Source organism: Micromys minutus (assembly GCF_963924665.1).
Source record: "Micromys minutus genome assembly, chromosome: 11".
NCBI lineage: Eukaryota > Metazoa > Chordata > Mammalia > Rodentia > Muridae > Micromys > Micromys minutus.
The window spans coordinates 23,142,265-23,279,476 of NC_137980.1; the positions used below are offsets into that span (position 1 = coordinate 23,142,265).

Genomic DNA, 137,212 nt, shown 5'->3' on the forward strand with positions numbered 1-137,212 from the left:
CATCCTAAATAAAAGTGAGGACATGACCACCCCAAGGTATGGTTGAGGAGATGTGTTTTATTGTAGCTATGAGGGAGAGTTCAACCAGTGGCATCTGAAAGGGTCCAGGCTGAACTAGGCCATGAGTGGAGGATGGGGGGATGGGACAGAGGAAGGGGAGATATAGCAGTTGAACCAAAAGAGGAGCCAAGGAAGAAGAGAGAGCAAGAAAGCACATGCCCAAAATGGCAGGATATTATAAGAAAAGCTGGGGAAAGAGAAGCAAAGAAGCTCAGCTCCTAGGCTGGAGAGGTTTAGGGGCCACAGGTGCTAAGTAGGCACATTAGTAGGTGAGAGAGTTTCTCAGACCCAGTTCTTCCAGAGCCCTGGCTAGGGTACTTCCTAAGGGTGTTTTTCTGTTCACCTGGCAGTGGTCCAGGCTTGGGCAGGAGTGTACAGTCTCAATGCTCATCTCTACATAGCACTCCATCTGGAAGAATTTCTGTTAGCAATCCAGATACCAAGACCCCATATACCAAGGACCAGTGAATGGGACCTGGTGGCTCAGCCTTAGCCTTAGTGAGGAAGGGTCTCTAGTCACTGATATCCTACACATTGTCTCTCTTCTGTATGAGACCAAGTAGATTCCCTGACTGAAGGCTACAGGAAGGATCCTGACCTGGAGCTGAACCCACCCTGAAGGACAGGGCAGGCAAGTATCACCCAACATGGTAATATCTAGGCAAAGAGCTGAGAATGGGGGACATTTGAGGGATGTACCGAGAACTGATGCCAGTTTTGAGGGAGACATGCCTTGAACCCCTGAAGGACTGCCATGCCACAATCAGACATCCCCACCCCCAAACCTAGTGACTCACCATTCACATGAGGGAAAGGGGAAAGGAGGCAGTATTAGTCAAGATTTGTATGCTGAGAACTCCTTCTTGCCTAGGTGCCCCAACTATGCCCCAGTCATCAGGTCCAGAATTGACTTTATGACATAGACCTCTGTCAAGATTAGATTTTGTCAACCTGACACAAGCTAGAGTCATCTATGAAGAGGAAACCTCAACTGAGGAACTGCCTCTATCAGATTGGCCTATAAGTGAGTCTAAGAAGCATTTTCTTGATTAATGATTGATGTGGGTGCCATCTCTAAGCAGATGGACCTGTGTATTATAAGAGAACAAGCTGAGCAAGCCATGGAGAGCAAATCAGTAAGCTGCTTCCCTCAGTAGTTCCTATCTTGATACCTAGAATATGAATATAAATATAATATATATTTAAAAATATAAATATGTTCCAGTCTCCGAGTAGCTGATACCACAGGAGTGTTGTACTGTGTGTGACCAGAATTGATTTCTGCCAATATCAGTTCTTTATTGGCTACACATAAGAGCACTGCATTTATCTACTGAGCTGGCACTTTTAATAGACATGTATGTGAAATATATGTGTTAATAATTAAGTTCTGGAAAAGTATTGTGTTCTCAGTGGAAATTTTAGTTATAGTTAATTCACTAATAATCTTCAGGCCCCTGGAAGAACTAATGCTACTTGAATGTGTGCACTTTCACTCTGAGTTGATACTATCTAACTCTGTTTTTTGTTTGTTTATGACTTACTTTATTTTTAAATATATATTTATATTTATATTCTTATAATCACACCTGAGGCCTGCGGTGTGAGACTAAGTACCCACAGGATTCAAAAGTACCGTTGAATGACCTGGACTATCCCTGCCTGCACATACTGTGGCAAGGAGGCTGGTGATATTCCCTTCCTGGTGTACACAGGGACAACCCTGAGTGTACCAAACAATATCTGAAGCCTTTCGGAAGCAACCACAGCACAGGCAGATGGGATGCTTCAGAGCTGGCTCTTGAACAAGGGTATTGCCCACACACTTCCGCAGAGGTCTGTGATACTAAAGGTACCAGTGAGGTAAGAAGACAGCATCAGCAAGGTGAGAGGGCCTGAGAAATTACCTACATCCATACAAACTATACACACTGCAGAGCACTGCTGGGCATGAAGGCTAAGGAGGTAGGCCCACAGTTCTTTACTGGCACAAACTGTCATAACGTTGCTAGCTATCATCATCATAGTATTCTGCCCAAATGCATGGGATTAAGCCACAAGGCACTCCATGTGTACTGTAGCCATGGATGGCCCAGGAGTCCTCAGCTACCACTCAAGCTGATAGACTGTGATTCACAGGATGCTTGCTTAGGGGAATACAAGAGTTACGGTTATAAGGTTATGTTGGCTTCCACCCAGATTTCAAAGGAAGATTTGAGAGGCCAGGTAACGTGTGGAATGGTTTTATTTCGATTTGTCACAAGCTAGAGTCATCTGGGGATTGAGAAAAATGCCCCAACAAGACTGACCTATGGGTGAGCCTGTTTTCTTAATTAGTGATTAATGTGAGATGGTCCAGACCGTTGTGAGTGGGGCCCGCCCTTTGATTCTGGAGTGTGTAAGAACATGGTCTGAGCAAGCCCGTGAGAGTAGGCCAGTAAGCAGCACTTCTCCACGGCCTCTACACGACTGCCTTCAGTGACAGACTGTGATGTTGGAATACAAATGGAATAGACGCTTTCCTACCCCAGCTGCTTACAAGCATCGTGTTTTATCACATCAATAGGAAGCCTAAGGCACCAGCCCAGGAGAAAAGTCCTGGAGGCTGTAAATGGCAGCGCCACAGACACCAAGTGTCTAGCACATTAGAGCTCATATCACATTAGCATGCGCCCCAATGCTGAGAACGGATCTGCAGGATTTAATGTCTGTCTTGCTGTGTTTTGGTCTTGTTTCGTTTAAATCCTTCTCTGTCATTTATTTCCCTGTTGGAATGGAAATGTTTATTCTGTGCAACTATATTTCAGAAATGTGCTTTTGCATTTATTCTTTGATATTTCAGAAGTTCAAGAAACTGAATTTAGATTGTTTGGATGGTGTGGTGTGTGTGTGTGTGTGTGTGTGTATGTGTGTGTGTGTGTGTGTGTGTGTGTGTTCTTACTGAACCTGGAACTTGCGGTTTCAGGTAGACGGGATGGCCAGTGAGCCCTGGCATATCTCTGTCCCTCCCACCAACACTGTGGGCATGTGTCACCATACCCAGCCTTTACATGAGTGCTAGATGTCTGAACACAAGCCCTTGTGCGTACACAGCAAGCACATTACCCAATAAGCCATCTCCCCAGTCCCACATTTAAATTTTTGAACAGCTGGGAATGGGGAGGAAGATGGGCAAAGGTCACTCCAGCTGGGCCAGGTACAATGCTCATCCACAAAGGCTGACCCCAGGTCTGAGGTAGAGAAAGACACTTTAAAGGGAAAGAGGGGAACAACAGAGAAAGCTACTAGTCAACTGTCTAGCTAACGGTGGTCTAGCTCATCCTGGTTGACTCCATTCACCAGTCACTAGGAGCCAGTGGCTCTCATGTGGCAGAGACATCCAGGTAAGTCACAGGGTCGGAGAAGGGGCCTGGACGGGCCCAGTAGTCCAATGCTCGTACCCGGTAGGAGCCAGAGACCACAGCTGTGTCTGCAGACACAAAAGCACATGTTTTCCGAAGTTCTCAAAACCCCAGACCCAACCCACATCACACTGTACTGAGGTCCAGGAGCACAGCTGCCAAGACTAGGGTTTTAGACGTACCAGGGCTGAACACAAAGAGGTTAAAAGTAGACGGCCTCCTGTTGATAGGGGCATACGCTTCACCCTCCGGGGAAAACTGGATCTCATATGTCCACAGGCACCTGGGGAAGGATGGGTCGGTACTGAAGCTGGGGCTAGGTAAACTCTGAAATCCTGGATGGGATTGGGTAGACCCACAACCCTATACTCTTCAGGTCCCTTGCTAGCACATCTAGGATCCCTGGGCACTCTCAAAATTGTGACACACCACAGTGAAGGGACTGGAGACTATCACTGTAGATCTCCAACTCAGACACAAGTGGGTCTGTGCAGGTGTATGCAGTGTGTACAGAACATATGGCTACAGAGGGTGATGACACAGGAAAGGACAACCACCGCACTCACGTACTTGGAGCCCACATGTTCATCCGACCAGACCAGAACCAGCTGTCCACGTGTCAGGGGCAGTGCACGGAGCCGGCTGACCTGTGAGGAGGGAGTAGCTGTGAAGGACTGAGCTACCTAGCTTCACACATAGGATGAGAGGCTGTCACTTGCCTGCCCTGGTGGCTTCAAGGGGCGCGCGCATACGTGCACCAGCAGGAGTGATGGCACCGGAAGCTTCCGGTGTAGGGTCAGGCGATTCCTAGCAGGAAAGGGGCGTGGTGCCTCAGCCACTGGGTCCTGGGGACAAGGAAAGCAAGTGGTTAGCAAACCTCAGTACCTAAGAAACCCTCCCTCTCCCTTTCCCTTCGTTCGTCCCTCCTCCCTCCTTCCCTCCCTACTTGCCACAAACCTCCACCATGCGCATAAGTCGGAACTGTTCTGCGGAGGGGAAGACCGGCTGGCCCATGCACTGCCACACACCGTAGGGGCTGCTGAGTTGATTGTCTAAGTAGAGTACTACGTAGACAAGCTCTGTGGAGCCAGACACCATGGTTTGCCTCCCTGAACCCACTTCGGCTGTGTTCTCACCTTCTTTTAGAATCCCACTCACCCAAGCCAGGAGGTACCCCATGCAGATGAAGAGTCACAGGGATACTGTGGTTGGGGTGTGCGTGGGTGTCATCACTGGTGTAGATCAGGACTGTGGTACTCCAGGCCTCTGAGGAGCCTTCAGGTTGATGGGTGCTGGCCAGGACACCCACTGTATGATTGCTGTCCAACACAGCCCCAGCCTTCGAGACCTCTGCCCAGAGCTGCTCTCCATCTACAAGTCAGGCAGAGGGTTGGGGCTGTTGACTTCCTCATACCTAGCACCTGGCCTCCTACCCTAATGCCTGGCTCCCACCATCTGTGTACTGGGGAGTCTGTTACACTGTTCAGCCCACAGAATGGAAGGATAGGGAGGCAGACATTTGGAAAACAAACCTACAGAATTCACCCAGCAGCTGGAGGAAGAAGTATGCCTGCCCCTATCCGGGACACGCCAGGCTAACATGGTATTTTCACTCTGACTCAGCACATGCAGACGCGGGTCACTACTCACCCATCAGGGCCATCAGTCCCATGACCGTGAGCACTGGCTTTCGAAGCAACTGCACATGGGGTGGGTGAGTGTTGTTAACCTGGAAGCGGGCAGTAAGTGTACGCTGGGAGAAAGGGTGGGGGTGGTAGCTTAGGAAGGCGTTGTCATTGCTGAGGAGCACATAGCGCATGGAGGAACTCCTATTGGCAAACAACAGGTTCTGGTGTTGCGCGATGACCTGTGAACGTGAGAGCAGCTGGGACCTGTACCACTGGCCACCGGTACTGTCCCCACCCCTGCCTAGGAAGGCTCCCTGAGGTTGGAGGACCCACCTTCACCACTAGGGCCGCATAAGTCACATCAGCTCTCCAGGGTTGTGGCAGGGACCAGCCCACCAGAGGGTCTGCCTCATCGTTATAAATAGGGATGTCCTTGAACTGAGGGAAGAGCTGCTGGATCTGCTCCACAACTGCCATCTCCTGCTCCAGGATGGAGATGGAGCTGCCTGCACCCTGCAGCCAGCACATGCCTCACTCGGTACAGGCTCAGCTCAAAGGAGGCAGGGAGGGGTGGGGGCAGCACGCACCTTCTTGTGAAGGGAGATGTAATCCAGACGCACGCCCACCTCACCAGTGAAGAAGTTGGTCCCATTGGCACAGTGTCCCAGGAGGCTCCAGCACATTGGTGACCTTGGCAGGGGATGGAAGGAATCCCCAGGACCACCCAGCCTCAAAGTGGGGCTGGCAATGTGCAACCCCTCAGAGCAGGCATCATAGTAATTCAGGAAGCCTACGGCAGGAGGGTCTTAAGGGTCTGGGATTGTTCTGCTTCCCTCTCACACAGCCCACCCAACAGGGCTTGGAAAAAAATGCTGCCTACCTTGTGTAGTCATGGACACGTTGTCAAAGTCATGGTGGTCTGGTTCGTTCCAAGTCTCAAAGTTCCACTTGGAAACATGTGTCAGCCCATACCTACCTGCAGAGTGTCTGCTGTTATACACAGGGAACTGTACCCTCAAGCTTGGGGATGGAGCCTACTTGGTATCCCCTAGGGATGGGGACCCATGAGTGGTGTTCCACTTGAATGAGATTATCTAGCTCCAGGCAAGTACACCACCCCCATCAGGTGAATCTCACACCCATCAGGCATCTCTGGCTAGGGTATAGTGATGCCTGTGGCAGGAGAAAACCATGAGGTGCCCTGGATGATCATGGAGGAGAGCCTCACCAGGACAACCCACTACAGCCCCCAGGACTTCCCCCCTCTATGCACCAATGTATCTTCTGGCCAAGAGAGAAACCAGGTCCTTCCATTCAAACACCTGCTGCTTGTCCTCAAAGTCCGTGAAGTACCCAGAAGGACTGCCCATCAGCTCAAATCCTGAAACACACGGGGGTAGTTGTCCCATGGACCATCATGCCCAATGCCCCAGTTAGTGCTGAGATACCACCACCCACCACCAGGACATGGGATGGTGGATAGTGGGAGAAAGCAGGGCCACCGCTCACCAGGGAGAAGCTGGTTCTCCGCAAGGAGGTCTAGGAACGCATCCAAGTGGGTGAAGTTGTAGATCAGTCCCTGCCCAGGTGACTGCCTGCTGTGGGAGGGAAGGTCAGCAGTATTTCTCCACACTCTGGTTTACAACTAGGGCCACACTCAAGCATGGGGGGTGGGGGGAGCAAGTTCTCAGGGAGATGCAGGCTTCCAGATGGGCTTTCTCTTTTGGAAAAGACTAGCACTACTGTGCAAGTCTGCCACATTTGAGTAAGCCTGAGTATGTTTGCATAAGACCCTACACTAAGCCTTACAGACCCTGAAAGCTATGGGAAGACTATGGCTTCTCTCGCTCAGCATGGAATATGAATGTGTATGCATAAAATCTTCAAGAGATTCAAGTAGGGCTTTCCACTGAGGTGGAAAGACATAAGATAGGTGACGAGCCATCTTAAAGACATCTGACATGAGGACAGATAAGGGAGAGAAGCCAGGCAGAATTTAGTAGATACTACCATGACTCTCAACGCCCCCAGAGAGCAAAACTCCAAATCTGACCCAATAATCCCTCCCTCTCCCCATACTGAGAAACAACATGGGTGCACAAGAAAAGATGGAGGGCTTCCTCAGTTCCATACTGGGCCATTTCCCATGGGGCTCAGTTTCTGAGAGGGAAAAAGAGTCGTCTTTTTCGCCTGGACCTTTATTAAAACATCACGAGCTTGGCCAAGGGGAAATGTCAGAGTGAGAGGAGAAGATGGTCGGGGAAAGGAAACCACTCTTCTGAGGTAACATCGAAGACCTGCCAAGTGGTGGCTTGAGCCAGTGACGGCGATATCTGGGAAGCAAGCAAGTACAAAGTCACTTAGACGGGAGCAAATGGCAGTCTAGCGGTAAAAAGGCACCTAGCTGGCTGGGAGCAAAATACAGGTACAGAGCTGGGTATGGGGTTACATAGAGGCGTTGTGACTTAATGAGGACAGGACACTGACTCAGGGCAAAACAGGAGGCATTAAAAGCAAAGCCACAATGTTCTGAAACAGTCGTGGAAGTGGCTAATTGAGGTGAAAGCAAGCGATTGCAATGGGCATGAAGGGAGAGATGCCAAGACACTGCCAACTGCCGGGTCTGAGGTGAGTTGTAGGTAATGTCCAGGGAAGTTGCATGGATTTCAGGACGCTGGTGGCTTGGAGCTCTGTCTCTGGCTTACAACTCCTGGGAAGGAGTGAAGAGCCACCCTGAGGGCTAAATCTGCAGCTTGAAGGCATCAGCCAACAGGTACAATGGGTCAGTCCTGCCAGGGTCTGAGAGCTTGCTAAAGATAAATTGTCCTGGAAGGCATGTAAGACAGCTCATGGGTTCGTCTGGAGAGGGATGGTGGGCCAGAGTCTCCACCGTGGGTGGTAGGACCATCTCTACAAGAAGCAGCACCTGCTAGGCACATCAACCCCCCACTGTTCATGGCCACATGACTACTGCCCCCAAGTCCAGCCTGCCTTCTCTGCTTTTGGATTGGAGCCTCTGCCTAGAGCTACAAACAGACCTGCTCAGCTCTTTTCCTTTCCACCCAATGGGCAAAACCAGTTGCAAATAAATAACAAGCATTTGGATAAAGATTAAATCCTTGTTCCAAAGTCCCAAGTCGTTGGGGGCAGAAACTGTCATCAGCTCCCTCCCTTCACAAAACAGGCAGAGTACACACTTCAAGGAAGCGGGCCTCAGCAACAGGGCTATGCTCTGGGTCCGACTTTCAAATCAGAGATGTTCCAAGACTGTGACCCAGTATGGACCTGGGTGTCTGCTTGACACTCCCCACTCTCACGCCTTCCACCCCCCCACCTCCCCCCACCCCCCCACCCTCCCCCTCCTCCCCCCCTTACCCCCCCCCTCAACCTCCTGATAATTCCCGGGGCCTCCCATACCCAGGAAATCTAGAGAGCAGTCCTTTGTCCCTCTCTGCTGCCTTGGAGGAAGGGTGGTGGCATTAAAGAGTCCCTAAAATGGGGAGGGGGCGAGTCATTGAGGCGAGGTTTAAGGAAGTCTGCCACCCCCCCCCCCCCCCGCAGCGTGGCCTGAACCATAGCCCAGCTGGGACAAGCCATTCTCCGTACAGCTAGATGAGGCACAGCCCCAGCAAGGGAGCACAAGGGCCCTTTCACAGCAGCCCTCAGCAACTCCCAGGCCTCTTGCTAGAGGCGGGGCGCGTGCGCTTAGAGGGTGAGGCCACAGCGGCTGGTGAGTGCCTGGGTGAGCGCATGGAGGATTGGGGGGAGGGAGGGACGCCTGAGCTGGCGGGGAGGTGGTACGCTCCAGCAGAGGAGAGCAGCAGTAACCGTGCACTCGGCACGCTTTGGGGGTGTAGGGGGGGCGCCGAGAAGAATAAACGCGGTCTACGCCTGACTATGCGGGATGCCAAGCAGAATGGGGGTGGTGCGTGTAGTGCGGGAACACTACCTAGTATCAGGAGAATCTGCTGAAGCCCTCAGGAAGGCACAGACATTCTGGTCTGCTCCTAAAGCCTGTCCGCCCCTACCATTTCCCACTGTTGGACAGGGCATGATGTTTCCTTCCCAAATATATAGTTCAGTATTTAAATGGTGGTGGACTGAGCTAAAAGAAGGAAATCACTGAGCTGCATAGGAACAAACAGACCTATGGGCCTCATACCCCGCCCTTTGTCTGCCCAGCGGCAAGCCAAGGTGCCTGCATCTCAATGAGCACATGGGGGTGGGACAGTGAGCCTGGTCATACCCATAGCAGCACCACCCTGAATGCACAGAGCTGTAGAGGCAGAAAGAGGAGAGCAGCGGGCTCTTGGCAAATTGTGGAAGACATGACTTCATCTGCATTTCAATTTGCTGTGGACACTGACCAGGAGAGGTCTGAGGAAAGGCCCAATCCTTCCCACCCAGGGTGGTGGAGAGGGGAGGGGCCAACCCTACACTGTTCCCTGCTTTGAAAGGAAGGTGAATACTCCCACCCTCTGCTACAGCCCAGCATCTCTGTGTTTACAGGGCATCATTCCACAACTTCAGCTCGGCCACTCTCAAAGATGTAGCAACAGGACACTCACCAGAGGCTCCTGTGTGGCTAACTGGGTAGGTTATCATTTTATGACACACCCCAGTAGTTATCCCCAGACCACTAGAGGAGCCTTTTATCTGACAAGAGAGATGTTCTGACTAACCCCACCACACCCACTGGGTAACTAACTGCTCCTGTAAGCCACAGTTTCCAGCTGCTGCACAAACACTGGCTCGGAGCTTGTTGGGAGGGCAAGAGGAGGTCCAGCGGTGCTACAAAGGTAAGACAGAACAAGTTCGGACCCTGGCACAAAATAGGTTCTTCTAAGAACAGGAGACCTTGAAGAGATAGGACAGCACCCAGGCGGGGCGCCTGAGAAAGAAGGTGGAGGAATACCTAAACCACAGAGGATCCAGCCTAGTCTCCCGGCAGGCTTCCCACTCCGGTCACTCCACCCACATTCCATGCCCATCTCACCCACAAACGGGGCTGTGGCCAGGCCCATGGCTGCCAGGAACTGGGCAAGACCTGTCAGTGTCTCAAAGAAGTGTCCAACCCATGAACTGGAAGGAACTCTGAATTCTTATTATCCCCTGACCTGGAGGAATGAAGTCTCAGATGGTTCTATAAGACAACTGTTGATCCTTTCTCAAGACCCATGGGGATAAGAGGAGTAAAACATAGAGCTCCACTTTGCCAGTCCAGGCAAACACTGTGTTAGGCCTGTGGAGACAGCAGACCGGACTAGCCGGCCTTCTGGCCATAATGAAAAGACCTACCTCCGGCAAGGGAGAGCACCCAGAATACAGGAGCCCACAGAAAACAGCAAGACTGCCACACAGAACTACGTACTCTTAAGCACAATGTGAGAAACTCGTTGCTCGCTACAGGGTATGGATCTGGGGGTTCTGACCAGCTTTATAGAATTTGGAGGCAACCCTCAAGTCTGAGAGCACTGACTGCTTATGATAATTCTTACAAGGCAAGTCTCATGTCCTGCAGAGGTACCTGGGGGCCGAGTAGAGTACCTCACCAGGATTACAGGGGGTCAGTACCAAGGAAGGGAGGGAAGGGGGGGTGGAACTGAGGCCAATCTAGAATCCTACCTCCAAGGGGAAGAACACACCTGTTTCGGTGCTGACAGGCTGTGCGCCACACAGGTGTCTGTGTTCACTCAAGTATGCATATTTACAACAGTAGCCTGTGCATACACTGCGCCCAGGAACATGGAACAGACTGAGCTTCAGCCTGCTCCGGCCAGAACAGTCTCTAAGAAGGTGGAAAGAAGCTAACCAGCATCTGGGTAGGCAGAGTCAGCTTATTTGACCCCTGAATCTCAAGAGATTTCACTCAGCTCCTATGGGGCCTCACACTCAAGTATCCTGCCTCAGCCACTCCTGTCTCCACCTCCTCTTCCTCATAACCAGACAGAAGCTGCTGCACCTGGAGCACCCACCCCTCTGTAGAGGGGTGTTTATCAGAGGCCCACATAACCGTAATTACCTGTGAGCTTCTGATTACAGTACAACTTGCCGGATTAGCTCACCAGATTAGCCGCTCAGGTAACACTCATTTGACTGGGGAAACCCATGACTCAGCTATCTTTTGGGTAAATAATTTAACAGTGAGCCCAGCGGAGTATCCTCCACAGATCAGCCTCAGAGGTGCCTGCCAACCTGCTCTCTGTTTGTTAAGAGAAGCCAGAGTGATCGGAGGATCAGCCCACCAGCAAGCTGCAGCCCCTGGATATTGCAAAGCCTATAGAGCCAGCCTGGTGCCCCAGGTAAGAACTATCCCATTAAGCCACCCTTTCTGGGCAGAAATAGGAACCTAGACTGTCATTTCTCTGGGGATTGCTCAAATACAAGGCAGCTGATACTTATAATCCTTCCTCCACACATCTGAGCCCCTAGACACTTGGGGTGAGCCTCAGAGCATTCAATGGCCCTTATGTATCATTGTCTTCATAATACTCCTCAAGAGCTAGGATGCTGGCTGAACAGCCACCCTATCAGAGACGCTGCTTTCCCAGTACCCAGACCAGGCACAGTTGGCTCCAACAGTCACCACCATGTCCTGGGTTGCAAGTGAACAGAGCATGTTTGATTAATGTTACAAACAAGTACTTTGGAACCTGTAAACAAGACCAAGGCCACCACGTGGTCAGCCAGCCTGAGAATTCTTCAGTACCAGAGCGAGGTCAGAGGGGGCTAGGACAGCCAGGCCAAAGGTGGACATCTGTGAAGCAGTGTGCTTGTTCAGTGTACTTGAGCCTCTGAGACTCAGCACTTGGAGTCATGGGCACACTGGTTCCAGAGCACACTAGTGCCTGGTGAGGCACATTCGAAACTTATGAAGAAGGCTATCACAGACCAGGGGCCCCAGCGCATGCATTGTACAAGGTCTTCTGCCAACCTCCAGGCCTATGGTGTTCACAGGAAAACAGGTGATGACTTGGGAGAACTCATGTAGAAGTGGGGTGGCTGGCGGAACCCCTCGCCAGCCCAGGGAGGATGGAGCTGGAGTTGGAGTTCAAAGTGCGCCTGCCTCTGTTACTGTGGTTTGGGCATATGTGGGCTGGTGGAGGCCTAGTCTAGCCCTTGGTTTGGGTCAGTGATCTTCAGGATGCTTTAGGCAGTAGACTTCACACAGGGGCTGAATTAGGTAGACCACAAGGAACTGCTGGGGCTGAAGCCAGGTAAAATGGCTCCCCGAAGCATGCTGCTGTCAGGATCACCTCTCACTCTAAAACTAGCATCTTGGAGCTCAAGGCCTTACATTCATCCACACAGAAGTACAGCCTCTTGTCAGAAACACAATCGCTGATGTCTGATGCTTATGTTTGGGTGGACAAAAATTCACTGTGAAATTGGCTCCTGGGATCTGAGAGCTTAGACCCCTTAGCCATGCCCATTCCCCACTGCAGGTTAGCTGAAGAGCCTGGTGTGACCGGATGGATGCTTCTCCTGAGCCCCAACAGAAGGGTGGGACACTGGTGCTGGTCCGACGGCAGCCCCCTGTGTCCCAGGGCTTGCTGGAAACACTGAAGGCCAGGCTGAAGAAGAGCTGCACCTGCAGTCTACCATGTGTTCAGACCCTGGTGCAGGATCTGTTCCCTGCCATACACTGGCTGCCCCAGTACCGCCTCAAGGAATACCTGGCAGGTGATGTTATGTCGGGATTGGTCATTGGCATTATCCTGGTGCCACAGGCCATAGCCTACTCGCTGCTGGCTGGGTTGCAGCCCATCTATAGCCTCTACACTTCCTTCTTTGCCAACCTTATCTACTTCCTCATGGGCACCTCCCGCCATGTTAATGTGGGCATCTTCAGCCTGCTGTGTCTCATGGTGGGTCAGGTGGTGGACCGAGAACTCCAGTTGGCTGGCTTTGACCCCTCCCAGGATTCTCTAGGGCCCAGGAACAATGACAGCACCCTCAACAGCACAGCTACGCTGACCACTGGGCTGCCGGACTGCGGACGGGACTGCCATGCCATCCGCATCGCCACTGCCCTCACTCTGATGGCTGGGCTTTATCAGGTAAGGAGTTAGCCGCACAGCAAGCAGGCCGGCTGGCTCAGTTTCTTAGAGCATCTGAAGGCCTGGCCACTTGCTACCAGGAAAGCCTGGAAGCATGACGAGAAAGTATCCTTTAGGCTCAGAGAGAAAACAGTACAGCAAAGGCAGAGGTGGCGCCCAGGCCTGGGTACCAGAAGGGCTGAGGACACAGAGTGGAGAGATATGTGGGGCTGTGGTCTGAGCAGGGCACTGGGCCAAATGCGGCCAATGGCTCAGATACATAGCTAGACTGTAACCCCAATGTCCACTCTGGCTTAATGACCCAGGCAGGACTTGGGAGGAGAGATGCATTCATTTCCCTGGTCTCCCCACATCTTGCTCTTTCCTGTTTTTTTTTTTTTTTTTTTTCTCTGTTCCTCCTATTCCTCTATTCCATGGCTGCCCGGGAGAGATCTGGGTGGAAGGAGCTACACATAAGACACGGGGGAAGGGGCTGCCTCCTGATGTCTACAGCATTGACTCTGGAAAAAAAACAATTTTGGCATGTGTGAGAGGGTGAGAAGTAAGCATTCACCCACATGCAACATCCACAGAACAGAACATAGCTCATCCCTGTGTCTTCCATGATGTCTGTGGAAAACAGCTGGAGTCCATTCAGTGGAATAAGCAAGTGTGGATACCAGGCTCTGTGCTGTGACTCCCACCCCTTAGTTTATACTCATGGTGGCTCCTGCCTCACGGCCTGCCAAACTGACTGTGCTTCCTCCGCAGGTCCTCATGGGTATCCTCCAGCTGGGCTTCGTGTCTACCTATCTCTCACAACCGCTGCTCGATGGCTTTGCCATGGGAGCTTCTGTGACCATCTTGACTTCTCAGGCCAAACACCTGCTGGGTGTGCGGATCCCTCGGCACCAGGGCCTAGGCATGGTGGTCCGCACATGGCTAAGCTTGCTGCAGAACGTGGGACAGGCCAACATGTGTGATGTGGTCACCAGTGCCGTGTGCCTCGGAGTGCTACTGGCAGCTAAGGAACTCTCGGATCGCTATCGACACCATCTGAAAGTGCCAGTGCCCACAGAGCTCTTAGTCATTGTGGTGGCCACAATCGCGTCCCATTTTGGACAGCTCCATACCCGATTTGGCTCGAGTGTGGCCGGCAACATTCCCACGGGTTTTGTGGCCCCACAGGTACCAGACCCTAAGATAATGTGGAGTGTGGCCCTAGATGCCATGTCCCTGGCCCTCGTGGGCTCAGCCTTCTCCATCTCCTTGGCAGAAATGTTTGCCCGTAGTCATGGCTACTCTGTCCGCGCCAACCAAGAGCTGCTAGCCGTGGGCTGCTGCAATGTGCTGCCTGCCTTCTTCCACTGTTTTGCCACTAGTGCTGCTCTGTCCAAAACTCTGGTGAAGACAGCCACTGGCTGCCAGACCCAGTTGTCCAGTGTGGTCAGTGCTGCTGTGGTGTTGCTGGTGCTGCTGGTGCTGGCTCCGTTGTTTCACGATCTGCAGCGGTGTGTGTTAGCTTGCATCATCGTCGTCAGCCTGCGGGGGGCGCTGCGCAAGGTGAAGGATCTCCCGCAACTTTGGCGGCTAAGCCCTGCGGATGCACTGGTCTGGGTGGCTACTGCAGCTACCTGTGTGCTAGTCAGCACCGAGGCTGGACTGTTAGCTGGAGTGTTCTTCTCGCTGCTCAGCCTGGCAGGCCGCACGCAGCGTCCACGGGCTGCCCTTCTTGCTCGAATTGGAGACTCGGCCTTCTACGAGGATGCCGCTGAGTTTGAGGGCCTCCTGCCCCCACATGAGGTGCGAGTGTTCCGTTTCACAGGTCCACTCTACTATGCCAACAAGGATTTCTTCCTCCGGTCGCTCTACAGCCTCACGGGGCTGGATGCTGGCCACTCAGCTACCAGGAAGGATCAGGGCACAGAGGTGGGTGTCAGTAGCAGAAGTCTTGTCGATGGCAAGGATCTGGGTTCAGTGAGCAGTGGGACTGGACTGGTGGTACCTCTGGCATTTGGTTTCCACACGGTGGTCATTGACTGTGCACCACTGCTGTTCCTGGATGTGGCTGGCATGGCCACACTGAAGGACCTTCGCAGAGACTACAGGGCCCTGGACATTACCCTGCTTCTGGCTTGCTGCAGTCCCTCAGTGAGAGATACATTGAGAAAAGGGGGCTTCCTTGGGGAGGACCAGGGAGCTGAAGAGGAGCTGCTGTTCCCCAGTGTACACAGTGCTGTAGAGGCTGCACGTGCCCGCCATGAGGAGCTGATGGCTGCCGACTCTGCCCTATAGCAGGGCCCACTTCCTCAAGAGCCGAGACCTGTGTCCACAAGCCAGTACTGAGCTCCTTTGTAGGAGTGATATGAATGACAAAGTCATTATTAATAGAGCCTTGGACCACCTTTGCCCTGGGGAAGCCAGGTAACTCCAACTAGGAAAGTGCAGCATTCTTAACGCATTCAAGGATTCCAAACATTCAGTGATTGATACGCTCTACCTCTGAGTCCACTGCTGCCCCCTGGTGCCTATTCAAGTAGTTGCACCCACACACATGATCCCTCAGCCAACACAGTGCCCAGTTTGATATTCTGTGTTGTCATTTTATCTGAAACAGAGTCCCGCAAATTATATGACCTACAAGATGCCAAAAGGACACTTTCCCATCCCCCGTACCATCAGGTGCCAGATATGAGCTGGATATGTGGCCGAGCCTCAAGGATCTGAATTTCTGAAAGGCCTTCTCATGCCTGGTGCTCATTTTGATTGGACCCTTGCAAAGGCAGCCACCTGCTCCAGAGCCACAGTCCAGTGTCACTGTCTAAGGCGATGTGACTGAGATAACCTTAACCTGACCTTCGGGCACAATGACCCTATACTGGTAACCACAATGTGGTATATGTGTAGTACAAAGCCAGGCATAGTAGACACTAACCCCATTCTGTACTTCTTTAAAAAAAAAAAAAAAACAAAAACCTCAGAAGGAAACCACCTGTGCTCCATCCAGGGCCTGCCTTTGGCATAGCCAAGCAGGCTCCTCTTATGCCCAACAGGATGCTCTAACAGAAGCACAGCCCCAACCCTGTGTCCTACTATAATTCTCCCTGGACTCACAGCCCAGCACTGTGTTTCACAACTGGCCCCCACAAGGTCAGATCCACCACCTCAGCCCTCTGTAAAACTAGCTCTGACCAGCAACTCCCGGGCTACCCACTTCGGCATCACCCACCTGGCTGTGATGAGGTCCAGCAGCCAGTGTATCCGGACCTGCTCAATGCCACTGTGAGGTACGGCACCTATGTAGGCAAGGTTCAGTTGCTGGTCCCAACTAAGGTCGTACTGGTCAGCCTGGTCGTGAGGCAGTGGGGGGCTAGGGATAGGACAAAAAAGTGAAGCGTTCATCCTAAGCAAGGGCCTGCAACATACCAGACTTTACACATGTATCTGACTGCCTAAATCCTTGAGGATAAACTGTGTGTCTCCAGAGTATACGATAAAGTAGCTTGTTAACCGGAATGGTCTACAGTCTTGTTTGGGCCGGGGGCGGGGGCGGCGTTCCCACAGGACAAAGCACCATATTCTAAATAGGGCATCTACCTGCCATAGAAAAGGATCTGAGAATTTCTAGAGAGACTTGGGGCACACTCGGAAACTTTGGGAGACTCCTAGGCTCTGTCAAGTCACCAATCATGAACCTATAGCCTGAGTACTACGTTCTTGATCGCTGGGGTCACTTAGGGAGGTTCTGGTACTCAGGGACCTACTAAAGGTAGAAAACCCACGCCACACTCCAGAAACTGACTAGCCTGAGAAGGTGGGCCCTAAAGGAGTTTGATCTTCACTTATGAGTGTTCAGGAATTATGGGCAGAGAGCTCAAAGCTATGATGAGGGGAACCCAGGGGAAAGAGCGAGGGGCGCCCCTGGACTTGACAAGAGCGTGTGGTGGGCCTCACCAGAAGCCGGTGCTCCTCCAGAAGGGCAGCAGAGGCCTCAGCGGGCGGGCTGCGTCCACACGCACCAGGTACGGTGTCTCGGCCAGCGCCAAGGGCGAGGCCAAGAACGCAGCAAAAAATATCAGCATAGCAGAGGCTGGACGCGGGGGACGCACGGCTAGGCTATCCAGGCGCGCCCGGACAGCGAGCATTTAGGCGGCGGTCGCAGTGTTCCGCCTCCGGGTAACGCCCCACGTGACCACTCCCCAGGCCGGGACAAAACGGAACCCAGTCACGCGCCGCCTCCTCCTGGCGAGTTCCGCTGCGTCCCAGGCGCTCCACGGTGGAACTGGCATTAGCAGTGTTTGGGTGTCTCGGCGCAGCCATGATTCTTAGCGGTTGTCTCAGTCTCTCTGGAGGCCTTGCGTGCGCTGAAAAATATAAATAAATCAATAAATCAGGCACTGCTGTCATGAGGGGTGGAAGTGGAAAACTGAATCAGAAGATGGCGCTGTGGGACTGCTCCAAGGATTGGATTTGGGGAGAAGTCAAGGTGCTTTGGCCGAGGATCTCTATGACTTCCCCCACCCCCACCCCCGAAATGGGGCTGAGCTCATTCTGGGATGAATGAGACGCTCCAGAATCCAAGTGGCCCCTTGTAGTGGACAATCAAAGGTCAGTCCTGAATATCTGTGAGAGGCGGGGCCGGTAGTGCAAATCTTTAAAATCTGAATTGTGCACACACAAGGAGTAGGATATAGCAGCGATGGGATTAACTGACCCCTTTACGTTTGGACTGGAGAGAGATGGCTCATCAGTTAAGGGCACTGACTGCTCTCCCAGAGGAACTGGGTTCAAATCCCAGCACTCATACAGTGGCCCACAACTATTTGTAACTCCAGTTCCAGGGGAAAACAACACCTTCGTCTGGCTTCCACAGGCACTGCACACATATGGTGCACAGACATACCTGGAGGCAAAATAACCATACACGTAAAATAAAAACAAATATTAAAAATTTTTTTAAAGTACTGTAAAAAGCCCATGGTGGTGCATGTTTATAATCTTAGCACTCAGCAGCCTAAAGGAGGAGAATCAGATTTTGAGATGGCCTAGACTACATAACAAGACCTTGTCTCAAAAAGTCATGAGCTGGGTATGTAGTCCAGTGGTGTGGTTCTTGCCTAGTACGTTCAAAGCCACGTGCAGACTCCCAGCACTGAAAAAAAAGAAAGAAAAAAAAAAAGCAAACTGTGAAGGGGGAGGAAAAAGGCAAAACGAAGCAACTAAGTGATACTGGGAACAACCAGATGGAAATGACCGATTGCTTTCAAAGAGCCAACAGTAAAACAAACACCAGCTTCAGCAGAAGTACGGGACCTGAAGACTAAAAACAAACCTAAGTCCCGAAAGGAGTGTCTTAGCTTGCTTTCTTTTGCTGTGATAAAACTTGCTGAACAAAAGCAACTTGGGAAGAAGGGGTTCATTTGACTTGCACTTCTTAATCATAGTACACCCCTGAGTCAGGGCTGGAGCTCAAGGCAGGAACCTGGAAGCGGGAAGGACCGGAAGCAAGGGATATGGTGAGAAGCTGCTTCCTCACCCCCCCCCCCAGATCACCTTCCCAGGGGTGCACCACCCACAGTGGGTTGGATCCTCCCACATCAGTCACTAATCAAGAAAATGGCCATATGGGCCAATTGGACAAAGGCATTTTCCCAACTGAGGATTCTTCTTCCCCAAAGACTGTAGCTTGTGTCATGTTGACATAAATAAATGTAAATAAATAAATAGAATATAAGAAATAATCGGCACTTATTGAGTTTAACAAAAACAGAAACAACAACAAAAACAAAAAAAAACATTTCCAGTTGGGGGCTGAGGGATATGCTTTGACTCTCAGACACTCAGGAGGTTGAAGCCAAATGACTCCTTGAGCTAGGAGTTTGAGGCCAGCCCTGAACAACACAGTAAGAAACATAGCTGTGTGTGATACATAAACACACAGAGGTTTCTGAAAAGTAAAGGTTGAGTAGAAACGTCTTAGAGAAATTGCGAGGACAGCTGTTGCCACCCATTTTCCACTACGGAAATATTGCCTGTTGTTCTTCTTCAAGCAGAAAGAGAGTGATCTTCGGTCAAATGCAGAGGAACCAGAAAGAATGAAAAATAGGCGTATAAAAGCTGTAGAAATCCAATGTATTGTGACTGTAGAAAGCCATGATGGTAGAAATGTCTTGCAGGGGCATAAAGACAAATGTATCTAGAGAGTTAAACTGCGTGTTAATAGCAATGCAGTCACGGAAGGCAGTTAGCAGGGTTAAGTCCACTGTTGTAGTTCCGGAACATTCAGTCTTCATTGAATGTGGTAAAGGAGATTGGCAGGTATAATTGCATTAGAATCTTAAGATGTGAGATCATCCTAGATTATCCAGTGAGTCTCAGATGCAATGTTGTGCTTACACGGGGAGGCAGCAGAAGGGAGACACAGAAAAGGGGGTTGAAGTGGCCTCAAAAGATCCAGTGTTACCTCTGGCCCAGATCCCAGGCTTCCTGGTTTGCTCCTTATCATTCATGAAGTAGACAACAATGGCTAGACTGCCGCTGCACTCTGACCAGAGTCTGCAGTGACGTTCAGAGAGGAACCGATGACATTCATTTCCTAGCCTGGATGTTCCCAGGGTGAGAAATAAGTTCCTGGCAGAGCTCAAAGAAAGTTACAAGACATAGGACTTGGTGTCTGAAGGAGCATAGGTTATATAGAATGTTGTACCTGCTCCTGGATGAGGAAGGCTCTTCCCTGAGACGGCGTGATCACAAGCGGGAGTCCTATGGGAAGTCCCATAATGTCTTCCAAATTATCTCTGGTTGGACTGATGCTGGGGAAGTGGTCTGATTCTGAGGAACTGGCCAAGGGAAAGTTGAATTGTAGATATCAGTTGGAGGTTTGCAGGGATAACATTCTTTCTAGTCACCTCCTTTCTTTTTTAAAATTTATTTATTTTATATATGTGAGTATACTGTAGCTGTCTTCAGACACACTAGAAGACGTCAGATCTGGGATCAGATCCCATTACAGATGGTTGTGAACCACCATGTAGTTGCTGGGAATTGAACTCAGGTCCTTTGGAAGAGCAGTCAGTGCTCTAACCACTGAACCATCTCTCCAGCCCCGTCACCTCCTTTCTTAACAGGGTTAGGGCCAGACATTCTGAAATACAAAATAGCTTCCAGGAATACGATGGCAACTGATGAGAGGTGCTTGGTTTGGGGTCTTACTGGTTCCACAGAAAATACTGATTAAGTTGGTACAGGGTCCTAACTAAGTGACAGAGATGTGGTATTACAGTGTGCAGCAGAGGGAATTCACACTGGTTACCTCAGAAGCAGCCAATTTCCAAACCTCCCAGCATATAGATGGAAACCTAGCACAAAGGAGGGTTTCTGAAAAGACACTCTGTGTGACAAGACAGATTGACTTAAACTGCAGTGATGAAGAGGTTGGAATGTTGCAGGTCCAGAGGCTAATTACTTTATCTTGGACTAGCTGTACTCCCATGAACAGATATTTCTTACCCACCTCTGTGTTGAAACTAATGTCCTGTGGCTAGTAGATAAGAGCCTTTTTTAAAAAAAAAAAAATCTGTTAACTTAGCAGACCACTAGCCTCCACTAACTCAAAAGCTAAGAATGTCATCATATAATACCTGAAGCCTGTAGAAAACCTTCCCCCACACTTAACCACCTCTCTGATTAGCCACCAATATCATTTTAAACCTGTTTTGATTTATGACTTACTTTGTTCTGTGAAACTAAAAAGTACATGAAGGTGTTTCCATGTGGGGATGTGGAATCCTGGGTAACTTAAATCTGTGTTCCTGGGTTGCTGTTCCTCAAAATGACTCCAGAACAAACTCTTACTCCTTTTAAGACGAGAGCTATGTTTTTGGTCAACACAGAGCAGTGTTCTCCCAATTTTAGCAGCAGTCTTTTTATTTGCTTGTTCATTTGTTTTATGAGTGTGGGTGTTTCGCCTGTAGGCATGCGTGCCTTCTATGTGCCTGGTGCCTTCAGAAAGCAAGAGAGGATGTTGTATCCCCTGGAACTGAAGTTGCAGATGGTGGTGAGCCACCATGTGGATACATGGGAACTGAACCCAGGTCCTCTGGAAGAGCCGCTAGTGCCCTTTATTGAACAGACTCTCCAGTGCCCTAACAGAGTCTCTTTCTGTCTCTCTGTCTCCCTCTGTCTCTCTGTCTCTGTCTCCCTGTCTCTCTCTTTCTCTCAGAAAAGATTTGTTTTATTTTATTTTGCTGGGTGTTGTAGAGCATCCTTTTAATCCCAGCACTCAGGAAATAGAGGCAGAGGGATCTCTGTGAGTTCAGGGTCAGCTCTGTGTACATGAGAGCTACATTGTGAGACCTGATTCAAAAGATCATTATTATGGGTGAGTGGGGGGAGAGCACCCTCATAGAAGCAGGGGAGGGGGAGGGGATGGGGGATTCCAGAGGGGAAATCCAGGAACGGGAATAACATTTGAAATGCAAGTAAAGAAAATATCCATTAAAAATGTAAATAAATGTAGTGAACCATTTAAAAAATATAATTACTACTACTATTAGTAATGGTGATAATGATGATGAATTGGTTTTACATACATTCACACAGACACTAAAATGAATACTTCTACCAGCTGTGTGAAAGATTCCCTAGGCTGTCTCTGCAGACTGCAAACCCTCACATTTGCATCACATGCTCTCTGCTTTCCCTACTTGCATTGCATGTTTGTATTGCAGGGGTATCTCTGATGTCATCACCCATCCTAGTTATTTGCCATTTCCAGCTATGCAGCGAACCTTCAAACATTCCGTGGTCTTCTGCGGGGCCTTGTGTTCTCACCGGCTTGCAGAATCTCTTGATATGCTTTGCAGGGGCCTCAGACAACTCAAGGTTACAGTCGTTCTTGTGTTGTGTCAGGAAGTGTTTGTGAACCCCAAAGGACCATCAAGGTGCCATCTCTGATGTAAAAGCATTAGGGTCTCTTTATTACAAGTTCGGGCTTAGGCTCTCCTCCAACCCAACCCTGACACAGCAGTACAGGAAGGGAAGGCGGAGCAGCCTCAAACCCTCAGCAGGACAAGTCTTTATGGGAAAATAGGAGCAAGTGAGGTGGTGAGGCAGGGGCTGTCCAGCCTGGCAAACGTCTCATAGAATGACTATATGCCAACAGGTGGGTGCTCTGAAGCAAGACTGTATACAATCACAAATGGTCTGAAAATACATCAGAAACAGACTAATCTTTGATTAACTGTTGCTAGGAAGTAGCTAGGGAGGAACTCTGGCCAAGGACCAGCCATGGGGTCCTTCCTAGTACATGGGTGTAGCTTGGGTTCTACTGTAGGTCAAATTTTCAGGCTCTTTTTTTTTTTCTTTAAGATGGAGGCCGGTGCCAAGATGGAGTAGGTTTGGCCCCTTTGTCCTAAATAACCTCATGAATGGATCAGTACAGACCCTAGGAAAAAAAAGTGCTGCACCACTGCCCTCAGAGGATAGTGAGGCTCTGCTAACCCCTGGCACGTAATTAACACATGACCTTGTTTCCTGTGTGCCTCTGCTTACAGATACCTTGTTTAATAAGTTACATACAGCAATTCATTGCTTTTTTTCTGTGGACCTGAAAGAAGCTCCTCTAATACATCTATCTCTCTTCTCTGTAAGGATATCACAGCCTAGGGGACAGGAGCCAGAATCCAGCACTGTGTGTTAAAGCCACCAGCACTGTGCTAAGGTCACTTCTATGACTAACAGAACCAAATAAATGTGGTGCAGCTGATGAGCAGAGACAGGCGTCATGCATATACATGCCTGTAGCTCAAACCAGTAGGACCCTGTATGACATAAAACTGATATTGTTTTGGATAACAAAACCACACTTCTGGAATTTGGAGATTCAGGACCTGTGAATATATGTCTTGCAGGCCCACCTCCCTCACAGCAGGGCAGTCCTTCCCAGTCCTAAAGGCTAGAAGTCCTTCACTGTCACCTATAGAGGTGGCTCCCGATGTTTCTGACTCCACCCATGTCTGAGAGATAACACTTCCCTTTCTGTTGTGAGCCAAAAGGTTACTGGGCAGGTTGTCTCCCGCTCCTGTTTGTAGGAGAACATGGCTAACCACACACATTTGTATCTTAGAGCACACAGGATGGATCTGGTGAGTGAGCTAGTGCTGTTAAAGGACAGCTTAGCTTGTCCCCACAAAAAAGATGGCTAGGCAACTATTTTAGAACCAATCCAGACTTGAGCGCCCTAAAGTGAAAGTTCTCTCATTCATTCTTTTCATGTAAAACTAGTTATTATAAAAGTTTGTATATGTCTATTCAAAATTAGAGACTGATTTGAATGAAATAGCCCCTGTAGGTAGCACATTTGGGGTGTGGCCTTGTTGGAGTAGGTGTGGCCTTGTTGGAGTAGGTGTGGCCTTGTTGGAGTAGTTGTGGCCTTGTTGGAGTGGGTGTGGCCTTGTTGGAGTGGGTGTGGCCTTGTTGGAGTTGTGTGGCCTTGTTGGAGTGGGTGTGGCCTTGTTGGAGTGGGTGTGGCCTTGTTGGAGTGGGTGTGGCCTTGTTGGAGTGGGTGTGGCCTTGTTGGAGTGGGTGTGGCCTTGTTGGAGTGGGTGTGGCCTTGTTGGAGGATAGGAACCACCGGGAGTGGATTTTGAAGCTTCAGATTCAGTGACTCACTTGCTTTTCTTGCTGCCTGAGGTTCCATTTGCAGAACTCTTAGCTACTTCTCTATCACCATGTCTGGCTGTGTGCCACCATGCTTCCTTCCATGACAGTAATGGGCTAAATCTCTCAACTGTAAGCCCCTTCGAAGTAAAAACATTTTTTATAGGAGTTGCTGAGGTGGATCTCTGAGTTCCAGACCATCACAGCAATAAATCCCCAACTAAGACAGAGACAAAGCACAACAAATGAAGCATTTTAAAAAGAGACTAAGGCAGAAACCTCATAAAAGCCATAAATGGGATTTTTATTCTTTACTGGTTAGTACGTTGATAATATTTAAATTTTTAATTTAATTTGTATATGATTATTTTGTCTGCGTATATGTCTGCATTTGTACCATGTTAGTGCCTGGTGGCCTTAAAGGCCAGATTATCCTGAAAGTGGAGTTATAGACAGTTTTAAGCTGTTTTGCAGATTCTGGAAGTCAAACCTGGATCTTTTGTAAGAGCAGCAAGTTCTCTTAACCACTGAGCCATCTCTCTTGTCCCAATGTTGCTTTTAAAATTATCTGTTCTTCTAAAGATTTCAAAATGTCATTTTCCAAGGAGAAGGTAACTTAGCTCCTCTAATGGCTGATCGAAACCCCAAAGTGGCTTATTCTACAGTTGAGCTGTAGTTTCCTTATTAGTAATAGGAGGGGAAGTATTGTAAAATATTTAATCGTACTGTGAACCCTGAGATTGTGCTATTTACTCAACAAACCTTTTTTTTTTTTTTTTTTAGTTGTGATGTAGCTTAGCCCTTAGCACACACCTTTAATCACAAACAATGAAGGTAAAGTTAGTTTGCAGAAGGAAGCAGCCATGTTTGAAAGTGATGTCTAATTGAACAACAAAGTGACAAATCAGAGAAAGATTTGACAGAATATGATATGGTCAACTGTCATGAGAAGACAGAGGAAAGGGAAGCCACTTAAGATAAAGCAGTGGAGAGAAAGAGGGGGAGGAGGGGGAGGGAAAGAGGGAGAGAGGAGAGAGGAAGGAAGGGAGAGAGGGAGGAGAGGAAAGAGCGAGATGGAGAGAGGAAGAGAAGAAGGAGGAAGAGCAAGCAATTTTACTGGGAGAGTTTTACAGAGAGAACAAGCTAGACACAGGTAAGGACAGAAAATGAGAAGGAGTTAGAAGATTAGAATAGATTGCTAGAGTTAGTTTGAGGTCAAGCAGAGCAAAAACTCAGAGGCTGAGAGAGAAGCCAGACTGTATCTATCAGTCAGCTTGGAGAGGAGTTTGAGCCAGAACACCTAAGTCGATCAGCACCAAGCGTTCAGAAAGCACAAGAAAGGGTGAGCTTTTTCGGCAGCAAGTCTCAGAGATGGAAAACATTCTAAACCTAGATTAGATTGTATGGAGGCTAGACATTTCCAGAACTTGTTAAGAATGCTACTAAGGAGGCTGGAGAGATGTCTCAGAGGTTAGGAGCATTTGTCGTTCTTGCCGAGGACTCTAGATCTGTTCCCAGCACCCTCATGGCAGGTCACAAACATCTATCCAGTTCCAGGAAACCCAGTCCTCTTTTCTGACTTCCTCTGACACCAGGCACAGACATAATGTGAGTAAAATATTCATACAGATAAAATCGTGTGTGTGTGTGTGTGTGTGTGTGTGTGTGTGTTTGTGTGTGTGTGTGTTTAAGACAGGGTCTTTCTACATAGCCCCGGGTTTTCTAGAACTCACTAGATAAGTCAGGAAGTCCTTGAACTCACAGAATTCTCTTGTCGCTGTTTCTTTCCAGTCCCTGTCGCTGATGTGTGGCTATGGGGAATGCGCTAGAGGCTGGGAGCTTTTTGGACCACCATTCCAGTAGTGTCTCCCCAACTTCAAATCAGGGTGGGCCTACAGAAGCAGGGTCCTTGAGGGTTGCTTACAATAGAGGCAGCGACTCCTAGGTCCAAAGTTATAGGCATTATCTGGAAAACACAAGCTGTGGTTACTGTGGATGTCCTTTCCTTACATGGAAGTCCTCAAAGACCGAAGCTTCTGGAAGTCCCGCTGAAGTACTTAGGTAGCTATGAATGTTCTCATATAGATTCCCCTCTGCTTATACGAGCAAAGGCCTCACATATCCGGTATCCTATGTGGGAAATCTAGTCCATTCCTTGTTTTGCTCTTCTGGCAATGGAGGTCAGATCAAACCCTCTTGGGCCACCATGCTCCTCAGTCTAGTCCAGAGGCCCCGCCTTCAGCATGACAGCACCGCCCCTCAGGAGGTCCTCTCCAGCCCGGCCCCGCCCTTGTGAGCCTGCGCGTTAGGTAGCGCAGTCGGAAGCCGGGAGCAAGCACAGCCGAAGGCCCTCTTTACACCACGGCCCTGGCTTTAGCGTGCATCTGGAGTCGGGGCGCTCCGGTTGTGGATGGCGACGGCAGCCGAGCCCGGGGCCCGGACCTGGCCGGGCAGTGGTTCCCCACGTCTCGGCAGCCCGGCCGGCAGCCCTGTGCTGGGCATCTCGGGTCGCGCACGCCCGGGGTCAGGGCCGGAGCGGACTGGCAGAGCTATTGGTTCCGCAGCACCCGGCCACAGCTTTCGCAAGGTGACACTCACCAAGCCTACCTTCTGCCACCTCTGCTCGGACTTCATCTGGGGACTGGCCGGCTTCCTGTGCGATGGTGAGAGTCCACACCGTGTCCTAAGGCCGCTCCCAGGAGCCGGTGCCGTCCTCCCTGGGACACTGCCCTGACCTTTGAGCCCTGTCCCTCTTGGCAGTGGGTGGTCTCAGATCCAGCCTCTTGTTTGAGTAGGACCTTCCTATGGAGGTGATACCTGCTTTTAAGGGCAGGAAGGAGGGGTGCCCCTGGTCTGGCCTCTCTTGACCTGGGATCTCAGGATTTCCTAGTGGTAGGTGGAGACAGAGTCGCCATAGTGCAATGCTGTTGTTGGAATCCAACGGAGCCGCAAGAGGCAAGGTGTGTGTTGAGGCAGTTGTGGTCCTGGGCATAGAGATAGGAAGGGAGGGCTGAGACTTGAGGCAATGGGGCTCCTTCTGGTGTTACCGTGTCTGGTTTCCTAAGCGACCAGGACAGCAGGAGTGGCTCGCTGTGGGTTCTGGTCATTCTTGTCCCGAGTGCAAGCTGATGCGCAGAGGGACTTAATGCTGCTCTACTCAGGCTCAACTGCCTGGAGAGCCAGGCCCAGCCTTCCTTACAGTTGTGGCATGTCCCAACATAGCTCCCACCCAGCTGCCAAGCCGGCTAGACAAAGCAGAGGATGGCACCTCTTCCTCAGCTCTCCAGCTAATTCTGTGGCTGGCCGTCTTTCTATCTTTACTCTTGTGAAGAGGCAGCCCTGAGACCCATATCTGTGAGGGACAAATGGGCCTTTGACAGTGTGTCCTGACCAGGGTCTGAGGGTGCGACCAATGGAACAGCATCTGTCCTGTTCAGAGAGTAAGCGTGTGCTCTGGGCAGGATCACTGAGGTCATGGCTCCTCAGGACTAGCAGTGACATAGGAGTGGTCACCTGGTTTTCTCTGACAGATAGGAATATTACCTACCTGCCACCTTACAATATCAGAGTCCCACTAAGATGGAGGCTGTGATGTGTACCCTGACTTAGCTTCGTGTCTGAAGCTATACCCCAAGACCTACAAAGGTGGCATAGGCAGGACTTTGGGTAAAAGATGGTCGGTCCTCTGCCTCACATTATGGATGAAAGTTACCGAAGGCATATCTTCAAATCTGAGTGTCATCTCTGAAGTGGAGGTAGACCTACGTACGGGTCGGAAGGTAGACCTAGGGTCTCTGCAGAACTGAGACATAATGAGAGCAGGACTTGAATCTAGGTACCCCTCACAGATCTGACCCCTGCGCCTAGGTCTGTGGGATCAGGAAACCTAGGCAAGGTCCTCATGTCATAGCAGCTCAAGAGTCTGTTACTCAGAAGAGGGCACAGAGCCCCTTGTAAGCAGCACTGCTGTAGATGTCCTCACAGGGGTGTGAGCGGAAGCCTTCCACCTGCAGGGGCACACAAGGTGTCAGCCTACAGAGGAGGCAGCTGGCAAGACCGCCTAAGGTGGAGCAAACGGAGTTCCTGGAAAGATTCTGGTTAGGCCATTACTTTCTCATCTGCTTTTCTCACCAGCCCCAGGCTCCTTCAAGCAGAGCATCCCATGGAGAACTTTTGTCTCTTTCTAAGAATGAGGCGTCTGGGGTCTGGATAGGCTCTGGCTTCTCAGGCTGTCTCAGCGGCCGTATCCCTTCGTTTCTACAGCCCCTCATCAGTATCCCACCTGAGGAGCCCAGCCCAGGCCTTTCACTCCCTTGTCCTGCCCTGGCTCTGATATGTTACACGGGTTTCAATCCTCTCTTGTGCATCTCCAAGTTTGTCTCACTGCTGAAGCTCTATTGTGCTGAGGTCTGGAAAAGAGCCCCCCTCCCCAGCTAGGTGTGTTTTGTATGTCTTAAGCCCCTCCCCCCACAGCTGTTTATGTGCACCCTGTCTTTGGGAACTCAGCTCTCTGCTCCTCCGCAGCTGAGTCAGCGTGAGGGGACTGGGCCACTCCCAAGACAGTAGGACACACTCGTCTCCCACCATGGTCCTATTGTGGCTTCTGGCTCTTGATGCTAGTGGACATTGGGCTCTTAAGGGTGGTGTTACTGCCATGGGTCACAGGAGTGACATCTGCCACTAAGTGGTACAGGGATAGGTACCCTCCCGACTGGCCCAGCTCACCAATCAGCGCTGGCTGAGTGACCTGTTTATGATAGGTTCTTAACCCTGTTGTTGATTTCTGATTCCCTATGGTATGCTGGCAAAGGCTGAGTCCTAGGATTTCTCGCCTCCTAGGGCATCCACGAGGCTGTTTAGCAAGGTGGGCTGACTAACGCAGCTCTCTTCCCTGCAGTCTGCAACTTCATGTCCCATGAGAAGTGCCTGAAGCAGGTGAAGACCCCGTGCACAAGCATCGCACCAAGCCTAGTCCGGGTGAGTGTGGGGGCGGTACACACGGCTTTCGTGGGGTTAAGTTGTCCTTTGTATTATTGAGTATAGCCACATCATAGTTAGGGAGCAAAGGGCAGAGTTCTGCTCACGATCATAAGGAAGGAGCCGTTGCTGCTGAGCTGAGCACCTTGAGTGAATTTCTAGGTAACTCTACACCGAGAAAAGTCAGTGTCCAAGGGCACGTTCCTGTCTGTAGAACACTCTGAACACAGAGCTAAGAGGTTCAAGGTTAGGAAGTGGATGTGGCTGCAAAGGGACCAAAGGAGGAGTCCCGGAGGCTGGGTACTTTGCACGAACTCTCAGTGCTCTAGTGACTAGTTTTGTAACACTGGAAAAGAGATACCGCGCACAGGGGATCTCTGGATTGTCCCTGGCAGATGCACATAAACCCTTAGAGGTTGTAACATAACAGGCTTATGTAAAAAGCCTTAGAGTCTTGGGGTTGGGGCATGTTCTGGCCATCGACGTTCCTCCACAGGGCACTTGTTGATGAGGCTCCTAGCAGGCGGACTTCCTTTCTGTGAGCAGTGAAAGGGGTGAGGGCAGCACAGCTAGACACAGTTCAGACGGGTGAGCTCCGTGGCCTCACTTCCCATCAGCTGCGCTCACAAAGCCAGGTGACTGGCAGCTCAGCTGCTCTGAACTTGTACTTGACCACACTAGGCGGTGGGTCCTGCCTCCCAGCTGTGGAGGACACAAGAAAATGGGGGGCGGGGGATGAGGCGCCACAGTGAGCAAAAGTTGAAGCTGACAAGTGCTTTGAACACTGTCAGATTTCCCTTACCGTTGCTGCTTGGTGGATACTTGATTACCACGTGTGAGTACAAAGGGATCCTCCGAGAGTGCTGGCTGCCATCTCAGGATGCCATGTTTGCCAGACTGTTGCCCTTGTGAACGGACTTGCTGAGGCTGTGTCTTTCTAAAACAATCTCAGTGCTTTCTTATTTACCCTTGTGATTCAAAGAAACACTAGTAGGATTTCAAATACGCTCAGAGAATATACTTAAAAAAGGAAATAGAACTCCTCTTCCATCCTGACATACAAACCACCCCTTCTAGTGCGCAGTTTCTCTCTTCTGCCTATTGAATGGACTTTAAGTCTCGGGCTGAGGACCAGTCAAGTTCTGACCTGATCCTTGCCATGTGTTTTCATTGGAAGGATAACTTGCTATCACATGTTCACAGTCATGCCTCCAAGAGGGTGAATCTGAGGGGTGTTGGAAGCTCCTAATCTAATAAGACAGGTGCGTGGTAATCTTGCTGGCCCGTGGAGCGAGGAATGGGTATCAGGTGGGCTTTTTTTTTTTTTTTTAATCTGTGCTTAGAATACTGCATATGTGAAGTTACAGAACTTTTTCTCTGGTCACCTGTCCCACAATCATCCAGTCAGGTCTCATGGTAGTATAGCTGGATTGAGGTAGGCACTCTCAAGCAGGACCTGAGTTGCAGATGTTTGAAGGTGAAGGAGGAGGAGGAATGAGTCTCTCTGTCCAAGCAGTTACCAACAGGTAATGCTAGGCCAGTTCACAGGGCTACCAGGGATAAGGGTGCAGGACCAGGCATGCTGGCTTAAATCAGGATTGCTCTGTCCTTATAGGTCCCTGTAGCCCACTGCTTTGGTTCCCTTGGTCTTTACAAGCGCAAGTTCTGTGTGGTCTGCCGCAAGAGCCTGGAGGTACCCGCGTTCCGCTGTGAAGGTACCATTGGGCCCTTAGCCCCCTTGGAATTGAGCTCCTCTCTCAAGGGGCTGGTCTCTGCTACCCCAGGTAGCCCAACCCTCCTCTACCTGTGGTTTGTCAAGGGCATGGGTGGCAGGCTCAGGCTGACTTTGGGGGCTCCAACCGTATGAGCCTACCAGGCAGGAAGCAATCAGGGTAAAAGAAGCTGGTTCAGAATGGCAGGGATTGGGGTTGGAGCCAGCCCAAGCTAAGAGGTCAGTGTGGAGGGCAAGGGTGTGGCAAGAGGCCCCTAACCTTGCCCGCCCCCCAGTGTGTGAGCTGCACGTTCACCCCGACTGTGTGCCCTTCGCCTGCAGCGACTGTCGTCAGTGCCACCAGGATGGACAGCAGGATTATGTGAGTGTACTAGCGCTGGGGTAGGTTTGGTGTAGGGGTAGGCCGGCTGAGCTTCTGACTGCCCCCCATCCCCAGGACACGTATCACCACCACTGGAGGGAGGGGAACCTGCCTTCTGGTGCACGATGTGAGGTCTGTAGGAAGACTTGTGGTTCCTCGGATGTGCTGGCTGGTGTCCGCTGCGAGTGGTGTGGTGTACAGGTGGGCATGGGAAGGCGATGAAGGGGGCCCCCCGAGCGTGGGACAAAGGAGAGGTAAAGCCATCAGGCTGAGGTGGGGTCTGTGATGGGCGGGGTCTGTGGTGAGAGAGGGGGAAGGTTTCCCCTTTTCAAGTTGTCTACATCCTATTGTCTCCTGGGTTATGGAGTAGCACCTCTGGCTTCATGCACCATCTAGGTGGGTGCTTAGACTAGTAGATACAGAATTGGCCAGCTTGTGTGCCAGACTTACACCTCTGTCCTGTCAGGCTCACTCAGTGTGCTCCACAGCACTCACACCTGAGTGCACATTTGGACGCCTCCGCTCCATGGTACTGCCTCCTTCGTGCGTGCGCCTGTTGTCCCGAAACTTTAGCAAGATGCACTGCTTCCGAATCCCCGAGACCATGGTCCTGGAGCTCGGTGAGGCAGAGATGGGACTGGGGTACACCCTGGCTGGACCAGGTACTGAGTATAATAAGGCTTTGTCTATCCTGTAGGCGATGGGGATGATGGCCTCGATGGGAGTGCTGCGGTAGGCACAGGCAGAGAGGTGCTGACAGCTTCAGAATCCAGTAAGTGCTCCACTTAGCTGTCACTCTGTCCCACCTAGTTCCAGGACCCCCCCCTCCCCCAAAGATTCCCAGCCACTCCCCTCTTGCCTAGCCAAACAGACCCTGAAGATCTTTGATGGCAACGACTCCCTGAGGAAAAATCAGTTCCGTCTGGTTACGGTTTCCCGCATGGCTCGGAATGAGGAAATGATGGTAAGAGTAAACTTATGCGCGGGGTATGATACACACTGCCATAACTGGAGCCCCCTCCCTTCAAATCTGGTCCCTTTTCTCAGCTGGGAAACCTTCTTCCTTCACCTGTTCCCTTAACCTGGCTCCCCACACCAAGCTCCCTGTTCACTTGGCCCTCCGTGCATGTCTCTACCCTCTACAGGAGGCAGCACTCCGGGCCTATTATATCAGTGAGGACCCTAAGGGCTTCCAGCTGCAGGCACCGTCCCTAACCTTACTGTCTGGCAATGCCCAGGCTCTGGGGAAGGCTGGGACCACTGAGGAGGAGGCTAGTAAAGGCTCTGGGCCCAGGGATTCCATGGCTGAGGCCTGGGTCATCAGGTCTCTGCCTCGTACCGAAGAGATCCTGAAGATCTACCCTGGCTGGCTCAAGTAAGGTTCAAAAGCACAGGATCTGTTGCGGGAAGGGTATCGTGAGGATCCAGAACCTAGACTTTGAGCCTGCTTCCCACAGGGTAGGTGTGGCCTATGTGTCCATCCGTGTGAACTCCCAGAGTACAGCGCGGTCTGTGGTTCAAGAGGTTCTCCCACTGTTTGGACGACAGGTATGTATACTGTCTATTCCCACCCAGCTTTGGGGTCACCTAGCCAATGGGCCAGGCTACTATCCCTCTGTATGTCCTGTGGATATGAGGGAAGGTTCTGTCCTAGCCCTGATATATCATCCATGCTGTATAGGTTGAGGATCAGGAGAGATTCCAGCTGATCGAGGTGCTCATGAGCAGCAGACAAGGTAAGTGGACTGCATTTCTCAGGTCCTTTCAGGAAGCAGGCTTGGACCTGGAGCTAGACCATGCCCTTCTGAGCAGCCCCACCAAATTCACCTGCATGTGCCCCAGAGACTTAGAGCAGCTTCTGTGGAAGGGAGGATTCTACTGCTGACATGCTGTACCCCTCAATCTTACAGTCCAACGGACAGTGCTGGTGGATGAAGAACCTCTGCTAGACCGACTCTGGGACATCCGACAGGTCAGTGGATGTAGACAGCACTCCCAGGGAACTGCCAGCCCTTAGCCACGGCTTGTAGAAGAATAGCATCAAGGCTGTCTACCCACCTGCCCTCTCCAGACAGGCATCTCTTCCCCAACCAGCAGTTGGCTAGCAGTGCCTTCTGTAACAGTCTGTTTCTAGCTGGGAGGCCTTGAGTCTCAAGAGTATCCAAGTTAGTTCCCTGAAGAGCTCAGTGGGGATTTGGGGGAGTGCCACTGGGAATACTGGGAGTGCCAGCATTCCCCATTCCTGTTCTTTCCACAGACATCTGTGCGCCAGGTGAGCCAGACGCGGTTCTACGTGGCCGAGGCCAGGGCCATGGCCCCACATGTCTCCCTGTTCGTGGGTGGCCTGCCACCTGGCTTGTCCCCCCAGGATTACAGCAACCTGCTGCATGAAGCCATGGCCACCAAAGGTGTGACCTTGGGCTATCCAGGGCTCTGGCTGGGAAAGGGTCCTGACTGGGCAGTGGGACTACGGTGCTGAGCCTAAGTTCTTTTGTCTCCTCATGCACCATCTGAAGTCCAAGCTCAGTTCCCACTCCAGGACAGCCGATACAGCCTTCATGTGGGACTTCTGTTTCCCCCCTCTGCTTCCTAAACTATTTAGTCTATGCTTGTGGGGACACCCTTATACATTCAGGAGTCAGGGACCTTGTTTAGGAACAGGGGGTATAGACAGTTTCCAGGGAGCTGACCCAGAAGGATGGGACAGGGCTGCTTAGGTGGGCTATGCTCTGGATGTGGATGCCCTTAGGAAAGAGGTGGACCCCAGATTGGGAGGTCAGGTCTGGGCTTCAGGGTGCTATTCTGACTGCAACCTGTCTATGCAGCTGCTGTGGTGTCTGTGAGTCACGTCTACTCCTTACAAGGTGAGCTGATACCTGGTAAATGCTCCTGGAGTGGGATAGAAGAACCTGCCCTTTACTTCCTTCTCTAGAGCCATGTGCCTGGAATCATCCCTTGGTTTTGTTTCTTGGTTCATGGCTGTTGCTTTTGTTACAATGTAGCTGAGATTAGCTATTTTCTCCCATGTTGTCCTTTCTGTGGGCCTGCATCTTTTACTGGGAAGGATGGTGTCAGCCTTCTTGGCATGTGAACCCAGGACACTCCGACAGTGCTCGTGGTACTGGATTTGAGTGTGACTATGGTTGGTCAGGGAGACTAGCCTCATATCCACTGCTGGATCCTGAGTTCAGCCTGCCTCCTGTAGGAATACTTTACCAGAGGGTAGCCCCTTACTGTGGACGCAACCCGTAGTCAGTTGACATGAGCTGGCTGTGGTCAGAGCTGAGGCTCTGCCTAGGTACCTGACTGTCATATCACACAGGAGAGGGTTTGTGGCTGTGACATCTTGGGGGTGGATTTCATAGAACCCTGCCCTTTTGGGTGGGGTGGAAAAGATACACCCTTCTCTGGGTACCTAGGAGCAGGAGATACAGGACACCTGACTGGATACCTTGAGGGCAAGGTGCATAGGATATCCACCTTGAGCTTTGACTCACCTGTGGCAGGTGCGGTAATTCTGGATGTCACCTGCTTCGCGGAGGCTGAGCGGTTATACATGTTGGCCAGGGACACAACAGTGCACGGCCGGTCACTGACTGCACTAGTGCTTCCAGATGTGCTGGTGAGTAGTTAGGACTCTGAGGCAAGCTTCATGCCCCAGGACCATGTCCTCATTGCCAGATGGCTGGTATGTGCCACCTCGGCCTGACTTACAACAGCCCAAAAAGGATAAGACTGACCAATTTACATCATAGTCAGAGGTCAGAGAGAGTCAGTGCTTGCCCATGGTTCTGACCTGATGATTGGGAACAATGCTAGTTTCACATTATGAGCCATGAATTTCTAACCTCTTGGGATCACCACAGGACACAACTCTAACCCACTTAAGGCCAGAGTGTGTTGTGACCATGTATTAACATCCTGCCAAACACTGTGCTCTTAAGTATAATACTGGCCCCAGCCTTTATACAGGTAGCCATGGACCTAGGGTTATTTCTGGCTAGTAGGTGGAGCTCCCACTCTTAGAACCTGGCCGTGGCTGGGAAGAGATGCACAGAGGGCAGCAGAGGACAGAATTTCATATGAGGAGTGCCAGGAGGATTTATGCCTGGACTCCACAAAGTTCTCACAGGTATCCAAGGCATGCTTGTACCCTGAACCCTGGTCTTGACTTCAGACTTAGGAGGAACAGAATTCAAGTGAAATGATTCTGATTAGGCAGTGCCTACAGGTCCCTCCTGTCCCTACCCCACTGGTCCTGCCCTGAAAGTAGCCCTGAGGATGTAGGCCAGGGCTCCCTGTATGTTTAACCATGCACTGTCCTCTACGGCAGAGTTAGGCTTGAAACCATAGTTACTGCCTGCCTTGGGGCAAATGAGAGTTGAGTTCTGCCTCTCCAGTGGGTACCCCATCCTAAGTATAGACCCTGTGCTGCTGTTCACTCTGTGCCTGACTTATATGTCTCCTGTTATTCAACACCATTCTAGGGATTTGTACCATCCCACTGAGCCTAGACTCCTAGGGACTGTCTCTTGGCATTATGTATGGGGAGACTTTGTTCCCATAACCAGTGATGTGTGGTTACCACTGTAAACAGTCCTCTGACTGTCATGTGGCAGGTGGGGACCTGGAAGCTGTTAACGTCTAAAGGGTGTATTGGTAGCTTTGCAGAAGCCAGGCCTTACTCTAGCTGGCTGGTGGTACCAAGTAGGATCTTCCATCATGGACCTGTGGCTTCATAGCTGAGGGTCGGAATGGTCCCTTGACATATGTCACAGTGGATATGGCCCTAGCATTTGTGCTTGAGCTCCAAGCAGCCACAGTGGTATTCTCATGAGAAAGGATATCCTGAGGGGTCAGTAATGACATAGAGATAAGTATGTGAACTGCTTAGCCTCAAGAGGGACTGGCTATGGCTTAGCAGGCTTGGAATCTGAGGGTAGACACTGCTTAGCAGTTCCAACGTGGGACCTTTGACCGCAACATAATTCAGTTCTCTACCTCTCAGCACACGAAGCTGCCTCCTGACTGCTGCCCTCTTCTCGTGTTTGTGAACCCCAAGAGTGGGGGTCTCAAGGGACGAGAACTGCTCTGCAGTTTCCGGAAGCTGCTGAATCCGCACCAGGTCTTTGAGCTAACCAACGGGGGCCCTCTTCCTGGGTGAGTCCACAGTTTTCCTGGCCTTCGGAAAGAACAATTGCCACCTGCCTCTATCTAGCTAGTAGAAATTCTAAATGGGACTGCAGAAATCAATAAGTCTGGCCTCTGTGTGGCCAGAGATGGGACATCTGAAAAGGAAAGGGCTGCCCCGGGCAAGAATGGATATCCAAGTTCTGGCCTGGGCAGCCAGGAGGTAGTTGCAGAATACTGTCTCCCATACAGGTTCCACCTTTTCTCCCAGGTGCCCTGTTTTCGGGTACTGGTATGTGGTGGAGATGGCACCGTGGGCTGGGTGCTTGCTGCCCTGGAGGAGACAAGGCGCCATCTGGCCTGCCCAGAGCCATCTGTGGCCATCCTGCCCCTGGGTACAGGTGGGCTTATCTATCAACTTAAAGGTCGGGGGCTCTCAGGGCTGTCCCTACTGTGGGTTTTGCTAGAGATTTATGATGGTTTGTGGATTATGCTTTCTTTTCTGTTTCCCAGGGAATGACCTTGGCCGGGTCCTCCGTTGGGGAGCAGGCTATAGTGGTGAGGACCCATTTTCTGTGCTGGTGTCTGTGGATGAGGCTGATGCTGTGCTCATGGATCGATGGACAATCCTGCTGGACGCTCATGAAATTAATAGTACAGAGAACAATGTGGTAGAAACAGAGCCCCCCAAGGTACCAGTGTAGCACCTGCTAGAATCTTACATTTGGCTTCCCTTTGCTGATGAGCAACTTTCCTCTCAGGTACCCCTAAGGCAGAGCAGAAACTTGGTGACTGAAGCCCGTGGGATTGTGGGATTGTGGGGTTGTGCCTTCTGTGGGCTTGCTGTGGCATTTAAGCAGAGAGGTTCCTAGGAAAAGGCATTGGTGACAATAGGTATAGATGTCTGGAACAATTTTGGACACTTGGGTGGCTGGCCAGCATCCTGGTTATGCCCTGTCTCCAGATTGTTCAGATGAGTAACTACTGTGGCATTGGCATTGATGCGGAGCTCAGCCTGGACTTCCACCAGGCACGTGAAGAGGAGCCTGGCAAATTCACAAGCAGGTACCAGTAAGGCAGGGCTGGGGGCCCAGGTCACTCACAGCAGCCAGCAGCTTTTACCTGGTAATTTGGAATGCCTACCTCCCTGTGGCAGGTTCCACAACAAGGGCGTGTATGTGCGGGTTGGGCTGCAGAAGATCAGCCACTCTCGAAGCCTACACAAGGAGATCAGGCTGCAGGTGGAGCAGCAGGAAGTGGAGCTACCCAGCATTGAGGGTCTTATCTTCATTAACATTCCCAGGTGCTAGGGCGGGGCTCTGAAACTCTGCAGGTTGGGCCAGGTGCTAGGTCTGTGTCTGGTCTGTATCTAACTTTGTGTTTTCGTCTTTTGGGGGCAGCTGGGGCTCAGGGGCTGACCTGTGGGGCTCTGACAGCGACTCGAGGTTTGAGAAGCCACGAATAGACGACGGGCTGTTGGAGGTGGTGGGTGTGACAGGTGTCGTGCACATGGTGAGCAACGGCAGGCTGTTGGGTAGGCCCGGTGGTCCCTTTGGGTCCCACTAGCCAACTCTGCTTTTGTCATACACAGGGCCAGGTACAAGGTGGGCTGCGCTCTGGAATCCGCATTGCCCAGGGCTCCTACTTCCGTGTCACACTTCTCAAGGCTACCCCAGTGCAGGTGGATGGTGAGCCCTGGGTTCAGGCCCCCGGTCACATGATCATCTCTGCTACTGCACCTAAGGTATACTGGCAAGGCTGAGAGCAGAGGGAAAATGGATCAGGGCCAGGGCTGATGCTCTACAGTAGCTAAGGCCAGGTGGGTCTAAGCTTTGGCTTTCTGGGACTCCAGGTGTCAGGTGGCCCTGGTGAGAGCCTCAGAGAGGAGGTAAGAACTGAAGACAATTGGTCAGTAGGCTGCAGGCAGCAGCTTAGCTTTTCCAGGTCTTCCCCTTTTGTGGAGTGGAACCAATTAGCATTTACTGGCCCAGAGGTCTCAGAGCTTTCTCTTGTAATGTCACTCAGGACCACTGACCCTCAATTCCTTTGAACAGGTTCACATGCTGAGGAAGGCTAAGCAGAAGCCCAGGAAGGCTGGCGCCATCAGGGATACCCGAGTGGACACCTTGCCTGCTCCTGAGGGCAATACTTTATAGAAGAGCCAAGATAAAAGGTCTCAACCACACAGCCTTTCGCATCTTTGGTTGGTCACACACTGGCTGGCCAACAGATGGACTTAGTTGTAGCACTGACCATAGAATCTTCATGGGTCTTGGGATGTTTCCATCCCTCATCCTTATCCAAGATCATGTGCAAACAACTTAGGAGTGGGTAGGTAAAGGTCATTACTCACTCTGCCTGGTATCAATGTATATGACTGGGCATGAGGCTCTGGATAGCTTGTCTTCTGCACAAAACTGGTTCTTATAGGATAAGCGGAGCTGGTCCTTCCTGTTAGCCACATTCCTTCCTTTGAAACCTCTCTTAAAACCCTCTTGGGCCCAGTACATCTGGATGCAGGCCATTCAGGTGGGTCCTCTGATTTCATTTTATGTTCTTTCAAAGCAGCTAATCATCTAACAGATGTAGAATGCTGCCTGTTCTCCTGGGTGGGTGTGGCATCCTCAAGTCCCCTGAGCTTACCACTAGACAACAATTTGGGCTGAAGATACTAGTTACAAGGTCTCATCCAGCTGGTGGCCATGAACTGACAAAGTTATACTTACGGATGGGAATCTTTGTCTACCCTGAGGCAAGGTGAGTTAGCTGTCACTGAGTCACAGCTGGAGTGTCCGCTAGGCTCTGAGTGTCCCTCCTTGACCCTGGAGTGGGCACCTAGTACCCAGGAAGGATCAGAACAGGGCCAGTGGCACCTGGTTGAGGAGTGTGTGAATAACATCCGTTGAGAAGTGGCCAGAACTCCCTTAGACTCAACTTATAGCACTTTATATACATGTTGTTTGCCTGCTTATAGCCCTTCCTTGTAGATGTAGAGCTTCTACTCTGGCTCCTACACAAATGGAAGCAGCTCTGATAGTCAGGCCTTGCTGGAGGCGCCAGGTTCACAGAATGAGACAAATGCTGTCTCTTCTATGCACCCAAGAATTCATTGTCACACCTCAGACTCCAGGAAGAATCTGTCCAAAAACAAGCTGTGTAGCTAAGCCTGGTACATGCCTATAAATCATTTCTCGGGGATAACGCATAACTGGGTCATAGAGCTAAAGCCCCTGCCAAAGAGTGGAAACATTAAAAAAAAAAAAAAAAAAAAGAAAGAAAGAAAGGCTAAAGACATTTAAAGGTGTAGCCCCAGCCCTGGATAGGGGAGACCTATCTGGAAAGTGTCCTGTGATGCTTACCCCTGACCCCCAAAAGTAAGCAAGCCTAGAGCCTTCTTCTGTTTGTCATTACTCAACTTGTGTGACACCAGAGTGGTGTAGACCAGAGTGTCTACCTGCCTGGCAGCTTCCTAGGACCATTGTGCCACCCCCTCACCTGCTTCTGCCAAAACTGCATACAAGTGCATTGAATAGCCATTTGTGATCTCAGTGTAGACGATCATGTTTACATCATTTTCAATGTTCAAAAGAAATTCTTTGTGATGTAGTTTTTCATTTTTATTCCAATCTGTAGGAACTGTCTGTAAATTCCGATCAGTGTAGCATGTCCTCTGTATTTAAGTGAGGCTGTCCTTTTGTGGAGTGTGTCCTGTGCACTGTCTTTGTGTGTAATTTATCACTACCTGAATGTGATCTAATTTATAATCTGGGCCAAATACAATGTGGGCTTTGCTGTCCCGTAGCTGCCTCTTGTCTTTGTCTAACAACTGGTACAGGAACGGGCAGACAGACTGACTGGCAGTCCCACCAGCGAAGCTCTGTACTTTTGAGGATGCAAACTAGATGTGAGCCAGACAGGAGGTTCTCAGCGTCAGTTAGCCTAGACTCAGTTGCTCAAATGTTCCAAGAAAGATAGCCTGTGCGGTCACATGCAGGTCAGAGCAAGGAGTAGGGATGGACCACTGATTCTGGCTGGGTGCTGCTGCCCTAAACAAGACCTCAGTGACTTGTTCAGGTAAGTCAGACCGGTAAATTCCCCTGGCAATGTTATGATCCATGGGAGGAAAGTAAATAGGTAAAAACAAGAAATTCAGTTCCCATGAAACCCCTCACTGCAAAGTATGAACAATATAAACACCACCCAGGCAAATATATCCACAGCCCCAGTGTCACAATAAACTTGAACTAAGACATCTCCATAGGACCCTTTACAGTATGCCTACAATAGGCGGGAGTGGCTTCTTCGCATTAGCAAGGGGCAGGCAGAAGCTGGGACTGTGTCTCGGGTTCACCCTGGTCTTGTTGAGGATGCGCTGGCCAGAGGTTCCGTAGGACTTGAAGGCCTGCCAGGGCAAGGCGTACAAGGAGACGGAGCACTAGGAATGCAAAGGGCACTGAAATCTGCATGAGGTGGAAGATGGCTGTGCTGAACCGACTCAGCAGGCAGGTGGCAGCAAAGGCCAGCAGGCTGGCACAGGGATACAGTGCAAGCTTGGCAAACATGAAAGCATGCTCTTGCCCACCAAATCGCACAGCTGGCTGCAGTGTTTCTGCCTGATGCAGCAGGGCTGTAGTCCAGATGGCGAACTGGAAGATGCTGGCAAAGAAGATGATGGCACAGCTGACACGCACACGCTCAAGTTCATCACGGGGTTGCCGGGCAAAAGCCGAGGTCTGCTGATAGGCCAGAGGGAGGCCACCCACAAAGGCCAGTGACAGTATGTTGAGTAATCCCATGGTCTGTGTAGCCTTCCGGACATGCAAAAAGAGTGAATGGTGGGCAAACCAGAGCAGACCCACTGTGGCGAAGGAGCCGAAGTATGCCAGGAATTGTGGCCCATACGCACCCAGGGCAGCCACAAGGCTGCCACTGAATTTCTCTTGCACATCCTTGGGATCCGGAACATTGTCTTCACTGGGAAGTATGAACAGAGGGCATTTGTAACAACCTCCCAAAGATGACAGAACCAGAAGGGTAGATCAAACATCATAAACTGAATTTGAGATTAATGATGTGTGATCTTCAGAACACAAATGTTCCCTATGCACTACTTACATGTATTTAGCATACTAAGCAGTTGCTGTTCTTCATTCACAATGCTAATTTAACCAGTCCTATATATTCCAACTGGTGGCCCTATCTGACACCCAAAAATTGACAGATAGCCCTGGCTGGTTGTTGAGGGTAGAACACTGTAAGAGAGCTCCTCCACAGCTATCCTAAATCTCACAGGCTGTGCTGGAGCATAGAGTCAAGGGATGGGAACCCATCACCTGGACATGAATGATGGGACACCCAAGTACCAACTACTTTTCCAAATAGAGGGAGGGACACAGTGTGAGGGCAGAAAAGAGCCTGGGAGAGAAAGTAGTAGTTTTCTTTTGACTGGAATTCCTACCCCAAACAACCTCTTGGCTGAGTCCTTCAGCCTTGGAAGGTTGCTCCAGAATGTTCCTTAAATCGAAGGCCCCAGGAAATAAGGTACTAATGAATATTTACTTTTAGCCTATAATAATTTACAAATTATAGTAGAAAAAAGTATCAGGAAAAGTATAGTGTCAGATGCAGAATCTCAAACTAGACTTGTGACATGTTTAATAAAATAAGAATCCAATGGAATATTACTGAGGAACTATAGGCTAGAAGAGAGTAAGGGGCTTTGAAAAGAGAGACTTGGAAATAAAAGTGAGCATTCAGACTAGAGCTCCAACAGTACTGCATTGGAGAAGAGCCAGTCCTAGTAGGTATGGATGTAGGGGATAAGGCCTGAGGGAGCTGCCTGACTATTTCTTGGATACAGAGCACAAGGTAACCTTGCAGAAGGCACTCTCACTAGCACTTGTACTTTCAGGCTGAGAGCAACTTCAATGGGAGGCCTTCAGGGAAGAGGTGACCTGCATGAATCTGCAGGCACCTAGGGGAAGCTGGTGCTGATAAATGTTTCTGGAGTTTCTAAGAACAAGACATTTTCAGACATACTACCACCTGGAAGATGGGCCAAAGCAGCAAGTAGGGGTCCTCACCAGATGTCGAGGATGAGGAGTGTGGCTACGATGGCATAGACACCGTCACTGAAAGCTTCCACGCGCTCTTTGCTGAGGGGCGCATGCAGGTCAATACTGAAGGGTTCCACATTGTGAGCTGGAGACTCCCTGTGGCCTGTGGATATGCCAGGAGAAGAAACTAGCCTAGCTGAGGGAGTATCAGACCAGGGTGGCTACCACTGGCCTCTTTTCCAAGGGGCCAGGAATATACAGGCCAGGAGGGGAAGTGATACAGAGGTGCTTAGGGGCTGGAAGTAGCCAGGGACCAGCAAACACCACCAGACATGGGCTGAGCCCAGGAGGGCAAGCCCTGAACCATCAGACACTGATGCCTTGTTCCCACTCAATGGTCCTGGGAACAGCCTGAAACCTGGCAGGCCCTTCCAACATGCTTACTGTAGCGCTGCGCATAGTTACCTACCCATAAGCTTGTCTTTGCACCAAGTGGTAGCTTTGCTGATGTGAGGGAGGAAGATGACAGTCACCATCAGCAGGTATGACTGCAGAAAGAAGCAACAGGTCAGGGTGTTTGTTTCCCTGGGGGTGGGGATTACTTACACCTAAAGTCAGGTCCCACTCTTCTGCCCCATATGGAGTAACAAAGGAAAAAACAAAGAACTGTCTTCTATGGAAATGAGCTATGTATAGAGGCACATCCCAAAAGGAGGGAGTGTCATAAGGGACAAATACATACCAATCATGTGCTTTCTAATGAATACATAATGAATAGTAACAGCTCAGCAACATACAGTAAGCATTCCAACTAAGAAATTTACGGGAATCGACTTGAAAAGACACCTAGCCTGTGGCCTCCCTGGTCAAAGTCTGCTTGGCTAGATGCTTCCCATTCAGCATTCTGCTGTTTCAGTTTATAAAGTCCCTGGGTTCCCTGGGTCCCACCCACTCGGCTGGTTTGTTATCTCCTCGAAAGAAGTAGATAACCTGATAGTGCTCTAAGTATGGCATTTGTAGTAGTCACAGGCCTTCATCGGTCTGTTTAAAGCCTGGCTGTTCTTGAAATGTTTACCAAACATTTATTAATTTTTACATATTTAATTTTAATTACATATAAATTTTGTTTGTGTGTATGTGTTGTGCATGTGATGGTCAGAGAGCAATTTTCAAAAATCAGTTCTCTCCTGTTACCATGTATGTTACAGAGATCAAACTCAGGTCATTAGTTTGGTGGTAAGTACCTATACCAATCTCACCAGCCTGTTACCAAACATTTAAAATAATTAGCACTTGTTATTTTCCACGATTGTTTGGACGCTTGGATTTAAAATTCAGTGTGCTTTCATAGTATTTAAGTTGGCTCAGCTCAAGCCAGCTTCCACAGCCTGCTCTGAAAAAAACTCTTTCAGCATTGCCTGTTCTTTCTTCTGCTAGCTAGGTTCTTTTCAACTGGGATAAGACTTTCTCTGAGATTCCCAGGACTTACCAAGGGGAAGAAGAAGAGGGAAAAGACAGCTGCAACAAAACACAGAGCTGGGCCACGGAGGACTAGGTGCAGAATGTGCCGCCGGGACAGGGCCCTGTGTGCAGAGCACTGGATTTGTGGATTCAGCAGATGTGGGAAGTGGAAGGCATAACCCACAATCATTGCCTGTGGTAAAACAAGCAAACAAACAAAACAGGCTATAGGGCACCATCAACAGGTAGAGGAAGTGCCACAGCCAGTTAACCCTTGAACCAACACACAGGTTTCTTGAGGTCAGGAGCAAGAGTGTCCCTCCTAGATAGCCTCCTACCCTGGGATGTTCTGAGACTTTGGGGAGTAAAAGGGGGTAGAAACTCTCATTCTATTCTACAACTGCAAGGCCCTGGGTGAAGACCTGGGCTACCTGAGGTGTAAATCAGGATACTGGCACTTGGCCTGCACACCTCATGGCAAACATATATACATACCCCATTGTTCCTACCTGCACAGATCCAATGGCAATCACACACATGCAGAACAGGAAGATGCCCAGGGGCACATCAGGGAATGTTACCATTAGTGAAAACTGTCAAAAGAATCCCCCACAAACCCCCAAAGGACTATTAGAGTTAGGTTCTTAGATGGCATATCATGAGATTCCCTCTCTCTGTACTGGACAGTGTAGGGACAATGGTGTGGGGCTGGGGCTAGGTATATTCAATCCTTCAACACAGCAATTCCACCCACAGCTTCCTAACTTTAAAGCCAGTCATTAATCTTACACAAAATCCCCTAGATCAGAATTCTCTGCATTATAGCCCTGTATACTTGGGATAACAATGGACTATATTAGAATTTTAAATATGCTAATAGGGGTTATGGAGAAAGGCAGATAGGAGCAAAGGGCCTCAGAGGCAGTCTCAAGGCCTTTGCCTCTAGCACTCCTAAGCTCTCTCCTCTACTCAGCCCTAACTAGTTCCCTTGAACACTCTCCTCTGTAGTTTGTAGTCTAGGTGTTGAATCTAGGGCTTCTGAGGACTTCTGGGTTTCTGAGGACTGTCACATACAGATGTGCTTAGTGAAGAGTACAGGGTGATTATTACTCACTGTGTAGGGCAGAAGGGTGATAGTCATCATACAGGCCTGCAATAAAGGCAAAGGAGGGAGGTCACCATCACCAGAAGGCCTGGCACTCCAGGAAGGCAGAAATATATCTATAGTTTTAGGGCTACACCCAAAAAGCATGTGCCCCTGTCCTGGACAGACAGATCCCATGAGCCATCTGAGGAGCTTCTAGGAATGAACAAACTCCAGGCTGTGGGAACCCATACCTTCTCCTACCTCTTGGGAGGGCTAAATCATAACTAAGCTCATTTTTCAAAGCAACAATAACTCACCAGGTTGAGCAAGGCAAGTGTATCATCTATTTTTCCAACAACCTGGAACAATCTAAAGTTAGGAGAAAGAAAAGACAGGCCATCATTCAAATATGGCTCCATAATATTAAAATTAAAATGCACCTCCCACAGTATTTTCTAGTTAAATTATCATTGAAGATGTCACTTTTGATCTTACCGTTTAGTGGGACTGGTGAGGAGACTTAGTAGGCTAAGGCTAAGGCGCTATCAAGCAGGGGACTGGAGTTTGATGCTTAGACCCACATGAATGGGGGAAAGAACTAAATTCTACAAGTTATCCTGATTCTGGTACATACTCACATCCATACATCCACACAAGCACCAAAGAAAATGTGATTTGTAAAAATGTAAATACTACCTACAGAAAGTGGGAAAACTGGAAGCCAGCACACTTTATTTATACCCTTCCCACAATCCTTCCCATTACTTTGCAGAAACAATCTGAAGAAGCCACCTGTACAACTGGCAGCTCTTATGGACAAATTTCTCATAGAAAGTCTTAAGGTAGGGGAGTTTTAACTGTCCAGGGAGTTCCTGATAACAACAGGACTAGCAGTGTGACAGCGAGTCTCCTGTCCCATGAGTTTTGTCCAGCCTCACATCCTGGGAATAAGCCTCTGGGGATGTGGAGCCAGAGCTCTATCATGCAATACACTGTTTTATGACATTATGTCTAAAATTCAGTTTGAAGAAAGGAAGTGCTCTTTTCTTACTTCTTTCCCCAAAGACCTCATATACTGCACTTGTTAGAATCTGTTATCTAACAGAGATAGTTTCATATGGAGATACTACAATATGAACAGAAAACAAAATGGAACACTCTCCTTGCTCCATGAGCATGGCCTGCCAAGAGTTCTAAAGCCTATCATGTCTGGGCCTTTAACAGTGTTTCCTCAACAGTACTTGACTGTGACTTAGATGTCACCCATCCAACACCAAGCACATGGCCTTCTTTTTGAACTGGAGTCAGCTGAACTGCCATCCCCACTCTTGGAAGCTACTGGAGCTAATGGCAGTGACACAGGCTCATTTGGGCTTCAACTCTGGAGGCAGCTAGCTACCTGCTGGTTCTAAGCTCAGGTATAAGAGATCACTCAAAGCAAGACGCAGAAGTTCCTTGCAGGCCTCTGAGCCTCAAAACCTGACTGTTGATGTGTTGTGTGGGCCTGGTGAAAGAACCATAGGCTAGTACAGGGAAGGTTGAGCATAACACATGCCTTTAATCCCAGAACTCAGGCAGCAGAGGCAGGATTTTTGAGTTTACATACACACACACACACACACACACACACACAGAGAGAGAGAGAGAGAGAGAGAGAGAGAGAGAGAGAGAGAGAGATATCATGAAATGTTTACTAGGATCTGCAAGTTTTTGTGCACCTTGAGCATTCTCTGAAGAATATTTTTCTTTGAACGTGTTAATCTGCAGGCAGGGATGTAACACCCACATGCCCAGGTCTTCCTATAGCAGCCACTTGTCCCCCCACCTGTCTGGCATTCATCAGTCATGGGCTCATGCAGCTATGGAGCCCTGTTCCTGGGATCCTAAGGAGCCTTATTCTTCCCTAGGACAAAACTCAGGCATCAGCATGTAATCTATAGGCTCAGCTTCCATACAGGAAAGGGTTTATGGTTGGCTTGAGACATGGTCATTAAGGTTGTTTTCTCTCTTTCTCTCTCTCTGCCATGTTCTGTTCTGGTCTGCCAGCGGGTCTAGCAGGTGGACACTTTTCTGCCTCTCCTAACAAACAGGAAACGGGTGAGGGTGGTGCTGTAGAGCCAGGTCTTCTTTGGAGCAATCTTGACCATGCTGTACTGTCTTGAGTATAAGTCTCAGAGTGAGAACCAGAGGCCAGAGTGGGAAGAGGTAGCTCCTTGGGACACAACATGTGAACTGAGAGGCCCACAGATACCAAGAACAATACATCTCTGTAGTACTGTAACAGCCTATGTCTTTTGCCTACCCTGAGTAAATCATGACAATGAGGACCTTGTGTTAAAGGTCTAATTCCCTACCTGGTATGTGCTGCCCAGGCCACAGTTACGATTAGAAATGTCATGAGGTACACAGCAATCCTAGTTGCTAGAAGTTTCTGTATACTTTTGTCAAACTGCTGTATGAAAAGAACACTGCTATTAGAACAATTTCAATGGCAAGACTTCCCTATTGCATAGTGAGGCATTTAGGAAGGGCCCCAGTCTCAAAGTACACAACCCAGTCTATGTCTGCTCTGAGTCTAACCTCACTTCTCCTGTACTTACAGCAATTTGTGACCATACTTTAGAAGAAAAACCTCAGCAGTTCTGGGACTTCCCCAGATATTTACATCAGCTTGCAGATAGGGCTAGAGCCAGCTCTCAGTGTTTCGGGGCTGGCTGGATAGAGCTGCTGCCTGGGTAGCATTCATGAGTCTTGTATGGTGATATGCTAATCACATGGAATGAAACCAAGGCACCTCACTCAGTGCTGTCCAAGTCTCAAAGTGATTTCACTAAGGAGCTATACGTTGTTGATTCCCATAAAGGAAAAAAAAGCCCATAAGGTTGGGTATAAATGAAAATTGTCTTTACAAAAGAAAAGCTCTTTGTTACTCATATATGATGGCTTGATAGAAGTCTGGGATGGACATGGTTCCTCCTCTCAGTGGAGGATATCAGTGCCTGTCGACCTAGCTAGAAATGAAACCTCCTTTTGCCAGCTTGTGCTTGAGCCCCGCCTCCCTGCTCTGAATACATAGCCTTCCAGGAGGAAGCACAGATGTCCTGCCCACTCAATAAATCCCCTACCTTGGGCTCTGCTGCCTACAGATTTGGGGGTTGGTTCACCAAGTCCAGGTCGGGTTTTCGTACTGGCCCGCTATATAAACCATATATGTTTTATATAAACCATACATTCCTGTTACCTGTTCTGGTGAGATCTCTGTGTGGGTCACAGGCAGGATCTAAAGGAACAAAGACAAAAATAACCAAGAATACTTCTTGGGCTGGAGATCCTCAGAGACAGAAGGTATGTGGGCTCTTGACCACTGCTGGGCAGCCTCCACCTGCAGGAAAGGTTTGGGCATCTGAGGCTGCTGCAGAAAGGAGTGGTAGGCTTGAGGTGGGCCCCACACTGACCATGACAGTGGCAATGATGGAGAGCAGTGCGTCACTGAAGCCCAGCATGCGGTGGGAGCTCTGAGTCCCCTCCTCGTCTCTCCTGTATAGAGATGAGTCTCCCTCGGAATCCACTGCCTGCTCTTGGGTGGACATGGTGGGGTCACCAAGTTGTCACAGCAGCCTGGGAAGAAGTGTAACTCCAAGCACATCAGAGGGATGTTTCAGTCATTGCGATGCAGAGACAGTGCTAGGTCTAGAGGACAAAACAGAGACACTTTACAAGGTAGCCTTTCCAGATTTCCAGCCATAGGCTAAGAGTATCAGCATCACACTCATCAGTGAGCTCTGTGATTGAGACAATACATTCATTCTCTGTCTCAGTGGGAAAGCTCTGATAATACAGGATAGATAGCATTAAGGGCCTGAAATTTGACCCCAAGTTTCCCCTGAAAGCTGCTTTGTCAGCTTGAGTTACCTTGAGCTGCACGTCTCTTGGCTAACAATTGCCTCAGGACACAGTATCTGGGGTATTTTTAAGTTTTTCAGAAACAGTGCTGGGTAGACAAGTGAGAGGGCATCTGGGACTTTCCCTTGTGCCCCAGGAGCAAAGGGCCAAAGTATAGACCCCATCTGCACTCCACACTGGACCCAATGGTAAAAACACAAGGAACCACTCAGAAGCCACAGGATATGGAAGAGGTGAGGCACTGGGAAGTATTTTCTAAGTCCCCAGTTATGATCAGAATGTAGCAAGGATGGTCAGAAGGCTGAAGCTGTGAGCAGGGGTGGTATGGAGTATGTCTGCCCACAGGATACAGAAGTTTTCCTGGGCAGCAGGTCCTGAGACTATAAGAGGAAAGTTAACCCTTGGGCCCAAGTCAGCCAAGCCCAACAATATTAATGTACCCTGCTTTGGGCATGTTTACTGAGATGGGGAGGACACCTCAGGCAGCAGAGGTGAGGGAGGAGGCTAAAAAGGAGCTGAAACTATGGCATCACTAACAGTTAGCGGAGAAGAGGTTGCAGGGTGGATAGTCAGGGGTAAAAAGCAGTGGGAGTCCCTGGGAGGAGGGGAAAGTCGAAGCTAGGATCGGTGGACGGTGCCGGTATGACTGTGTTTACTCTGAAGAGGATACTGCCAACATAAGTACCACATAACCAGGGGCAAAGGGGTGATGAGGCATGCTGCCTAGGAATCAAGCACAAGCTTTCATAAAGACAAAAGGATAAAAGAAGCAAACTAGCAATTTCCAGATAGGAAAAAATGAGTAGCAAATATAAAGAAGGCATTTTGGGTGAGTGTCGCTTGGTGGAAGACAGACTTACACAGCACTTGCAAAAGAAAGAAAAATCAGCTTTACTAGTAATCAAAGAAACACAACTGGAAACAATGAGGTACCAATTAGAATGGTAAAAATCCTCAGTCAAGAGCTAGGAGAGAGCAACAGGGGCCATATTTGAACTGGCAATTAGCAACAACTCTGGATGTGCAATGAATACCCTTACAGGGTAGCAGCTGAATCTGAGGGGACACAGCAGGGCTCTGCACTGAAGCAAGGTCTGTTACAACAAAAAGTATAAAAAAAAAAGACTAATTATTAAGCCATTAATGTTGTGAAGAAGACATGAATCCAGAGAGATAAGATTAAAACACAGTGCTGAGAAGAAGAAAAAAGCAAACTGCGAAAAGGTAAGTTCTATGTCGTCCTCCTTGTTCATGACAAACAAACAAAAAACCAAGAACAGACTTATTAGCTCCAGAATAAACGTGTGGTGCCTGGATAGTTAGGGCAGGCATGAGAGGCAACATGGCTTTTGTACTTCTGGTTTATATTCACGTAAGGTTCACGCTTTAGATCAGTGGTTCTCAACATTCCTAATGCTACAAGCCTCTAATACAGTTCCTCATGTTGGTGATTCCAACCATAAAACTATTTTCACTACTGCCTCATGATTGTAATTTTGCCCTGTGAAAGAAGCATCCAATCCCCAGGGGTCACAACACTGCTTTAGAACATAGAACCATCCCTCTGCTGTGCAGTTCTCTTGGACTGCTGAGGAACGCACACTGTTGTATTGCCACATCTATAAACACTGAAGGACTGGAGAGACAGCTCATGGTTGAAGGCACTAGTTGCTCTTTAAGAGGACCAAGGTTCAAATCCCAGCAACAACATAGCAGTTCCCAAATATTTTTAACTCTGGTACCAGGAGTTCTGATGCTCTCTTCTGACCTCTGTGGACACTGCATGCATGCAGGTGCACAAACAAAACAGTGTTCAGGCAAAACAACAATACTCATTAATAAATAAATAAATAAATAAATAGATAAATAAATAGATAAATAAATAAAAACCCCAAAGACTGTGGAGGGTACTCTAGCCTCAGCTAGCTCTTGTAAACTTTCCATAACTCGACCTTAGCACTTGGTGGATGCGGTGTTTCTGCTATTACTGCTACTTTGACAATTCCAGGATGTCTGGTGCAAGGAGGCACATACTGAGAGGCCTTTTTAATATGTCTTCCTCTCCCTGAGACTCACTGTGTTCCTGAGAATGTTACAACACACTTCCTCTTGTTGCTGTCATAGTTGCACTGTGTTAAGGGGACCTCTATTGGCTGACCCATTGATAGGCAGAAAAAGAGTCATGTTTTTCTAGTGCTGACACAGAGATAATGAAATTCAGAAATAAATTTAAACATATATGGTTAGCTGATTTTTGATTCTTGACAAGAGAGTAGAAATCATTTAACAGAGACAAGAATGGTCTTTTCAACAAAGAGTATTAAGAGAACTGACTGAATATCCACATGTCAAAGAACCACAACAAAATGAATGCAAATGGAGCAAAAACTTTAACAGCTAGAACGATAAAACTTTTAGAAGCAAGTTTTGGGAATTGCTACAACCAAAGACTTCTAAAGACAACACTAAAAAGCATAAGCAACAAGCTGGACATGGTACTTGTACTTGGGAGGCAAAAAGCAGGCAGATTTCTTTGAGTTTGAGGTCAGGTTGGTCTACAGGGTGAGTTCCAGGACAGCCCAGGTTGCATAGAGACCTTATCTTTAAAAAACAAACAACAATAAAAATAAAAAATACTAAAGTTCATCAACATTAATACCTGTTGTGATTCAAAAGGATTAGATTAATAAAAGATAATCCATAAAATAGGAGAAATTATTTGTGAGTCTTATCTGATAAAAGTGTGGCAATAAGGAATATGAATAAGTCTTATAAAGCAATAATAAAAAATGACGTTTGTCTGGGAGCAATCCTAGGGTCCAGTGCAGGCATATGTTGGTGCTCTAGCCTCAGACATATGTTAGTTCTCCATGAGACCTCTGTGCTCTGGAGCTCATCTTCCAGGCCTCATGTGAAATAAGGTGTCCATTCAGAGTCCCAAATCACAAATTTCAACTTTATTTAATTGGAATTGAGCCTCTGAAATGGAAGATGATGTGGTCTTTGAGACAGAAAATACAGGAGCCTCTGCCACTTCCGAATATAATATTCAGCATTACTTAAAAATGGCTTTGTGGTACTCTAAGACCAGCCATGTAAAATTACCAAAACGTCTACTTTAGAGACTAGCAACCTGGTCATGCTAAGGTCCAGCTGGTTAATGGTTTTTTTTTTTTTTTTTTTTTTTTTGGTTTTCAAGACCGGGTTTCTCTGTGTAGTCCTGGCTGTCCTGGAACTCAATCTCTAGACCAGGCTAGCCTTGAACTCAGAGATCTACTTGCCTCTGTCTCCCAAGTGCTGGGATTAAAGGTGTAAACCACCACCACCACTGCCCAGCTGTCATATACCAGCTTTTAAGACACATGTCAATGAAGGGGGGAAAAACCCACAAGGCTGAAAATACTGGGACATAGAGTTGAGGAATGGTGACTTTAAAAGACAGAATTTAGGATTTCTAAATTATGATGAGAATAAAGAGAAGTGGGAAATCCACATGAGACAGTGCCCAAAGCTTGTGTTTCTAGGATATACCTACTATGTACTACACTGGGTCCTAGAGACAAACCAAAGACATTCACACCAGCAAGAAGGGAAAACTTTTTGGATGGACTGCTAAAGAATGGGCCTACCTACCACCCAGAATGGGAGAGATCACAGCAGTGTCTGAAATATCCATGATAGGAGACCAGTGAGAGACACCAAGCATATCCTAAACATTAAGCATTCTTCCAAGTGGATCACACTTAGAGTTAAGAAACTTAATCCCTTTGGTTGTTCTTATTTTATGTGCATGGGTGTTTGCCTACACGTATGTCTGTGTACCATGTGCATGCCTGGTGCCCTGATGACAAAAAGGAGTCTAAGATCCCCTGGAACTGGAGTTACAGCGAGTGTATTTAGTCATGTGGATACTAGGAATTAAACTCATGTCCTCTGTGGAGCAATCAATGATCTGAACTGATGAACCATCTCTCTAGTCCTCAAATTTCATCTCTAATATACAACTTTGTGAGAATTGGTGAAAAGCAAAAGCAAGAGAAAACTGTAACAGGGAAAGCCTGTGTGCCAAAGCTCGAGAAGGCTAGAGCACAGACTCAAGACTGAAAGGTACACCCAAAGATGGGACTACATCCCACAGACTTCTGCATCATCCTGAAGTCAAGAACGTGAAGACAATGTTGTTAACAAGTTCCCAGACCATAGCACAACTGACTCCATGTTGGAAATATCATTCAGGACATAAAACTCGGCATGTAGACAGCGCCACCAGCTAAAGTGAAAACAAAGACCTAATCCATCAAAGCCCATAGTTCCAGGAAAGCCTCTAAATACACAAATGTTGCTTATTGGCTTCTGTAGCTCTGCATTTGGCTAACTGTTCTTGTTAAATGAAGTATGTCAACCCAGAATATAGTTTTTTGTGTTTAAAAGCCAACCCTGAGAAAGGCTTGAGGCTACACTGGGATGCCAAACACCCAGTGTAGTCACTGGCCCCTTACTAAAGACTTTCTATCGTCTTACACCCACGTCTGAGTAGTCTTCTCTGGTGGACACCCTACAGCAATGAGAAGTTCAGAAGCACATTTCTTTATATATGTTCCAGGTGTAGTTCTTTGATTATATGCAATTTGCAAATTCTTCCTCTCATCCATTCCTGATTTTCCTGCTTTAGCCTCCTGAGTTTACAGGGATGTACCGCCATGCCTGACTTTTTCCTCCGTGGAATTTTAAAGCAAGCTTAGTATTAAATATACTCCTTAATGTTTTAGCTCATTGACATCTTGCATTGAGGTGACTTATTTGTTACAATTGATACAATACTGACACATCATTCAACACTTGCAGTCAGAGATCAAAATGACCCTATTCCTGCTCCACCATCGTCTCTCATTTTTCTTTTTAATTAAACAAAAACGGGGAAACGTTGGGATTCTGTAAACTCTACCCCACATTTACCCGGCAACAGCCAGGTATGTTCCACCCCAGTTACCTGGCACTATAGAAGTGGCTACTTGCCCCTTCCTCTCTCTCTTGCTCCTCTCTAGCTCTTGCTCTCTTCCCCCATCTCCCCCCCCCCCCCACGGTCATGGCCGGCCTCTACTCCTCTTCTCTCTCTCTGTCCCTACTACCCTCTTAACTCCCCTCCCCATGCCCTGAATAAACTATATTCTATACTATACTGTTGTGTGACTGGTCCCTCAGGGGGAAGAGATGTCTCAACATGGGTCTGACAGAGGCATCACCCTTACCCCCATACCTCACCACACCTCCACAGAACATAACCCCACCTCTTTATCTTTTTCTTAACATTGGTGCCAAAAACCGGGACATATCTTTTATTTTTTATAAACATATCATTTATGATCTCAATAATTTTTGCTTTTTTAATTTAATTTGACCAGTGAATTCTAAGTTTTACTGACTCAAAGAATCATTTCTTGTTCCATTGATTATTTATTGTTTGTTTCACTGCACTTTGGTATTTATCTTCCTTCTTCTAATTACTTCCAGTTTCATTTTCTCTGATTTTTTTTTTAATGATGGACACCAAGGTTACTGAATGTGATCTATTTCCTACCAATGACTTAACAGCATCCTATAATTTTGAAATTCTGTATTTTTATTTTCGACTAGTGCAAAAATACTACTAATGATTTCTTCTTTGACACATAAAAGGATACTATCCTTTTCAACTCAGAACATTTTTACACTAATTTCTAGTTAAATTTAATGTGATCAGATAACGTACTTGTTTCATTGCCCAGATGTTCTCGGTTAATAAATGTTCTTTACACACTTGAAAAATATGTGTATTCTGCTAATTAACATTAATTCACTCGTTAGTAAAAATTGCTAATTATTCTGCTAAGTAATAGGGATTGCTCTATAAATGTTCATTAATTCAAGATGATTGGCAGGGCTATTCAAGTCCTCTATATCCTTTGCTATTTTCTGGATACTTATTATTTATTGATAAAACAATCTTCAACTACCTCAACCTCCAATTTGTCTCTTTCTCCCGGTGGGTCTATTAGCTTCTCAGCTAACACACTTTATAAACTTGGTATTAATCATGTTTATAATTGATACATACTTTTTTGTTTCAAATTAAAAATAATTTATGTGTATGAACTTTGCCTACATGTATCAATGCATGCCGAGTGCCTACAGAGGTTTAAAGAGGGCATCAGATCCCCTGGAACTGAAGTGACAAATGGTTGTGAGCCACCACGTGGATGCTGGGAGTTGAACCCTAGTACTCTGCAAGCACAAGTACTCTAACCCACCACGCCATCTCTTCAGCCCCAGGACATCCTTTTTATGACGTCATCCTTCCATCATTATAAAATAACTTACTCTTTGGTATTATCTTTTACCAGGAAACCTACTACAACAGAATGTGTTGGTAGAGTTAAGAGCACAGATTCAGTTTTAAATTTGTATGTGTTCATACATGAGGTGAGATCAAGAGAGACTGTAAGATGCAGTGCCAGTTAAGATGGTCTTGGGATGGCAGCTACTACAATGCCATAAAAATGATCTACAATTACGTGATTTATAAACGTCCACTTGTCCTAGGCCATGCTAGCAAGCGTTTATGGCGTCAAGTTTCATTACACACTCTGGTGAACTATTCATGAGGTTTCTCATGATGCTGTCTTAGGTCTCTTGAATGCTACTTAAGGCTCAGATTCCCTACTTTTTCCTCTTGCTTTTAGATTTGTTTTTCTTATAAATAGTGAAATCTGAAGCTACCAAAAAAAAATCCCTTCAAGTCCATCCCAGTAAAAACCATGAAGTTACCTGCAACTGTGTGGAGAACGCTTTTGGCACCTCTGAACAGTTGATGGCGGAATAATATTAATATTATCCCAGGATATTTTGGGGCTAGCCAAGGCAGGAATCTGGCCTCTGTGCTGTGCCCGGTAAGGGCTATTATCAAGCACATCTACATTTTAGAATATGGCATAGGGAAGTACATTCATATTTGTAGCTCCAGGCTGTATCCTTAGAAATGCAGCTCGGGGCAGGGTAGATTTTGGAATGTAAGCACAGCAGTATCCATTTTTGTCTCTGACCTTTTCACCTGACCTCCAGTAAGATCTTTAAGTGTTAACTCACTTGATCCCTGTCTCAGAACAGTTGTTACCATTTTTGCATGTTATTAAAACAATTTAAAAGCAGGCAAATAAAGCCGAACTTCACTTCAGCCATGAGGCTTAGGCCTCAAGTCTGGCCGAAGTCCTATTGCAGCTTTAACTAACTTGTCTTTTTCTTTCAATCCTCACTCCGGGTGGACCTCTTGAGAGTCCGAGCTGGTCTCAGACACAACTACAAGCCTATTTCCTCTTCTCTGCCTCTTATATGTGTTTCTCTTATGGTAAGGTGCCATTTCTATGCCAACACTAAATATCCTATATCTGGTTGAGACTAGACTGCCCTACTAGTCTACACGACAGTATTCCTCTCTAGTGTGCCTGGAGGCCATTACTCTCTGCCACTGGCTTTGGGATGCCCAAGTCTCCCATCTAAGATCATATTAACAGCACACTACCCTTTTAGCTCACACACACTCTTCTCCCCAAATCTCCTAGTTACTTGCAACTCAGTACCATCTCAACTTCATCCGCTCTTTATTCCTCCAGGTGTGATCCACAGCTTCTACTTCACCATTTTCAGAATTACTGTCCACCAACCACACACCTCACTGTATACCAATGATCATCTTTCATTTCTTTCCTACTTGACTTTTAGAAGAGCAGATAGTCTCCAAAAAGCATATTTAATAGCATACACTTCTGGGACAGTTAAGATGTTGATTTGGGCTTAAAGATCCACTTTTTAGTCCAAAGACACAAGGCTCTGCAACTTCATACGGCTTCAGAAGCTACGGTGACAGGTGGGGAGTCCGATGACTTTGTCTCACCTAAAATGGACAGCTCTAAGTGTTTGACATCACATAGGATTCTGGGTCCAGTACTGCCAGGTGACTTTTGTATACACGTTGTGAAGTTTTTATTTTTCCTTTTAAACTTACATTTTTAGTCTTAATACCAGTAACTAGCTCATCCTCCTCCAAACCTGTGTGGGCCAAAACGTAAGTGTTTATGGCTCATAGGCTGGCTGCTTGTCTGCAAGATACCCTCTTCTCCTAAACCGGGCATTAGGGGACACTAGGGTGGGCTCCGGGCCTCACTTTACCTTGAGGCGTCAGGCGCGAGCAGCGGGCTCTGGGGCGGTCCGCAGCACGCGCCCAACGTCCCGCGACGCTCTAGCCACCGAGGCTGGACCCGGGCCAGCGATAGCAACCGGACGAGGTAAGGGTCCAGACGGTGACAGCCCTTCCTCCGCGTCTCCTAGGAACTTGAGGGCTGGATCGCACCCTCTGCGCCTGCGCCTGCTGCTGGCCCTGCAGAAACACGCGCCCTTCCGCTTGCTGCGTCAGGGCGGGGCCGCGACGTCGCGACGCAACTCTCTCCCTGGCTTACGTCACGGCGCGGGCGGAAGATGGCTGGGTTGCTCGCCCGCAGCTGCTAACCCGGCAGTGCGGAGCTGGAGCCTGGCTCCCGCTGCCGCGAAGCGGCCGTCGCCATGTCGCTGCTGCAGTCTGCGCTGGACTTCCTGGCGGGTCCTGGTTCTCTTGGCGGAGCTGCCGGCCGTGACCAGAGTGACTTCGTGGGGCAGACAGTGGAGCTGGGCGAGCTGCGTCTGCGGGTGCGGCGGGTCCTAGCCGAGGGTGAGGCTTAAGGCGTCGCCAGGCCCCGGGTGGCAGGAGCAGCCCAGGAGGGTCGCTGCTGGGGTGTGGTTCAAGTCAGGGCTCGCGAGGGTCACCGCTTTAGGCTGGGGTAGCAAGGAGGATCGTGTCCAGGGTGTGAATCAAGTCTGAGACCGAGAGAGTCACGACTGTGTGGGTCGGATCAGGGCCGCGGGGAGTCATCTCTGCTGGAAAAGTCACTGCTGGGTTGTAAATCAGGTCATCGCTGGGAAGGGACACTGCTGGGGTGTGAGTCAGGTCGGAGAGGGGTCTTGCCAGGAAGGGAGACCACAGGGGGAATGTGGGTTAAGAAGGCCTTTGGTGGTGACTGCAGAGGATAGGCTACTTCTGGGTTGAACACTTCCTGGTGGGTAGCGTTAGAGTACAAGGGTCATGCTAGCAGGTGGTTGTCCAGTAAAGGAGGCCTGGGACTGGAGGGACCACCTCCACTTAGCGCCAAAGCTGTTATCTGGGGCATATACAAAAAGACTGAAAGGTGGAGTCAGGAGGTGAGCACAGTCACTCTGGAGTCATAAGCTGTTGTTCTCTGTAGCATATCCAGCGTTGTTATTGCATCCTGAGGGCTGTCTTGAAATGGCAGTGCTGAGTTCTGGGGCCTGTACAGTCAGTCAGTCTTCCCTTGCTTAGTGAGGTAGAGAGAAGATAGATGGTGGTATAAGTTACAGGAAGCAGAGCCCGTAGCAGTCACCTTTAATAACAATTCCATAGTCTTGAGGTCAGTCTAGTTTGTAGCTTCCTCACACAGGATCTGTAATCATCCCGTGTGGAGGAGTCCTGTTTTCTCTTCTGTGATTTTTTTTTTTTAAGATTTACTTTAAAAAAAATGGTGTCTTGCCTGCCTCTATCTCCTGACATCTGTATGTACTACCTGCTGAGACCAGGACATTGGATCCCCTGGAACTGGAGTTAGAGGCAGTTGTTAACCTCCATGTGGGTGCTGGGAACCCATTGTTGCCCCTCTCCTCTGCAAGAGCAACAAATCTCTTAACTTCTGAGCCATTTCTTTAGGTACGGTGCCCTTTTCCCCCCCATCAGTATATAGGAGTGTGTCAGATCTCCATAGCTGTGAGGCTTACCTGCTAAACATAGTTGCGCTCTGACAAATTGGTTCAGGGAGAAGAGTGGCCTAACCAGGTCTGAAGCAGCTCTTGGGAATGGAGAATCATCTTGTTTGGTTGTCTGTGTCATTTGTGGTTACAGGGAGCAGGGAACTTGTTTAACATTCCTCATAATAGGAAAGCAGAGGTGAGGTTTGACAGGAGCCTGTCGTATCTGTTCTCTGTGGCTGTACATAGATTTGGATGTGATTTTGGTGAGAAGACCTCTAGTGCTTTTGCCTCCGGAGATGGGTTTAAGACCTCCACTAACAGTCTATGTCATATTCCCTTTCTTCAATTGAAATGACAAAGGTGATGTCAGATCAGATCGCTTTAATCATTCTGAAGGTACCAGGCAGTTGTCTTAGTTTTTTTTTTTTTTTTTTTTTTGAGAAATTGAACCCTGAACTGATGGCACAGGCCTGTAATCCTAGCTTCTTGGGAATTTGCGGCCAGGAAAATCCCAACTTCAGCGTCTGCCTAGGCTACAGGTAGAATTCAAAGCCAATCTGGGCAAGTTAGTAAGATGCTGACTCAAAAAGTGAAAAGGGCTGGGTGGTATAGCACTTGCTTGACATTTATGAGGCCCCAGGTTCAATCCACAAACCAGAAGGAAAGAGAGGAAGAGAAGAGAGGGACTTGGTTCCCTTCTTACAGAATGTAAAATAAGACACATTCAGGTAGTAGAGGGAAGAGGCCACTGTGTGCGCAAGTACGATAAAGTGTGAGTTCCAGGGTAGCTAGGAGGCCTGCTCCTATAAAAGGGGGCAGAAGAAGATAAATGTGTGCTGTACGCACCTGGCCAAGAAGCCATCTCTAGTGGGACGTGGTTCCAATTGCCAGGAGAGGGAGATTGTGTAAAGCAGGAAGCTTACCCAAACCACATCGAACCTGGATGAAAAACCAGGAAGTGTGGGCAGCCACTGTCTCTGTAGAGAAGCTCATTCCCTCTGCTCTCTGGCCCAGCCAGCAGTAAAAACAATCAGTGCAATTGTAAGCCATAGATTTCTTCCTTTTAGACTTGGGTATTTTAAGTTTTATTTTCCTGAATCGAGACAGTAAGAAATCTGTAGTATTTTGCATAGATTATTTAAATGAGTTCCTGAACAACAGCTGTAGATCATGGGTCATTGGCATTTAAGTTGTCTTATGAGAACGTGTGGGAGGCTCTTAACAACTTGAGAACTTTCAGGTTCAGGTCATGACCTTATACCATGGGATGGTCCTAGAGGGGCTGAGAAAAATTTATGTAGTCAAATCTCTAAGTAAATGAATAAATATTCTCATTGTAGGCAAATTACTTCTATTAGTTTATGTCAGGTTTTGCCACAGGAATTTATGATAAACCAAACTTAGTTGTCATACAGTTTTTATTAGATACTGGGGTGTGAAATAAGTTGTTAGGCAAAACCATAAAGCAAGATAGCTTTTTACTCATTTTGGAATTTTTCCTAACTCTTCACTAATCTTTTTTTTTAATGTTTATGCCTATATGTATGTACTGTGTGCATCCATGATATCTGTGGAGGCCAAAAGAGGGTATCTGATCCCCAGAAATTAGAATTAAGGAGGGTTATGACCAACCATATGTTTGCTTGGAACTGAACCTGGGTCCTCTGCAAGAGCAGGAATGCTTTTAACTACCGAGCTATCTCTCCAGCCTCTGGTTTTCGTATCTAGATTTTGTGTCCTATGTCCTTCCTAAATTATAGTTTGTTCCTCTCTCTTCTTTTGTCTTGGTGGAGGGCATGCCATGGCTAGTGTGTGGTCAGAGAGTGACTGGCTGGCAGCTGTCACTTCTCTCTTTCCACAATGCTGATTCTGGGGATCGAACCTGGGTTGTCCAGCTTAGTGGCAAGCTCCTGTATCTACTGAGCCATCTTGCAGACTTGCCCTTTTTTTTTCTATTTTCTTCCCTTCCCTTTCCCTCTATTCTCCTCTTTCTCCCTTCCTTTCTCCCTCTCTTTTATCCTTGAATTGTTTTTGAGATTTCACCAAATATGCTACATGAAAGATGGTGTTAATCTGCAAATAAAAACATCTTTACATCTTTTGTGATTTGGATGCCTTGATTTTTCTTTGTCTGATTGCATTGGCAAAAGGCTCTTGTATAATACTGAGTATCAGTGATGTGAGTATGCACCTTGGCCGCCTTTCTGATGCCATTTTACCACTGTTACTGCTTCTGTTGGCCCTTTAGGGGCACTATAAGGTTAAGGACATTTCCTTCTGGCCTTGGTTTACTGGCAGTTTTAAATTTTACGATGGGACTGTGTATTTAAAGGAAGCGTCAGGAAACTGAGGTAAGGCATATAAATTCAGAGCCAACACAGCAACCTTGTTTTTGTTTTTTAAAGATTTATTTATTTATTTAATGTATGAGTACTCTGTCTACACTTACACCTGCATACCAGAAGAGGGCACCGGGTCACCTTTTAGATGGTTCTGAGCCATCATGTGATTGCTGGGCGTTGAACTGGGTACCTTGGAAGAGTAGCCAATGCTCTTAACCACTAAGCCATCTCTCCAGCCCCGGCAATCTTGTTTAAAAAAAGCAAAACATCAGTTCTTTGCTCCATCTTTATAAGTGTTGTTGCTCTGGTTTTTTTTTTTTTTTTTCCCCTTAGGATGTTAGGGCAGCATAATCTACTTTTTTCCTCTGGGTGTTGGTATTTTTTTCTATTTGCATTGAGCCTTCCTTGGTGTTTGATAACCCATATAGAATTCATCAGTATTACCTGTTTTCAGGATACTTGATTTTTGTTTTCCAGCTTCCCTGTTTCTATTTGTTGATGCAAGTCACAATTTTTCTTCCTGTCTCTGAGCAGAAGGTATAAGGGGCTGTGACATAGAAATTGGGCTGTAGTTTTTGTAGGAAACAGTTCTTACGTACGGCCAAAATTCATTTTGTAATTTACTTAGTAAAGGTATTTCTAAGTTGAAGTCATAGCACTGACCAACATTTCTTTTTTTTTTCAGGAGGGTTTGCATTTGTTTATGAAGCTCAAGATCTGGGAAGTGGCAGGGAGTATGCATTGAAGGTAATAATTAATGACAAGTCATCTTATGGGAACTCATTGTAAAGGCATCTTGGGTTATTTTCAAGGACGCATCTATGTTATTCTGTGTACAGCAGTCAGTTTCAGCCTGTTAAATTTTGTCTCCTCCATGTTCTCAGGGCTTAGCCCTATGCTCACAACTCTAACTTTGGTTGAGAGCTCTCTTAAGGAGCCTCCTATCTCACCTGGGGACATGGTCGACTTTGGAGGGAGGAGTGGGAGTAACCCTCTGGATTTCATCCATATTACTCCACATGTCAAAATAAGGGACCCAGAATTTGAAGAGTACAGAAACCACTTACCAAACTGACATTCATGGCATCTGTAAATAGGATTAAAGTAATGCGGCAGGAAGGGGTCTCTAGACCTTGATGCCCAGTTAGGTAGCTCTGGTTTTTATCTTGAGACATAGCAGTAGGCCCAACTCAGCCTTGACCAGCAGGCAGAAGGCTCCTTTCTTGTCAAGGGTGGGACATAGTCAGTGGACTCTTAGACCAGGGCTTGTTTTGGTAGTCCACACCATATTTGCTAGGTGTATATTGTATCTCCTTGTTCGTCTTGTTTTACTCTGGCCTGTTTTTACTTTTTCTTGGGCCTTTGGAATATAAAGATCATTCAGGGTTTCTAAGCTGTGAGATCAGATGCTCAATGCAGGTAAATGGTGTGCTGTGCTCCCTGAGACTGGCGTCCTATAGACACAGAACTTACATTCTCTGGGGGGGGGGAGGGTTATCTGGTAAGCAAAAGGTAAAAAGCCTTCTTCAATCTTGTGTGCTATTCCCTGACAGAGATTACTATCCAATGAAGAGGAAAAGAACAGAGCCATCATTCAGGAAGTTTGTTTCTTGGTATCCTTTTCCTCAGACTGAGAGTTGCTGCCATGATTGTGTCAGGCTTGACACAGTTACCAGGAGACTCCTGTAATAAAGTCAGCCTATTGCTTTTACAGATTTTTCTATAGACGTTTCTCATGTGAAGGATTTTTCGGTTACTCATTGTCCTAGTTGAAGTAGAAATCTCCTAGGTGTTAGGAAATGGGTTGCTGGGGCTGCTGTTTTAGCCTTTGAGGTCTCCATGTTAAACAGATAGGTCACTTATCACAAAGAGTATCCCACTTTGTCCCTCTGACCTAGGCAAGGACTATATGGACATGACCGTATCAGTGGGCCTCAGTGTGGCACCCTGAGGGCCTCCTCACCCTGAACAAATGGCATACAACAACCTTTCTTGCCTATTCCCTCACCACATAATGTAAGGCATAGTCTCTACTGCAGACAGAGTTTGCTTCCTTTTCTTTTTAGACTCTACTCTGTGCTGTCTGATAGCCTAATGGCTGCTTGGGCTTTGAATGTACACAGTCACTCTTCACCACCTTCCTGTTGTGGAGCCCAGAGGGCTTCTGTCTCTCTGACCCACTCATATCTAGCATTTCCACTTGCTTCCTCCCACACTATGCACCTTCTCTCACTGTCCTTGTTTGCCCCTTCCTCACCATTCTGTTCAGATGCCCATATATGCTAAGACATAAGACAATTTGGGTATCATGACTTCGGTTTCTTAACACTTATGGATGTTTATTTTTAAGTGCACAGAGTTGTGAACGTATTTATTCACATTCTTCTTTAACAAGACATACAGAAAAAACTTTCTGGCCACCCCAATATTGTCCAGTTCTGCTCTGCAGCATCCATAGGAAAAGAGGAATCGGACACTGGGCAGGCTGAGTTCCTCCTGCTTACAGAGCTCTGTAAAGGTAAAGTGCCTTGAAGTTTAAGTGCTTTCCAACATGTTCCAACAGTTGTTCAATACTCCCAAGATGTTCTGAAAATGCCTTGGTCTTGACTGAAAGAACCAGCCAGCTATCCACCGATCTTTGTATTGTTTGGAATATGAATTTGTGTGTCCTTCATGGACTATAGGTTCGTGTGTGTGTGTGTGTGTGTGTGTGTGTGTGTGTGTGTGTGTGTGTGTGTGTGTTTTGAGATAGTCTTACTGTGTAGGTCTGGTTGGCCTGGAACTTGGTATGTAGACTAGACTAGTTTTGAAATCACAGATACCTACATACCTTTGCCTGCAGGAATTAAAGGTGTGTGCTACCATACCTGGCCTTAGGCTGAAGATTCTGAAGAACAGGGTCACAGCATGTTTTTCTCCTGAAACAGGATGAGCAAGCATGCAGTGGAACCTCAAGTGCCCTCATATGTAAGCTGGAAAAGACCAACATTGGCACATAAGTGGCATATCCTTAGGTAGTGCAAATAGTAGTTTGTTTTGAGAGGAAAGGAGGAATCACATGGGGTTTATCAAGCTCAATCCTAAGAAAGCATCAAGAGGACTTTTTGATCCTTTTGCAGGCCTGTGGGTAGGACATACCTCAGGTAGATCTCTAGGGACAGTGGTTGCATGGATGAGTATGAGTAATGCTTGAGGCAAGTTTGTTCTTATTGGGTATGGTATTGCTTTCCTATAACTGTTGCAGTGGGGGAGTTGAACCCCATACTCTGTCTGAGAAGTGCAGTTGACCACTCAAAAGTAGCAAACTTCACCACAGAGTTCTGCTGCTGTCTGCCAGAATGCTGTGTCACATTCCTAGTGTAGTCTCAAATGTGTGATGCACATGCTGAGGGAAAACTGTGGTACAAATGGCTGCTTCTGTGTCCACCTGAGCAATGTGTGTTGGGAGAGAAGAGGCCAAGAGAGACCAAGGAGTAGCAGGGAGACTGAGACAGGGATTCCTTGGAATCCCAACCATGTTAGAACCACTTGCCCATAAGCTAGTGATCATGAAAAACTATATTGTGATGGCTGGAGTGGTGACAGATGAGAACAGAGGAGAAAGCTGGGGACAGTGAGTGAATAGATTGGGGAAAGGAACAGACATGGGATACCCAGCTGATAGGGAGAGGTGTAGAGTGAGAGTGTAGAACCACAGGAGCCACTGGGGAGTGTGGGGATCTGTGCAGGCCACATGCAGGCTCTTAGTTGTCAGAAGGAAGAGGCCGACTATGCACTACAGACTTGTTTCTACATGACTGGAAGTCCTGGGATGTTAGCGCCTACTGGGGCAGGGCCTCCAGTCCTCTCCACTTCTGCCTTGTGTATTTGCAGGTCCACACCTAGCCCCTGTCAAACTAACCCACTATCCTGGTCCGCCTGTTGGCAAAGTCATCCCACTGTGTATAGAGGGCAGGAGGCTGTGAAGTCAGGAGCTGTCTGAGCTAAGGACTGCCAGGGAAGAGAGCTGGATTAACTACATCTCAACTGACATATATCCAGATAATTTGTTCAACTTTTTAACTCTATAAAGTTTTTTAATTTAATGAAAACATAAATGTTCAATGAATGGATACATTAGATTTGCTAATTTGAAACATTTTCTTGTAGTTGATTTATCTTTCTCCTTGGTCTTGCTTTTTTTTCTGTTTGAGACAAGCTGCAAACATCAGGACCAGGAAATGTGTGTACATACATATCATTTTGCTTGTTTTTTAAGGCCGGCTCCCTCTGGCCAAGGTTGGCCTGGTACTTGATTCAGTCTTCCTGTCTTGGCTTCATGAGAGCTGGGATTATAGGCCTGTGTCACTCCTTCCTACTCAAAACCAAAACTTAAACTGTTCCCATTATTGTCCGAGAGCAGGGGCCTTTTCTGTTATAGTTGCAGATGCAAATTGTACCCGGGTTCTTACTTTGGATGTAGTGTCATTAGCCAAGATGTCTTCCTAATATCTCACCCCAGCCCCCAACAAACTCCTTCATGCTTTCTTAAGTTGTAGTCAATTTGAGTCTGTTTTCTGGGCAGCTCTGGGCCATGGCCTCCAGCTCAGAATTCTCGGGATGGGAAGAAACTCTGTCCCTGTGCTAGGTAGTGTAAGAGGCTGATTTGTCCAGTCTGCTACATTTTGTCTTCATGGATTCCTGTTGTTCCTGCTATACTCAGTTACAAAAGAGCATAGGCTCACTGAAAAAGTGAAAGTAGGATTGACAACTGCTATTGAATAATCAGGTAAGGGATCATCCTGAGGAAGACTAATACTCTTTCTCAGCTGTCTTTAGTCTGTAGTTCTTCCTTTCGGGTTGAGGACCTTTGAAATTTCTTTCTTCCTTCTTAGCATGTCTATTAGTATTATTATTGTTTGGATGTTGTTTAGTCAGCCATATTGTGTCAGTATCATGGGTGTATCTTGTCATTTCTACAGGACACAATCTCACAGCAAGCTGTCTTTCTATTTCTTTGATTCACTCTGAAATCATATATAAGCAAACAAAAGTAAATGGATTCAACAGGTTGTATTGATATGAGTGCACACACACTTACTCACACTTTATACACATAGTAGTAATGAGGCCAGGAATTTTAGAGTAAGGGGTAGATAGAGGGGTAGTGGGTAGTAAGGAGCAGGCATAGAAGGTGATGGAGGGAGAAAAGGGAAGGGGAATAGTATATATTTTAATTTAAAATATTAGGGGAAAAGCAAAAGGAGGAGGTAGAAGCAATAGGATTAAATAAATCCTATGAAAGTGAGGTTTAGCTTTGTATTTTTCTTAACCTTAACTGTATTAAACATGTATTCGTGCTGGTATTTCCCCTTATCCCTATAAGACTCAGTAGATGCCTGTCTACCTGATAACCAGGAAGTCGCTATAGGCAGTAGTGGGAGTAGAACTTACGCAGTGGTGATTAAGCTGCTATTTATGACCTCCCTCCTTTGTCATTTATGAGATCAGAAAGCCTTTGCATGATGAAAGTCTTGGTATTTGAAAATTCTGGTTTGAAAGCTTTGGACAATATCTGTGAGGTGACAGGTATAACGGAGTGGATTCAGGTGCTGTCTTTATCAGGGTAACATGGGAGGCAGAAAGGTCCAACTTCCTACATTTTCTCTTGTATCCTATACATGTTTATATGTGTGTTTGGGTTATGTGCTTGGAGTTGACATTCAGTATCTCCTCAGTCACTCTTCCACATATTGAAGTTCTAAAGTCTTTCCTTGTACCCAGGACTTAGGTTGCTCTAGGGATTTCATTTCTACCCACTGTACACTAGGAACTTTTTTCAGGCTGCTTTATCTACCCATTGTTTCCTAGGATACTAAGGATCCAAATCTGGTCTTCATGCTTTGTAGCTAACAGTCAACCCACTGAACCAACTCCTGCAATTCCATCTCTACTGATATGATAAAACACCATGGCCAAAAGCAACCTGAACAGGAAAGAGCACATTCCATCACTGAAGGAAGTCAGCAAAGGCAAGAAACTAGAAGCAGGACTAGATGCAGAAGACACTGTTGCTTTTGGCTTGGTTTGTTATATAACCCAGGACCATCTGCCCAGGCGTGGCACCACCCACCATGGACTGGATCCTCCCATATCAGTCACTAATTTAAGTAATGTCCCCACAGACTTGCCTACAGGCCAAGCTGAGGGAAACAGTTTATTGTAATAGATTGCCAGAAACCTAACTGGCACAGCTGACAAACTCATGCTTTGGAGGTGTCTCCCAGGTCCCAGTTTTTGGAAGGATACAGAGAAGTAACCGTTTGCTTAAAGATGGACATTTCTGGCTTAAAGGCTTGACAGGGCTTGGTTGGATTTGGGGCAGAGTTGCTGGATCTCTGAGAAATTGGGGATCCCTCCTCCTCATGGTAGTAGGTGCAGAATTTACTAAAGGCAGTTTAGAAGTCCTGGGTTGGGCCATGAGTCTTTTCTTTAAATTGATCTTTACTGTTAAACATTCATTGGAAGCCCTCAGTCCATCCTTCGTCAGAATAAGCTCCTTTTTTGTATAAAAATAAGAGGGGTTTGTTTCTTTAAACAGTCCCCACTCCATCACATGTGGATTGTTTTTTTTAAATACTCTTAAACTGAGGTTGGTAGCATGCATGAGTCCTATTCTCAGCACTGCAAAAACCAGGTGTGTACACCTGTGATCCCACCACGGAAGAGGAGAGACAGAAAGATCAGCAGCTCAAGATCATCCCCAGCTACTTACCCAAATTCCAGGCTTAAAAAAATTCAAAAGTCTAGGTTGAATGGCTCTACAGTTAAGAGTATTTGCTGATATTGCAAATTTGATTCCCAGCACCCATGTCAAGTAACTCACAACTGCCTTGAACTCTAGCTCTAGGGGATTCAGTGCTTTCTTCTGGCCATTACTCACATGCACAAATCTACACACACACATAATTTAAAGATAACATGTTGAAGTTCACTGGCCGCTGAGATGGCTCAGGGGTAAAGGCATCTGCTGTTGCACTTGACAGTCTGAATTCAATCCTTGAGATACACATGGTTAAAAAAAAAAAGAGGACAACTGTAAATTATCCTCTAACTTCCATGTGTGCATTGTCACACACACACACACACACACACACACACACACACACACACACACAAAGTTATTAAGAGGAAATAAAAATTTATTAGAAATAAGATGTTATTTGTATTAGGGTTTCACCTGTCTGTATGTATGTATACCACGTGTGCCTGCCTAGTGTCCATGAAGGTTAGAATGTCAGATCTCCTAGAACTGGAGTTACGGATCGTCGTAAGCCACCATGTGGGTGCTAGGAACCAAACCCAAGTCTTCTACAAGATTAATTGGTGTTCTTAACTGCTGAGCCTTCTCTCCAGCCCCCCAAAAAATAAATTTTAAAATTGTCTTATGGTTGTGAACACATAATCCTAGCATTCAGGAAGTTAAAGTGTGAGGGTTGCAAGCTTTGAAATCCTGTCTCAAAACGATAAAAATCTTTTAATTCTTACCAAGAATGAACTATTGAGTGAGTCAATTAAAATTAACATTACGATCAGTCTAGCATGGAGCTAGTTAAACATAACTGCTTCTGCCTCTGGGAGCCTGCTTCTGTTTCTCCAGAGGCCCTAGTTCTTTGGAGGACACCTGTTCCTTTAGGTTTGTATAAATTGTGTGAATCAAGTACAGTAGGAGCAGGAAATGGACTAATCTTGCCAGAGTTTGGAACCAGAATAGAGTTACTATCAGGGAATGGTGTAATTCTGAACTGGGGAATTGTGGTGAGGAACGTAGTGTCAGGGTTTCTGCACAGTCTGTGAACGTGAGCCTAGAGCTTCATTCTTTCAGAGACCTTGGTCCCTGCCTCTGTTCAACAGTTAGAACTTTTCTCCTGCCTTCAGGGCTTTTTCATATAATTTCATATGCTTCTTGTTGTGTCCTAGGGATGGTATATCCCTTTTCCTTCCCTTACCCTCCCTAGAGCAAGGATACCCACCCTTTTATTTGTCTTCCTACAGAAGGAATGGCTGGAGTGGTACTGATTGGGAATGTACCCCAACTAAGGCTTTAGAATGTCATTCCTGCCTACACAGAGGTAGACCAAACCTGTTAACAAATAGGATATAGCATTCTGAGCCCTAGGGTGACTAAATTCACTTGTCTCCTTTAGGACAGCTGGTGGAGTTTCTCAGGAAAGTTGAATGTAAAGGCCCTCTGTCCTGCGACAGCATTCTGAAGATCTTCTACCAGACATGCAGAGCAGTGCAGCACATGCACAGGCAGAAACCACCCATCATCCACAGGGATCTCAAGGTACCAGCTGGGCTGCATTGCTGACTGTGTCTTCACACTCTGTTCTCCTGCCTTGGGATAGCTCCCACTTGGTTTTTGTGCCCCTTGTGCTTTCAGAGCCCAGTGCCTTCTGCTCAGTTATTATCCTGATGTGCTAAGCTTGTCATTTGCCTTTCTTACGGAGTTGGCGTCCAGGTACAGTTCTGACCTTGGTGGGGAATCACTTAGGTGGAAAGGCTTCTGCTGTGCATCTCCAGCTGCAGGTGGTGTGAGTGTACCACAGCCTAGTTGAGGGTGGCACCTGCCTGTCTGGAATATTGCTGTGTGTAACTTACGTAACCTGGCTGAGGAGTATAGTCATATGAATTTATTTCACTTTTTCCGTTATTAATGAAGTTGAGGGTTACACCTACCAGCACCTTATTCTTCAAGTTTCTTTTCATTTTGTGTTTTAAAATATATTTGGCTCACAGGAACTATAGGGGTGTGTGTGTGTATGTGTGTGTGCGCGTGTGTGTAATGTATATATATAATTTTTTAAGACTTACTGGGGTTGGAGTGATGTTTCAGTGGTTAAAAGCACTGGCTGCTTTTCTAGAGAGAGAACCGGGATTTAATTCCCAGCATCCACATGGCAGCTCACAACTGTTTGGGATATGACACCCTCACATAGACATGAATGAAGGCAAAAACACCAGTGCACATAAACTAAACTGTGTGTGTGTGTGTGTGTGTGTGTGTGTGTGTGTGTGTGTGTGTGTGTATTTGTATGCATACATGACAGAAGAAGCATTAAATCCCATTATAGGTATTTTTGAGCTACTATATTATTTCTGGGAATTGAACTCAGGACCTCTGGAAGAACAACTAGTGCTCTTAACAACTAAGCCATATCTCCAGCCCTTCCTGGTTATATTCTTGAACAAAATCTTTAAAGTTGTATTGCCATAGTCTAGCATTCATTCCCCTATTATATCTTTTTAATTTTCTGAGACCGGATTTGTGAGGAGGCTTAGCAGGTGAAAGTGTTTTCTACCAAGCCTGATGTCTTAGTTACTTTTCTATTGCTGTGAAGAGACACCATGACCAAAAAGAGAGCATTCAATCAGAAGGGTTGTAGTGTTTCAGAGGGTAGCCATCATGATGGGGAGCAGGGCAGCAGGCAGGCAGACATGGTGCTGCAGCAGTAGCTAAGAGCTTACTTACATCCTGATTCTCAAGTTGGAAGCATAGGTGGGGCGAGGGGAAGAGACTGGAAGTAACATAGGCCTTTGAAACTTCAAAGCCCACCCCTAGTAACACACCTCCTTCAACAAGACTACACCTTCCTACCCTTCCCAAAACAGTTCCACCAACTAGGGGCTAAGCCGTCAGATATGTGAGCCAGTGGGGACCATTCTCATTGATACCCCCACACCTGACAACTTTGATACCCAGGCTCCACTTGGTGACAGGAGAGAACTGGCTCAAAAGTTGTTTTCTGACCACATAAATGCTGTAGCATACATGTACCCCTTTACACAAAATAAATGCATAATACATATATACATAATATATATAAACTTGTAAACAGTATGATGTTATTATTGGTAGTGGTGGTGAATGTGTATTAGGAAAAAAGAATATAAAGAATAAAATTAATGGAGAATCAGTTACTTGCCCAGTGAGGTGTCTGTATAGGTGATGCCTGTAGCCTCCTACTTTAGGAACTCCAAGGGCTGGTTACCTCTAGTCACTGCTTGCTGTCAAACAGGCACCTGTTGTCCGGCATATGCTACTTATGCAGCAGCCACTCGGTCTGCTTTCCGTGATCACGTTCTTGGTTTCGTTGATGATACACAATTTGTTTTCTGTGGTGCTGGGTATCATCTGAATGTAGCTGTGCCTATGCATTCTTTTGTGCCTGTTTTTGTTTGTTGGTTTGTTTTGTGCCCAGTGTTATGCTTAGATACATTTGTCTTTCTAACTAACCTCATCTCATGGAATGTACATTATGGGACTTTTTCCATTATATATCCTTTTTGCTGTGAACAACACAGCACAATCTGTTTTACATCTCTTGTTTGTAGCTGACTGTGCTGGCCTGTGTCCTGACGACTGTCCTATCTGGCTCGTCCATAGGGCAAGTGTCCTCTGTAGTTAGAGGTACAGGCATCTAACTCTGGGTGTTCTGGAGGCACACTAGCTCCGTAGTTTCACCTTTGCCAGCTTGTGATATTAAAAACACTTTAACCTTGACAGATCTTACAAGTAGGTATGGTTTGCATTTTCATTTTGCAGGTTCCTATTTCCCTAAAACTCTGAATTTTATTAGAATTGCTTTGACTCTTCAGCACAGTTGATAGACTTTCAGGAGAGTGGTTGACTAGGAATGGTAACTGGCTGGCTGCTGACCTGTGTTGGGACACTTTACTTTGATGCAGATGACGAAAGCACAAGATGCTTAATGTACCTAGGAGGAGGAGCAGGATGCCAGAAAAACTATGCACTGGTTAGGGTTGCATGTGATTTTATGACTCATGGATTTAAAATTTGGCTGGGTGTGGTAGTGCATGTCTTTAATCTCAGCATTTGGGAAATAAGCAGTTAGATCTTTGTGAGTTCAGAGCCAGCCTGATATGTATAGTAAGTTCCTGGCCAACCAAGGCTACATAGTAAAACCCTGTCTTTAAAAACAACAAACAAAAACTCACTTGTGTCATATTAAGGTCTTCTGGACAGAAAGTCTTTTGTCCATCTTGGTTAGATGTATTCCTAAATTCATGATACTTTTATGCAGATATAAGTAGTGTGTTTTATTCTTTTGTCTTCTGGCTTTTCTGAAGGCTCATTGTCTCGGAGTTATCTGTTTGCTTGATGGGTGGTTTTAACTTCAAAAAATTTTTACAGTAGCTCCTAGCAACCAGCAGCCTGCACCTTGGTGCAGAGGGCTTTCCTGATAAGAACTGACCATGACTAATATTCCTGTTTTTCTTTGCTGAGGTTTAGGCTCCCTGTACACACTAAGTTCATAGAACCACCCTTTGGAATTTTACAGGTTGAAAACTTACTGCTTAGTAACCAGGGGACCATTAAGCTGTGTGACTTTGGCAGTGCCACAACCATCTCCCATTATCCTGACTACAGCTGGAGCGCCCAGAAGAGAGCAATGGTGGAGGAAGAGGTGAGGTGTGCATTTGAGTCTGCATTCTTAGAAAGTAGTTCTCAGTTCCTTTCTCTCTCTCATGCTCTTTATATCGCCTCTGAGTCTTCAGGTACAAGCCTGAGAATGGCTTCATAAATTTCTTAACAAACTCCCTGGTACTGTATCCCGGGAGCATCACCTTCTTCCTGACTGTACTCTGTTTGTGGCCACAGATTTAAACAGACTGGAGAAGTCATTTCCTCTCATGTTCCTCTTATCAACTGGCCTTTAAATGTCTTCATCCTATTAATTTCTTAGAATTATTTTATTGCCTTAAATACATACAACAAATTTTATTTTAACATTTCAAGTTAGATTTCAGTAGCATTAAGATTTTCATATTATTATACAGCAGTTTCCAGAACTTGTCTGTCATTCTAAACATAAATTTGGGGGGGGGGAAACAACATCAACAACTCAGTTAGAGGGTTGATAGAAAACTTGCTTAGCATAAGCAAGTTTGTAGATTCGATCCCTAGTATAAAAGAATTATTTAGAAACATTTTTTGTTGAAAGGCCAACAACTTAGTTCACATGGCTCCTGTCTCTACAGAGAGTCTGTATCTTCAAAGGGTGAATATACTTCCACAATGGCTGACATCTCATAGAATTTACATGAATGCATAGCAGTGCTCAGCAGAGGGGTCCCAAAGTATAAAGCTAGGTAAAGGATGGTAAGGGTACACTCTTGCTGCAGATTCTGAAGCATGGGCCTTACATTTGTAGCCTGTTGGGTGCTGCCAGACTGCCTTTCCCAGGGGACACTTGTTTCCCTGGGCTGCTGCTGTGGAGGGAAAGGCATAGAGCTACTTTGGTGTAATGCCTGTCAGGGACGTTTGTGTTTATTGCTTATCCTGATACAGAACTTATTAAAGGCAGGGTTTCTGGGCTACTTGGAGGTCTGTCACATCAGAGCCATGCTTCTTAGACCAAGTGGGTCCTTGCCTTTGCAAAGCTGCTGCTGAGTTCTGTGTGAGGCTTCATTCTCAACCATTGTTAGTGTTTAAAGTCTGTGAAGAATATGGACCACTTAGGAAAACTGTTGTTGCTGTGCAGTTTGTCCTACTTGACAGCCCATGGTGTACGATTCAGTTTTCAGGTGTCAGCCACTATGATGGAAGCCATTCAGGCCGGTGTTTATTTGGCTCCTCAGTGCAGTTCAGTTCTTTTTGCTCAGTTATGTTTTTTCAATGTCTTGTCTCTGTATGATGTATGGATACAGTCCTGCATCTCCATCGTTATGCATACCTGCTGCTACCTGTTGGGTGTAGACCTGGGCTCATTCCTCCTAGCTTTTGGTGTCTTGAAAATCTGCTTCGGTGGTGATGGCTCTTCCCAACCTATCTTTGCTGTCTGCTACCAGCTGTCGTACTCTGCCCATCACTGAAGTGCGAGCCCTAGAACCATGGTCATGATTCAATATGTCTTTATTTTAGTGGGAAAATGTCCCAGATTTGCTTCACAAGGCTCTTAGATTCTTTTGACATTTACCATCTGGTATGGTTTTGATGTGCTTTGTTTTCCCCAAACTACACTTAGCTTAATCCTCACTGTGAAGTATTCATAGTGTGGACTCTTACATCAGTTATGATATTTAGAAATGGGTCCTTTTAGAAAGGATTAGGACTAGATAAGGTCATCAGGATGGAGCCCATTGTTTGATTTTGGTGGCTTTCTAAAAAAGAGAGACCAGAAGACACATGTACATTACTTCTGTCTATGTGGTTGGTCCCTGTACTGCCTTGGGACACTCAGAAAAAAAAAAAGACTGCCACTGTATATTGGCTCTTGACCAGAATTATTAACCAAGACAAACCTCCTTTCTCATAGTTTGCACAGTCTTCAGTGTTATGTTATCAGCAATGGAAAGTGAACTGAGACACCATCATTTGGAGCTCTTGTATCTTTATGATATAGGAGATGCTGGGTGAGCACATGCCTACCTTGACCTGACCCCGGGATTAGCTTCGTTTGAGAAGCATTGCTATCTTGGAATGAGAAAGGAATGGAGACTCTGGTCTGATCACAGGTGTGCTGGTTGGTGTTGAGCCTTTGTGTCTAAGTCTTCTAAGTGTGTACTTGTAGCACATGTGTAGCTGTGTAAATGAGCACATCCACCCTTAGAGTAGCGACTGCAGGTCTGTACAGTGCCTCTACCCCAATGTGTCTTGAGTGAGCGCCACCCTGTTAACAGTCTGACTGGATCATGTGCCCTCGGCACCAAAGAATCTACTGGAAGTTTGGGGTTGGTTTGACTTCATTCATTCCCAAGTCCTATGTCCTAAGTAGACATAGTGTCCAGACATTCCTGGAGTTGTTTTCTCTTTGATGTGGTCCTTACTCATTTGAAGTATATTGGAATTTACTTAATAGTATTTCCAGAGCAGTCGTCATATGCCTCTTTTCACAACAGCTTCTTAGCCTTTATTTAGTATTTTCCCTCCTAATCCTTTTAATCCAGAGTGGGCAGAGCTAGTATTCCCTTTTCTCTGACCCTATGGAGCCCTTTTTGGGATTTTTGTTTATTTCCTGAATCCTGGACTCTGCTGAAGAGAGTCTGCCTTAGTTCACTCAGTTGACTCAGTTTCTTAGCTGCTTGTATTCCCAGTGTGTGTCTTTATCAGTGTGTCTGTGACATATGCTGTTTTCAATATGTTATAGGCATCAGCAGGTTTGCATGAACAAACACCATGTGTCCTTGTATCAGATGGTTCTTCAGAGTGGATACCTGGGAGGGAATGAGCTTGCTGGATTGAAGTGTCAGTGCCTTAAAGTATATACAAATCAAGTTTTTAATGAAAATACATCTCACATGCTATGGTATATGGTCGTAGTATATGGTGTTGACCCTTTGTTGGTCACAGTGCATTCCACATTGCCTCTAGCCTGACCTTTGGTCCATTCTCCATCTGATCTCACTCTGTCTCTTGAATTCATGCTGTTTTATACCTTCCTGCAGGGTTTGGTTGGAACTGTACCTTGCATAGATTTCCTTGTCATCCTTAGAGAGGCCTCTTATGTTGGCTTTTTACTGTCTTGAATGTTCCACTGAATAAGAGGTCATTGCCTGTCTGAGGCCTTAGTGCCTGCTTTTCTGCAGTGTGCAAAGCATGTTGGCTTACTCTCGTTTGAATCATAGTCTAGAGGTTGGTATATGAATCTTCAGTGAATTTCCCATGTGAGTTTATTACTGGAGGTCTCAGTTTTGTATGTACATATATGTATATGTGAGTGCACAAGTGTGCATATGTATATGGAGACCAAAGGATAAGTTGAGTTATTCCTTAGGAGCCATCCTCCTTGTTCTTTGAGGCAAGGTCTCACTGGCCTAGACCTCACTGATTTACGATAAGCTGCGTGGCCAGCAAGTCCCAGGGATCTGTCTGTCTCTGTCTTCCTAGCACTGGAGCTACATGTTTTTGCCACCATACCAGCGTTTTCTTTAATGTGTGTCCTGGGGATCAAACTTAGGCCCTGATTTTTGTACAGCAAAACACTTTACTGACTGACCTATCCACCTAGCTTGCTCCTAGCTCTCAGTTTTTAAACATGATTAGCTGACAGACTTCATTATTTCTTGGATTATAAAGACTTATTTATCCCACTAGAACTCATCTGGAAACTTCCTTTAGTACAATACCTCTGTTTTCTCATTAGAATAATGCCCCTCATGTAAACTTGCCTCTTTGGTCACTTAGAAGTAGGCTTCTCATGTCAGGCACAACATGTTTCCCTTGAAGGAATAAAATAGCCCAGTGGGTGGATATTTCTCGTTAGCCCTGTGTAAACATGAGCGAAAGGAAAGTGGTGGTGCAGCCTTGCTTGAGCAGATGAGTGAGCAGAAGTCCCTCCAGGACAGGGTGGGAGGAGACATCATTGCTGCAAACCTGCAGAGAGCTCAGAAAGCTGTAGAGCCTCTTGTGTAAAACAAAAAATATGTTTTGCTTATGTGTTACTTACCCTGAAACATTTGTGTTTTCTTCAGATCACGAGGAACACCACACCCATGTACAGAACACCAGAAATTGTAGACCTGTATTCCAACTTCCCCATTGGCGAGAAGCAGGATATCTGGGTGAGACCTGAGTGCTTCTCCTGCTGATGCCTGGTCAGTTAGGTCATGTCAGGGGCTGCAGAAGCATCTAGGTTGTCTGTCTTATGCCCTCGTGTCTTATCAGTTTCCTTCTCTTACTTTTCTCCCTCCCTCTCCTTCATTTTCTCAAGTATCACCTGTGACTGCTTCTAGCAGAGGTGAATTCACAGAGCAGTTGAAGGGGAGCTGGAGAGGTTAAGAACCTCTTAATGGTTAAAAACACTTGCTGCTCTTGTAAAGGACCCAGGTTCAGTTCCCAGTGCTCACAAGTCATTTGTAACTCTAGTTCCAGGCATTCTAATGCAGTCTTCTGACCTCCAGGGGTATAGGGCATGCACATGGTGCACAGACATACATGCAAGCTAATAGTCATACTCGTAAATTAATAAATCTTAAAAAATAAAGCAACAACAACAACAAAATCATAGCAGAACAATTGGATAACAGTATCTGACTTGGAGTCTGCAGAGGTATTATGGCAACATGGACCATTTCTGCTCCTGTTCTCCATCTAGAGTCTTCAGTTCCAGACCAAGGATGTCTCTGTAAGGATTTAACAAGGATTTAACTGTCATTTCCTCTGCCCTTCCAGAGGTTGAGGCCTCTGATCCCAATTTTGTCTTGGTCTTTCTCATGACCTGTCCCATCATGAAGCTACATATAGATGTATAAATGGTCAGCAGTTAGAAAATTCTAAGGATTTTAGGACTTATGTGGTAGAAAATAGAACAAGATCAAAAATACTATTTCACACATGATGCCTGTTTTACATTGGGCCTTCCTTGATATGACCAGAATCATTATTTTCTTATTTCTTAGGGACAGGAAATAAGCATCAGCAGCCCCTCCTCCCAGACACTGTCAAAGACTTAGACATTTGAAGTTTATAGGGGCCAGTGCTAACCCCACTATGGAAGATACATCTTCATTAATTTTTTGATCCACCCTAGAGTATTCTCAGAACACAACTGGACACATCTGGGTTCATCTAGATATTTTGTGGGAGAACCTGAGGCACTGGGATTTTATCCTTGTTCACATTGGTGGGTGTGGTTAATAGAACAGACCACAAGAGGAGGTCAGTTCTGTGGGAATTCCCAGTTTGTCTTCCTGCCCTGCACACTGCCCAGTGAGAAGTTGTCAGCTCTCTGCATGGAGCTCATCCTCGGTATCTGCTATGCCGCTGTGTGGTGAGGTTCTCGGGGTGCTTAACCATCTATAAACCTGTTTTTCAGTACAAACTGTATAATTTTGAAAGGAATTTTTTGATTTGAATAGTAATAGCATAGGACTTATTGCTGGGACCTAGAATGTTCTTTGTGTTGGAAGAGGTGGGAAGCTTCCCGTGGAAGGGATTGCTATCACAGGGCCCATCTTGCCAGGCTGACTTTTTAAATTTTAAATAATGTCTGTGAATGTGTCTGCGGGTAGGTATGTCCATGTAAATGTTTGTGCCCAAGGAGGCCAGAGCCATTAAATCTCTTTGGAATTGGAGTGACAGGTGGTTGTGAGAGCCAAACATGAGTGCAAAGAACCAAACTTGGATTCTAGGAGCAGTATATATTCTTAATCATTCAAGCACCTCTCAAGCCCCTAGGTTGGCTTTTGTTTTTTTTTAAGTTATAACCAACAAAGGACAACAGCCTGATTGGCACCCTTCAAGGGTCAATAAGAAGGGGCAGTTCTTTTGTACCCTTCTGCTGCTAACTTTGTCCTCTGGGTCCTTCCCTCCCTGCTGGTCCCTTTTAAATTTGTGCCCTTTTTTTCTTACACAGTTCTTCCCACTCTCAGCACTCAGCCTCTGCTCCCCTTGCATTTCTCACTCAGTCTTTACCCTGTCTTACACTTTGCTCTTGTTTCTTTTCCCCACAGGCACTGGGCTGCATCTTATACCTGCTGTGTTTCCGGCAGCATCCTTTTGAAGATGGAGCAAAACTTCGGATAGTGAATGGGAAGTATTCCATTCCTGTGAATGACACTCGCTACACAGTCTTCCATGACCTTATTCGTAAGTTCCTGTTGTGACTTTGTTTGGTACAGAAACTTGAAAAGATGAACTTCCCTGTTGGGTTTTAGGTGCTGTTCCACCATTGGCTGTGCAGGTCCACATTTGTCACTATTGTGGCTGTTCTGACAACATTCTAATGGGTGCTTTTTCATAGAGTTGCCCACCTACCCCACTTCTTGATAAGTTTATGGTATTCTGAGTGGCCCCTTCTTTCTAATAGATGTGTTTAACTTCTCTGGTCATCACTCTGCCATTCTCTCCTTTGCTTCTGAAGTCGGTGCTGTGGATAAAGTGTGATCTTTGTTCTGTAACCTCTGCAATAGCAGGAAGTGCCATCCAGCCTAGTCCCAGAGCTGTAGGCGATAAGGGACTAACTTACGCTGCTGTTTTGCCATAGGTGCCATGCTAAAGGTCAACCCAGAGGAGAGGCTGTCCATTGCTGAAGTGGTCCGACAACTGCAGGAAATTGCAGCAGCCAGGAATGTGAACCCCAAAGCCCCCATCACAGAGGTAAGGACATCATGAGGCTCCGCTGTCCGTGCCTAGGCCTTCAAGGTGCTGTGATTTCTTGGCATTAGCCTAAGGCTCCTTCATATCTGGTCCAACTGAAGTCACAGACCCTCACAGGCTCAGGGCTACCACACTAAGAACTCCTGTGAGTCCTGGCTCAGGTGGTCTTAAACTCACCCAGGTGAGCCAAAAGGGTCACTCTGTCATACCATCTGGTTGAGTTTTTGTTTGTTTTGTTTCGGTTTTTTCTGGGTCAGGTGATGATTGTAACTATCTACATACATCTTACAGTTTTCGGAGTCATACACCAACCATAGCTTGGTTGCGTTCATCTCCAGGCTCAACACAGGTCCAGTGCACACAGTTGTTGATAGTACTCTGCTTTATGTGCTCTTGGACTGAGGCACCCTGTGGTTATATGCATTTGGGAAAAGAAGGAAGTCCAAGAAAGCATTGTGGCCTTATCTCCAGGGACCAGGCAGGTTTCTGAGCATGTCTAGGAGTCCAACATCCATGTTCACTTGTCTGTGATCGCTCATGGCTCTGGCCAGATTCTGCTGTCCGACCTTCTGGCTAATTCCTGACATGAGGCTCTCTCTGAATCAATCTGCAGAGACTGGATATCTGATTCTAGTTTTGTCTGCTTCCTGTTGGTCCTTTTCCTAAGCACTACTAATGTTGACTAGTTAGCAGGGTGGCTAAGGTCTATGCTGCTGAAGGGTGAAGGAAGAATGCAGAAGATACTGTTCTGAGCCCTCGTCCATGTATAGGCATCTTCAGAAGCAGTGGGTAGAGGAGGCGTGATTCCTTTAGGAAAATCTTCTGATAAGACCCTTTCTGTTGGCATTAGGGAAATCCCAAAACTAGGAACAGGTTATGTTTTAAGAATTCAGGTGCTCTGAAGATGGCAGGTAGATGATAGGGATGTTTTTGACAAATTTCTTTGGAGATAAGGTTGATGGGAATGGGTTAGAGAGACTAAGGCATTTGGGGGTGGAGATTGCTTTATGACAGGGCTCCCTGGAGCTTTGCCTGTTACCTTTGGGCTTTTGCAGGAGTGTTTGCTTGCTGTCTTGGAGACCACAGGAAGGTAGGAACCAGGACTGTGGACCTAGTTCTTTACAGGGTGTCAGAGAAGTGCTGCTGGCCAGACACCAAGAGTGTAGTGTTATGGAACCTGTGAACATGTTCTCTGGTCTAACCAGATCCTTACACAGTATGCATTGTGGGCTGAGTTCAAAGAATAATGCAGGCTTGGTCCAAGGAGTTGTTAGAGGAGCCCACGTAGCAACAGCCACAGGTGTTAGGATTCTGGGCTGCACACCTGCAGCATTCGCTCAAGATGGTTGAGTGGAATGGGAGGAAGTGAATAGGAAGAACAGATTCTATGTCCGTAAAGGTTTGGATATGTCTTAATAGGATCAGGGTGCTAACGTTTAAGTGATGATTACTCCCTAGGTTACCCTGAATGCTGTTTTAGAGCTGTGAATGGAAGTTTTACATGTTTTATTTCTAGCCCTGTCTAGACTTCTGAGAACTTCTTTCCTTGCATGTTAGAGTAAAGCAGATAGAGATCTGGCTATTTAGCTTCTTGCTCATCAGATGAGGGCACAGTACTAAGTACAGTTGTAAGAAGCTGACCCCATGCTTTTGAATCTTATAGCTGCTGGAGCAGAATGGTGGCTATGGGAACACAGGGCCTTCCCGAGCACAACCACCATCTGGGGGCCCTGTGAACAGCAGTGGAGGTAAGTGCCCTTTCCCTACAAGAATGTCTACTGGTATTTACTAGGTACTCAATATACATCAGAGCAGATATCAAAACCCTGTTTCTGTGGGGTTTTCATCTGGTAATTGGCTCTACCATTCTGTGGGGCTCAGATTTTTTGAGCAACATACCCAGGGTAGAATGCAGAATTTGATGGGGTATTTTGACTCAGATAAACCAAGGGAAGGGTTGTTAGGGCAAGATCCAGGAGAGACAATCCTTCAACCACCAGATAGCCCTGTCCCATAGAAGTTATATCAGCACTTCTCAAAGCAACAATTAACTCACCTACCATTTGGAATCAAATGGAGTCTTCCAGGCATGGTTGACCGTGGTCTCTGGCTCCTCTGTGGTCTCCACTGTGTCCTAAGCATCTGCACAGTTCAAGCCCATGGGATTGATCCTTCTTAGGGGAAGACTTTCCCACTATACAGTACCTCCCAGAAATTGAGCATGAAGGCCAACTCTACTTTAGACAAGGTCAGCAGATAATGCCTTAAGGTGACCGAACACTAGAGGTTTCTACAGGGAGGAGAGAAGGAGAAGAGATGAGGCCATAGACACTAGGGTAGTGGGAAGGTTTGAGAACTGTTCCTGCTAGTTTGAGAGAGCCAGTCCATAGAACAGTGGCCTTCTATCTCAGGACTGGCTGCCTTGAAAGCCCCAATGAAGGAAAGGAGGGTTCTGGAACAGAAATACGGCCATAGACTGACGGACTGTGGAATGAGCCGTTTTTTATTTTTCTTTTTGAGATGTCAAGTGCTAGCTTGAGTCCTTCTCTAGGTCTTTGGTTTTTAGAGAGAAGTCTTTTGTCTCCTGTGGTTGGCTACCCCAGTATCTTGGTACTCAGGCCCTTACTCTGTATGTGTGCTCCAGTTGTAGACCATGGGGAGTGGGTTCTGGGGTGTCTACTTTTGCGTCATACTATGTGGGCTCATTGTGGGGCTGTTCAGAATCTAAGTAACATGTGTTAGCTCTACCACCACAGTCTTTGAGGGCCTCATTTTGTGGTCTCAGAGTCCGCTTTTGTCGTCTTCGCCTGCACTCGCTTTAGAAAGGGTATCATGTCCTGCAGGTACCACCTTGAAACTGTGTCCCATAGTTGGTATAGTTTCAGGTAGAAGCTTGGTCTGACATGTTTTCACATGGCTTCTGTGCCTATATTGGCCATTCTTTGGATTTTTGAAATGGCTAGAAACAACAGGCTAGCACCTGCTAATGGGAAAGACAGTTCACTGGTGGGTTTGAGAAAGTTATGAGAGGCAATGAGTCTTCTTGGGGGCATACTCTTGACATACCTACTGTGGTTCTTTCCTGTAGTTTTGGCTCTGGCAGAGTATGACCAGCCCTACGGTGGGTTTCTCGATATCCTACGGGGTGGGACAGAGCGGCTCTTCACCAACCTCAAGGATACTTCCTCCAAGGTCATCCAGTCTGTGGCTAAGTAAGTATGAATAAGCATGAGGATTGTCCTATCCTCTTCTTTGCCTGTGTGGAGATTCCCCAAGACAGTGTTATGTTGTCACTCTCTGTTGAGCCTGGAGTCTTGCCTTAGCGTGTGTTCTGTTGCTGCGATAAAACAACTTAGCCTTAGTTTATCATCATGGGAAGCCAAGATAGGAACTCAAAGCAGGAAGCTCTGGAGGTAGGATCTGAAGCAGAGGTCGTGGAGGAATGGTGCCTGCTGACTTTCTTTCTATGGCTTGCTCAGCCTGCTTTCTTATGTATCCCAGGACCACCTGCCCATAGGTCAGTCTTACGGAGGCATTTTCTTAATTGAGTTTTTTTCTTTAAAGATAATTTCAGCTTGTCTCTAGTTGACAAAAACAAAACAACCTAACAAGCAGAAGCCTGAGGCCCCTGTCCATAGGACCCACTGCAGAACTGGCTTTGTACATCAGCTCATACTCTCCTTAGCTCTGCCAGTGTCTGTCATGATGGCGCTATTCTTTTTCTTTTCTGTCAAATAAATGAAGCAGTTGCAGGGCAAAGTGACATTTTCCTGCCTACTCAGATTATTAGAAGTCAGTCATGATCAGATGGACCACAGTGGGTGTGAATATATGCGTCAAGTCAAGAATGGACCTAAGCTGTAGTGAGTGTTCAGAACAGAGCACTGTGTTGAAGGTTGCTCTATCAGCGTTTCTGGAGGGAACTGTGACTGATACCTGGCCAGTCTCACTGGCTCTTGTCAACATGGATGGTCCTACTGCCCAAGGATGTCTGCTGCTGTAGTAAGCACCATTGGGTCACATTGTTTGTGGTCCCTGAACTCCTAGAGTTGATGAAACAGCCTTTTCTTTTCTTTTTTTGTTGGTTGTTTTATGCTTGCAGTTGTATATGTGTGCCTGTGCCAATGGAAGAGTGCCATGAATATGCTACATTTTGGAAATGCAGATATGTGAGCATGCATATACATGTGTCTTCTGTATGGAATATATGCTTAAAGCACTAGGCATGTCCAAACTTTTGATATTGTGATATGATCTCTGTGTTAGAGTTCTTTAAAGGAATAGAACTTATAGAATATATATTACATACTTATAGATGGGGCTTATTAGGTTGATTTACAGGCTTTAGTCTAGGTAGTCCAGTGATGTCTACCTCATGAGGGAAAGGCCAAGAGTCCAATAGTTGTTTCGTGCACATTGTAAAAAAGTATGAGGCAGTCACTCAATGTCACCATTTGGTTCTCTTGGGTCTGCCCACCTCATGAATCTACACTTAGGCATAACTCTTCCTTCTTTCCTACTTTCAGATGTTTGCCAAAGCTTTCTTTAGTACTTTGGGCTTTTTCTCAAAAATTCCACTTGCCACCATGTTGCTGACCTCCATGCCTAACTCAAATGGCATGGCCCTCTTTCTTACAACTATGAGTCTCTAATAAACTTTAAAACTAAAACAACTCATGATGTTTTAAGTAAGTTTATGATTTTGTGTTGAGTTTTATTCATAACTGTCTTTGGCTGCATGTAACCTGTAGGTTACAAAGTAGACATGGCTGATAAGGGTTCCATTAACTCCTGTATTTTTAAATTGACTTACAAGTAGCAGCAAACACCTTCATTTTTTTATATCAATGAAGATGTCCAAGTGTGGTGACAAGTGGCGGAAGGGACTACTTCAGGTTGTTTTGGTTGCCTGAAGCTGCTTGATGTCTTAAGCCAAGGTCTAGGCCACTCTTTTTTTTTTTTTTTTTTTTAAATTGGATATTTTACTTATTTACATTTTAAATTTTAACCCTTTCCTGGATTCTCCTCCACAAAACCCCTCTTTCATCCTCCCTCCCCCTGCTTCTATAAGGCTGCTCACCCACCCACCCCCCACCTCCCTGCCCTGGCTGGGTTAATTTCATGAAGTCATTGTTTTTAATAGCTGAGTAGTAGTACTCTATTGTGTAAATGCACCACGTTTTCTGTATCCATTCCTCTGTTGAAGGCATCTGGGTTCTTTCCAGCTTCTGGCTATTATAAATAAGGCTGCTATGAACATAGTGGAGCATGTGTCCTTGTTATATGTTGGATCTTCTTTTGGGTATATGCCCAAGAGTGGCAGAGCTGGGTCCTCAGGTAATGACCAGTTTTCTGAGGAACCTCCAGACTGATTTCCAGAGAGGTTGTACCAGCTTGCAATTCCACCAGCAATGGTAGAGTATTCCTCTTTCTCCACATCCTCCCCAGCATCTGCTGTCACCCGAGTTTTTTATCTTAGCCATTCTGACTGGTATGAAGTGGAATCTCAGAGTTGTTTTGATTTGCATTTTTCTGATGACTAGGGATGTTGAACATTCATTTAGGTGCTTCTCAGCCATTTGGTATTTCTCATTTGAAAATTCTTTGTTTAGCTCTGTACCCCATTTTTTAATAGTTATTTGGTTCTCTGGGGTCTAACTTCTTGAATTCTTCCCTCTATCGGATGTAGGATTGGTAAAGATCTTTTCACAATCTGTTGGATGCCATTTTGTCCTATTGACAATGTCCTTTGCCTTACAGAAGCTTTGCAGTTTTATCAGGTTCCATTTATTGATTCTTAATCTTTAAAGCATAAGCCATTGGTGTTTTGTTCAGTAAATTTTCTCCTGTGCCCATGTGTTCGAGGCTCTTCCCTACTTTCTCTTGTATTTGAGTGTATCTGTTTTTATGTGAAGGTCCTTGATCTACTTGGACTTGAGCTTTTTACAAGGAGATAAGAATGAATTGATTTGCGTTCTTCTACATGCTGACCTTCAGTTGAACCAACACCATTTGTTGAAAATGCTGCCTTTTTTCTACTGGATGGTTTTAGCTCCTTTGTCAAAGATCAAGTGACCATAGGCGTGTGGGTTCATTGCTGTGTCTTCAATTCTATTCCATTGATCTACCTGCCTGTCTAGGCTACTCTTGTCTGTGTTAAGTACAACCCTAATTTGTATGCCCTTGGACCTGTGCCCAGAGCTGAACTGTCTTTTCCTAAGCCAGCTAGAAGTTAGGGTTTACTGTATGTGGAGCCCTAAGTGATACTTAGCAGCCATTGTGTCTTGCATATGCTTTCCTGTACCTGACCTGATGCTGGGGCACATTTGTCTTCCTTGAGGGACAACTAGGTTGTTTGCATGCCTTCATCTGCTGCATATTTGTAGCCTTCACTCTTTACCTTGATAGCCCTGATTGATTTGAAACTCACTATGTAGACAAGGCTGGCCTTGATCAAAGAGATCAGAAACCTGTTTGTCTCTGCCTTCAAAGTGCTGGGATTAAAGATGTCTATCATGATACCTAATACCTTGGTTACTATTGGGTTATTCATTGTTTTTATGAAGAAATAGATTGGAACTAGTTAGTTCTGATCTGTGGCTCATCTGTTTAAATGCTTTTCTCCACAGAAATGCACCAGATAAAGCTGCATTTTAATACATCGTACTTTTTGTCTCAAGGAGTCCTTTATAACCTAAGTAAACCTGTCTTAGATAGGTTCGAATGACATTTTAAAGTGTTAAGGTGACCATTATCAGATTTTACATTAGTGAATTTATTGTGGATGTCTGTTCTTTTTTCCACCTGGCCCTCTGTAATGGCCCCATGGTGACTCTGCTGATGCCAAGAATGCCTACCTCAGCTCTGTCTCTGACATCACTGCCCAACTACAGTGTAGTACTCAAAATAATTAAGTTTACCTTCCCCCATCTTTTACTTTCCAAGGAAATTTGGCTGTTCTGGCATAACTGATTTTTGTTTTTTTTTTTGTTTTTTTTTTTTTTTGTTTTATTTTTGAGAGGAATTATAGAATAAGTTTGCCAAGTTCTTACATAATTATTTAGGTTTTGATTTGTACTTTCTTCAGTTTCGTGACCAATTTAGAGGATTGGTTTCTGAGTTTTTGGTGGCCATGAGCAGTAATGTATCTTGGTCATTTGGGATGTCTTTTCCCCCCTCCAGCAGTGTCTTTTGTCTCCTTTCAAGTCTTCATAACGGGTGTTTATCCAGTCCCCTGAAGCAGTGGGATCAATGGCTGATGCTTCTGTCCTGCTTTAGTTACTGTTTGTCAGGATCTGCCCTCAATGTTTTTGCCTTGGGAGAACACTTCAGAAGGCAAAAGATGGCTAAAGCTCTTCCTTGGGTTGCTCTCTCCCACTCAGTTTTCAATGGTTGTCTGCTTACACAGCAGTTATACACAAAACATGCACGTGCACATGCACACACACACTACTTAGAGGACACAGTCAAGTCTGCAGGCATGCTTACCTCAGTAGTCTAGGACGTAGGCTCCTCTTCAAGTCCTTATAACTACTAAGTGTGTTCTATTCCAATTGAGTGTTCTTTTCATTCCAGCTATGCAAAGGGTGATCTGGACATATCTTACATCACATCCAGGATTGCAGGTATGTCTCAGGGTGATAGACATCTGTGGGGGATGTAGACAAAGGAACAGTAGAAGTAGCCAAGGTGCAAGGTGCCTCTTTTGCCTCTTTGATAGCCATGGAGCCATCTGAGGCCTGGCCTAGAGAACTACTCCAAAAGAGTGGAGTATGTGACAAATATTGAGCATACTTCCTGGCCAATGTCAGCCCAGCTTCTGGCATGATTGGAAAGCTGAGGACTCAGAGGGAGTAATGGTAGGACCATGCACATTTAAAACTGGATAATCTAGGCAAACTGTGATTACAAAGCTGATGTCCCTAAAGACCATGACATATTAGACACCAGGAAAGCTCTCAACAGACATCTGTGGTTAGCTTTGTAATGTTTCTCATATTGCACTGTGTACACAACCCACTACACAGGCTGGGGCACTTTAAGAGGATGAGAAGAGCCTATGTTTGGCCGGCTACCTGGCTGGGAGGTGAGCCCAGCCCAAGAAGGCAATCCCCTTGCATCTAACTTGGGCCTACTTTGTTTCAGTGATGTCGTTCCCAGCAGAAGGTGTAGAGTCAGCAATCAAAAACAATATAGAGGATGTGCGATTGTTTCTGGATGCCAAGCACCCAGGGCATTATGCTGTCTACAACCTTTCTCCAAGGATATACCGGACTTCCAAGTTCCACAACCGGGTAACTGGCCTTGAATTATTCTTTTATGATTTGGGCCATTTTCTCACTTGGTACAGTTTTAAGTGATGGATCTGCACTAGCCTGATATGAACAGTGCCAGGCAGCTGCAGGGAACTGACCACAGAGCAGCTGCTAGGGAGGCTAGGGCTAGAGGTGTGTCTGGGGGTGGGGATAGGCCAGAGTTTCACACGGGGCGGGGGTTGGGAGGAGTGGGGAAAGACCTTGAAAAGATTTTTGCAGGAGCTAGAGAATTGTCTCAGTGGTTAAGAGCACTGATTGCTCTTCCAGAGGACTACATAGTGGCTCACAACCATCTGTAATGGGATCCAGTGCCCTCTTCTGGTATGCCTGTGAATGGCTATAGTGTACTCATATAAAAATAAATAAATAAATCTTAAAAAAAAAAAAAAAGAAAGAAAGAAAGAAAAGAAAAGATGTTTGCTTCCCAAGAAACTAGGGTGTCTTTCTCCCCTTGGCACAGGAAGAGCTCGTTCATTTTGCAGTATCAGTGAATCATTTCTGTGGCATAGGTCACTCATAGCCAAGAAGAATGTCAAGTGACCCCAGCTGAGGAAGATGCTCAGAGTTTCAGGCCACCACATTTATAGAATCACTCAAAAAGGACAATTATGTGGGAGGGGAAGAGGGGGAGGCTAAAGGTGTCTGCTGTCAGGCCTGACAACTGAGTTCACTCTCTCAGACCCACATGGGGAAGGAGAAAAATCAACTCTATTAGTTTCCCTCTGATCTCCACATACATATGCTCTGTGGCTTGTGTATACATGAGCACGCAAAGGCTAAAAAGAAAATCGTTTAAAAAAAAAAAGTGTTGTAGGCAAAGACAAAGTAACCCTGTGGATACTCCAGCTGGGTCCATTGGGACTGTTGAGAAACTTAGCTGAGTGGACTTTCTCCCTACAGGTCACTGAGTGTGGCTGGGCAGTCAGGCGGGCACCACACCTCCACAGTTTGTATACTCTATGCAGGAGCATGCATGCCTGGCTCCGGGAAGACCACAGGAACGTCTGTGTTGTGCATTGCATGGTGAGTTGTGTTAGCTGCATATTCTGAATCAAAGCAACATTGGTCCTGGGTATGATAGGGGAACACTAACCAGAGGAAGACCTCTGTGCTTAGAGCTTTGGCCTTGATGGACAGACTCCCTGATGCTTCCTACTTGAATAGCATTCAGAAGAGCTATTTTTGGTGATCCAAGCAGCACATCCAACATCTCCAGTGTCTGAGAGTGGGATGTGCAACCTTGAGATAAATGAGTCTTTACCTCAACTTTTTCTAACCGCAGAATGAGGAAGAAAGATTTGAACACCCAGCAGGAAGTACACCTAGGGCTCAGTCCTACTGTACTGAAACTATGTAGATCATGCTGGCGTCTAACTCACAGAGATTCACCTGCCTCTGTTTTCCAAGTGCTGGAGTTAGTGGCATGAACCACCATATCTGGCACAACTGTTATTATGAGAATAATAGTAAGATGGGCCTGGTAATACTGGCCAATAATCTCAGCTACTTGAGAGGCTGAGCAGAAGGATCACAAGGTAAAGGTCGGCCTAAACAACACAGTAAGAGCCTGACTCAGAATAAGTAAAGAGTATTGGGAGTATAGCACTTACCTAGCATGCAAGAGGTCCTAGGTTCAGTTCTCAGTAACACAAATGAAGAAAAAGATGATTGGACGTGGTGAGGCCAGCAGCCCAACTTGAATCTGAGTTGGAGGCCAACCTGTGTGCTTTGCAAATGACTTATGCTCTGGGCTCTGAATTCTCATGGCATGAAACGTATTTATATATATTCCCAAATGTATCCCAAACAAACCTAGCATTAGCTCCTTCCCTTAGCCACACAGATAATTAGGTTTATAGGAACTGTTGTGAGTCCTCGTCCTTTCTCTGCATGGCACTCTGTAAAGAAGTGTCTCTTCTTTGTAGGATGGGAGAGCTGCATCCGCTGTGGCAGTCTGTGCATTCCTGTGCTTCTGCCGTCTCTTCAGCACTGCAGAGGCTGCTGTGTACATGTTCAGCATGAAGCGCTGCCCACCCGGCATTTGGCCATCCCACAAAAGGTACCAGGTGATCCTTGCTGGGGACAATGATGCCTACAGCTCTTTTGGCCCTGAAGTGCTGTCTTCACTGTGTTGGACCTGCAGTCAGGTACTCTAGTTTGCCGAAGGCCAAGTTAGTATCACTGTGGTTTCTAGCTCATCCCCAGACCTGTGCCCACAGGTACCCAACAAGTGTAGGCCATAGTTGACATTCAACCAAACTCTCAAGCTGTGATGGCTTCTGACTTGTGGTGGCAGCCTCCTATTGAGGGCCTGGGTACCAGATTTTCTAGTGAATGTGAACTTGATGTGGCCATGTTTTCTGTGGGATTCAAACTTATGTGGACTTGGGAGGTTATTTGGTAATGCACTGTGAACCTTCACACTTTCAAATGAGAAGTGTTATTACCCTGCTTGCTCTGAGGTCACAAAAAATGCATATAAAACTCACTCAGACATGCCTTTTGCATAATGTAGTTCATTCACCTGCAATGTAAAGAAAGCAAGTTCTTTCGTTTTTCCTTTTGTTTTTTGTTTGTTTTGTTTGTTTGTTTGACACAGGGATCCACTCTGAAGTTCAGCCTGGCCTAGAACTCACTATGTAGGCTAGACTGGTCTCAAATAAACTTAGACCAATGCCCTAATGCTGAAATTATAGATATTAGCTGTCATATCTGGTTAAGAAGCAAATTATGTGGCTCTGCCTAGCTTTGCTCCCTTGTCCATTCACTATGAGATACCACATTTACTAGCTATGTCCATTCATGTTTAGTATTCACTATTCCCCTAGAGCAAGACTTTGATTTGGAAGTCCAGGTCTAAAGAGACACTGCCCATCCATCATAAATGCCCTCTGTCTTAATGAGTACTTGGATCAACCTTCTCTCTGAGAAAGCAGATGGGCAGAACATGAAACAAAAACCCAACATGAATGCTATTATGAGGCAAAGGTCTATTAAGGGGTTCCATATTTTGGCAGTAGGAGTAGTAAATGCTCTTCCTGATGTGCACAATTCTCTCATGAATGGAACCCACCTTAGTTGCTCACTGCCTGGTGGGTAGAGCACCATGATAGCAGTATGTTCCTCAGGTCATAAGAGAAGAGTGGCTTTGCATCTGGGTCCCCATTCTAGCATCTGCTAGGAGTGGCTGGAAGGATTTCCGCATATTGAGCTCTTAGCCATTTGTGCTGCTATTTTCCACATGTTGGGACCTGCTGGGCATGAGATGTGGGCAGCAGAGCTGCTGAGTGTGTACAGAGCATGAAACAAGACAGTATCTTTGGTATTCTGCCATGAACCCTGGGGCCTCATGGAGGCACAGTGACATAGTGTCACTCATGTCCTAACAGTTACTGTGACAACTTCACATCTATACACTTTCAAATCCTTTGTAAACTGGGACCCTCGTGCCAGCAACTTGCCCTAGATCTAAAGATCACTAGAGAGGAGATGCACTTGCTGTCAGGACAGATTTGACTGGATACCATATGAGAAGACTTAGAACACAGCGGTGGGTATGGAAAGCTTTGGGGGTATTTTAACAGTGTCTATGTCTTAATGTCCATTCTCCAAGTCTCCAGAAAGCAAGTGTAGGGAAGTATATAGTGTCTGGCCCTTTCTGTCTTGAGGGAAATCAACTGAACCAAAGAGTACATTGTAAAGTAGCTGATAAGTCTTTGAAAGACCCTAGCAAGGAAACCAAAGAAGATTGAGATGGGGTGGGGGACTGTGTGTGATATTTACCTTAGTCGAGCTGCATAGTAGTAGTGTGAGAATCTCAGACTCCTGGGTAGACTCCGACCAACAGAGGAGTAACCAGTGATCTGGAAGACAAATCACCCCTGAAAACCAACAAAAGACCAGAAACCCAAGAGTTTGTTGCAAATGGCCAATTGTATATGTAAGTGAATCCCAGTGGAAAGTTAAGTGTGGAACAAAACACTACATACATGAGCATCTCCGGGACTCACACACAACAAAAAGATCCCATCGTTGAATATCATCTTACTTCATTCTGAATATTATCATCTTACTTCATCCTGAACACAGTCTGAGCCACTGGGAAGGAAGCCACTTGCAAAAAAGGAAAGCACAAATTACAGACTGTCAAAAACCCCTGGCCACCAAGTAATTTCCTTCCTTCCTCCCTCCCTTCTTGTTTGTTTGTTAGTTAGTTATTTAGTTAGTTTGTTTGTTTGAGACAAGGTCACTCTCTACTTAGCCCTGGATGTTCTGGAACTCACATGTAGATCAGGCTGGCCTTAAACTCACAGAGATCCCACACAGCTCTTTTTTGAATTATGTAATCTCTTTGTGTAACCTTGGCTGGCTTGAAATTTGTTATGTAGACCAGACTGGCCTTAGAGATCTTTCTGCCTCTGCCTCTCTGCCTCAGCCTCACAAATGTTAGCATTGAAGGTGTGCTCCACAATGCAAGGCCTGAAGATTGTTTTAAGTGTAGTATTAATAAGTCAGTGGAAGAAAGGAGATGAATGCATAAAAATGTTTTTTTTAGCCAGAGTGAATTAAAGAAGAAAAATGAAGCCAAGAACATGAGTAGAAGAAACTACAGATTTTAGTCCACACATGTCGGCGTTGAGATTTAACACAAGTAATCCAAGAGCTCCAGTCAAAGAGCAAGGATGTAGACCCTTGAAGAGATGAGTAAAAGCATGGGGGCAGACTGCAGCAGTTTCCTGTTGCTATAGGGCCTGTGGATTGTCCTACACACCAACAACAGGTCCTACTCAGGTCACAGGCTGCATTTGGGGGCCACCATTTCCTGTCTCCTGACACTGAGACAAGTCTACAGGAGAATTGCATCCCTTTTCCCATGTTGACTGAAGAAGATAGATGATTCTCATCCCTGTCCCCTGCCAGAGGAGATACTGTTAGTGGGGGAGCCTGACACAAAGATGTCCCACAGCAACACTCCCCAAAAGAAAGTAAGAGAAGCTCTGTCATCAGCAGACAAAATAAATTGAAACTGAGCATTGAGATGTATGCCTATCATCTCAGAACTGGGAAGGCAGGAGCAGAATGACCATGAGTTCAAGGCCATCTGGACTGCATAGCAAAACCCTAGCTCCAAAAACAAACAAACAAAAGCCACAAAACGAACAACCAGGTATAGAGGCATATATCTATAATCCGAGTATTTAGAGGTTAGACATACAAGTTCAAAACCAGTTTCAGTTATGTAAAAAGTTTGAGGTCAGTCTGAGCTATGTGGACTTAAATAAATTAAAATAAATCAAACTTTATATGGTGTGGTAAAGCTAGAGAAATAACCAAGTGGTTCAGAGCACTTAAATTCTTGTAGAGAAGACCTGGGTTCAGTTCTTACCACCCACGTGGTGGCTCACAGCTATGAACAGCTCTAGTCCCAGGGGGTCCAGGTCTTCTGGCCTTCCGGGGCACCAGGTGTGTGAGTGGTGTGTAGACCAGTATACATGAAGACAAACAAACACTGGCATACATAAAATAAAAATAAATCTTAAAATGATGAGGTAAAGTCCTAACATCCTTCTCTCAGTAGAGTAAGGACACATAAAATCAGTGACTGTGGCACTGATTGAGCTGTAGAATATGTCACCATAAACTGAAAGATAGATTTCTCTCCAGTGTATGGAACATCAAAGCAACATCATTTTGAGCCATTAGTTAAATCTCAACAAATTTGGTTTTGTTTTTTGAAAAGTGTGTGTGTGTGTGTGTGTGTGTGTGTGTGTGTGTGTGTGTGTGTGTGTGTACGTACAAGTACACGTCATTGTGAGCTGTCTGATATGGGTACAAGAATTAAACTTGGGTCCTCTAAAGAGCAGAAAATAGTCTTAACTGCTTAGCCATCTTTCCAGCTCCTAAATTTAAAAGATTTTATATTGAAATTATACATGCAAAATAAGTTCTCAAGCCCTAAGGGTCAATAAGACAAGAAACTATCAACACAATCTAGAAAATATTCTAAATATTTCAAAATGAAACTTCTAAACAATTATAGGTGAAAAAGAAAGTCTCAAGGGATTTAGAACTACTTTAAAAATATGGTACCAGAGTTTTGAAGAGCAACTAAAACCTTCACAGGGAGATTTATGGCATTAAATACTTATATTTGTAAAGGAAAAATGTCTGATGTCTGTGTCTCTGTCCCCTGAGGACACATCACATACTTAGGGGACATGTGCTTGTCTGCCTTAGGTACATTGAATATGTATGTGACATGGTGGCAGAGGAGCCCATCACTCCCCACAGTAAGCCAATGCTGGTGAAATCTGTTGTCATGACCCCTGTGCCACTGTTCAGCAAGCAGAGGAACGGCTGCCGCCCATTCTGTGAGGTCTATGTTGGGGAGGAGCGTGTAACCACCACATCCCAGGAATACGACAGGATGAAGTGAGTACAAATTTGGGATTTCTCACCCCTTGTTGTTTTGAGTCCTCCTGCAAACTTCTGAAGCAGAAACTACCTTGTGTTGCGATTGACCTGTGCTAGGTACTAATGATTTCATGTTGGGCTGAGGGGGGAGATAGAAGTTATGTACAAGAGTGTGTGTGTGTGTGTGTGTGTGTGTGTGTGTGTGTGTGTGTGTGTGTGTGTGGCAGCTAGGATTACATAGAGAAGCCCTGTCACAGAAAACACTGAGTGGCTTCTTGGAATAACTTGGTACACAAGCATCAGGAGAAGGTGTGGACTCAAGTTTTTGGTAGCATCTTAGAACTCTCTCATTTTGTTTATTTATACTTACGTAAGCCAATGTCTCAATGTGTTCCAGGGAATTTAAAATTGAGGATGGCAAGGCTGTCATCCCCCTGGGCATAACAGTTCAAGGAGATGTGCTCATCATCATTTACCATGCCAGATCCACTTTAGGAGGGAGACTGCAGGCCAAGGTGAGTGTTTCTGAGTGGTTTGGCCTTGGGATTGACCTTAATACCCAGTGAGCTGCAAGCAAGTGTTCCCTAGTGTTTGTGCCAGTGCCCGGTGGTCACTGTATGACACAGGCAAGGGGGATTTTACTCTGAAAGGTCCAGGATTTCCCCCGTGAGCATAAGCTGTAATCTTCATGAAGAGCTGTTGTACTTAGTCTTGGTACCTCTCCTGCCTCAACCCAAGCTGCTCTGGCCCCTATGCAGGCATCTTCTCTACTCTTACCAAGCATTTGACAGGGAGTACCAGCCTAGATAGACTAGTTACCCTCTGTCCTGTGCCTTGAATTCTGTTGAGAAGAACAGATTAGTTGCACCCAATCTGGCAGTTTATATTCTTGGGGAAGAACTCTGGTCCAGAGTTAACGTGCACTCTCAATGGGTCTCCTGCTGGTCTTCTTGTAGATGGCGTCCATGAAAATGTTCCAGATTCAGTTCCACACTGGGTTCGTGCCTCGAAACGCAACCACTGTGAAATTTGCAAAGTATGTTGGTGTTGCACTGTGCTGCTGTTGGAGAGGGACAGGTACCCAGAACCACTAGCTGAACACATGCATATGAGTCAGTCAAAAAATTTTTATAAGGCTAGCAAGTAAGAGGCCTGCCACATGATGCTGACTATAAAACTAGACCTAGGCCCTGGGCTTGTTTGTGTCTTCTGCCCCTCACAGTTTACAAAGGGCCCATGTTAGTTTCCACTTGGTACCTGACACCTTTGGATTGACCGTATGCATTTCTTTTTAGAATTTAGCCAGTTAAGTCTAAATATTGCATAACCAGTGGTGTGGCAAAGTATACTCCTTCAGCAAAGCCTACCAGCGTGTGCCACCACAACCGGCGGCAAAGTTTACTCTATATTTGATTCTTTGCTAAGAGCACAGGGCACTGTTGGGTACAGAGTTGGGAGGTAATGTTCTAGTCCTACATTCTAAAAGCTTGGTCTGCTTTTATAGACAAATATATGAACAGACACTACAGGGGAATAGTGTGACAGGACTTGTGAAGTAGTGTTGTGTATTGGGTTCTAGCAACAGGCTCTCGCTTGTGAGCAGCTGGCGTCCCTCACCACAAGGTTGTTGGTATAGCCTATACACATCATGATATATTTCAGATGCAGTTGTGTGGGTCTTGCTGGGCCCTGCTCTTCATTGAGCACATTCATCAGCCTGGGTAGAGTGAGCAGCGCTGTCAGGGGCTATGCCCCCTTCTGTGTTGTGTTCTTGTTCTCCTTCCTCCAGTGGAAGCACCAGACAGAGCGTGTCACAGGTCACAACTCAAGGAGGCTATGTAGGTGTATAAATGGTGTTTGCTAATCTCCTGCATTTGTACCTCTTTGATATTAATACCCCACTCTTTATTTGTTTAGGACAAGGTCTCTTACCTCAGTTTCACAAGCACTGGGATTACAGGTGCTTCAGTCTTTTTCTTGCAGACAGTAGTTTCTGTAGTTTTCAGCCACTATAGAAGCATGGACAGGTTTTTTTTTTTGGCTTGTTTCTTATTTATTTATTTATTTATTTATTTATTTATTTATTTATTTATTTATTTGGTTTTGAAGACCAAATAACTGAACACTGAGAAAATGGAGGCAAAAGACCTATATGAGTCAGGCATTAGAGTTAATAAACAAGAACTTTTAATAGTTCTGATTAGTATTGCAATGGTTTGAATGTCTTCACCAAGTTTATGCTGCAGTGTAATTCCAATTGAGAGTTTTTAAGAAGCTTGATGACTTCATTTGATTATGATGTCTGGGTCTCATTTTAGGAAGGCTATTAAGATTAAATGAGGCCATAAACAAGGTTTTATCCATTGGGACTGTAGCTTATATAAGAAGAAGCCTGGGATTGGACAATGTGTCTGGCCATATGATGCCCAAAGCCAAATAGGGACCCTACAAAGCTGCTGCCCATCAAGAAGCCCTCACCAGATTCAGCCACCAGTCTCTGACCTCTCAGCCTTCAGAACCATGAAAAGCACAAGCCTTTATTTTCTCTTAATCAGTTACTGTATTACTACAGCAACAGAAAATGGATCAAAACAACGTATTCGGGAAATCAAAGGGAGAGCCAGCAGGATGGCTATGGAAATAAAGCCTGATGACTTGAGTTTGATAACAGGGTGGAAGGAACAACCACCTCCTGCAAGTTATAGTGCTCTGACCTCTTAATTCAGGCTGTAACTCTTGTGTGCGTGTGCACACACACACACACACACACACACACACTCGCAAATTAAATATAGTAAAATATGATAAATTTTTAAAAAGAAATCAGAGGTGAAGGCTGGAGAAATGGCTCTGCAGTTAAGAGGACTGGCTGCTTTTCCAGAAGTCCTGAGTTCAATTCCCAGCAACCACATGGTAGCTCACAACCATCTGTAATGGGATCTGATGCCCTCTTCTGGTGTGTCCGAAGACAACTACTCATATAAATAAAGTAAATAAATAATTCTTTTTTAAAAAAAAAAGAAAGAAAGAAATCAGAGGTTAAAATGGAGTATTTCAGCAGACCTAGAATGTAGAAACGTGAGAGATGATATTTTAGGACTGAAAACACAGCTGGCATGAAAAATTTGGGAATTGTCTTGGCAGCAAAACAGTCACAGTGAATTGTAAAAAGTATATTCTTCAGACTGAGCACAGAGGTCAGAAGTCCGATAAGGAGAAGAACAGATTCAGCTCCTGGAAATTAACAGACATCTGCCAATGAGGTATCAGGGCTATGCATACCACACAGTGTTCTGATAACAGGAAGAGAAACCCTTGCCTTGGAGCTGAAAGCACCAGGTAGAGATGTCCTGGCTGTCAGAGTGGCAAGGCTAACATCGGAGTGAACTGAAGGGTTAGTAGCCAGAAGCCAGACTAGGACCACCTTAGTAGTGATGGAAGTATGAAGATTCTGTATATAGGGAAAGTAACGTTGTATGGTGATTAATTTAGATGTGTTCAGGGAAACAGGCAGTTTAATTCCAACAGGCAGACAGAACAAACTAGAAGCAAGCCTGAAGCTAGCTATAAAATATGAAAAAAATTGGGATACTCACTGTAGTGAGTAAAATTAAGTGTGTGTTCACTGCTTCATACATCAGAAATCATGCATTAACATGGGTTTTAAGATTTGTTTGGAGTGGACATGTTGGTGAGCATCTTTATTTTTTTTTAACAAAAATATTTTATTAACTACCTAATATAAGTGATAGGTTTCACAGTATATTAGGATCTTAAGAATTCCATTATACAGGACAGATGCTTCTCCAGACATAGCTTCTTCAGTCCAGGTGAACATCTTTAGTCCCAGCACATGGGAGGCAGAAGTAGTCAGATTTGTGTGAGTCTGAGACCAGCTTATTCTACATAGCGAGTTCCAATACAGCTAAGATTATGTAGAAAGACCCTATTTTTAAAAATGGGGGAAGAGGGAGAAAGAATGAGATTTGTTGTAGTAAAATACTAACAGCAGCATCAGAGAGTCGGGATATGAAATGATCCCTCATCTGCCTCTGAGGCCTAGGAGTCAGCAATGTGTCTGTTCCAGGTCAAGGAAGTAAGTTATGATTCCGCAGAAAGCTGTAGAGAGCTTAAAGGTAGAGGAGGTGAATTGTGGAACACAAAATATAATTTAATCTAGGGAAGATCAGAATGAAGAAAGGAAGAAACAGAACCAAAAGAGATGTAGGACAAGCAACAGCAGCAGATTCATCCCGAGTGTTGTCTGATTCCAGACATACAAAGTACTGGAGTTGTTAAGTAAACAACCCAACTAAAAAATTAGACCTCAAATGTGTGTAGTTTCCACAAGCCGTGTTTTAGAAATATATATGTAAAGACTAAAACGGCTAAAAGTGATAGAACCTACCACAAAAATACAGGCTAACGATCTAGTTTCTGTCAGTGACAACCTGTGCAGACCATCCATGTTTGTGGATACTCAATCACAGAATGGGTAAACTTCCGTTGGTGTCATTTTTTTTCTTTATTCTTTTGTTTCTTTTTCTTTCTTGTTTTCTTTTGGCAGGCAGAACAACAAACAAATCATTATATAGATCTTTTATACAGTGACTTGAGTTTTTCAAACTTTAGTTACTGAAAAAATAACTGGTTTCTCTTTTTTAAAGTATCCACTGTATGGCTACTGTTGTTTGAGTTTGGGGGACACTTCAGACCACAGAAACATTTCAAGTAAACAGGCTCCCTGAGCCTACAGTGAGGAGAGAGCATTGACAAGAGGAGCCCACACAGCTGTGCAGCAGGGCTGTGCTCCAGAGCAGTGGAACTCTAGTGGCAGGAAAGGATTAGGAGCAGCACCATCAGACGGGCCTCAGTGTGTCAGTGTGGTCATGGGATTGGGACACACAGTAGATCTGAGGTACCCTGTGATTGAGCGGAGGGAATTTCATCTTACTTTACTACAGTCATGACACAAGTCAGAATTTTGTTTACAAGATTCTACATGTGTGAGAACCCCCTTTATTTCCCACTGGAGCCTAGACATACCAGTATCTAACCTCCAGGACCTCTGCAGCCCTGTGACTTGAAAACCCAGCTCCCTAGCTGCCTGCTCACACACCCTCATTGTGCCCTCACTGCCCTGCTGGCCAGGCTGGGCACTCAAGGTCAGTTGGGCAGGGAAGAGATGAGCTGTCCCCAGAACTCGTCAACCCATCTTAGAGGCTGAGCTTACCAAGTAAACAGAACATTCTCCGTGGGCTCTCCTGCCTTGTTCCTCCACCCTCATTGATGGCAAGTTTCAGCCTTTCCTCCCGTAGCCATCAGCTCCATGTAGTTATTATGTCCTAATGGAAAGATATATATGGAGGGGAACCCCTGTCACAGAGCCATCTTGCTCTGCCCTGTGCTGTGCTTTCCAATGTGGAGAGGGATGCATCTCAGACAGGAAGTAGTAAATTAGGGGTCTAAAACATAGCAGGCTCATCTGCATGCTTTATATATATATATATATATATATATATATAATAGTAAGAAACAAAATGAATCATTAGTTTGCCACCCAGATAACCACTTTGCTCTCCCCAGCTTTCTTTACACAGTGGTATTGGTAACAACAGAATCACAGATTCAGAGGCTCCCTAAGGGCCAGAGCATGTGGCCTCCCTTGACACCTAGGAGACCCCTGAAAATGGGTCATCATTGCTATGTGTGATTTTGTTGGCAATGGTGTTGCTGATAGGTACAAAACTTAGTATGATGCACAAGGATATTGGGTGGCAAATGGGTATATTCGTGACTCTGGGTGTTCAGAATGTAGGATTTCTTGAAGCAGTGAACTACCACATGGGAACAGTTTGTAAAATGGCTAAAGTTGCTACCTGCCGGGTGGCCTAGCCCAGCTTCCCCTGATCACCATGCTCTCCTTGTGTTTGAAGATCCCATGGCCTCCCCTTTTCCTACTCCCTGCCTATCCTTCTTCTCACAGCCCAGGTTGCCTCCCTGAGCCTTCAGCAAGTCTAGTTTGTAATGGCTAAATCCTGGAAGTCTTAGATTTATAATTATCTACTAATAGTTGGTATTTTTGCTGAGGTGTACATATTTTTATAAAAATCTATTTAAATTTGCAGAGCACTTGATTTAAACTAATCAAGTGCCTGTAGTATGTTTATGCTAGGAGGTGAGGGGCAGGGCCTAGGGTCTCAGAGCTACAGGTCTGCTATGTGGAGCCCGCCTTCCTGTTTTTCTGGATTTAGAAGCCATGCTATGGCACCCATTCTGTGGTCACTCTGAGTACCTGGCCTCCCATAGCAACTTCTGTGTTGGAAAGCACAGAAGTCTAGCTCAGTACTCTACTCCATTAACAACTAGGGAAATCCTGCCTTGACACTAGGGAAGAAGAGCAGTAATCCTGGGTGCATCAGTCCACAGGTATGGATGGCTATGGGCCTATTGCCTCACCAGCAGTCTTACATCCTTCCTGTGAATGTTGAAGGACCTGATACACCTTAGCCATACTCATTCATTCTCTCTCTTTACCTGTAGATATGACCTGGATGCTTGTGATATTCAAGAGAAGTACCCAGATCTGTTCCAGGTGAACCTGGAAGTGGAGGTGGAGCCTAGAGACAGGCCCAGCCGAGAAGCTCCACCTTGGGAGAATACAAGCCTAAGGGGGTTAAACCCCAAGATCCTCTTTTCCAACAGGGAAGAGCAACAGGACATTCTGTCTAAGTTTGGTAAGATGTGCCCTGGCTCTTAATGAACTTGCTTGGAACCCAATTCTAGTTACTTTCACGTCTAGGTAAGATTTACAGGAACAGAGTTCTGCCTAAGGCTGGGCAGTACCTCTGCCCTGGGTTTTGGGCAGCCCTACCTGATCTTTGCTTATTAGTAGAAATTCACTGTTAGATTAAAGTTACAGCTTTGGTACCAGGGAAGGGAAAGACATGATACTATGATCCTGAAGCCCTTTCATGGGTTCACAAGCCACATGAAACCCCTGGGCCATTTGACATGGGCACAGCAGGGAAGTCTATTCTCTTTGCTGTGCCAAAGCAACCTCTAGAGCATTGGTTCTCAACCTGTGAGTCACAACCCCTTTGGTAAACCAGTCTCCAAAAATATTTGCTTAAGATTCATAGCAGTAGCAAAATTACAGTTACACCATAATAACAAAAATTTTATGTTGGGGTGGGCATCACATCATGAGGAACTACATTAAAGGGTTGCAACATTAGGGTTGAGAACCACTGCTCTGGTATGAGGTCCTGTTGCTCTCTGAGAACATGATCCCTTGATCTATTTTTGGGGTTAATATGCATCTGTGACTGGGAAGGATTTCCTTCAAAGTTAGGTTTGTACCATAAGTTCACTTAGTCATATACTCTGGACATGACAATTTCAATGCCACATTGAAGGTGTAACAGTTTACAAGTATTCTTAAAAGGAATATATGTCTGCATGTATGTATATGTGTGTGATATGTTCTGTGAGTGTGCTGTGTGTGTTCCTGGGTGGGGCACAGCACTGAACAGAAGGATGGATAGGAAATTCTACTTGTAGCCAGACCTTGTTCTCAAGGAACTGGTGCAGGTGCCCCTGTGGCCTACTCTATTCTCTATCCTGTTACTCTGACTGTACCTTGCCCTGTGTTGTGCCTGGCACTGGTAGCCTGATACCAGCCTTTTCCTGACAGGGAAGCCGGAGCTACCCCGGCAGCCGGGCTCCACAGCTCAGTATGATGCTGAGGCAGGGTCTCCGGAGGCTGAGATCACAGAATCAGACTCACCGCAGAGCGGCAGCACGGACACCAACCATTTTCTTCACACACTGGATTGGCAGGGTAAGCATAGGGCACAGCTAATCCTTCATCCTTCAGTGAGGCCCAGTCGGTCACATGACCCTGAATGAACTCTCTTGTCCCTACTAATTTCTGGCATTATTAACAATACACTTGCAGCGGTCTGCAAGGGTCACGTTCTGAGTTCAGATACTTAGGGTGACAGGTACTTCATGGGGACAAGCAAAGTTGAGGTCTCCTTACAGGGGCTATAGCCCTATACATTGGCCTGTTTTGGAAAGATTTATGTCAGTTGGGATCAAAACCAAGACCTCAGGCATGTTGGATAAATCCTCTACAACTGAGCTACACATTTAACCTTGTTGTCTGGGACACAAACTAAGAATAGTATATATTCTTTGAACACAGCACACACACACAAGAATGTGCACATCTGCATGCACATACACACACATGCCCACAAAGCCCAATGTATCCGTTTCATGTTGACTGGAAGTCATTAGCTGACCAAGTCCCTATAGACAGTTTTGATAACAGGCCCAGGGGTTCTTAAGAGCAGAGGAAGGTCCTCAATAGAGGGATAAGCTAAACTCTGTTGGTTGATCACATCCCCACCTGGGAATTTCTTTATTTCTGACTGCCTTCAGTTTCTATTGGACATCTTGTTCTCTTCCTCATGTCTCATAGCCTAGTTAATACAATTGAACACCCAGCGTTCACCTTGACCACTTGCCTCCCTAATTTATAACCCAGGGTTTGCCATTACCATTCAGGGAAGGACATTTCCCCAGGAAGTGCTATGGTATGTCTCCTTCTAGGCTGTCTTTTACTGAGTGTTTTCCATAGAAATGGAGAGGCTAGCAGATGTACCTGTTTGAGCCTGAGCTTCTTTGTTGTTGGATAGAGGCCAGTATTACGGTTCTATTGTGGTCTCTGAAGCTCAAGCCTCAACAAATGTGTTCTGAAGCCTGCCCACTGGGGTTGACATGAGGGTCCTGATGTTGGCTGTATGCTGACAACCTAGGGCCTGTTGAGGCTTCTGTTTGTGTCAGCTTGTTCTGTCTCCCACAGCTACTCTAGCGTGTGTGTCAATCAACCGTTGCCCTTCTTCCCACAGAGGAGAAAGAACCAGAGACTGGTATAGACAATACCTCTCCTAAGGAGAGTCAGTCTGTCCTGATTGCAGACAGAGATGGAAGTGAAGTATCCGATGAAGAGGAGGTTTCATTCCCCAGTGAGGAGAGGAAGCCTGGGCCTGGAGAAGATACACCAAGGCTGTCAGCTGGGACCAGACAGCAAGACTTAATATTTGATGTGGGCATGCTGGCTGCCCCACAGGAGCCTGTACAGCCTGAGGAAGGTGTCGATCTCCTGGGCCTGCACTCTGAGGGGGACTTAAGGCCCGCTGCCCCCTTGCAGACTTGCGGGGTCCAATCTAGCAACACTGACCTGTTGAGCAGCCTTCTTGAACCATCTGATGCTTCTCAAGTGGGGCCTCCTGGTGACCTGCTTGGTGGTGAGACTCCTCTGCTGGTAGCAAGCCCAGTTTCTCTTCTTGGGGTGCAGAGCAATCTACAAGGAAAAGTTTCTGACACTGGTATGCGTTTCAGTTATACAGAAAATTGGCTTCGTAGTAATGAACAAGGCTTAACTATTCCTGCCATGTGGAAAAAGGATCATCCTATTATATTGACATCTGGTGGGAACTACCTTCTATAGAAACTGCATGTGTGAGTGCATTAGTTCCTACTGGTCTCAGATCACAAGCCAGGACATTAAGCTCTGGCTTCAGATGATGCTGTATCCATGGGACAGTCCTAAGATGTAGGACATTAGAAGGGCCATGTATCCCTGGGTGGTCTGAGTTTATATTCCTGAGAAAAGGGGAGGCCTGAGAGCAGGGCAGCAAGGCTCCCAGGATGCAGGATAAGGTATAATGCTTGTCCCTGCCCTGCCTCTGTCTCCTAGTGGACCCATTTGACCAGTTCCTGCTGTCATCCAACTCAGACACCCAGCCCTGCTCCAAGCCTGATCTCTTTGGAGAGTTTCTCAACTCTGACTCTGTAGCTTCCTCAACTATCTTCCCATCCACCCACAGTGCCCCACCCCCATCCTGCAGCACTGCCTTCCTGCACCTGGGTAAGTACGGCCGTGAATATTACATAGAAGCCACAAGTTTATGTGTGGAAAGGCCTAGACACACCTACTTCATGCAGCCCTGGGGATAAGATCAGGGATGGAGCAGTGAGCATAAGGGCCTTCTGTCCACCTAGCTCTGATACAGCCTAACTTACTCCATAGTGAGTTTCACAAAGTCTGGGGCTCACCAAGGCCTACAGGACACAATATCTTTTTCTCATCTCCTTAAGATGTCACTTCAGACTTGGAACAGGTTCCACTGTTGCTTACAGGACCTGCTAGTGGGCACTTCTGTGACTCTGGGACTGTGGCAGTGACTAGTACAGTTACTTCTGCCAGAAGCTTCTAGGAGTGAAAGGACCAGGAGATGGGAATGACAGGTTAAGGGACAGAAGAGTCCAGGTTTATGATGAGGCAACAGGATGGCTTAAGACTGGTGTGTGCATGTGGGAGCAGCAGGCATGACCCATTTAGGCAGAAGTTGCTATATCTTGGAGAGAAAGCTTGGTTCTTCTTCCTAGCAGAGAGCAGATGGTCTGGGATATACTCTGGAGACAGCTGACTGCTCCAAATGGCTTGTGGGTAGAAAATATGACATATGGCTCTGCTGTGCTGGAGTGGGTGCATGACCAGCAGTGGACACAGGGACTAGCTCTAGATTCCAGGGAGTTCCTGAAAATGCCTGGAGTCCTTTAATCATCATGATAGGTTTAGAGAAAGGCAGCATATAAATGTCACCACTGCCCTGTAAAGATGCTGCTACTGACCTCTGTTGCTCAGCTTTATGGCTATCTGCTACATCCTCAGGATCATCAGGAAAAGGCCAGTTGATATTGGATGAGCCCTGTTAGTTCTGCCCACCAGCCCTGTGACTTCAGAGTACCAGCCACCAGATGTCTGAGCAAAGCTCTGTATCAACTGCCTAGCCACACTGGTCCCTTGGGTTGTATGCAAGTTGCCTCCTGCTTATGCCTGGGCATGAGAGAGATTCCCAAGCATTATGTGGACTGAGAGGGCACATATACTAAACCCAAACCCTGCTTTTCTCTGGCTTCTTTCAGGGGATCTGCCAGCAGAACCCAGCAAGGTGATTGCTTCATCCAGCCACCCAGATCTGCTAGGAGGATGGGATACGTGGGCTGAGACTACTATACCTGGGCCAGCCTCCATTGCAGTACCAGAAGGTATGACCACCATCCCCACTGTTAGCTCTTCTCTCCAGATGCCACCAGCTGTGGCCGTAGAGCCCCCTGTGCCCTTTTGAGAAGAGGACAAGGCAGGGCTTGTTTACAGGTTCCTGTATGTTCTATTCAGCCTTAATATGTATGTTAACCACAGAGTTCTCTGTTGCTTGTTTGGTGGGAGCACCGACATACTATAAGAGCTTTAGCCTTTGTTGAGTGACAACAGTGTCTACTCCTATCTTTCCATGTTGTTCCTTTTTCATGAGGGCAAATAGTTTTGGACATGATTCCTTGCCTGCGTTTAATCAATTGCCCGGTTTGTTTACCTGCATGATTTTCTATAGTTTCTGTGTTCTCTGAGGGACCCTCAGAAAGGCTGTGTCGTGTGTACGCCATAGCTCCTAGAATATGCCCTATTGGTGATGTGAATTTCAAAGAGTTGTTCATATTAGCGAGTGTCCGTCTGGCCACTCTGTGTACCGATAGTTCTATCTTGCTGGCGCATTCCGCCGAGCCAGCAGTCCTATTTGCAAAGTCTGTGACACACATCCACCCTCTGAGTACTATTTTATCAATTTATTTACTCAGAAATGGGAATTCCTATCTTTGGTTTCTTCTCAGAGTTGGATTTCAAATTTTAAAATATTTTACAATTTAGCAAGTATTTTTTAAAAGCTGTACATTTATTTTAATATGTGCATGAGTTGTCACACATCACAATGTATTTGTAAGAATTAAGAGTGTGTTTTATTGTCTATGTTTTTGGTTGTGGGGTTTTGTTTTTGTTTTTGCAGGGTTTCATATTATTTATTAAGCCCTCTTCACATTGGGAATTCATTCTTTCTTGTTTGTTTTTGCTTACCTGCTTGCTTATTTTATTACATCCTGAAAGCAGTTTCTCCTCCCTCTTTTCTAGTTTCTCTTCAGAAAAGGGCAGGCATCCCATGGATATCAACCACTCATAGCATCTCAAATTGCATTAAAACTAGGCACCTCTTCTCCGGTTAAGACTGGATGGGGCAACCCAGCAGGAGTAGGGGTGCGAATGCAGGCAGCAGAGTCAGAGACGGCCCCGGCTCCCACTGTTGGGAGTCCCATAAGAAGACCAAGCTATGCAACTGTAGCGTGTGTACAGGGGGCCTAGGTCAGTCCCATAGAGGCTCCCTGGTTGGCAGTTCAGTCTCTGTGAGCTCCTACCAACCCAGGTTAGTTGATTCTGTGGTTAGTTGATTCCTTGGGGTACCCATGACCTCTGTGGGTCATCCTACAATCCTACAATCCTTCCTCCTCCTCGTCCATAGGATTGCCCAAACTTCACCTAATGTTTAGCTGTCTGTGGCTCTCTGCAGCTGTCAGTTGCTGGTAAAGCCTCTCTGGTGACAAGTGGGCTAGTTACAAATCTATGAGTGTAGCAGAGTATTACTAGGAATCATTTCATTGACTTTTTTTTTATTGTCAATTGTGTTCAGTTCTATCCTAGGTCTCTGGGCTGTACAGCCTCTGGGTCCTGGCCCTCTAGGCAATGTCAAGAGTGTACGAGTCTCAAGTTGAATCAGTCATTTGTTAGCCACTCCCACAATTCCTGCACCACCTTTACCCCAACACATCTTATAGGCAGGACAAGGCTTGTGGCTGAGTTGGTGTCTTAGTTCCTCCACCGAAAGTCTTGACTGGTTACAGAAGAGGCCTGGTTCATGCTCTGTATTTCCTATTGCTAGGAGTCTTAGCTAGAGTCATCCTCATAGATTGCTGGGAGTTTCTATTGCTCTAAATTTCTAGCTTGTCCCAGAGATGTTCCTCCCCCGCCCCCATTCCAGTTGTCTCTCCTAGTACTCCATTCTTTCCCAACCTCTCCTGTTTCTATCTATATACCCCCATCTAGATGATACTCACCATCTCCCCTATTCACCCACAAGGTCTGTTCTGTCCCCTTTTCACAGTGAGATTCATACATCCCACTTTGAGTCATCCTTGTTACTTAGTTTCTCTGGGTTGTAGCAGGTTTATCTTTTACTTTATGGCTAATATCCACTTATAAATAAGTGAGTAACATGTTTGTCTTTCTGGGTCTGGCTTATCTCACTCAAGATGATCTTTTCTAGTTCTATCCATTTGCTGGTAAATTCCATGATGTCATTGTTTTTAACAGCTAAATAATACTCCATTGTATAAGTGTACCACGTCTTCTTTTATCTATTCTTCTGTTGAGAGATATCTGTTTAAAGTTGTTTTCCGTTTCTGGCTGTTACAAATAAAGCAGCTATGAACATAGATGAGCAGGTGTCCTTGTGGTATATTTGAGCATACTTTAGGAATATGCCCAAGAGTTAGTTGGGCCTTGAGGTAAAACTATTGGCAGCTTTCTGAGAAACTGCCTTCCAAAGTAGCTGTGTGCATTTGCACTCTCACCAGCAACGAGGGAGTGTTCTTTCTCCACGTCTCCGCGTGAACTGTCACTTTTTTTTTAATATTAGCCCTTTCTGACAGGTATAGGATGGAATCTCAGCATTATTTTGATTTGCATTTCCCTGATGGCTAAGGATGTTGAATATTTCTTTAAGTGCTGCTTGGCCATTTGGGGTTTCTCTGTTGAGAATTTTCTGTTTAGATCTATACCCCAATTTCTAATATGGGTGTTAAATTTAGTCAAAGGCTCTTTCAGCATCTAATGAGATGATCGTATGGGTTCTTTTCTTTCAGCTTATTTAATGTGGTGAATTACATTGAGAAATTTTTATGTCAAACCTTCCAGGCTAAGGATGAAACCTACTTGATCATAGTGGATGATCTTTTTGATGTGTTCTTCGATTTGGTTTGCAAGTATTTTATTGACTATTTTTATATCAATGTTCCTGAGGGAAATGGGTCTGTAAATCTCTTTCTTTGTTGAGTGTTTGTGTGGTTTGGATATCAGGGTAACTATGGTCTCATAAAATGAATTTGGCAGTGTTCTTTTTTGTTTCTGTTTTGTGGAATAGTTTGAGGAGTGTTGGTATTAACTCTTCTTTGAAAGCCTGTTCTATTTCTGTGCTAAAACCATCTAGGCTCATCTTGGTTGGGAGACTTTAAATGGCTGCTTCTTTTTCCTGGGGGCTTATAGGTCTATTTAAATCATTTATCTGATCCTGATTTAACTTTGGTAAGTGGTATCTATTGAAAAAACTGTTTGTTTCCTTTAAAATTTTCCAATTTTATGGAGTACACGTTTTTGAAATGGTCAACCTAATGATTTTTAGTATTTCCTTGGTGTCTGTTGTTACCTCTTTTTCAGTTCTGGTTTTGTTGATTTGGATGATTTCTCTGTCTTTTGTTTGGATAAGGGTGTGTCTATATTGTTGATTTTCTCAAAGAACCAACTCTTTGTTTCATTGATTCTTTGTATTGTTCTCTTTGTTTCTATTTTATTGATTTCAGCCCTGAGTGGTTATTTCCTACTGTCTACTCCTCTTGAGTATGTTTGCTTCCTTTTGTTCTAGAACTTTCAGATAAGCTAGTATGAGAACTCTCTAATTCTTTATGAAGGTACTTAGTGTTAAGAACTTTCCTCTTAGCATCACTTTCATTGTGTCCCAGAAGTTTGAGTATGCTGTCATTCATTTTCACTGAATTCTAGGAAGTCTTTAATTTCTTGTTTCTTCCTTGACTCAGTGGTCATTTCATTAGAGAGTTGTTCCATGAATTTGTGAGGTTTCTATTGTTTCTATAGTTCTTGACGTCCAGCTGTGGCCCATTGTGGTCTGATAAGATACAGGAGGTATTTTAGTTTTCTTGCATCTGTTGAGATTCACTTTGTGACCAAGTATATGATCAGTTTTGGTTCTATGAGGTGCTAAGAAGAAGGTATATATATTCTTTTGTGTTTGAGTGAGATGTTCTGTAGACATCTGTTAGGTCCATTTAAGTCATAACATCTATTATTTTTCTGTTTAGTTTCTGTCTTGATGACCTATCCATTGATGAGATTGGGATATAAGTCCCCCACTGTTATTGTGTGGGATTTGCTCAGTTATTTAAGCTTTAGTGATGTTTCTTTTTACAAGTGGCAGGTACCTTTGTTTTTGGAGCATTTATGTTCAGAATTGAGACATCATTTTAAGATTTTTTTCCTTTGATGAGTATGAAGTGTCCTTTCCCATCTTTTTTTTTTCTTTTCTTTTTTTTTTTTTTTTTTGAATATTTTTTTTACTTACATTTCAAATGTTATCCCCTTTCCTGGTTTTCCCTCCAGAATCCCCCTATCCTATCCCTCCTCCCCCTGCCTTTATGAGAGTATTCCCCTACCCTCCCCCTGCCTCCCTGCCATGGCATTCCCCTACACTAGAGCATTGAGCCTTCACAGGGCCAAGGTTCTCTCATCCCATTGATGTCCAATAAGGCCATCCTCTGCTACATATGCAGCTGGAGCCATGGGTTTCTCTGTGTACTGTTTGATTGGTGGTTTAGTCTCTGGGAGCACTGGGGGTCTGGTTAGTTGATATTGTTGTTGTTCCTGTAGAGTTAGAGAAAGGACTGAAGGAGTTGAAGGGGTTTTCAACCCCATCTCTTTTTATTAACGTTGGATTGAATTCTATTTTATTAGATATTAGAATGGCTACCCAGCTTGTTTCTTAGGGCCATTTGCTTAGAACATCTTTTCCCAGCCCTTTACTCTGAGGTAATTGTCTGTCTTTTGATGTTGAGGTGTGTTTCTTGTGTGCAGCAGAATGAATATTAGCAGGTGAGCCTGTTTCTCATCCATTCAGTTAGCTTGTGTCTTTTTGTTGGAGAATTGAGTCCACTGATGTTGAGAAATACTAATGACCAATGATTGGTTGTTATTTTGATGGTGGGGGGTGACTATGTGTTTGTGTGTGTGTGTGTGTTAGTGCGCGCACGCGTGCAGGGGGGCCGTGCACAAGCACACACGTACAAGCATATGCATATGCCTCTTTTGTTTTTTTGTTTTTTTGGGTTTTTTTTTTTTTTTTTTTTTTTTTGCTGGTGTGAATATATCCTATGTTTCATGGGTATACTTAAGCTCTTTGGGTTGGAGTTTTCCTTCTAGTATCTGCTGTAGGGCTGGATTTATGGACAGATAGTGCTAATTTGACTTCCCTATGGAATATTTTATTTGCCTCACCTATCAGTTTTGATAGTAGACTGGACTAGCATTTGTAGCCTCTTGGAGTCTGAAAGACATCTCTAGGCCCTTCCAGCTTTTAGAGTGTCTGTTGAGAAGTCAGGTGTAATTCTGATAGGTCTGCCTTTATATGTTACTTATGCTTTTTCCCTTGGAGCTTTTAATATTCTTTCTTTATTTTATATATTTGATATTTTGATTAGTATGTGACAGAGAAATTTTCCTTTTAGTCTAATCTATTTGGTGTTCTGTAAGCTACTTGTACATTTATAGGCATCTTTTTCTTTAGGTTAGAAAGTTTTTCTTCTATGATTTTGTTGAAAATATTTTCTAGATCTTTGAGCTGGGAATCTTCTATTATTCTTAGGTTTGGTCTTTTCATAGTGTTTCAGACTTCTTGGGTGTTTTGCATCAGAAACTTAGAGATTTGACATTCTCTTTGACTGGTATATCAATTTCTTTAATCATATCTTCAACACCTCAGATTCTTTCTTGTATTTCTTGTATTCTGTTGGTAATGCTGCATCTTTAATTCCTGTTCACTTACCTGGATTTTCCATCTCCAGGATTCTCTCAGTTTATCTTTTCTTCATTGCTTTTCTTTTCATTTTCAGATATTGAACAATTTATTAATTTTCTTTACCTGTTTGTTCTCACTTTTCTGAATTTCTTTAAGGGATTTATTCCTTTTTCCTCTTTAAGGACCTCTATCATCTTCATAAAATTAGATTTACGATCTCGTGCTTCAGCTGTGTTGGAATATCCAGGACTGGCTGCAGTAGGATAGCAGGGCTCTGGTGGCTCCATACTGCTCTGAATGTTGTTGATTGTGTTCCTGGCCTCTGCTCATTTGAGTTTGGGGTTATTATAGGTTTAGGTACTGATTTCTGAGTTTATCTTTGTTAGATGGATGATTTTTGTTTTTTCCTCCCTGGTTTCCTTTCTGGTCTTCTGGCCTGAGTGGTCTGGGGTTTTGGTGACCAATGAGTCTTCCGGTCCAATAGGCTATTTCTGCTGGGGGTTTTGCAGCCTGCATGACCTCTGGGGTTTTGGGTGCCAATGTTGCCTCTCTGGTTCCAAGTACCTGCATGGCCTCTGGAAATCTAGGTACCTACTTGGTGTCAGGGGTTTCTAATATAACATAGTGTCCAGAAAAGCAAAAGACTTCTGCTGGAGCTGTGGGCCGGAAAAAGGAAAAAGGGTCAGTTGGGGGCTGTTGGAAGGGCTCTAAGGAATGCTACTAGGCCATGGGCAGTGTCTTACCTGGCATCCCTGGTGCTGGTATGGCCTCCAATAAAGCAGAAATCTTCTGCTGCCTCTGCCTCAAGTGCTGAGATCAAAGGTGTGCGCCATTACTGCCTGGCACTAAATTTAATTTTTAAGAGAGTTTTTACATTGTGTTAATTGATGAGGGGTGTGGGATGGGGGAAGCAACTTGGGTAACTCCATTCTCTGCTTTCACCAAATAGGCCCCAGGGATTGTGATACATAAGTATTGAACTCAGAACATCAGATTTGGCAGGGAGTGCCTTTTGCCCACTGTGCCATCTAGCCAGCTCCATTATTATTATTATTATTATTATTATTATTATTATTATTATTATTATTATTATTATTATTATTATTATTAGTGTTTGTTTATGTGTGGGTGTGGATTTACATCTTCTGTGGCACATGTGCATGCCATGGCACACATTTAGAACTCAGAATTTCTACCATGTTGAGACAGGGTCTCTCATTTCTGCTGCACCAGCTGGCTCACAATCTCTAAGCAATTCTGACTGTTTCTCATGTCACCAAGTACCAGGATTACAGATGCACACATTTAGCTTTTTCACATGTTCCAGGATTAGTCTCACTTCCTAAAGCTTTCATAGCAAGCCCTTTTACCTGCTGAGCCAGCTCATTGGCTCAATTGTTTTATCTTGTCTTGTTTTAAGACAGTCTTACTGTATAGCTCTGGCTGTACTGGATTTCACAAGACCAGGCTTGCCTTGAACTTAACAGAGATCCACCTGCTTTTTATGTGCAAATGTTATTGTGTGGGTGCTGGGATCTGAACTTTGGTCCTTATGATTGAGCAACAAGCACTTCCAACCACTAAGCCATCTTTCCATCTCCATAACCTTCATCTTTAATGACTAGGTAATATTTTGAGTAGTTGTGCAATAATTATTTCAAGATTTTAAGTTTAGACGAGTCTCAAATTTACATTATTATATCATGAAGGACAGTCATATTTTAGAAAGATTATAACAAATGATACTACAAAGTCAGAACAATGAAGACATTTTCTGGTTCTTGGCACCAAAAGTCAGTGATTTCCTGAGGAGCAGTGTGGATGCTGGAGCCAGCCACCCTGCCAGGCTTGTTCTGTTCCTCCCACTGTCCTTCAAGAATCACCACACCTTTGGTTCTGAAGGTGAGGATCAGGAACTTTGGATGACTGTTTTATTCTGTGCTGTGCAAGTCTAATGGTCTTTGTCCTTTTTTCAGGTACCCTCTTCTCTTCTGCGGGTCACCCAGCCCCTCCAGTCCCCAACCCCAGCCAAGCCAAGTCTCAGAACCTGGACCCATTTGCTGATCTCAGTGATCTCAGCTCTAGCCTCCAAGGTAATGAGGGAACAACCAAGCCTATGTGGCAAGAATCCTTCCCACGCTCTATTACATTTCTGTCCAGGGACCCAGCAGCTTATGTCTGCTTTCATTCTGAATGCCCATTGACTAGAAGACTATAACATGGGAGTTGGTAGAGCTAATGTTGATGTATGGCCTTCGAGACCATGCAGTGTCTACCAGCTAATTCCAGGGTTATGGTGTGTCCAGGAGGAAGGGCAGCCTAGGAATTGGTGAAGCTCTCTCTTAGTACTAGGTGTAGACATCAGCATTCTCTTGGTAAGGATCAGCCATGAAGCCAAATGCTACTCATTGCAGTGGCCGTGCCTGTCTTGGGGCTGACTCACATTTTCTACCTCCTATCTTCACAAGCTGAGCTTCCCAGACTCCATCTCAGGTTTATCTTCTAAGATGAATCTCCCTTGGGCTCCTCAGCTCCTTTGTCTGTGTCTCCACTTCATAGTTTCTGAGAAGGGAAGTGCAATAAGCTATAGGTAGGGCACATAGTTTTCTGGTTGAAGACATTATCAGGTTGCTTGTTGCACAGGACTTTGTTCTGGCGTCTGTCTTAGGTGGTATTAATGTCACTCACTAAAACATATCTGGCCATGGCCAGGGCACCTGACGTTCTCGTCTCTGGTTTCCTGACCCTGTGACTCTTGGTTTCCAGTACTGGCACCCTGGATGGGACCTTGTCTACCCTTCTCTTCCTTTCTGACTCTGTTCTTAGGCTGAATGAAGAGTTCTTCTGTTAACACTTCTCATAGTGTTCACTTCCTGTGTGCTTTTTCATTTTTTCTTAATGGTCTCCATTTGTTTCAAATTGTACTTTATTCTGTGATCTTCTAGGGGTTTCTGCCTGGTATCTGTCTTTCCTGTCCTTTTGTTAGACAACTTGGAGTTGATGGGGCTGCAAGCATCTCAGGAAAAGTGTTTGCCTTCCTGGGCAGACCTAGCCCTTAGTTCTTTCATATCCCTGGGAAAACAGTAGCCCTAAAGGAAACCAGACTGAAAACTTAGCGAGCCCAAGTCACAAATGAAAATGGCAGCATATACCATCTCTCACAATGTGTACTTGGCTGTCCTAGGCCATACTTGATAGCACAGAGTGCAGATTCTTCCAACAGGACAAAAGAATTGAAATCAAGTATACTCTGACCACCAGAAAATCAGTGACAGTAAGAATACAAAGGAAAACAGTGCTTTAAATGGCACATGTGTTAGAGGGGAGGCCTAGGAAATATTGGTGTACTGGACTGAGTGAAATATCTTACTTCATAGAAGGACCTGGGGCTTACATGCAGAGAATGCTAGGTGGGTGTAGGTTACATACTTTAGGAAAGATGAACTAGCCAGGCTTCAATTCCAGTACTTAGGAGGCAGAGACATGGACAAGCAGATCTCTGAGTTCAGTGCCACTTTGATCTACAGAGAGTTCCAGAACAGCCAGTTACAGGGAAACCCTTTCTCAAGGGGGGTGATGAGGGATGGGGCTGGGAGAAAGAGATAGGAGGGAGGGAGGGAGGGAGGGAGGGAGGGAGGGAGGGAGGGAGAAAGACTGGGCCATCTCATCAATAAATGACACCTCAAGGAATTTGAAAGTAAAGAGCAATGTGTAGCAAACAGGAAGAAAGAAAAAACTTTTTAAAGAATGAAGCTGGGACTAGGAATATGTCACTTAATAGAATACATGCCTGGGATGTCAAAAGGCCTTGGGTTTAAACTCCAGCACCAAATGAGGTATTGTGGTACACTTTTAGGTCCAACACTTGGAAGTAGAGGCAGGAGGATCAGAGATGTGAGAAGTCGCCTTTGGTTTCAAAATTGAGTTGAAGCCAGCCTGGGTTACATGAGGTTCTTCAACAAGTCAATGAAACAAAATGCTGTTTCCTTGACAACTTTGGTAAACAAACTTACTGACCACAAAGGAAACATAGCACCCGATGTCACTGTCAGCAATTGTTAGGATCTCCAGAGAGCTCTGGAAAGTGGTGAAAGAATAAAAGCTTGTGCTGGGAAGCTGGCAGCATCCAGATAGTAGCCACCTCTAAACTCTCAGCAGGAAGCTCAAAGGATAAAAGGGCAACAACCACCACGTGGGGCACAGTCATGGAACACCAGGCTGATTTCCCTTTCCAAACTCAGTAAGTGACATCTACCATGTTTATCAACCACGGAACAATGACATCTTACCAGTGCCGCCAAAAGCACGTGGTGAGGATGTCTTCCGAGCAGGAATAGAAACCTTATAAGATGTGATAAACTGGGAAGGATTTCTGAACCCAGGAGCAAGGCAGATGTTCCCATTACATTCCACTTACTGGGAGACTCAGCTACTGACTTGAGGTGAGAGAAAAAATTGGACATTACATATGATAGAAGGAAAAAAATAAGTGTTTGTGTTTGAAGTGGCACAATTGCCTATAAGATCAGAGAAAATCTACAAGGCTTAGAACGATAAAGTCACAGTACCTAAGATCAACAAACAGTTATGTTTACTAGGACAGCTCAACAAGACTAGGATTCAAAACAGTGCTTTGTATATAGCTGGTTTCTGCAACAACAAAGCTTCCAGACCAGGCTTGGGTAGAGGCTTATGTCTGTAATCCCAGCACTCAGGGAGCTGGGGTAGGAGGGTCAGGATTTCAAACCTTGGCTACATGAGACACTCAAAACAGTGACGGAAGAGCTTTTAACTGTAAATGTGAAGAAACACGTAGTGCTAACATGGTGGAAATATAACACAAACTTGGCAGTCAAGATTCACAGGCACTAAATGTTTGTATATCACAAGATTACCCCTTTGCTTTTTGTTGATTGATGTGGAGATTCCACCAAAATCCCAGCAAAGATTTTTGTGCAGTCGCCAAGTTCATTGTGACACTTACCTGAGAGATGAGATAAACTAGAGTGATTGGGAACTCTTGTAACTGAGAGTATAGAATCTCCACCCAGACTTTCTCTGGTCACTGTAGTGTTAGCAGAATACCAGGCGCCTGATATATGGATAGAAAGAGAGGCAGTGCACCCAAATGGGGAAGACAGAAGTATGAAAACTTTAACAGATGGACCTAGAAACCACTGGTTTTTCACTGGCAAGAAAACGAGTCTTGGGCTGGAGAGATGGCTCAGAGGTTAAGAGCACTGACTGCTCTTCCAGGGGTCCTGAGTTCAATTCCCAGCAACCACATGGTGGCTCACAACCATCTGTAATGGGATCTGATGCCCTCTTCTGGTGTGTCTGAAGATAGCTACAGTATACTCATATACATTAAATAAGTAAAATCTTTAAAAAGAAAAGAAAGAAAACGAGTCTCGGCTATACACTGAACCTCATAGCCCATTGCAGTGGAATGTAAGTCAGTCCAGCTCTGCTTGTATAAAAAAGCGCAGATCTGAGACCTTCAACTGTGGAAAGACCAAGCAAAATGTGGGGAAAAACGTTTTCAAAAACAGTTTGACAAAGGACTCTATTCTAAAATCTGTAACGGTGGTGGAAAAAAAAGAAATCCTGTGGGGAAATGAGAAGAGGGGCGAAGGCTCCAACCAGTCATTCTGGCATGAGACAGTGGTGAATCATCAGCTGCTTTGGGGGAAGATTTAGGTGAAGCAAATCATAGAAATTAGATGTCTTATATTTGCACATATAGCTACTCGTGGTCTGTTTCTTACAAAAGTAAACATGCAAATATCACAGGAGCCGAGTGTTCATTCCAGAGAAATGAGTTTATATTTCTATAAAAATCCACAAGTAAATATTCTTCAAGTGTTCAGAGAAAATCTGTTTTTAATATCTAAGGAAATAAATTCTGAATAGATGTTCTTCTATGGATAAAGATTAAACAAATAACAGTCCCTTTCATACTGTGGAGTATTCCTTGGCAATAGAAAGGCACCAAGGGTTTAAATCAGCTGATCACACTACAGTTACAGTGAGAAAACAAAGAAAGGTGAATTCATGCTTGCTAATACTTTGTTTACCTTTTTTGTTCTGTGCAGTCCAAGGTCCCTTTGCCTAAAGGAACAATTTCACCCACAATTAGGATGGATCTTTCCATATCAATGATTATCATTAAGATAATTTCCGATACCAGGCATGGTGGTGCACACCTTCAATCCCAGCGTTTGAGAAGCAGAGACAGGCAGATCTTTGAGTTTGAGGCCAGCCTGGTCTACAGAGTGAGTTCTAGCACAGCCAGGAGTATACAAAGAAGCCCTGTCTTGGGGGAAAGGAGGATAATTTCACATCATGCCTAGAAGTCATCTCCTAGGTGATTTGGGGACATTGTGTGAAGGTGCTCTAGACTTCTTAGCATGAATCTTGAACTTCTGTGATTTCAGTTATTTCACACAAAGTTAAACAATCAGCCACGCATTTGAGGAGCTCTGTGAGATAGTGTCCATACAAGACAGCCCTCTGGACCAGTTCAGCAGATGGGGACACCAAGCCCTTATAGATGTACATACAGGGTATCCTAGCATCCAGCCTTCATCTAGAAACATTGAGCAGCACAACACTTTTGTATCTCTGGTACTTGTTAGGTAGAACAAATCAACTTAGTGACCGTGGTTTGTTTTATGAGCACATGTCCCAGCAATATAGTATCCTCAGCCCCAGAAGAAGTAGCTCATAATTTGGCTAACTGGCTTACAAGTGTCCCGTGGTGTCTCTCCAGGCCGGCCTGCTGGACTTCCTTCAGGAGGCTTTGTTGGCACGTCAGCCCCCACTCACAAAAGCAACAGTTCCTGGCAGGCAACTCGTCCCACAGCCTCTGGAACCTCATGGGCCCCCCAGGCCAAGCCAGCCCCCAGAGCCTCTGAACAACTAAGGTCTCACTTTAGTGTGATTGGGTCCCGAGAAGAGAGAGGTGTCCGTGTGCCCAGCTTTGGTAAGTCCCGCTTATCTACATGCTGGTTTATACAATTACCTATAAGGCTGGAGGTAGAGCCCCTTGTTCCAAGACGGCTATATTTGTGTCGCTCACAGAGGCTGCCTCAAGAAAGCCGATTTGGATTTGTGTGCTGGTGTCTTAAGCATCTCTGCAGGCCTGGCCCCTCTCCTCCCAATTCTCAACAGCTTTTAACAGATGGCACTGAGGCCATGTTTTTCTTCTTTCCTGTCCAGGTATCAGAACAGATAACACCCAGGGAGCAAGGTAAAAGCAGTCAGTGCTATAAAAAGTGTCTATTTTTTTCCCAGCCCAAAAGCCAAAGGTCTCAGAAAGTGATTTTGAAGATCTGTTGCCTAATCAAGGCTTCTCTAAGTCTGACAAGAAGGGGCCAAAGACCATGGCAGAGATGCGGAAACAGGAACTTGCCAGAGATACAGACCCATTAAAATTGAAGGTAGGTAACTCCAGGGCCCAGGTCACACTGTAAAGGCCAATGTCTCCAGCCAGAGACTTGTTAGGTATATACCTGGCACCTGGAGGCCCTTGAAATATATTTCTGGGCAACTTGACATTACACTTAGTTTCCTCATGGGCACTGGGGATCAGTGAGGGATGCAGGCACCATACAGGGCTTCTAGTACTCTGGACAGATTTGAGCTGGCAAGAGAGCATAGCTCAGACTTGTACCTATCAAAACCAAGGTTTCATCTGCCTGTTGAAGACAGCAATTTATTTGGGTTTTGGTCCTGACCCGGGGCCCTCACCGTAGAGTAAGAAGCATAGCACAGTGGCCAAAATATCCCACTGTCCATCTTAGATCTGTTCATTCTGTAGGGGTGTGTGTGTGTGTGTGTGTGTGTGTGTGTGTGTGTGTGTGTGTGTGTGAGAGACCCTGGCTGTCTTAGAACTTGATTTGTAGACCAGGCTCCTCTCAAACTCACAGTGGTTCACCTGCCTCTGCCCCCGCAAGTGCTGGAATTAAAGGCTTGTACTACCATACCCAGCTTAGGTAGTCAGTTCTTTTGGGCATAGTGTAGCCACTCCCTTAAGAACTACCTAAAAGGTTACCAGGAACCCACTTTTCCTCTTTGAACCCTGTGCCTTGATCAGGAGGCTTTATTGAGAAATTAGGAGTTCGTATCTGGCTGAAAAGGGTCTCAGTTCCGTCCATGGTACCTTTGATTCACAAACTACCTGGTGACCTCAGTGCTTGGATTAAGAGGTCTAGTTTGGGGACCTTCTGGGTATTAGGGAGTGGGGGGAGGGGAGTCCAACTATGGTTGGCCTGTTTCCCTATAGGGGTAAACAATAGAGGTACCAAACCATGTTCTTAATCTCCTCCACAGAAGCTCGCTCCCAAGGCTTGCAGGTAGTCTCTTTTGCTTGAGGACCAGGTCCATTAAAATGACACATCCGCCCTCTTCAGCATCTGAACATCCTTCCGTACTTCAAATGCTGCTTACCCTCCACACAGCAGGGAGGGGGGTCTACTAAATACAGCTCCTTTCTACATTGGTGTCTGTAGCTTTTGGACTGGATTGAAGGCAAAGAGAGGAACATTCGTGCACTGCTGTCCACTCTGCACACGGTATTGTGGGATGGGGAGAGCCGCTGGACACCTGTGAGTATGGCTGACCTGGTGACTCCAGAGCAGGTGAAGAAGCAGTACCGCCGTGCAGTGCTGGTAGTGCATCCTGACAAGGTAAGTGTATGGGGAGGCAGTTCCCGGGATGCTAGTTGGGCTTCTGGACCTTGTGCTTGTGGTTGGGTTGTCTCTGCCTCTCATCCCTAGGGGCCTTTGCCTGCTGCTCTAGTACATGAAAGGAGCTGGTGGGAAGGTGGGCTGAGTAGTCAGGCTGGCTTTCACCCCATTGTCCACAGGCCACAGGGCAGCCATATGAACAGTATGCCAAGATGATCTTCATGGAGCTGAATGATGCATGGTCTGAGTTTGAAAATCAGGGCTCGAGGCCCCTCTTCTGAGGCCTGTGGTAGCTGTGGCTGCAGGAGCTGCTCATGAATCCTGAATGCTGCTGGCCTGACTGAGGCACAAATGGGACCACAACAGGTGTGGCAGGTGATATCGCCCCAGGGGCCTGGACCATCTACTCCCAATCATCCCTGCATTCATCATGGACAAATATCATTCCATGGCTGGGAGAGAAAGCATTCCTCAGATCTGATGTTTGTTGTTTTGTTTTTCTTTTTCCTGTCCCAGAGGAAAAGTGTTGATTTATATTCCTTCCACAGCTGTCACAGTTTGTGACTTACTTGGTGTCTGGTGGCTGTCACCTCTTGAATGGCACATGTCGCTGGCACTTCTCTCCTGTCATTTCTTCAGATACGGGGGTGTGTCCACACCCTTCTCTGATCAGTTTGCCAATCATCTGTACATAATTAAACTATTTTCTGACGGCTGCTGCAGTCTCTGGCTTGTAAAGCACTTCTTACCTATTTGTTCCTCCGTTTTTTTACCCATGATGGATTGATTGTAGGATTGTGAAGTTGACCTAGTACTGGCTGTAAAGACTACTGCAGCCAGCATTGATACCATCTTCACTAAGTATTTTGCTGGAGGAGAGTTCTGGAAACATATCAGACGGGAGCCTGGTCCATAACACTGGGTTTCTCCACCTTCAGTGATTCTACTGTTGTTCATCTTAGCTCATAACTAGTGTTCTCAGGGGGGTGTCAGGACACTTCCACCTCCCAGGGGCCGCAAGGTTGGATCCTGTTATTCTCAGACACTTGCTCTACTGGCTGGATCTCAATCAGCCTATAGAGGTTCTAATGAAAACTCAAGCCAGTGGCCCTGGCCTAAAAGTCACTGACTGAAGAAATGTTAGGGTGAGTGTGAGCTCAATGTTAGGCCTTTGTCACTGTGTAGATAAGACACAGCCATGGAGCAGGTGGCTTATGTTGCCCCTTGGACTGGCATCCGTAGTCAAAATACAGTTTGAGGTGTGGAACACTGCTTCAGAACAACCCGGCAGGTAAGCAGACAACCATGACTATAATACTAATTGGAGACTCAATAAAAGGAGGCAACAAGATCCCTAGACCCCAAGGATTTGGGTCTGAAGCATACAAGTATGTATTGATTAAGACAGCACTGACTAAACCATGATGTCCCAGGTTGATCCTGGTACCAAGGTCTGGTTGTAAAGCACTCTGGTGGCCTGTTTCTAATTCTTTGGGGATTAGGGCCAGACCTTTGTATTAACATTTAGGGAATTCAAAGCATCATTTTTTCAACTGCCTCCATCACAGTTAGATAGGCTTCACCATAGAGCTTTTGGGCTGCAGCCCATGGATGATGACTTGACATCAGCCAGACATGACTAGTTATCTTTGTCTGGAGGTCCGTACGTAGCACTTGTGCAGGGACCTAAAGAATCATCCTATTAGCAGACAACTTGCCACTTCCCTGTGTGACCTCTTTATCTAGAATATAAGTCCCAAGTCCTTGTGATGCCAGCTAAAACCCAGATAAACATGCAAGTCCTGTCGGGCATAATAGCTCCATGAGTGTAATAGATGTATGTACAACAGCTTGTCTGTGAGAGTTCCAGGGACATTTCTTTGGATACAAATTGTCTTGGGTACCTTTGGCCCAAAGCCTCAGAGTCACTAGCTGCTGAACTCCTCTATTGCTCTTGGCTTAGAGATGACGGTGTGCATTTGACTGGGCTAACAAAGCAAGAGCAGGCATGAGGTAGTAAGTGCAGACAGTGGGGTCTAATGCACCTTGGAATGAAAATCTGAGAAGGGACCATTTTCTGACAGTGCATTGACCAGGAACTGTGAATGGTCTTGTCCAGGAGGCCCAGCTGGTCATACCCTCACTGGGCAAGAAGTGGAAAGCAGGCCTCGTGAGTAAGCATGGATGTTAAAGTGAGTGTTATGGGGGTTGTCCTTTGTTCCCATGCACTGCTCCATTTCAGGTCTGTTATACCACTTCAGTTTGTGGGTCTGCTGCAGAGGACCTTGGGGACAAGTATGATGTTCAATTAGAATAGTGTTGGGAATCCTAGCCACCATCACCAGAGTGAGCCCAGCTCTAGCCCTAGGAAGCTAGAAGTTGGCAATTGCTGCCCCAAAACACCATGATGGTCTTGGTTCTATGACCTCATCAATTGGTGACCTGGTTTGGCAGACCTGAGCCTCTTTCCTTGTCACTCGGCTAGTGTCATTGCCACTAGTCCAGTGCAGACCCAGAGTCTGAGTTTGGGGTGGGGAGCACTACCCACCCTGCCCCATATAGTGATACTTAGCACCACCCACCACCCCTTTAATCTGACCCTGGAAGCTACAGCCCTCATTCTGTCACTCCACTGTTTAATGGCTCCCATTTGCTATGTATGGCTGCTATTTTAGTGTTCAGTTATTTTTTTTTAAAAATATAATAATGAGCAGTATGAAAAGGAGCCAAGATTTTTTTATATCAAAATTGCTCAGAATTCTCAGCTCAAGCCTAATGGCTCAAGCAGACACTATGGAGCTCTTTGGTTGTGTTGGGGAATGTCCAAGTATTCAGTGCTACCCAGAGAGGGCTTGTGGGCAGTAAACACTTCCAGTGATGGGGGCCTTAGGAACTGTGAGGTGGTTAGACTAGTGTTGGGAATCTTGCTGTCCCCTACTGACACTGGTTGTACCAGGCTTCCTACCATCTGCCTTTCTGCTCCAGCCCTCATGGTGTCTCCAGTTCCCATTCTGCCAACCCCCACAATGTGGAGTTCTCCCAAATCTTTCCTACAGTTTGTTTTGACACTTCCCCTCTGGGAGTTGGAGGGGCAGATATGCCACTGAGCCTGGCCTCGCCTTGGAAGTCCTTTTTTGGGTCTTGAACCACGGTTGTAATTAAGGAGCAATAAGTTACCTGTCCAGACTCCCAGAGGTTTTGAACAGTGTGGTCACTGTAGAATGAGGAAGGAAACAGAAGAGACCCTGACTGAAAAACAAGGAAGTTTCACCCAAGAGGACTGGCGCCCAAAAGGAATTAAGCTCATGCATGAGTTTTGAAAGCACCCACATGTGGAGAAAAGTAAACAGATAACACAAATCACAGCCTAGAGACTGTTTGAAATGCTCCTGAATGATGTAATGATAGCCAGCCAAGAGTTGTCTTTGCTTTCTAAGTAGATGGGCCTGTCTGGCAAGGCCTTACTTAGCACATGGCCAGTGCTTCCACAGTACTCTGTAAACACCCTCATAATGATAATCCCCCCCTTCCATATTTAGAGGGAACTGCTTTTAGGGGACCTAGGATGCCAGGGTGAGCCTGCTTTCATTGACAGTGACCTCCAGATAAGAAGGATGAACAGAGAGCCCATTTTAAAAGAAGCAGCTGGGTAGCTGAACCTGGAGGGAAGGTTTCTGAAAGTGGCCTGGAGTATGGGGTCAGCAAATGTGTCCCAAGAGTACGATGGGGCATGTCCAGATTATCTGAGGGACAAAAGGATGATGCAGACTGGCCCCCACAGAGAGCCAGCAACTTTCTGCATGGTGCTGTCAACACTAATACACAGCCTGGCTGAGCTCTTGGTTCTAGTACTACAGTGAGGTGGCCAAGTTCATATAGATTGGTTAGTAGCCACAAATACTCTGGTTGGTGGTCTGTCACCTCCTTCAAAAGCACTTAAGGGTTAGGGCCCAGAGGGAGCTCCAATTCATGACAAGGTTGGATGAGTCTTTATGCTCAGTACAGTCTTGCTGTGACTAGCCCCCACAGCATGCCTCTGGGATTCAAGGAATCCGCCTCCCTGTGCTTAGGTCACTGAAAGGCCCTGCCTAGGGCGCAGGATAGTACAAGCATCACTGAGGTCTTGTGAAGTGTAAGAGGAGCAAGTGAGGTTGTCCTTACATTAGCAGAAGGGGACTATCTCACATAGAGTGATTGGCCGAGGCTACTACTGTGTAACTCCGACCCATGACTGAGACTGAGGGTTTGACACAGAACCCTGGGCCCAATCCTACCCTCAGCCCAAGGTAACACCTATACTGTGTTATCAGGGCAGAAGAGATAGTCTCTCTACTCTTCCCCTCACCCCACAATGGTGTCAGTTCTGCTGAGGACTGTACTTTGAGAGGATCCTCTGCTGGGCTTAACATTTGTATATTCCTTTATTCATGTAAAATTGTCTGAGCCCCTCATTGGAATTCTGACCTTGATCACACATACAGAGCCCAACAAGACCATCTGTGGAGCAAAAGAAACCATGTTTTAGGAGCAACATCTGGTGGTAGCCTGGGGCTCTAGTCCTCACTCTGCATAGCACATTAGACAAAAGCAAAACAAAATGAGCATGGAAAAGATTGCTCCCAAGCTAGAGAATAGAGGCCTCCTCATCACCTAAGGTAGAATAGTAATCAAAGGAGTAAGGCCCAGGCTATGTGAGACTTGATCCTTATGGGTAGGGTCTTAGGCCACTCTAAGGCGGGGGGTCATCAAATATGCAAGAATCATCCTGTGATTCAAGAGCACAGAATGTGACAAGTGTTGCCAAAGCGTGCACGCTGCAGGGCCTACCCTACAGGTCTGGGTAAAGTTAGGGAATCTTAAGTGCAAGCCAAATCCTGACCCAGATGGCCTCACTGAGGTGAAAAAGGCCCACAAAGGAGCATGGGAGCTCTATTTTTACAGTAAAACCCTAGTGTTTTGGAGGAAGACACAGCACCCACCCTAACTGCTGCTTGGTAGGCAACATTTACTCAAAACTGAACTTCACACACCTGCTGCAGCCACCTGGTTCTTCCCAGGTTTCCCAAGCCAAGCACAGGGGTCAGTTGAATATACTGCAGGTAACATGCCCTCATTCAGCTGCTCCTGAATCATGGGTTCCACCACCACTGTGGGTTAGTGCAGACACTGGGTATGTTGTAAGAGAGCACACAGCCAGGTATTCACTTCCAGATTTTTTAAAAGATTTTTTTAATATTTATTTATTTATTGTATAAGTACACTATAGGTGTCTTTAGACACAGCAGAAGAGGGTGTCAGATCCCATTACAGATGGTTGTGAACCACCATGTAGTTGCTGGGATTTGACCTCAGGACCACTGGAAGAACAGTCAATGCTCTTAACCACTGAGCCATCTCTCCAGCCCCCATAGTGATCCTCCTGCCTCAGCCTCCCACGTGCTGTGACTACAGGCACACACTGTCATGCTGTCTTAAAACTTGTGTTGTTTTTATTGCTAAGGTTAGAACAGTACATGATAAGGTATAGAGCATACATAGAAGTAAAATGCTGCATATATCTCAGAGAGGAAGGAACATGTGAAGGTCAGCGGAGATGAACAAAAGCTGCATAAACTCCAGGGAAGCCCCTAGAAAAATAAAAAGATGTCACTAATCAAGTCAGGACAAAAGTAGATCCTGTAAGATAGTCAATCAACCAAAACAAAGTCAAAGCTGTGTGCAGTGGCACACACTTCTAATCCCAGTGTTCAGGGGGGAGGCAGAGGTGGGTAGACCTCTGTGATTATGGTCAACATAATTCCAGGACAGCCAGAGCGATGAAGAGTGTAGCTCAGTGTTAGAGCACTGCCTAGTAAGTATACAAGATTCTGGGTTTAACCCGAGTACCCTCGGAGAAAAGAGTGGAAAGTGGACCATAAGAACACTGGGCAAGCTGGTTTGGCCATATCAAATATGAGCAATATAACAAAAACAGAAAGTAGGTGAGTGTGGTGACTCCTTCCTGTAATCCCAACACTCTGGAGACTGAAGCAATAGAATCTACATGAAATAGATAAATTTCACAATGATTGGGAAACTTATTCTTAAATATGTTTTTAAATGCTCAGAATTTTGAGATATGCCTGAAGAACTCATTAATTTTCAAACAGGCAACACAGAGCGTCTGATAAATCTCAGCAAACTCAGAAAACAGCAAAGAGCACATTTGCTGGCCAGAGCAGAATTAAATTATAATTAGCTGTAGGAAAATAGTGTTTCTCAACTCAAAATACTTGGAATCAAGTTAAAAAAAAAAAAAAAAAAAAAGGTCTAAAGTAACCCACATGTCAAAGGAGAAGTCACAGAAGAAATTGAAATAAATAAAAATTAGTTATCAATGTGTCAAAATGTATGCAAAACAGCAAGAAAAATGAAGCCATCTGGTGGTGGCTCACACCTTTAACCCCAGCACTTGAGAGGCTGAGGCAGACAGATCTCTATGCGTTCAAGGCCAACCTAGTCTACAGAGCAAGTTTCAGGACAGTCAAGACTACACTGAGAAGCCTTGTCTGGGAAGGGAAGGGGGAAGACTAAAATCCAAAAGTAAATCAAACCGAAGCAAATTGGAGGGACAAAATAGTAAAGACAGGTGTTGATATCAATATTAAAAATACACTGTAGGAGAAAGCCAGACAATCTGAGTTTGATCCCTAGAATCCACATAAAAGTGGAAAGAAAAACTGACTCAACAAACCTGTTCTCTGACTATATATATATATATATATATATATATATATATATATATATGTTGTGGCACACCCATACCCTCCCCTACATTAATGATAAATACAAAACAATTTTTAAAATACACAATAGGAGAAAATTAACTTAAGTTTAAATCTTGAAAAGCTCAAAGTTGGTAGATATTTATATATTTCTCAAGGTACACAGGGGAAAATATAAATTACAAGCACTAAGAATGAAAAGGTTTGTAAAATTGAAAAGGGAACTATCACAGCAGAGCCTAGAAACACTAAACAAACATGATGAAATAAATATCTTAAATGAAATGGACACAGTTTTAAAGACCTAAATTATCAAAACTGGCCAGGTGGTAGAAGTACAGGTCTGTCTATCCTGAAGGCTGAACTACAAGGACCAAATTATCTCAAAAATTCAAGGCCAACCTGAGCTATAGACTGATCTGAAGGCTAATTTAGGGAACAACTAAGACCCTGTCTCCAAAGATCAAAAGAAAGCTGAATATGTCACACAGTCGTAGAGAACTTGCCTAGCATGCACAAAATCCTAGGTTCAATCCCCAGTTCTGGTGTAAGGGTAAGGAGGGAAGAGAAGAGGAGGAATGAGGAAGAGAGAAAACTTTTGGAAAGCAAGTATAGGTCAGCATCACATTGAATTGAGCTAGTAATTTGAATTATTCTTAAAGACAAAAAATACTCTATACAGCTTACTAGGGAATCAAACACTAAAAAACGGGGTCCCAGGGAAACAACAGTCACCATGACAACAGGCAAGGCCAAGATGTGTGAGAGAAAGCCAGGGGACCCAGTGAACAGAATGTAAGGTCTTCAAGGCAATTGACAGATAACCTGGGATGTCTCACATCTGTGGACAGCCAAATAAAGATACTAGCAACCAGAGCCCTGTACAATAATACCATCTACTTGAAAAATAGTTCATCCCATAGGTGTGGTAGGTTGTAAACTCAGCACTGGGGGGCTGGAGGACATTGTAAATTTGAGGACAGCTGGTTCTACATAGCGTTTCAGGTTAGCCTGAAAACAGGGTACATATATACCCTCTTTTTTTTTTTTAATGTGTATAGGTGTTTTGCCTGCATGTACGTATGTGTGTCATGTTCAAGCATGGTATCTACAAAAGCTAGAAAAGGGCATGCAATCCTCTAAGACTAGAGTTACAGATAGTTGTGTAGAGTTACTGTGTGGTTGCTGGGAGTCAAATCTAGGTCCTCTGGAAGAGCAGCCAGTGCTCTTAATCACTGAGCCATCTCTTCAGCTCTGAGACCCTGTCTTACAGAAAGGGGGGAAAGAAGGAAAAAGATAGGGAAAGAAAGAAAAGAGAAAAGAGGATCAGAGGGAAAGGAAGGTGTGGTGATACCAGTCTGGAAATGCACACTGGTGTGTGGAGTGGACCACCAGGGAACTCAGATCTAGTTCACGGTGACGGAGGCAAGTCCAGTTGACAGGAGGGACTTTGGGTGTCACAAGGATGCACTGTCCTGGGGACTGTCCCAGGACATGTATTTTGACTACTTCTCTCAGGTTTTCAGTCTCCTATGTTCAAGCTATACCAAGTGTGACTTACAGTCTCCTGCATACGGATCAAGATGTAGAACTCTCAGCTCCTTCTCCAGCACCATGTCTGCCTGCATGCCGCCATGCTTCCTGCTATAAAGGACTGAACCTCTGAAACCATAAACCAGTCCCAATTAAATGTTTTCTATTATAAGATTGCTGTGCCCATGGTGTCTCTTTATAGCAATAAAACCCTAAGATCATCATTGTGACAAGATAGTTGAGAAAAACTAAAGGGAAAGAATTTGTCTGATGCTTTCTTAGAGGTTCCTTCCTACCCGTGGTATTCTGGTTTTATTGCTTTGGGCCAGAGGTGAGGCAGAATATTGTGGTGTTAGGGCAAATCAGAGAGAGGTTGCTTATCACATGGCAGGTAGGAAACGAAGAACAAAAGGGAAGAGGTGATGGGGATGTACTTCCAGGGACTTTCTCTAGCCAGATTCTGGTTACTAATAACCATTCAGTATGAACCCTTAAAAAAAAAAGATTTATATATTTATTTTATGTAGATGAGGGCCCTATCTACATGTACACCTGCAGGCCAGAAGATGATATCAGAACTCATTACAGATGGTTGTGAGCCACTATGTGGTTTCTGGGTATTGAACTCAGGACCTCTGGAAGAGCAACCAGCGCTCTTAACTGCTGAGCCACCTCTCCAGCCAGTATGAACTCATTAGTGGGCTAATCTGTTAATGAAATTCTCATCCCAATGAGGGAGTGTCCTGCCAGCAACACCAGCAGGCAAACGAGCCTCAATACATGAACCTGAAAGGGATACTTCATGCACAAAGTAGACCTTACTGGGAACAAATGCCTGGGCAGGATTAGGGCCAGGGCAAGCCTGGTCCCCAGAAAGGGAAGGAGTGTGTTTCAGGGTCTACAATGGTGCTCTGTAATGAAATAGATTTAAAAAGTCCAAGGAATCCTGGAGACAGATGGTTCAGGTACTCTGATGTTCATATTCAGTGTGGGACATGGACAGGAGTACTCTGCAGGCTTTATAACAACCTGATTCCCAAGCCTCACTACAGGGGCTGGAGAGACACTCCCTGCAGGGTAAGTTCAGGCTGCAGTTTAGTGTTCCTTACCTGCTGGAATCCCTTTTATATGAGGCCTCTGCAGATTTAAGAAGCCATAAGCAGGTGGCTCAAACCTTCATCTTCTTCTCAGGACCACCATCTTGGGGGCAGGACTGTGTTGAGCAGGGCATGACCCTGCTGTATCCTCAGTCTCCTCCTAACTCCTAGGCCTACCTCAGGGCTTCACTGCATGGCTGTCTCCATCAGAGTGAACTATGGTTCTAAGTTACTGTCTTTGGGTGGAATATTCTAGAGGCTTCCACCAGTCAGTCACTGGGGTCCCCTACCAACAGCTACCAGTCACTCTGAGGATTCCTGTGGGGGCAGAGGCATTGTCAAATCAGACATGCATTCAGCTGTCTCTTTCCTCTTGATATTTCTAGCTTGATATTGCAAGGCCCTCTTCCGGGCTTTGGGGAGCCAAAAATTAGCTCTAGACTTAAAAGCTGCAGGGGAGTGACTTGTCCGCATCCTTTGCCTCTTCGCTATGGCTCTAGGCCTATCACCACATGAATGTCACACTGCCACTCTCTCCGCTGCCCCAACTGCCTTGATTGTTATGATTGTCCTTTCTGGCAGGTCCCTGTTAGTCTCTTCCCTATGTCCATTCCTAGGGAGGCTGATGAAGGTCTTGAGAAATATCCCTACACCATTAGAGCTGTGCTGGTCCAGTTGTATACTCCTGCCTAGAGGAAGCGCTGAGGATCCCAGCCCGGGTTCTCTCCTTGATCCTGTCACACATGACAGATAACCTCCAGCTCCTTAGGGACACCGTCCTCACCTGCCTCCTCCTACAGCGCAGTTCTGGGAAGTCTCTATGTCTCCTACCACTGCAAGGTGGCAAACACTGTAAAGAGATACCATGACTGCAGCAACTCTTACAAAAAGAAAGCCTTTTATGGGTGCTCGCTTACATATAGAGGTTTAGTCCTTTATTGTCATGGTGGGAAGCATGGTGGTATTTAGACAGACATGGTTCTGAAGAAGGAGCTGAGAGTCTACATCTGGATCAGTAGGCAGCAGGAAAAGAGAGACGCTGGGCCTGGAGTGGGCTTCTGAAACCTCAAAGCTCACCTTCGGTGACATACTTCCTCCAATAAGACCACACCCCCTAATAGTGCCACTCCTTGGTGACTAAGCATTAAAATCTATGAGTCCACCTGGCCCATTCCTGTTCAAACCACCATACATGCTTTGGCAGACAGAGGCAGAATGATCTCTGAGTCGAGGCCAGTGTGGTCTACATAAGGAGTTCTAGGACAGGCAGAACTACATCAAAAGACCCTGTTACCAAAAACAAAAACAAAAGAAAAAGAAACCCACTATAATCTATCATGTGGCTGGGTGTTCACATAATAGTCTAACCTCAGGCAGCAGGGCTGAGTGACCCATGTCTTTAACTTCAGGAAGAAACCAGCTTTATGTCTTACCCTTTCCTAGAACCTGGTATAGGACTGGCCGCTGTCCCCATTCAGTTTCATGTCCTGAGACCGTCTTTGCCCTGTATGTTTCCTAGCGGTCAGTGGACAGGTGGACATCCCTCAGAGCAAGGCCCAGGGGTGTTTTGAGTTTGTCATGAATCCAGCCTACCTGGGCTAATAGCAGATTGTTCACGCCTGAAACTAGAACCTGCTGGAGGACCTGAGAGTCTCCCTCTTCTGGACTGATCTTTTATAAGGATGTGACCCACAGAAATGTTCTCAGACCTCTTTTCATCTGTACCTGCTTTAGCTTGGAAACACCCCCAAAGTTTTCAGCTGGAAACTCATTTCGAGGTTTGGAGGAAAGTGTTTGGATCCTGGGGCTTCACCCCTACATGGCAACACTGTGAGACTGGGGAGTGAGCTCATCCTCACAAGAGGAGCTCAGCCTCTCCTTTGTCCCCATCACCTCACACCCTGTAAAATGCAACATGAGGCCCTCACTGGATGAATGTCCTTTCTACTTTCCAAGAATTGCTGGAATGAACTGAAAAAGATAGGCTAATTTTGAGAAAGACACAAATGTGTCATGTAATTCGACGAATGAATGAATGAATGAATGGCTGGATGGGTAGGTTTGTGAGAAAGACACAAATGTGCTGTGTTACTTGGTGAATGAATGAATGAATGAATGAATGAATGAATGAATGAATGAATAGCTGAATGGGCAGGTTTGAGTCCCACTTGCTGGTAGATAGGGTGACTAAGGACAAGAAAATCCTGTCTGTGGCAGTGAGGGGTTGGCAGGCTGGTGTCGGGTAGTTTCTCCTTCACCTTATTGGATCCTCCAAGGTTCCTGGAGGGGCTTTGGAGACAGGAGGGTCCCCCAATAGGGGCAGGACCCAAGCAGCCCACTCCAGGGTTGTGGTCCACAAGCATCTCTGTGAGGCAGGATGGAAAGGGGATGAAAACAAGGAAACACAGGAAGGGAAAAGACCCCTTACCCTGGTGCCTAACAAAAATCCTTGTGAAATGAGACCCAAGAATTCCCGTACAATTGACACAGCTGTCTGTGAAGTCGGCCCACATAAAGACAAGCTTTCTTTGTACGTTGTTTTTCTTCTGTGTGCACGTTTTGCCTGCATGTGCATCTATAGGACATCAGATGCACCGGAACTGGAGTTGCAGATGGTTGTGAGCGGCCATGCGAGCGCCAGAAACTGAACCTGGACCATTTGTAAGAACAGCCAGTTCTTTTACCTGCTGAGCCATCTCTAGCCCCAACAGTCCTTTTATATAGGGATAGCTTGAAGAAGAATATTAAACTAGTAACGAAGCAGCTAGGAGTGATGGCATATCCCTTTAATTCCCAGAATGTGGGACATAGAAGCAGGGGGACAGCTTGGCCAGTCAAAGCTACATACAGAGACCCTGTCTCATTTTAAATGATAATAAAGGAGCGGTGACTATTAAGATGGCTCAGTGGTTAAGAGCACTTGCTGGGGTTCAGTTCCTAGCATTTAAATGGGGCAGCTCACAACCACCTGTAACTCCAGATCCAGGAGAGCTACTGCCTTCTTCTGGCCTCCAGAGTGTGCATGCAGACAAGCAGACACCTCTACATATATATTCTAATAATAAAATTACAATCGTAATGCTTAAGGCTTAAGCATATAGTGTGCAACAGTAATCCTTACCCAGATGTAAACCGGCAGTTTTTTGGAAATCTCCCAAACAAGACTGTAAACTTTGTTTATAATAAAAACAACAACTCGAGCTACTCTTGTCACTTACTCTTTTACTTTATTAGCTATAATCCCGTCCACTGCACCTCAGGGACTACCATACGATCTCATTTACAAAAGAGGAAAGGTTCCTTGGCCATCCCTAAAGATAACTTCAGAAGCCATGAAATCTTCTATCTGTATAGAAATTATGAACACTTAAATATGCCTTTCTTTAAGATGTCCACATGTTCACTTGGGTGTATATTCTTTCCCTCAGCATCTTTCTAATTCTACTTACTAGTCTATGTTATAATCTCGTAACAAACTCCAAAGGTTGCGGATATAGTTCGGCTTGTAGAGTGATCAGCTCACCAGGGTTACTTGCTAATACTGAAAAATACGTCCAGCTAGGCTCCATATTGAAATTCTTTTCTGTGATATCAGTGGTACACTAAGATAACCACCAACTGGCTTTATGGGCAGAGGGAAAAGTAAGGAAACAGGATGGCACTGTTCCCTGGCTTCTGCGATGTAGCTCTCTCACCTGGATAACTTAAAGTTGCAGGGTTGATAAGGCTGAACTCTGGAGCCCTCCCTTTACTGGGGAAGGCATCTTCTGCATTTGCACAACCAATTTGCTTTGCTGTACCCCCCATTCATCTCTACTTTGACTTGGCCACACCCCAAATACAACAGGAACTGGGTCTAGAAACTGATGCCTCTGCCATGACATGAGGACCAATAGGAGAAGATCTATACCCATGAGCATCCATTTACAGCCAGCACTGAGCCAGAGCACCGGTATCTGAGCACAACAGACTGTGGAGGGTCCTGCTGCAGCAGAGCCAAAATAGCTCTTCCCTCTGCTTCTCTGTTATGTGACAGTCCAGAAATACACACATATGACACGACCTCAATCTGTGTGTTACCTGAGAAAAAGCAGCGGAAGAAAGTACAAGCCTTCCCAGGCTTGGCTAACCCTTCCTACCCTGTCCTCCATCTGCATCTTTATGGGGCTGACCTGAAGCACCAGAACTGGAGGGCTCCATCACCCACTGCAGACTTCTCCCAGGGTCAATAGACCAACCAACATCCTATCTGGAGAAAGTCTCCCTGAAACCTACGTCCTTCAAGAACCAGCTCATTGAAGAAGGCTATGTGACTGCATCCCAGAGTTCTTCCCTGCAGCTGGAGAGCTCTAATCTCAGAGAGACCCAGTCTTACTGTCTAGGCAAGGTGCTAAGCCTAGGTCAGCCCTGAGCCTGGAGGAAATAGAGTATTGGAAGTTCCAAATATTGAGAAAATAACAGTCTCGGGGGTATGGCTTGAAGTATCTTAGCTCAGAATCTTCCTGGGACTGGGATTCAGGTCTCAAGGAGCAGAAGGAAAGCAGGGTGTGTTTCTGCCCATGCTAAACTATGCTGGCTGTTCCAGACCTTCATGACATTAGAAAGCTTAGGGCTGCCTGGGTCCTTCCAGCTTGACTTTCCCACACTGGCTGACATCTTCAGGCCACCACTTAGCCATATTGCTAAGCTTGAATTATCTCGGGGCAGAAGTAGCTCTTGTGTAAGCCGTTTGTGTGCTCTGTCTCTGTGCTTGAAGGCTGAGCTGACAGTTCAGGGTTGGGGAAGGGAAGGTCAAGCTTCTTAAAGGGTGTCCAGAGGGCTCTAGTGCCATACAGCTTAAAGCTTCCTGGGAGATCAGAAGAAGTAACAACTGGTGTTGGGTGCCGGGAACTGAGGCCGCACGCCTGCAGAGAGACTTGAGATACTTTAGGACACCAGCCAGCTAGAGGGTCCGTCTGTCTGTTGACTAGGTTCTCCCTCTGAGTCTAGACTTTGGATCTGAGCAAGGCTGAGTCAAGACCTTGATGACGGCTACCATGTTTCCTAATGTTTTGGTAATAATCCTACACAGGGTAGGATTGCTAACAAGAGGCCACCAGTGAGAGCAGCATCCCTACTTCTCATCCTAGGATCTCAGAGGACAAATTCCCAGACATAGATTTTCTAGCCATCTAGGACCCAGAGGCTGGGTTTTGTTAGCCAGCCACTGGTTTGGCAGCAGCAGCAGGAAACCCATGGAAATCACTGAGGCAGAAGGAATCTCTCTACCCGAAATCCCCTCCACCCATAGCCCTACCTGCCTCCCAGCTCAGATGAGCAACTGCAATTCTCCATCTTGTGTCTCACGTGTTGCTCTTTTAAATAATCACAGGACCCAGCAGGAAATATATTCGCAGATGGTGCATCCGGGTCTGCATTATTCACGACACTGAATTATTAATTTTTTTTGAAGCTCCTGGACCAATGCCTTGAAGAAGATCAGTCAGTTGACAAAGATACCCCCCACCATGTTCCCTGATGCTAGGCCCTACACTAAAACTGAAGATGACTCCAAGAATGCTAAAAGTTCTGGGATCCTTTCTGGGCCCAGCGCGGGGAAGGGCTCTGCCTCTCAGGACCTCTCAGGGGCCTTTGTAGAGATTTCCAGAGACCAGAGGGAGTCTGGAGCAGGGTAGCCTATCCATCCCACCCTCTGGAGCAACCTAGATTCCAGAGGAATCAAAGTAGAGGGTATTCTGTACCCTCAGAGTCTGTACAAACATACCCAGACGCCAAGTTCTCCACACAAAGGTTTATTACCCTGGAGAGATGGGGGATGGGGTGCTCTTCCTCTGGGTAGGACGAAGACAGCAGGTGCCTCTGTGGGGATGAATTTTTAAAGGGACAAAGGAGAAGTGCATTGAGATGAGTTGGTAAGACCTGACTGGGCCTGTTAACCAGTGTAGCCAAAATATGAATGCTGATTGCTGGACCTTGGAGTTTTAGTCAGGCTGAGGGAAGTGGCCAAATGAGTGAATAGACCTTGAGAACTAGCTTAGGACTGTAACCTAACAGTTTAGCAAAGAAAAGGGAAGGGGAAAGGACAGGCCTGCCCATGCCATGTTAGCAATGCTCGGCCTGTCAGAGAACCCTTCAGAGGGAGTTTTGTCAACCATAGGAGGCCCTCTCAGACCTCACTTTCTGTACTTTCTGATAATGGAGCCTCTGAAGCACCTGTAAAGGGGACAGGTGAGCAAGGTGTCCCTCCTGCATCCCAGGCCCATTAGCCAGCATTTATCTGTAAACAAATGCATATGGTGTCCAGGGCTGACCTCCTGTGGGGATCTGTTCCCTCTATCTGTTGCCTCCTCCATGATGACTATCTCACATGACCTTTGATTCATTTTCACTTTTTCCTTATCCCTGTCTCAGCCTTTATGTCCTAATACACAAGTCCTCTGGATCCTGGAACTCTCACTTCCTGGATCTTCAACAAAGCAGTCTTTTTCACTAGGTTCTTGGGATCCTTTGTATGGGTAGAGGTCCTGTAGACTGAACCTGGATGCTCTGTAAGAGCAGCAAGCTCTCTTACCTGCCGAGCCATCTCTTCAGCTCCAGTATTCCTTTTTTATAGAGATATCTCAAATAAGAATTTTAAAATAGTAAAGAAGCTATCAGGAGTGGTAATGCATCCCTTTAATTCCCAACAGTTGGGAAGTAGAAAAAGAAAAATCTCTGCTCGGTTTGTGATCTCAGTCTCTGTGAGTTTGAGGCCAGCCATGTTGACTTGCTTTAAGGTCGTTTTGTCTGCTCCAGAGGCCTTTTGCCATGTTACCTCTTTGTATCATAGGTTCAGAGGTAAAGGTAGCCTGTAACAGCCAGTCTTAGCTACAGTACACACCCCAGCTTGGCAGGCAGTTATGCAGCCTTCTCCCTTGGATAGCACTATCCTGAAAGATTTCTCAAGCCTGAGCAACTGCCACCTCTCAGGGTTCTGTCACTCAAACTTGAGACTGTCACTATCCTTGCCTGTTTCCCTCAGCAGAGTCTGTACTCTCGGTGCTTAGGAGGTGATGACAGGACCATAAAGGTCAAATATAAAGGTCATCGCTGCCTATATATCAAAACAGTCTGCAACACATGAGAACATCTTTGAAAACAGCAACCAAAAAAAAAAAAAAAAAAAAAAAAAAAAAAAAAAAAAAAAAAAAAAAAACCAAAAACTGAAGCAATGTGTATACAAAATTAAACTAGGAGACTGGAGAGACGAAGCTTAAGATCACTGGCTGCACTTCCAGAGGGCGCAGGATTGGTTTCCAGTATCTGAATGGTAATTCACAACTATCTGTAACTCCAGTCCCAGGGAGTCCAACACTCTCTCCTGGGTGCTGTGGGCACCAGAGGCACACGTGGCACGCAGACATACAGACAAATACCCATACAGACATACAGACAAATACCCATACAGACATACAGACAAATACCCTTACAGGGGGAAACATAGGCTGCTAAGACAAAGAAACAAAGAGACATAAAGACAAGAAGAGCAGATATAGAGATGCTAGAGACCCAAAGGCAGACACAGGAAGACAGACACAGCCAGAGAGAAACCGAGGAAGTAAAGGGGGAGTCCCATAGTCCTTCGCCTCTAACCATCTCAGCTGGGCTCAGCTGGGCAGTGAATGGATTAGGTTGGCCTGCTTTGGCTCAGGAGGTCAGCCCCGGGGTCTTCCATGGGATTGCTGCCAGAAGGTCAGGTCCATCAAGTGGAGTGGTGGAGAGAAGAAAAGCCAGTGAGAAGTAATGGGTCTGTCTCGCTGTGGCCCTGCTTTTACTAGTTACCATAGACTCCAAAAACACAGGTGACTCCATTCCACAGGGCATCAGTCCTGGGCCTGAACAAGGCTTGGGGCATCAACCAACCTTACCAGGAGTGTGATGGGTGGGTGGACTGAGACGGTACCAGTAGGAAGGGCACTGGGAGACTCAACTCTTCTATGTCCGGTGTGAGTCATGCCCACCTTCCTGAGTGATCCTCTCTTCCTAGGTATAAGCCTGGGTGCAGTGCAGACACTCCACCGGTTGGATCAGACAGTATCCCTAACTCCAAGGACCCAGGCTGAAGCCGGGGCTAGAAGGTGTGGGACTTGACAGTTCCTGTCTCCACTTTGAATCTGCCAGGTCAAAGAAACAAAAACTGATTGAAAAAAAAAAAAAAAAAAAAAAAAAAAAAACAAGTCTGGGATGGACTCCACACACTCCCTCACTCTCTCCAATTCAAGCCACCAAGTACCCTGGGGAAGCTTTGGTATGTTAGTGAAGGAGGAATACTCATTAGGCATGAAGTCTCACTGAATTAGGTGAAGGTCAAGATCAGCCTAATCCTGAGGAATGACTCAGCCAGGAGGAACAGTAACAATTAATGCAATGGCCATCAGCACTAGACCCTGCGGGTCAGAAATTACCCCTGGCTAGCCAGAATCAAAAACAGCTTAGGTGTCCCCATATGTTCTGGCTTCTGCGAAGCTGATTGCCTCACAGAAGCCCCCTCCTCACCCACCCTTACCCCCCAGGATAAGTGCAGGGATGCCAGGCCAACCTTGTGGCCACAGGGTTCTTCTGCAGTGCAGCCGCAGCAGAGTTGAAATCCCGGTGCCGGGGGGAAGGGGCGGCCCAGAGGCGGGGCTGTGGCTGTCTCCGAGGAGCCCCCGCCCAGCCATGTCCGCAGTGACCTTCAGGCGTCCCTGACTGGCTGGGGTTTCTATCCCACCATAGCCACATTTGGCGGCTCTGCACACGGGAGAAGCTTGAGTGTGTGGGCCTATCTTGCTCGATCGAGGGTCTTGGGCTGCGCTCGCCTCTTCCTGCCCTGCCAGCGAAGAAGCAAAGCAAC

At 46.1% G+C, this 137,212-nt stretch overlaps 5 protein-coding genes and 1 long non-coding RNA gene across 8 annotated transcripts in view; 4 read left to right on the forward strand and 2 right to left on the reverse strand.

The window, feature by feature from the left end:
• The window catches only part of LOC308427572, a 5,074-nt gene extending 5,032 nt beyond the window's left edge, over positions 1-42 (forward strand). Inside the window, exon 3 of the long non-coding RNA XR_013975259.1 lies at positions 1-42. This exon is cut by the window's left edge and continues 2,476 nt beyond it. This is a non-coding gene — a long non-coding RNA (uncharacterized lncRNA).
• A 2,245-nt stretch (positions 43-2,287) lies between these two features.
• Positions 2,288-17,282, reverse strand: IDUA (alpha-L-iduronidase). 3 transcript variants are annotated; one of them, XM_080925011.1, is made up of 14 exons: positions 17,083-17,282; positions 16,358-16,498; positions 6,599-6,684; positions 6,363-6,470; positions 5,970-6,065; positions 5,677-5,879; positions 5,423-5,602; positions 5,112-5,328; positions 4,620-4,832; positions 4,419-4,540; positions 4,181-4,306; positions 4,032-4,108; positions 3,644-3,744; positions 2,288-3,529 (listed from the first exon to the last, which is right to left on the reverse strand). In XM_080925011.1, exons 1-14 carry the CDS (start codon positions 17,271-17,273, stop codon positions 3,423-3,425), a joined length of 1,968 nt encoding a protein of 655 aa, XP_080781137.1. In that variant the 5' UTR covers positions 17,274-17,282; the 3' UTR covers positions 2,288-3,422. The 3 variants fall into 3 exon arrangements, with proteins under 3 accessions (XP_080781137.1, XP_080781138.1, XP_080781136.1); XM_080925012.1 differs by having other exon boundaries at positions 5,423-5,569; positions 6,599-6,687; XM_080925010.1 differs by having other exon boundaries at positions 6,599-6,687.
• SLC26A1 (solute carrier family 26 member 1) lies at positions 12,550-15,423 on the forward strand (the record flags this gene model as incomplete). Its single annotated transcript, XM_080925013.1, has 2 exons — positions 12,550-13,149; positions 13,900-15,423. The coding sequence occupies exons 1-2, from the start codon at positions 12,562-12,564 to the stop codon at positions 15,421-15,423; spliced, it is 2,112 nt and encodes a 703-aa protein (XP_080781139.1). The 5' UTR covers positions 12,550-12,561.
• Positions 17,283-26,134: 8,852 nt separating the features above from the next.
• Positions 26,135-38,175, forward strand: DGKQ (diacylglycerol kinase theta). Its single transcript, XM_080924904.1, has 23 exons — positions 26,135-26,450; positions 28,685-28,764; positions 30,380-30,479; positions 30,772-30,857; positions 30,933-31,058; positions 31,324-31,477; positions 31,555-31,629; positions 31,721-31,821; positions 32,003-32,232; positions 32,315-32,405; positions 32,539-32,593; positions 32,768-32,829; positions 33,115-33,265; positions 33,683-33,721; positions 34,364-34,479; positions 35,866-36,017; positions 36,240-36,388; positions 36,501-36,679; positions 36,952-37,052; positions 37,144-37,290; positions 37,388-37,499; positions 37,579-37,731; positions 38,042-38,175. Exons 1-23 carry the CDS (start codon positions 26,198-26,200, stop codon positions 38,141-38,143), a joined length of 2,814 nt encoding a protein of 937 aa, XP_080781030.1. The 5' UTR covers positions 26,135-26,197; the 3' UTR covers positions 38,144-38,175.
• On the reverse strand, positions 38,161-56,884 carry TMEM175 (transmembrane protein 175). The gene is made up of 11 exons (XM_080924905.1): positions 56,697-56,884; positions 48,047-48,281; positions 47,833-47,871; positions 46,946-47,043; positions 44,909-44,960; positions 44,619-44,654; positions 44,014-44,097; positions 43,533-43,697; positions 42,513-42,591; positions 42,071-42,206; positions 38,161-40,961 (listed from the first exon to the last, which is right to left on the reverse strand). Exons 2-11 carry the CDS (start codon positions 48,179-48,181, stop codon positions 40,295-40,297), a joined length of 1,491 nt encoding a protein of 496 aa, XP_080781031.1. The 5' UTR covers positions 48,182-48,281; positions 56,697-56,884; the 3' UTR covers positions 38,161-40,294.
• Positions 56,885-57,003: 119 nt separating this feature from the next.
• GAK (cyclin G associated kinase) lies at positions 57,004-119,653 on the forward strand. The gene is made up of 28 exons (XM_080924667.1): positions 57,004-57,231; positions 61,347-61,408; positions 62,215-62,274; positions 63,065-63,179; positions 68,848-68,990; positions 72,007-72,132; positions 76,139-76,228; positions 78,119-78,254; positions 78,652-78,764; positions 80,428-80,512; positions 81,853-81,976; positions 86,340-86,389; positions 86,910-87,058; positions 87,980-88,102; positions 89,005-89,138; positions 93,317-93,511; positions 93,891-94,008; positions 94,450-94,529; positions 100,037-100,230; positions 101,190-101,336; positions 102,412-102,891; positions 103,263-103,433; positions 104,495-104,617; positions 112,233-112,349; positions 117,029-117,241; positions 117,553-117,698; positions 118,770-118,946; positions 119,126-119,653. Exons 1-28 carry the CDS (start codon positions 57,087-57,089, stop codon positions 119,225-119,227), a joined length of 3,918 nt encoding a protein of 1,305 aa, XP_080780793.1. The 5' UTR covers positions 57,004-57,086; the 3' UTR covers positions 119,228-119,653.
• The last annotated feature ends 17,559 nt before the right edge of the window (positions 119,654-137,212 follow it).

Bases quoted from the DNA above. Each gene is read 5' to 3' on its own strand.
- GAK (XM_080924667.1), top strand. From the start codon at position 57,087: ATGTCGCTGCTGCAGTCTGCGCTGGACTTCCTGGCGGGTCCTGGTTCT. The intron at 80,513-81,852 runs GTAAGTGCCCTT...TCTTTCCTGTAG, and splicing joins CCCTGTGAACAGCAGTGGAG to TTTTGGCTCTGGCAGAGTAT. The intron at 88,103-89,004 runs GTGAGTTGTGTT...TCTTCTTTGTAG, and splicing joins TCTGTGTTGTGCATTGCATG to GATGGGAGAGCTGCATCCGC.
- DGKQ (XM_080924904.1), top strand. From the start codon at position 26,198: ATGGCGACGGCAGCCGAGCCCGGGGCCCGGACCTGGCCGGGCAGTGGT. The intron at 30,480-30,771 runs GTACCATTGGGC...CCCGCCCCCCAG, and splicing joins ACCCGCGTTCCGCTGTGAAG to TGTGTGAGCTGCACGTTCAC. The intron at 37,291-37,387 runs GTGCTAGGGCGG...TTTTGGGGGCAG, and splicing joins ATCTTCATTAACATTCCCAG to CTGGGGCTCAGGGGCTGACC.
- TMEM175 (XM_080924905.1), bottom strand. From the start codon at position 48,181: ATGTCCACCCAAGAGCAGGCAGTGGATTCCGAGGGAGACTCATCTCTA. The intron at 44,961-46,945 runs GTAGGGAATTAG...TCCTAACTTTAG, and splicing joins GCCTGGGCAGCACATACCAG to ATTGTTCCAGGTTGTTGGAA. The intron at 43,698-44,013 runs GTAGGAACAATG...GTTTTACCACAG, and splicing joins TTGCCATTGGATCTGTGCAG to GCAATGATTGTGGGTTATGC.
- IDUA (XM_080925010.1), bottom strand. From the start codon at position 17,273: ATGCTCGCTGTCCGGGCGCGCCTGGATAGCCTAGCCGTGCGTCCCCCG. The intron at 5,329-5,422 runs GTGGGTCCTCCA...TCACGTTCACAG, and splicing joins ATGCGGCCCTAGTGGTGAAG to GTCATCGCGCAACACCAGAA. The intron at 4,307-4,418 runs GTTTGTGGCAAG...CCTTGTCCCCAG, and splicing joins GACTTATGCGCATGGTGGAG to GACCCAGTGGCTGAGGCACC.